Source organism: Dermatophagoides farinae, chromosome 2 (assembly GCF_024713945.1).
Source record: "Dermatophagoides farinae isolate YC_2012a chromosome 2, ASM2471394v1, whole genome shotgun sequence".
Lineage (NCBI taxonomy): Eukaryota > Metazoa > Arthropoda > Arachnida > Sarcoptiformes > Pyroglyphidae > Dermatophagoides > Dermatophagoides farinae.
In genome coordinates this window covers 7,292,954-7,414,849 of record NC_134678.1, presented here as the reverse complement: position 1 = coordinate 7,414,849, position 121,896 = coordinate 7,292,954, and the positions used below count along the sequence as shown (strand labels likewise).

The 121,896-nt window shown below is 29.8% G+C and overlaps 30 protein-coding genes across 48 annotated transcripts; 11 read left to right on the top strand and 19 right to left on the bottom strand.

Annotated features, from left to right (window-relative positions):
* The first annotated feature begins 224 nt into the window (after positions 1–224).
* On the top strand, positions 225–13,068 carry LOC124498968 (uncharacterized). 4 transcript variants are annotated; one of them, XM_075735557.1, is made up of 5 exons: positions 225–346; positions 7,194–8,203; positions 8,482–8,686; positions 8,761–8,952; positions 9,024–13,068. In XM_075735557.1, the coding sequence occupies exons 2-5, from the start codon at positions 7,266–7,268 to the stop codon at positions 12,768–12,770; spliced, it is 5,082 nt and encodes a 1,693-aa protein (XP_075591672.1). In that variant the 5' UTR covers positions 225–346; positions 7,194–7,265; the 3' UTR covers positions 12,771–13,068. The 4 variants fall into 4 exon arrangements, with proteins under 4 accessions (XP_075591672.1, XP_075591671.1, XP_075591669.1 ...); XM_075735556.1 differs by lacking the exon at positions 225–346 and adding an exon at positions 763–1,572; XM_075735554.1 differs by lacking the exon at positions 225–346 and adding an exon at positions 763–1,572 and having other exon boundaries at positions 8,761–8,958.
* Positions 13,069–13,386: 318 nt separating this feature from the next.
* LOC124497499 (sodium/potassium-transporting ATPase subunit alpha-B) lies at positions 13,387–20,301 on the bottom strand. 6 transcript variants are annotated; one of them, XM_075735559.1, is made up of 11 exons: positions 20,281–20,301; positions 19,273–20,213; positions 18,807–18,996; positions 17,352–17,588; positions 16,745–16,948; positions 15,052–16,689; positions 14,280–14,984; positions 14,140–14,196; positions 14,005–14,078; positions 13,842–13,943; positions 13,387–13,770 (listed from the first exon to the last, which is right to left on the bottom strand). In XM_075735559.1, exons 3-11 carry the CDS (start codon positions 18,837–18,839, stop codon positions 13,650–13,652), a joined length of 3,171 nt encoding a protein of 1,056 aa, XP_075591674.1. In that variant the 5' UTR covers positions 18,840–18,996; positions 19,273–20,213; positions 20,281–20,301; the 3' UTR covers positions 13,387–13,649. The 6 variants fall into 6 exon arrangements, with proteins under 6 accessions (XP_075591674.1, XP_075591675.1, XP_075591677.1 ...); XM_075735560.1 differs by lacking the exon at positions 20,281–20,301 and having other exon boundaries at positions 18,807–19,116; positions 19,273–19,368; positions 19,478–19,878; XM_075735562.1 differs by lacking the exon at positions 20,281–20,301 and having other exon boundaries at positions 18,807–19,116; positions 19,265–19,368; positions 19,478–19,811.
* On the bottom strand, positions 20,218–21,830 carry LOC124497170 (transmembrane protein 19). The gene is made up of 3 exons (XM_047060794.2): positions 21,438–21,830; positions 21,267–21,380; positions 20,218–21,208 (listed from the first exon to the last, which is right to left on the bottom strand). Exons 1-3 carry the CDS (start codon positions 21,661–21,663, stop codon positions 20,328–20,330), a joined length of 1,221 nt encoding a protein of 406 aa, XP_046916750.2. The 5' UTR covers positions 21,664–21,830; the 3' UTR covers positions 20,218–20,327.
* A 149-nt stretch (positions 21,831–21,979) lies between these two features.
* Positions 21,980–22,782, top strand: LOC124497212 (mpv17-like protein 2). The gene is made up of 2 exons (XM_047060838.2): positions 21,980–22,238; positions 22,312–22,782. The coding sequence occupies exons 1-2, from the start codon at positions 22,088–22,090 to the stop codon at positions 22,728–22,730; spliced, it is 570 nt and encodes a 189-aa protein (XP_046916794.2). The 5' UTR covers positions 21,980–22,087; the 3' UTR covers positions 22,731–22,782.
* Positions 22,783–24,422: 1,640 nt separating this feature from the next.
* On the top strand, positions 24,423–29,947 carry LOC124498957 (uncharacterized). Its single transcript, XM_075735564.1, has 9 exons — positions 24,423–25,523; positions 25,608–26,044; positions 26,198–26,265; positions 27,554–27,681; positions 27,782–27,877; positions 27,938–28,020; positions 28,097–28,228; positions 28,297–28,835; positions 28,906–29,947. The coding sequence occupies exons 1-9, from the start codon at positions 25,240–25,242 to the stop codon at positions 29,782–29,784; spliced, it is 2,646 nt and encodes an 881-aa protein (XP_075591679.1). The 5' UTR covers positions 24,423–25,239; the 3' UTR covers positions 29,785–29,947.
* Positions 26,073–27,559, bottom strand: LOC142598205 (putative serine/threonine-protein kinase fhkD). The gene is given in 4 exon segments (XM_075735565.1): positions 26,073–26,625; positions 26,752–26,982; positions 27,061–27,279; positions 27,282–27,559. Coding segments are annotated over 4 exon segments (969 nt in total). The 5' UTR covers positions 27,420–27,559; the 3' UTR covers positions 26,073–26,244.
* A 1,187-nt stretch (positions 29,948–31,134) lies between the features above and the next one.
* On the bottom strand, positions 31,135–32,246 carry LOC142597338 (uncharacterized). Of its 3 annotated transcripts, none has more exons than XM_075728648.1 (4): positions 32,169–32,246; positions 31,966–32,088; positions 31,700–31,889; positions 31,135–31,565 (listed from the first exon to the last, which is right to left on the bottom strand). In XM_075728648.1, the coding sequence occupies exons 3-4, from the start codon at positions 31,863–31,865 to the stop codon at positions 31,219–31,221; spliced, it is 513 nt and encodes a 170-aa protein (XP_075584763.1). In that variant the 5' UTR covers positions 31,866–31,889; positions 31,966–32,088; positions 32,169–32,246; the 3' UTR covers positions 31,135–31,218. The 3 variants fall into 3 exon arrangements, with proteins under 3 accessions (XP_075584763.1, XP_075584765.1, XP_075584764.1); XM_075728650.1 differs by having other exon boundaries at positions 31,700–31,884; XM_075728649.1 differs by lacking the exon at positions 32,169–32,246 and having other exon boundaries at positions 31,966–32,143.
* A 316-nt stretch (positions 32,247–32,562) lies between these two features.
* LOC142598204 (chromobox protein homolog 5-like) lies at positions 32,563–33,211 on the bottom strand. The gene is made up of 2 exons (XM_075735553.1): positions 32,849–33,211; positions 32,563–32,779 (listed from the first exon to the last, which is right to left on the bottom strand). Exons 1-2 carry the CDS (start codon positions 32,946–32,948, stop codon positions 32,565–32,567), a joined length of 315 nt encoding a protein of 104 aa, XP_075591668.1. The 5' UTR covers positions 32,949–33,211; the 3' UTR covers positions 32,563–32,564.
* A 185-nt stretch (positions 33,212–33,396) lies between these two features.
* LOC124497117 (uncharacterized) lies at positions 33,397–39,971 on the bottom strand. 2 transcript variants are annotated; one of them, XM_075735549.1, is made up of 6 exons: positions 38,977–39,971; positions 38,735–38,901; positions 37,643–38,687; positions 35,134–37,574; positions 34,359–35,035; positions 33,397–34,267 (listed from the first exon to the last, which is right to left on the bottom strand). In XM_075735549.1, the coding sequence occupies exons 3-6, from the start codon at positions 38,587–38,589 to the stop codon at positions 33,659–33,661; spliced, it is 4,674 nt and encodes a 1,557-aa protein (XP_075591664.1). In that variant the 5' UTR covers positions 38,590–38,687; positions 38,735–38,901; positions 38,977–39,971; the 3' UTR covers positions 33,397–33,658. The 2 variants fall into 2 exon arrangements, with proteins under 2 accessions (XP_075591664.1, XP_075591663.1); XM_075735548.1 differs by having other exon boundaries at positions 37,643–38,674; positions 38,977–39,465.
* Positions 38,976–45,156, bottom strand: LOC124497247 (uncharacterized). 2 transcript variants are annotated; one of them, XR_012832507.1, is made up of 5 exons: positions 44,800–45,156; positions 44,244–44,726; positions 41,652–44,165; positions 39,158–41,592; positions 38,977–39,088 (listed from the first exon to the last, which is right to left on the bottom strand). XR_012832507.1 is itself a non-coding variant. In XM_075735547.1 (4 exons), the coding sequence occupies exons 1-4, from the start codon at positions 45,096–45,098 to the stop codon at positions 39,612–39,614; spliced, it is 5,277 nt and encodes a 1,758-aa protein (XP_075591662.1). In that variant the 5' UTR covers positions 45,099–45,156; the 3' UTR covers positions 38,976–39,611. The 2 variants fall into 2 exon arrangements, 1 of the variants encoding a protein (XP_075591662.1); XM_075735547.1 differs by having other exon boundaries at positions 38,976–41,592.
* Positions 45,157–45,189: 33 nt separating this feature from the next.
* LOC124498946 (uncharacterized) lies at positions 45,190–47,777 on the bottom strand. The gene is made up of 4 exons (XM_075728562.1): positions 47,632–47,777; positions 46,639–47,557; positions 46,308–46,459; positions 45,190–46,242 (listed from the first exon to the last, which is right to left on the bottom strand). Exons 1-4 carry the CDS (start codon positions 47,722–47,724, stop codon positions 45,325–45,327), a joined length of 2,082 nt encoding a protein of 693 aa, XP_075584677.1. The 5' UTR covers positions 47,725–47,777; the 3' UTR covers positions 45,190–45,324.
* A 79-nt stretch (positions 47,778–47,856) lies between these two features.
* On the bottom strand, positions 47,857–49,615 carry pths (probable ATP-dependent RNA helicase DDX47). Its single transcript, XM_047060782.2, has one exon. It carries the CDS (start codon positions 49,502–49,504, stop codon positions 47,999–48,001), a length of 1,506 nt encoding a protein of 501 aa, XP_046916738.1. The 5' UTR covers positions 49,505–49,615; the 3' UTR covers positions 47,857–47,998.
* Positions 49,616–49,644: 29 nt separating this feature from the next.
* On the top strand, positions 49,645–51,529 carry LOC124497141 (pre-mRNA-processing factor 17). Its single transcript, XM_047060759.2, has one exon. The coding sequence runs from the start codon at positions 49,725–49,727 to the stop codon at positions 51,414–51,416; it is 1,692 nt and encodes a 563-aa protein (XP_046916715.2). The 5' UTR covers positions 49,645–49,724; the 3' UTR covers positions 51,417–51,529.
* Positions 51,530–51,586: 57 nt separating this feature from the next.
* Positions 51,587–52,699, top strand: LOC124497179 (uncharacterized). Its single transcript, XM_047060806.2, has 2 exons — positions 51,587–52,086; positions 52,146–52,699. The coding sequence occupies exons 1-2, from the start codon at positions 51,676–51,678 to the stop codon at positions 52,680–52,682; spliced, it is 948 nt and encodes a 315-aa protein (XP_046916762.2). The 5' UTR covers positions 51,587–51,675; the 3' UTR covers positions 52,683–52,699.
* Positions 52,700–53,063: 364 nt separating this feature from the next.
* On the top strand, positions 53,064–55,346 carry LOC124497122 (heat shock-related 70 kDa protein 2). Its single transcript, XM_047060734.2, has 2 exons — positions 53,064–53,931; positions 53,988–55,346. The coding sequence occupies exons 1-2, from the start codon at positions 53,272–53,274 to the stop codon at positions 55,233–55,235; spliced, it is 1,908 nt and encodes a 635-aa protein (XP_046916690.2). The 5' UTR covers positions 53,064–53,271; the 3' UTR covers positions 55,236–55,346.
* Positions 55,347–55,490: 144 nt separating this feature from the next.
* LOC124497256 (uncharacterized) lies at positions 55,491–59,200 on the top strand. 2 transcript variants are annotated; one of them, XM_075735551.1, is made up of 5 exons: positions 55,491–56,137; positions 56,300–56,572; positions 56,646–56,762; positions 56,830–58,750; positions 58,837–59,200. In XM_075735551.1, the coding sequence occupies exons 1-5, from the start codon at positions 56,082–56,084 to the stop codon at positions 58,855–58,857; spliced, it is 2,388 nt and encodes a 795-aa protein (XP_075591666.1). In that variant the 5' UTR covers positions 55,491–56,081; the 3' UTR covers positions 58,858–59,200. The 2 variants fall into 2 exon arrangements, with proteins under 2 accessions (XP_075591666.1, XP_075591665.1); XM_075735550.1 differs by having other exon boundaries at positions 56,830–59,200.
* Positions 59,201–59,234: 34 nt separating this feature from the next.
* Positions 59,235–60,205, top strand: LOC124497230 (macrophage migration inhibitory factor-like). The gene is made up of 2 exons (XM_047060860.2): positions 59,235–59,636; positions 59,718–60,205. The coding sequence occupies exons 1-2, from the start codon at positions 59,520–59,522 to the stop codon at positions 60,102–60,104; spliced, it is 504 nt and encodes a 167-aa protein (XP_046916816.2). The 5' UTR covers positions 59,235–59,519; the 3' UTR covers positions 60,105–60,205.
* Positions 60,206–60,216: 11 nt separating this feature from the next.
* LOC124497150 (major facilitator superfamily domain-containing protein 12) lies at positions 60,217–63,299 on the top strand. Of its 2 annotated transcripts, none has more exons than XM_047060771.2 (6): positions 60,217–60,744; positions 60,805–60,913; positions 60,983–61,195; positions 61,266–61,355; positions 61,440–61,718; positions 61,788–63,299. In XM_047060771.2, exons 1-6 carry the CDS (start codon positions 60,251–60,253, stop codon positions 62,139–62,141), a joined length of 1,539 nt encoding a protein of 512 aa, XP_046916727.2. In that variant the 5' UTR covers positions 60,217–60,250; the 3' UTR covers positions 62,142–63,299. The 2 variants fall into 2 exon arrangements, with proteins under 2 accessions (XP_046916727.2, XP_075591667.1); XM_075735552.1 differs by having other exon boundaries at positions 60,251–60,744; positions 61,793–61,933.
* Positions 63,300–63,886: 587 nt separating this feature from the next.
* LOC124497200 (actin-related protein 2/3 complex subunit 3) lies at positions 63,887–64,750 on the bottom strand. Its single transcript, XM_047060826.2, has 3 exons — positions 64,625–64,750; positions 64,473–64,564; positions 63,887–64,393 (listed from the first exon to the last, which is right to left on the bottom strand). The coding sequence occupies exons 1-3, from the start codon at positions 64,737–64,739 to the stop codon at positions 64,025–64,027; spliced, it is 576 nt and encodes a 191-aa protein (XP_046916782.2). The 5' UTR covers positions 64,740–64,750; the 3' UTR covers positions 63,887–64,024.
* A 944-nt stretch (positions 64,751–65,694) lies between these two features.
* Positions 65,695–67,202, top strand: LOC124497189 (methylglutaconyl-CoA hydratase, mitochondrial). Its single transcript, XM_047060817.2, has 3 exons — positions 65,695–66,100; positions 66,187–66,571; positions 66,661–67,202. The coding sequence occupies exons 1-3, from the start codon at positions 65,918–65,920 to the stop codon at positions 67,023–67,025; spliced, it is 933 nt and encodes a 310-aa protein (XP_046916773.1). The 5' UTR covers positions 65,695–65,917; the 3' UTR covers positions 67,026–67,202.
* Positions 67,203–67,653: 451 nt separating this feature from the next.
* LOC124497238 (uncharacterized) lies at positions 67,654–74,266 on the top strand. The gene is given in 14 exon segments (XM_047060874.2): positions 67,654–67,894; positions 67,993–68,220; positions 68,275–68,595; positions 68,660–68,905; positions 68,969–69,322; positions 69,388–69,975; positions 70,052–71,644; positions 71,646–71,810; positions 71,883–72,120; positions 72,188–72,483; positions 72,540–72,767; positions 72,822–73,160; positions 73,221–73,785; positions 73,857–74,266. Coding segments are annotated over 14 exon segments (5,520 nt in total). The 5' UTR covers positions 67,654–67,762; the 3' UTR covers positions 74,084–74,266.
* Positions 74,191–78,658, bottom strand: LOC124497133 (alpha-N-acetylglucosaminidase-like). Its single transcript, XM_047060745.2, has 6 exons — positions 77,475–78,658; positions 77,196–77,389; positions 76,675–77,121; positions 75,472–76,612; positions 75,206–75,416; positions 74,191–75,136 (listed from the first exon to the last, which is right to left on the bottom strand). The coding sequence occupies exons 1-6, from the start codon at positions 77,880–77,882 to the stop codon at positions 75,024–75,026; spliced, it is 2,514 nt and encodes an 837-aa protein (XP_046916701.2). The 5' UTR covers positions 77,883–78,658; the 3' UTR covers positions 74,191–75,023.
* Positions 78,659–78,667: 9 nt separating this feature from the next.
* On the bottom strand, positions 78,668–81,903 carry LOC124493982 (alpha-N-acetylglucosaminidase-like). Its single transcript, XM_047057119.2, has 7 exons — positions 81,602–81,903; positions 80,711–81,530; positions 80,579–80,642; positions 79,476–80,513; positions 79,333–79,395; positions 79,043–79,250; positions 78,668–78,970 (listed from the first exon to the last, which is right to left on the bottom strand). Exons 1-7 carry the CDS (start codon positions 81,690–81,692, stop codon positions 78,786–78,788), a joined length of 2,469 nt encoding a protein of 822 aa, XP_046913075.2. The 5' UTR covers positions 81,693–81,903; the 3' UTR covers positions 78,668–78,785.
* Positions 81,904–81,931: 28 nt separating this feature from the next.
* LOC124493939 (ATP-binding cassette sub-family C member 4-like) lies at positions 81,932–87,157 on the bottom strand. The gene is made up of 6 exons (XM_075735546.1): positions 86,528–87,157; positions 86,353–86,467; positions 85,773–86,296; positions 85,260–85,719; positions 82,613–85,200; positions 81,932–82,557 (listed from the first exon to the last, which is right to left on the bottom strand). The coding sequence occupies exons 1-6, from the start codon at positions 86,872–86,874 to the stop codon at positions 82,239–82,241; spliced, it is 4,353 nt and encodes a 1,450-aa protein (XP_075591661.1). The 5' UTR covers positions 86,875–87,157; the 3' UTR covers positions 81,932–82,238.
* Positions 87,158–87,517: 360 nt separating this feature from the next.
* On the bottom strand, positions 87,518–88,763 carry LOC124498923 (uncharacterized). Its single transcript, XM_075728561.1, has 3 exons — positions 88,666–88,763; positions 88,211–88,601; positions 87,518–88,051 (listed from the first exon to the last, which is right to left on the bottom strand). The coding sequence occupies exons 1-3, from the start codon at positions 88,722–88,724 to the stop codon at positions 87,518–87,520; spliced, it is 984 nt and encodes a 327-aa protein (XP_075584676.1). The 5' UTR covers positions 88,725–88,763.
* A 1,964-nt stretch (positions 88,764–90,727) lies between these two features.
* LOC142597296 (uncharacterized) lies at positions 90,728–92,070 on the bottom strand. The gene is made up of 2 exons (XM_075735545.1): positions 91,932–92,070; positions 90,728–91,864 (listed from the first exon to the last, which is right to left on the bottom strand). Exons 1-2 carry the CDS (start codon positions 92,027–92,029, stop codon positions 90,817–90,819), a joined length of 1,146 nt encoding a protein of 381 aa, XP_075591660.1. The 5' UTR covers positions 92,030–92,070; the 3' UTR covers positions 90,728–90,816.
* A 97-nt stretch (positions 92,071–92,167) lies between these two features.
* On the bottom strand, positions 92,168–93,652 carry LOC124493993 (uncharacterized). The gene is made up of 3 exons (XM_047057130.2): positions 93,571–93,652; positions 93,309–93,489; positions 92,168–93,251 (listed from the first exon to the last, which is right to left on the bottom strand). Exons 2-3 carry the CDS (start codon positions 93,365–93,367, stop codon positions 92,168–92,170), a joined length of 1,143 nt encoding a protein of 380 aa, XP_046913086.2. The 5' UTR covers positions 93,368–93,489; positions 93,571–93,652.
* On the bottom strand, positions 93,495–94,664 carry LOC124494012 (uncharacterized). Its single transcript, XM_047057149.2, has 2 exons — positions 94,260–94,664; positions 93,495–94,204 (listed from the first exon to the last, which is right to left on the bottom strand). The coding sequence occupies exons 1-2, from the start codon at positions 94,573–94,575 to the stop codon at positions 93,615–93,617; spliced, it is 906 nt and encodes a 301-aa protein (XP_046913105.2). The 5' UTR covers positions 94,576–94,664; the 3' UTR covers positions 93,495–93,614.
* A 122-nt stretch (positions 94,665–94,786) lies between these two features.
* Positions 94,787–117,325, bottom strand: SNF4Agamma (SNF4/AMP-activated protein kinase gamma subunit). Of its 5 annotated transcripts, none has more exons than XM_047057099.2 (11): positions 116,666–117,325; positions 106,668–107,040; positions 105,753–106,599; positions 104,532–105,360; positions 98,112–98,163; positions 97,907–98,038; positions 97,643–97,795; positions 97,374–97,555; positions 96,980–97,189; positions 96,756–96,899; positions 94,787–96,684 (listed from the first exon to the last, which is right to left on the bottom strand). In XM_047057099.2, exons 1-11 carry the CDS (start codon positions 116,666–116,668, stop codon positions 96,097–96,099), a joined length of 3,513 nt encoding a protein of 1,170 aa, XP_046913055.2. In that variant the 5' UTR covers positions 116,669–117,325; the 3' UTR covers positions 94,787–96,096. The 5 variants fall into 5 exon arrangements, with proteins under 5 accessions (XP_046913055.2, XP_046913033.2, XP_046913041.2 ...); XM_047057077.2 differs by lacking the exon at positions 116,666–117,325 and adding an exon at positions 111,537–113,791; XM_047057085.2 differs by lacking the exon at positions 116,666–117,325 and adding an exon at positions 111,537–113,791 and having other exon boundaries at positions 97,374–97,552.
* Positions 117,326–117,514: 189 nt separating this feature from the next.
* LOC124500218 (E3 ubiquitin-protein ligase NRDP1) lies at positions 117,515–118,920 on the bottom strand. Its single transcript, XM_047064264.2, has one exon. It carries the CDS (start codon positions 118,554–118,556, stop codon positions 117,903–117,905), a length of 654 nt encoding a protein of 217 aa, XP_046920220.2. The 5' UTR covers positions 118,557–118,920; the 3' UTR covers positions 117,515–117,902.
* Between the last annotated feature and the right edge of the window lie 2,976 nt (positions 118,921–121,896).

Here is a 121,896-nt window from a genome sequence, read left to right as displayed (position 1 = left end):
TACATCAAACAGACATAAAGAAAAAAAAAATTCAACATCAACATCATCATCATGTGGATCGGGCGGCGGAGGAGGCAAATGAAAAAAAAAAAAATATCGTCATTGGAATGCCAAACACACACACACACACACACATATACACTAACTACTACTACTACTACCTATGGCGTCCTTGTATCACATTCTCTCGCTCCCTCTCATCATCATCATCATTATTGAGAATTGAATTGAGCCTGTTTCTAGCAACAAACAAAAAATTTTTTTTTTTTTTTTTCATTCAATATATACAACACAATTTGAACAACAAGGATTGAAATAGTGTCAATTTTTTTTATGTGTGTGTCCTGTATTTATATTGTTACGCATGTATAATATTTATATATATATATACAATATATACAATTTTGATCACGTGATCATTTTTGATTCAATCAAAATGGACCAATCAGAAACATGTTCAGGCTGTGGCCTGTGTATTTATATTTTCTCATTTTTTTGTTTTTGTTTCTCTTGTTCTTTTTCTCTCTTTCTTTTCACCTCTATTTTAGCCATTGTATATGTGTGTATATGTTATTTTCTCTCTCTATCTCTCTTTTTCTGTGTGTAGCTCTATTTTCACACACACACACACACACCACTTCTTTGAAAAAGACACGCACACACACACAAAGCACACACGGTATCCTATTTGTTTGTGGATCTTTTTTTTCATCCAGCAGCAGCAGCCAGTCAGTCAGTCTGTTTGTAGCAATCGTTCAGTACGGTTATCACGTTCATTTTTATTTTCAAAATTTTTATTACTCGTGAAAAAATTTTTTTTTTTTTGCTTACTCCTCATTCTCTCATACACACTGTGTGTTTACAATTTCGTACATTGCAAGTTATTCAATTTTTTTTTTTTTGCCTGCCTGGTTTGATGTTTGTGTGCTCGCTTGTGTGTATTTTGTGTGTATGTGTTTTGTGTTGTTTTTTTTCTGCTCTTTTCTCGACTGTATTTTTGTCCGCCGTTCTCGCTCTACTTTTTTTTTGTTAACGTCGTCGTAGTCGTTTTGTTGTCATCGTTTTGGGTTTTTCGTCTTCGTCGTCGTCGCCGCCGTCGTCGTCGTCGTCGTTTTGGTGTGATCATCGAGCCCACCGCCACCGAGTGTATTTTGTTGTTGTTGTTGTTGTCGTCGTTTAAACTGTGAATATACTGTGCCAGGCTTGTTTTCAATTTTTTTTTTTCTGGTTAAAATCTGTCTTTATGTAGGTGGCTTATCATCAGATAATCAAAGAATAGAATCATTATAAACGCAATTGACAATCAATCATTTGGAATGTTTTTCCCGGTTTTTTTTGTGTTTTGTGTCCGCGGTAAAAAAGATATAGAGAGAGAGCGAGAAAAACATCTACAGACGCCATCTTACGGCGGTTAAAAGTGGACAAATATCATCACATCACATTACCGTTCTAGTGATTATTACATTGAATTCGTTGATTTTTAATTTGGCCTTTTGGCCATTCGGTTGATGTAGCTTTGTCGATTATAATCAATTGGCAACAGCAAGAAGAACTGAAAACCACACGCACACGGTATGATTCGTATTTCTTTTGCGTAGAATATAGAATTTGAAATTCTTTTTGAATTATTATTCTGCATGATTGCATGTCATTGTTGATTTAATTTACATATAAAGAACCAAAAAAAAAAATGAATAAACGAATAGATCTTGCCGAATGGACCATGGATTCTTTGTTGGTAAAGGTAAGTGTTTTAAACAAACATTCAAGCAAGCTATTCGTTTTTGTTTTTGGTTCCAAAATGACAAACAAAAAACTAATTCAAAATTGATTGATGTCCAGTTTTGAATAGGAAAAAAAATGTTGCATGCAGATGAATTAGTTTTTCTATTTATTCTTTGCAATTTGATCTATGATTTATTTGTAAACAACATTCATAAATGTCGTAATCGACACTATAGTATTTGTCGTTTTTTTTGCTACTGGTGCTAGTGCTAGAATATTAATTTAACCGAAAAAAAAGAACTAATTTGTGGTCGTCGGTGTATCGTGTAGAAGGGAAAAATTAGTGAATAAGCGAAACAACCCTACCAACTTAAAGCCAATAATCATAAATGAATTTAAACGGGCAAACATTGCTTCATTTACGGTTTACAATGAAATGAAACATTTGGCTTAAAGAGAGCGCGCAACTAGAGCTATTTGGAATAGAGCGAGAGAGAAAGAGAGAAAAACTTGCTTCGCTTATTTTTATGTGTATATTGTATGCTCACGAACGAACAAACACTGTGATATCTAATATCTAAATTTTCTGTCCAGCAGAAAAAAAAGCTGAACGTCACGGCCCGTAATCATTTTTTTTTTCAGCCACCATCGCCAACATCATCATCATCATCATCATCGTTGATCATGATCGACGTCGGCTGCTGCTGCTTGTTCTGTGAATGATATAGCAACGATAATAGCAGTATATTTTTTGAAACAGCCGTCGTCATCATTATAATCATAATCATCATCATCATCATCATTCGAATGAATGAAATTTTTCTATCCGACCGGCAATTGTATTTTTTTTCCTCTGGTGGATTGTATGTGGCTGGCTGGCTGGCTTGGCTGGCTATGATTTTATACTTTGCACCCTGACAACACACTGTATATTGGATCATTTTGGTGAATGTGTGTGTGTGTGTGTGTGTGAAAAACGGTTATCAAGCTAAACTAGAGAGAGTTCAAGTGTGTGTCTAATTTTGCATGTTTGTATTCTGGTTGGTTGGTTGATTGGTTTGATTTTCTGGTTTATGTATATAATACCAGTGTGTGTGTATATATATTTTTAATCTATTCTCTGTCTCTGTTCTTGTTTAGTCTGGCTGATTTTCGGTTTTTTTTTGCTGTCTGTGTGTGTAAAGAGATTTGTTGTTTTGTTTTGTGTTGTTGTTTGGTTTGGAAAAAGAAAAAATAAAATCTACTTTTACAGATCGATATGATCTTGATTTGTGATATATTGAATTATGACATGTGATAGTGTCTTTGTGTGTGTGTGTGAAAGAGTCATAGAGATGTTGACATTAGATATTTCATTTTGATAAATTTTTTTTTTTGCTTTCATTTTCAAATGTTGATGATGATGATGATGATTTGATTTTTCTTGTTGAATCATCATTTGATTTGGTTTATAGTTTTTTTTCATTTTTTTGTTTGATTTTTTCAAATGAAAATTACCAATTTGTTGACGATTAATTTGTTTGATTAATGATTAATGATGATGATGATGATGGCTCTATCATTTGGTTTTTTTTTGTTTCTCAAATATGATGATGATGATGATGATTCAATCAGCATCCAATCGATTTGTTGATGATTATCGAATCTTTATAAATGTATTTTATGTGATTGATTTGATTGATGAAATCAAATCGAATTCGAATCGAATTTTTTTTTTGTTCATTGAACCTATACCTTTCTCTAGCTCTCACTGACAAAACAAAATGTCAGATCAATCATCATGTTGAATGTGTAGTGGTGGTGGTGGTGGATTTTTTTCAGAGGAAAAAAATTGCCGGTTTTTTTTATCATTCTTTCGCCCAATTCAATTTGATTTGATGATTGATGATTGGCTGGTTGGTTGAAATTCAAGGTAAAAAAGGAAAAATTTGTTCATTCACACAATCAGTTATGCCACAGAATGTTTATTAGTGTTGGTGAGAATTGAATGAATCGATCAGAATAATGAAAACAAAAAAAAAACAACAACAACAACAACAATATCCATCCGACCAAGATATTAAGATTTTGCTCTCTTTTTTTCGCATAAAAACGATGATGATGATAATGATAAAGCATCGAAGCAGATCATCAATCCTAAGAGCCAAGTTTTTTGAGGGTTGCCATAAGTTGATTGTGTAATAATCATCATCATCATTTTTTTTTGAAATAAACTAAACTAAATGATGAGAACAACAAGTGGTTGTTGTTGTTGTTGTTGCCAGTCCATCAAGTTTTTTTTTGTTCGGTTTTCATTTTTTTTTTCATTCAATTCATTCTGTCGAGAGAATAGATGATGATTGTCTACTTTTGTTGATTGTTTTCTTTCTATTCTTCTATTTTCATGAAATGAAAAGAGATAGAAATATGAATTTTCTCTCAGAGATGGGCACCCTTATCTTCTTTTATTATTATTCTAATGTACCGGTTGTAAAATGATAATCATCCGCATCATCATCATCTGAATTATTTTTGTTGTTTCCATTGTTATTCTTTTTTATTTATTAAATAGCCAGAAAGATATATTGATTTTTGCATCTATTTAGTTTGATTAGTTTGATTTTTTTTTGTCTGTTTGTACATTTGTTTGTTTTGTAGGCATGTCATGAATATTTAAAATATGAAAAACGGTCATTTTTTTTACCAAAAAAGAAAAAAAATCACGTTCAAGGTAAATGTTCGACAATTCTTTTTCTAGCCCTTTGAAAACCTGGTGAAATTAAAATTTTTGTTTTCGTTGTTCACGTTTTGCATATATATCCGATTTATAGATAATTGATTTTCGTATTGAAACTAAACCAGTGAGAAGAGGAGAACAAAAAAAAATTCCAAAAAAATGCCCGATAGATACACACACCACGCTGTCAAAATGGTAATCACACACACTTATCTTTTATTTTTTTTTTTGTTTTTTTTTGGTTGTTAGATTATATAGGCAGGGATCTACTTACTTATATACACACATACAAAAACACGTCAAACATATACAACACAACACACACACACACACATATTGAAATGTGCAACGTATTATAAATTATATTGGCCAACATTTGGTCGGTCGGTTCGTCGTTCATCGTTCATCGTTCATCGGTCACACATACACACACACAAACACCACACATATATGCACAGAAATGATAAGTTTGGCCTCACCCGGGGTTTCCATCATCATCATCATCGAAATGAAGGTTCCATTGATGATGATGATGATGACTATTATTATGATTATGGGATAGAGATTGAATGAAATGGAATGGATGGATGGACAATTCCTATATATCTGCCACCATTTTTTTTTGGCACCGGATACGGATGTGTTGAGTTTTAATCTTTTTAGTGTATGTTAAAAACACATTCTGTGTGTTTACATCATCATCATTTCAATCATTAATAATGGAATTTGATAATTTTCATTTCTCTCTCTCTCTCTCTCTCTTTCTCATTCTCACTTTGGAATGATACGTGTTTGTTTATTGTTTTTTTTGTCTGTTTGTTTGTTTTACACTTATCGTTAGTGTACGTGCACGTGTGTGTATATGAAATATCTTATGATGATTGGTATGGCGTTGTTATATATATACCGTGTGTGCACGTTTCATTTCGATGGACAACAAAATGAAATAGAGAGAGAGAGAGAACTTGTTGTCGATTTTGTTTGTTGGGGAAAATAATAATGGGATCTGGTCACAGCTGGTCTCTCCTTTAGTTTTGGGTATGTATGTGTGTGTATGTGTAGTAGAAATACGAAACTTTTTTTTTTTTTTTTGATTGATATATATCGTTTTTTATATGCCACAAATCTTTTTTCTCTTGAATTTGGCCATATATCTGTCATTTTTGTTCGATTTAAAATTTTAAGATTCAAATCAATCAATCAATCAAGAAAACAATTGGTTAAACCTTAATATGACTGGTTGATCAATGATCAAAGACAAAAAAAAGTCTCTGAATTGAATTATGAATGAATGAATATAAATTCTACGTGATAATGGTGATTTCATGGATTTTGTTAAGTCCGTGTCTTTGTGTTTTTTTTTTGTAAATTTAATTATAGTCTACTATAGTGTTTAGTGTATGATGGGGACAACAGCATAACACAATTATATGAATTGATTCATTCATTTTTTTGGGTTACGGTCATTCTCCAAAAAAAAAAAATTGTACATTTACGGTCAATCTCTCTCTCTTGCCGTTTTTTTACTTATTTTGAAATAACGCCCATTCTTTTTTTCCAGATTATTCATCATCATCATCAACATCGAATCCATTTATTTAATAAAATTTACAATTGAAATTCTGCAAAATGATGATGATGATTCACACACAATAGGAATTGTGATTGAGATGATTCTATAATTCACGAGATATGAAAACCTTTTTTTTGATCTCATCAATTTTTTTTCTATTGGATTTTGATTTAATTTACTCATCATCATCATTTTATTTTGATTGTATGCAAAAAATACACGCAACTATTCGATTAATTTCAAAAAAAAAAAAAAAAAAAAATTCAATTTAAATCAATTACACAATCATCATCAATCCATCAATCCATCCATTATTTAATAATGAATTTTTAAATGTCACATTCTTGTATCATTTTTTTTTGTTTTGTTTCACAATTCATGATTTTGGTTTTTGATAAAAGTTGAATGGACTATGATGATGATAAACCGTGTAGGGTATGTGTGTGTGTGTGTGTGTGTATTTTATAAGCAGGATATTTATATATATACATGTTTTTGTCAGTTTGGCGGTATGTGTCATGAGGATAAATATGTGTGTGTGTGTGTGTGTGTTCGCGGGTCAAAGGCAGCTGCCGATGATGATGATGATGATGATGGTGGCTGTCTGGCTGGCTGTGAGTTAACGTATCCGTTTTTTTTTTTTTTTTTGCTCGTTCAAAAACATAACTTGAATTGTGTGTGTGTGATCATACAAAGTTTTTCTGGTTTCCTTTTTTTTCCAATGATCATCTGATTGTTTTCAATGTGTGTGTGTATGCGTTATTTTCTGGTCATACCAGGCCACTACTATTTTTTTTTTCAGTGTTGTAACCGCGCTTTTTTTTTCTTTCACCATCAATGATGATGATGATGATATATAATTTTTCATGTGTGTTTATGAGCGCCATCCATTCAGTCATTGGTGAATGAATGAATCAATGGCCATTGGAATGGCTTCAAGAAAATTTTTCGTTTTAAATTGTCATATATCACATTTATATGTAGTTGAAAATGATTATATATTGATTTTAAAACGTGTACACGTGTTGCTGAACAAAAAGAAATTCGAATTTTAGAATTTTAGAAACAGAACACGTTTTTCTTTTTCGAATTTAATGTGGTAGTTTTTTATTTGAAGAAAAGTCTTGATTTATTGTGTGTTTAATGGGTTTTTCTCTTTCTCTCTCTCCTGTTCTATAGGGAATTTTTTTTTTAATTTTGAAAAAAAACAACAGCAATCATCAATCAACAAAGAATTAAGAAGAAAAAATAATGTTGCTCAGCTCTTCTACTAATAATAATAATAATAATAATAATAATAGTCATCATCGTTATAATTATCATCATCATAATCAAGAAAAAATGACCACTAGTAGTGGTGTACGAATAACGGCAACAAAAAGTATTGGCAATAATCAACGACAACAGCAACAACAACAGCAGCAGCAACAAATGAATAATAGATTCATATCATCAATGGATCATCAAGGAATGAATAATTCTATGATGATTTATAATGGAATTCATGGATCATCATCATCGTCATCGTTGCCGTTGTCGTCGTCGTCGTCGTCGTCGACAAACAAAATGATGAATCAAAATTATAATGATCGTACAACAACAACAACAACAACAACATATCCACAACAAATGGCACAAAAAACAATGATTTCATCTGGTCAACAAACAACAATTAATATCAATAATAATGATTCAATGACAATAATAGAATCTAATAATAATAATAATCAACTGCCAATCGTTAGTAATGGAATTTCAAGAAAAAGAAAACATCCATTATTAAGCAATATAAATGAAATGATTACCTGTGCTATTTGTAGTGGTTATTTTATTGATGCAACAACCATTGTTGAATGTTTGGATACATTTTGTAAATCTTGTATTGTTAATTATTTGGAAACATCAAAATCATGTCCAATATGTGATGTACCGTTGAGTAAAATAAAACCACATCAATCATTAAGACAGGATAAATTAAAACAAAGGCTTGTATATAAATTAGTACCACAAATATTTATTGATGAAATGTATCGTCGAAGACAATTCTATAATAACAATGATAATAATAATTTACAACAACAAGAAGATCAACAGCCATTTAGTAAAGAAGATGCTGGTCAAATTCCATTACATTCATGTTATTTTCGTCCAAATGATAAGATCTCAATGTCTATTGAATATTTAGATGAGTAAGTATTTTTAATACACACACATTCTATATGAATGTCAGCAATAGTTTTTGATTTGGTCAGCACGTGACCATTTTTTTTTTGTTTTTATGAATAATTTATTTAGATGGTGGTAGTGGTGATGGTGGTCACGTGTTTGACCAAATATAGATTGAAATATAGTATTTTAGTGTGTATGATCAGTTTTTTTTTTAGTTTAGTTTAGTTTAGTTTAGATTTATTTCTAATTGAAAATCATTTAATAAAAATCTAATCAATTTTCAATCATTCTATACTAGACCAGTGAATTCGACGGCAAAAATTTCCATTATAAATCATCATCATCATCATCATTCTAGTGGTACTGTAACGAAAAAGACACGTTCATCAAAATCAAACAATCAACAAAATGATCAAAATTCATTGCAAACAACAGTGGCAGCCAATAAAAAGAATAATGATTGTAATGAAAATATCGACGACATACTGTATATACGTCCAGAGGTTTGTTGTTTTTTGGCTATTAATAAATTTTCTAAAAATTCATTTTTCATTCTTCATACAACAACAAAAAAAAGGATAAACCTGTTCGCCGTTATCTACTTTGTCCAGCTGCATTGACAATATTGCAATTGAAAAAATTGATTGCCAACAAATATTCATCATTTGATTGGTTTCATGAATTTAAAGTGGAAATTTATTATTCCGGTCAATTATTGAAAGATGATTATACATTGATGGAGATTGCCTATATCTATACATGGGGAGCGGTAAATGTTCAGTTCTTGTTTGTTTGTTTGTTTGCTTGTTTCTAAATTTTTTTTTCTCCATTTTTCTGTAGAATGATCCAATGAGATTTTCCTATTGTTTTGTACGTAAACGAATCAATACACAATTGAAAGCAATTGAAAATTCAATTTGTGAAGAACCATCATCATCATCGTCGTCGTCGAAAAATCAAAGGCAAACAGCTTCTTCATCATCATCAGCAACAACAAATCATCAAATGACCACCACCACGTCTTCAACACGATCACAATCAACAAATTCTACTACTAATACATCAATTCGTGGTAATTTAACCACCATAACATCATCAATAGATAATTTATCAACGAATAATAATCGTTGTGATGCAAATGTTGGTACTACTACCACCAGTAGTAGTAGTAGTAGTAGCTGTAATACAAAACGTATTGCTATCACGAATCCAATTCAAAAACAAATATCAACATCAACATCGACATCGGCAACAAATCATCAGATGACAAAATCAAATCATCATAATTCACGTATAATAATACAACGTGAATATGATAATTATCATCCAGGAGAAATGGCTAAAAAACGGCCAAAATTAATGAATGATAATGCAGAATTTACTCATACCGGAACGCAAACATTATCGACAACAAATAATAATAATAATAATCATCAGCATCATATTATGCCAACAACTACAACAACAACGGTTCGAATTACAAATACAACAGCCACTACTAGTACTGGTTATAATGTTCGTTCAACAATGGCAAAAACATCTGTATCGTCATCGATAACTTTTAGTCGAAATAAGAATGGTGATTTGTTTGCAAAATCAACTACAACACCATCATCATCAGCATTATCATCATCGACAACATTGAAACGATCAATTGATGGTGATGAAAAATCAGCAACAGCAACAACAATGAAAACATCGACAACAAAACCAACGATAATAAAATTAATTTCAAAATCAAAATCAATGGATGGTCAAACAGATTCATCATCAATGAAAAATGAAAATGGTCAACGTCATCATCATCATCATCATCACCATCCTCATCATAATAATAATAATAATAATAATGATAAAATGCAAACGAAAATTTCAAATGATAATCAATCAAAACAAAAACAAACAAATTCCATATCTAACGGCAATAATAATAATACACCAAATTCAAATGGTGGCAAAGATAATTCAAACAAACCAATAACACATGCATTATCACCGCCAGCCATACGTATAAAATTGACGACATCACAAAATTCATCACCACAGCTTATTGGTCAGATAATATCACCTATACCTCCGGAGGTTCAATCGGAACTTTCGAAATCAAATTCATCAATTCAAGATTCGAGTAGTAGTGGTGGTAGTGGTAGCAGTAGTACGAAACATATAAAAAGTTCATCACCATTACATCAACAAGAATCAACAACAGGGAAAAAAGAAACAACGACGATGAATATCGGCCATCAATCTATTAATCAATCAAAATCGATGACTGATTCGGTAACAAATACAAATTCAAATTCGAATAAACAACGTGGTAAAGTTATCAATGATATAATCAATAAAATGTCATCGAAATCAAATTTTATGTCTTCATGTTTAAAATCATCATCATTCGGTGGTACATCATCCAATAATGGTGGCGGTGGTGTTGGTAATGGTGGTCAACAATCACAAAATACTATTGTTTCCGGTTCATCATCATCATCTTCACTTGAAGAATTGATTAATGCAAAAAATAGCAGCAATATTCACAATGATCAACAACAACAACAACAACAACAAGAGCATCAGCAGGAAAACGTAATGGAAAATAAACAACAACAACAACAACAACAACAAGAACAGCAAACAAAATCAAGTGGTAATCTTGTATTGAGAATTTCGACAAAATCACTTGAAACAAAAGCAATTATTGTGCCAACAAGTAGTCAAGATAATAATAATGTAAAAAGTCAAGATGAAAATGGTACATCGAAATCACCATCATCATCAACAATAACAAAAGTTCCTGAATTGGCACGTTCATCACCATCGAATAATCGTATTCATAAATCAAACGATTCACCATTATCATCATCATGTTCACCACCACAATTAATGGTTGATGAAGAAGATGATAATTCTATTGAACCGAAATTAATTGTCGATATGGATCGTTCAATGGATGATTCAGATGATGATGATGGTGAAGAAAATTCATTAGTTATGGACATTAATGATGATAAACAAAAAGATGATGAATCTTCCATGATCAAAAAGAAGAATTTGCCATCAGAATCCTCACAATCACCACAAAGATTAATATCTAAATCTGATGATTGTTCATCATTTGGTAATAAACAGCAACAATCGTCGCCTAAATCCATGCCAATGAAATCATCACCATTATCAGTATCGGCCATATTGACACCAACATCATCAACTATTACAACAACAACACGACGACTTTCAATATCCGATAATAATAACAATAATGCTGATAAAAATTCAATGAATAAATTGTCAATTTCAATAACAAATTCTACATTTAATAATCCAAATGATAATAGTCCATCATCATCATCATCGACAATGACAAAAACAAAAGGATTTTTAGCACCATTAGATTTATCATCACCAAAACAGCAGCAGCAGCAACAACAACAACAACAACAACAACAATTTTTCCATCAAAAAACTATTTCATCATCATCATCATCATCATCACCGCCATCACCGAGATTATTATCAGCTAATAATCGCAATTCATTAACTGGTATTAATTCAGGTTCCATTTCATCATCCGTATCGTCAAAAATATCAACAAAATCATCATCAGATACGTCATCGAATAAATCGAACGAATTATTATCAACAATCAATCTATTACCAATGGCAATGAGACCTAAATCATTGGCATCGAAAATTGTACCACCATTGAAACCATATATAACCAGCAGTAGTAGTAGTAAACAGCAGTCAACATCTGGTTCATCTAAGTCTACCCGGTCATCATCATCATCATCGAAAACATCAAGTGGATCTTTGTCATTGTCTTCTGCCGCTGTAAGGGTGAATAACAATAACAACAACAACAACAATAATGGTTCAATATTTGGAACGCAACAATCATCACCATCGACATTGATTCCATCATATCCACCACCACCAACATTTGGAAATCATCATCATGGATGGAATCCAACAACAACGCCAGGAGCATTTAATGCAGCATTTGGTGCATTTTGGAATAGTCGTAATTTTGCTTTGGCTGCTATGATGATGAATCAACAACAACAACAACAACAACAGCAGCCACAAACACAAAAATCTTCACCAACGAAAACATCATCATCAGGTCGAACTACATTAAATAATCGTTTTGGATCATCATCTATGCAGCCATCATCATCATCATCATCATCATCAGTGGGTACAATATTAACTAATGGTAGTGGAACAAATATTCCAAATAATAGTAGTGCAAATAATCTGAAAAAACTAATGGATCGACAACGTGAACGTGAGCAACAAAATTTGAATTTTAATAAATTTAATGCATCAAATTTAATGATGATGAAAATGTCATCATCATCATCATCATCATCAACGAATTCGAATTCGTTGGCCAATCGTAATGGTAGCAGTAGCAATTTATTTGTTGGCCATCCATCGTCATCATCATCATCATCGCCATCAACGTTGAAATCATCATCATCATCATCCGCATCTGCACCACGGCAGACAATTTCTTCTCAATCATCACAATCATCATCATCATCATCATCGACATCATATCAACCAGTTTTTCCTTCACTAAAATAATTCACTGATCTCATCTCGCAACAGCAACAACAACAACAATAAAAACTAAAACAATGGAATAATATAGTCATCATAATTATTATTCATCATCATCATCATCCATAATTGTTTAACACTCGTTATTGTAATATTATTATTAGCCAGATCGTAAAATTGCAATTGAAAAAATTTGTTGATTGATGAAAATTACTATTATCTTTGATTCATAATACCAATTACATTCATCCATGTGTATTTATTATTATTATTATTGTATTATTTTTATTTAAATAAAAAAAAATTGCGAATATTGCAAAAATTCCACGTTTTGTTTACATTTTCACATTCAATTGATGAATTTAAATTATTTTTGGATTTAGTGGCACCATCTGTTGAGGCAATAAAAAAACTACAAACCTGATCATTCAACAGGTGGTCGGTATACAGTGGCGCCTATCAATGAACAAGAACAATATATTGATGATGATTTACTTTGATTCAAAATCAATGAATGATCAGGAAATAATTTTTATTTTTTGAATAATAGAACTAGAATCCCGATGAATCTACAGGTGTGTTGTGTTGTACACACTTTAGTGTGCTCTCTGTTACAAAAGCATTTTTATAAAAAAAAAAATTTTTTAAAAAAGAATATAAAACTTTTATTTTCAAACAAAAATCGGTTTTTCAACATCATAATGTATTTGTTTGTGGTGGTGTTAAGCTGATAATAGGAGAAAACACTATTGCAACAGAATAAAATCGAAAAAGTGATTCATAGGATATTGTTGATTCCATTCTGACGACGATGATTGTTGATATGATGGTAAATTGAATGAATTGACGGTAGATTTTTTTTTTTTTTTTGGGGGGGGTCTTTTCCTAATGAATTCAATAAAATCAATAATATGTTTCTCTTTCGACCCAACCACCTGGATTACGGCGAAGAATATATCGGCGAACTTCATCATAAATGAAGATTAGTATCGAAAACGGTATTGCAATTAGCCACCACGAGAATCTAATAATTTTAAATGAGAATAATGATTAATTATATATTCCATTGATAATGATTATGATTATTACACATACTTTAATGGATACATTCGAAGCGCTTTATCCATACCGGGTCCATACGATAATGAAGCAGCCAAACATGTTTCAAATATGAGGCCAAAATTCAATGCATGATTACTGATTAATTGAATGAAAATTAATTAGTAACAAGTTAAAAGCACAAAAATGATGAACATACTCCATTCCCTGGTGAAGTAATGAATTACGACGTGTTTTACATATAATCAAATCGGCCCATTGTACGATTACAATCTAAAGAGAATGTGATTTTTTTTTAGAAAAATTTCAAAGTGCAAAAAAAAACAAAAATTACCGAAACAAAAAACGCTGTATGACAGGTAAATTCCAGTGTTTTTCGTGATGCATATGTCTGTAGTGTATTTAAAATCAATTTAACAATACGGTTTAACAATAATTAACACGATTGAATCAAATTATAAATCTTTTACATACCCATTCTTGACCATATGAATCGGTCAAATCATTCACTGCTTTTGAATCCCATTGTCGTCGTATGCCGAATAAATCGAATGGAAGGAAACCACATTCGGCCATAATAACAAAATAGGCGAAAAAACCGGCACTAGCTTGCATCATACCAATTTGGCCATATGAAATGGAAATTAAACGTTCATTAACAAGTTTATCTTTTTTTGCATCACGTGGTTTTCGTCGCATAATATCTGATTCAGCTTTTTCATATGCTAATGAAATAGCCGGTACCATATCGGTACCTAGATCAATACACAATATGGTTACCGTTCCCAATGGTAATGGTATATTGGCTAAAATGAACATCAAGAATGGAGAAATTTCCGGTATATTCGATGTCAATGTATAAGCAATGGATTTTTTGAGATTATCAAAAATAAGACGACCTTCTTCAACACCGGTTACAATTGATGCAAAATTATCATCCAATAGAATCATATCGGCAGCTTGTTTCGATACATCCGATCCAGCGATACCCATAGCAATACCGATATCAGCTTTTTTCAATGCTGGTGAATCATTTACACCGTCACCGGTTACGGCTACAATTGCGCCTAAACGTTGACAACCTTCGACAATGATTAATTTTTGTTGTGGTGAAGTACGGGCAAATACAATTTCCGTATGATTGTGCAGTACATCGTCCAATTGTTCTTGATCGAATTCCTGAATAATGTTGATGAAGAAAAAAAAATCCGTTTCATTCATTGAATTGAAATTCTCATTTACATACCTTTAATTGTGAACCATGTACAACAATAGCTTTGGCTTCACGTGGATCAACTTCCGATACGGATACATTACGTTTTTCGGCAATATCTTCAAGTGTTCCATTTCCTTCGGAAATGATGCCAACAGATTTGGCAATAGCTTTGGCTGTGATTGGATGATCACCAGTGACCATAATAACTTTAATACCAGCAGAACGACATTTAGCAACAGCATCCGGTACAGCTGCTCTTGGTGGATCAATCATTGAAATCAATCCCAAAAAGCAAAGATCTTTTAGCGGGAAATTTATATCTTCACTATTGAAATTAAATCCAGGTGGAAATTCTTTTGTTGACAATGGAAGAAAACAGAATCCAATAACACGTTCACCAAGACCACCCAATTGCATATAAGCTTTATTGAATGCTTTCTGATATTCATCACTCAATTGTAAACGTTCACCATTGATCATGATAGCTGAACAACGTTCCAGGATACGTTCCGGTGCACCTTTCATACATAAAACATATTTACAATCACCATAATCATTGATACTTGGCATTATTTGATTGACTGTAACATGATATTTATTCGTTGAATTAAATGGTATTTCACAGGCTTTTGGATTACGTTCACGGAATGCCAACACTTGTCCTTCAATCAATTCCATACATTTCAATATAGCCGATTCGGAAGCATCGCCTGTACATTCACGTTTCATGACCGGTATATGATCTTGTCCGGGTAAAAATTCCGCTCTAGAACATAATGATGCAACCAATGATAATGGTCTAAATGTTCTCGATGTACGATTAAATGATGAACGTGTCTGTTCTTCGGTGGTATCGGCATCAAATATTTGATTATCAAACCATAAATGCGATACTGTCATACGATTCTGTGTTAATGTACCAGTTTTATCCGAACAAATTGTTGTTGTTGAACCTAATGTTTCAACGGCTTCAAGATTTTTTACCAAACAATTTTTCTTAGCCATACGTTTTGCCGTTAATGTTAAACACACGGTTACCGTAGCTAAAAGACCTTCAGGAACATTGGCAACAATAATACCAATTAAAAATATAACAGCATCAAGCCAATGATAACCAAGAATAAATGCAATAATAAAAAATGATACGCCCAAAAATACAGCAACACCGGTAATAATATGAATAAAATGTGCAATTTCTTTGGCAATCGGTGTATCACCCATTTCCAAACCACTAGCCAGATTGGCGATTCTTCCCATAACGGTACGATCACCAGTATTGATAACAATACCTTTGCCAGTGCCTTCAACACAATTGGTTGAAAAGAATGCAATATTCTTCGTTTCCAATGGATTAACATTCGTACATTCGGGTGAACGTGATTGTGGTTCCGATTCTCCTGTTAATGATGAATTATCCACTTTAAAACCAGCAGCATATATAACACGTAAATCGGCCGGTATACGATCACCACCTTTTACTTCGACAAGATCACCAACAACAACATCTTCAACCGGTGCTGTTATTTTAACACCATTACGTATGACAGTTGCATATTGTGGTATCATATTTTTAAATGAATCCATTATACGTGAACTTTTTGCTTCTTGATAATAGGAAAATATTCCCGTTACGATTACAACAGTGGCCAATACGATGCCCAAATATAACTGGAAAATTAACAAATTCAAAATTTAAACGAAAATTGATTCAAACATCACTTACATTATCATCGATAGCATCATCAAATGAAGATGCTTGTATTGAATAGGCTAAAAAACATAATAATGCACCGATCCATAGTAACATGGCGAAACCACCGAATAAATTTTTCGAAAATTTCACCCATTCTGGTGTCTGTTTTGGTGGTGTCAATGCATTCGGGCCATCACGGGCTAAAATTTCGGCTGCTTGTTGTTTGGTTAGGCCCTGTTTTTAAATTAAAAAAAAAAATAATAAAATGTGGCTAAAACAGCATCCGCATCATTCAATGATAAAGATCTTATTTTTTTTTTTTGCTTCTAATTTAGATTAGCATGGCTCCTAGTTAGTTAGTTAGTTATCTACTCTATTAGTTGGGCTGATTCGATTTGATTCGTTTGATTGATTGATTGATTGATTGATGAAGACTAATTTATGAGTTTAACATTTAAACATTGATTACACACAGCCATCTTATCGTTATGTTGGGCAATTTATATCGACCAAAAAAAATGATGATAGAAAAAAAATTAAGGACGAAAATCGACTTTGTGTCTGCTTCAAATTGGCGATTGGCTTGAAAGATTTATTTTTTTTCGTTTTAAAAATCCAAAAACAATCATTCACTTACCAAATCTGGATCGGTACCAAGCCGAGCACATAATGCCGGCAATGGTATACGATGTTCTTCAATTTCCACTTCTTTTTTCAGATTTTCAATATCCATTTTACCTTTTTTCGTTTCATTTTGTGGCCGTTTTTGATAACGTATGAATCGTGGTTTACCATCCAATGTTAGGCCATCATCGGGTAGATCTGGACTGACTGCCATATGATAGCTACCGGAATCGTCACCGGCACGATTATACTATATATTGATTTATGGCACAGCAACAACAACAACAACAAAAAAATTAAAGATTGAAAATTTTGAAAACAAAACAAAAAAAAATTTTAAAATCTATGATTATGATGATTTGTTGTTTTCACAAAAAAAAACAAAACATCAAATGTCGAATAATAACCGAGATCGGCTTTATATGAAAACACGAGAAAACAAATTCAAATGAATCGAATCCGATTTCGTCAATCACGACAAATGAAATGAAACAAATACTACAACAAACTATTGGCATAGCCAAGGCAAAGAAATAAATCTTTACATTTATTCATATCTAAAAATGATTAAAATATCTTTTTTTTTCGCTAAACGGAAGATAATGCCAAGCCAAATGAGTAGGAGTGGGAGAGAAAAAAACCACAACCATCACCGCCACCACCACCACCACCACCACCAAAAATCAAAATTTGATAATCGATTTATTGATATAATGATTCAGAAAGAAAAAAAAAATCGAATGTTTATTCAATCAAATACAAATACAAATGTGTGTGTGTGTGTGTGTGTATGTCCTAGTTATGAATTTCGTTTTGATTGGAAATCAAAAAACACACACACACACACACAAAACACAAAAAAAATCCATCACACACGTCATTCGACAAAAACTTTTGATGATCATCATTATGAAAATAATAATAATGATGATTTGAATTAGATTTGTAGATAAAATAAATAAATATATGATTCGGAAAAACCGAAAAAAAATAACATCATCATCCACATCAAAAAAAAAAAAATGTTAAAGAAAAAAAAAAGAACATTTCACGATCAGGCGACAGTGAATTGAATGAATGGAATAAATCTTTGTGGTAATGTGAATGATTATCAAATTTTTTTTTTCTTCAAAAGAGAAATGATGAAAAGAATGTATACCACACATGCATAAATTAGATTTGATCAAGAAGAAAAATTATAGATTTCACACAGTTTTCAAGGCAATAGGCAAAGGGTTAAACGAACTTGGTGGTGCAAATCCAAAAAAAAAAACAAAAAAAAAATTCATCATGAAAAATGACCAAAGACTGGTTACAATTATTTCATTTGGCGTGGATTTAGTTTTTTTTTTGCTTCTCGTGAACCAAGAAAATAAACCGGTCTTTATCGATGATATGATGATGTAAATTATTTTCAATGACAAACCAAAGAGAATAATGGCAAAAAAAAAATCAATTAAAAACATACCGAATTGATTGAAGCATCATAATAATCGGACATTTTTCAATTTAATATGTTGATGTGTGTCAATGGCCAAAAATTTATTATATAAGAGGTATATATAGGTTTTCAAGGTTTTCATTCGATGATTTAGATGATGATGATGATGATGATGATGATGAGATCAATGAATTTGATGTTCAAAATCTTCAATCAACTAAAAAAAGTACAAGAAAAAACTATAGCAACACGTTTTTTTCGTTCGTTCGTTCATTCGTTTTTTTTTTAATTGCTACTAATTTGAAAGTGAATCAAATGCGTCATTTTTTTTATTCTTCTTCATATATATAGATTATTATTATATCGATGTTTGATTGACGATGAATGATGGATTTTTAATCAAAATTAAAGACAAATTTCAAGGTTTATTATTAATGGGAAATGAAATTGATTTTTTTGTTCTCATCAAAAAAAAAAAAAAAAACAAACTTACATATTTGCATAAATGTGGATGGCTAGTGTGGCCGGATGAAACTTGTTGTCATTGAATCGAATTAAATTGGCCACCACCACCACCACCACCATATGGCTGTTTTATTTAACAATGATAAATTATGATGATGATTAAATTCAATTAGCAATGATCATTCATAAATGTTCAAAATAGTGAATAGCAAAAAAAAAAATCTCTTATTCACATTCACAGTGGACGAAATCAGTATCGATCAAAAAAAAAAATCAAAATCAAAATTGTCGTCGTTGTTGTTGTCGAAATGAATCAAGAAATGGGACACATACACCACGCACACACACACACACACCAACATTCAACAACAAATATTCATCGAAAAAATATGGATTCAATTCAGTTTATTTTTCATCAGCATACACACACACACACATATTTTATTCGGTTGTCTTGGTTACACTTTTTTAATACTATAGTTAGATTGTTTTTTTGGATTCATACGATTTTTTTTACAATAAAAATTATTTAGAAAAAACAAAAATACAATTCTTGATGATATAACCATCATCGATGACGGCCATCATCATCAATGATCATCACTGATGTGTGATGATCGTTGAAGCCAAAAAAAAAATGTTGAATTGATGCCACTACTTGATGTTGCCGTTGGTCGTTTTTCATTATTATTTGTTGTATGATTCGGGATGGTCAATTAAAAAAAAAACACGCATACACACACAAACAAAAAAAAACATTCAACCATGTCGAACTTGTTGCTCGCTGTTGTCGTTCTCTTTTTTTTTTTCTTTCGTTCATTTCTCAACGTTTTCACTGTGGCAATGTTATCCATTGAAATACAGGTTTTATTTTTTTTTCATTTCAATATGAAACAAATCAACATCACAGACGGAATTTCAATTCAATGGATAAGCTTGCAAAAAAAAAAGTACAAAACAATAAATAACCTGTGACATGCCAAATTTTATATTTATTAATCTCATTCATAATAACAGAATAACAACTAGGACATACAATTGTATAAAAATTGATATAAATTAAAAAAAAAGGTCAAATGTTGCTCAATATGAATCACCAAAACCAAATGGCCATAATGGCATTATAATCAATGGAACAATAGTAGCCATTATGATTGTCATTAATAGATTTACTTCATGATTATCCAATATATCTTTACCGGTAATATGTTCCAGATTCGATCCAGATTGATCACAAGATGATGATGATAATGTTGATCCAAATGGATCAATTTGTTGTTCACATTCGACAATACGACGACGACGATGATCATAGCCGGTATATTGTAATGTGGCACCCATTAATGAATCTAATGCTGAACCCAATAATCCACTGTAAAGACAAAAATGTAATAATGGCCATTGTGGTGTTGACCATGTTATTTGATGTGAAGTGGTGTGTGCCCAATGGCCAGTAGTCGGTATGAATAGTATGATTGATAGATAACTACAAAGACCGATAATGAATCCACCGATACATGCGGCTACAAATCCATCGATAGTCACACCACCATTTGTTCCACGTGGTACACGACGTAATGTTGTTATCAATAATGGTTCAGTGTTCGGTCCAGAAAACACTGGACCCAATTCTGAACTAAATGTATCACCCAATGCAGCTGATATTGAAATCAATGATGAAAGTAGCAACCATGAATTCCAATAATTTTCACTATGTAAAAAATCCAAACGAATTTCACCAACACCAAACCAAATTAAACGTAATAATAAGGCAATATTTGCAGCACCTAAATTGCTGATCACTTGTATCCAATTTCTTTGGCCACCATTCTTAAAATTTGGTTCAAATTGTCTTTTGATATCTTCACCAAATCTGGTTGCTTTTGATGCAGCTAAATAACAGGTTATCAATGCAATCATACCGATATAACTTGACAATATCATTGACATGCCAATAATGATGCCTGAAAATTGTAGGAAATTATTATTACAAAAAAAATCTCAAAAATAATGTTAACCAACCGGCTACAGCTCCACTATAATCGATTGTTTTCCGCTTTAGACCACGATATGCCATTAAACCGGGAATCAAAATTGCCAATACACATCGTAACCAATCGGGTTGATGATTAGCATCTATTGTTATATTGAAAATTTATGAATTTCGGAATCAAACCACAAAATGATATTTACCTCGTAAAAATAATGATATAATGGCAATGAAAAATAGAATACAATTTAAGGATGCTACAGCCAATGGAAAATAAATATGACCATTCAAAGTGAATGACATTGCTGATTTTTTTTCGAATTGAAATTGATCGAATAAAAATTTGATTTTATCATCATTATCGCATGGAAGACATGACCAACAGCGAATGTAAACAGAAATAAAACGAATGAATGAAATGAAATTCATGTAATGTAATTTGCTTATTATTTCGATTGGTCTGTCATCTATGATTCGGAATCGTAATCAATAAATGAAATAAATTGTTTTCATCATTGGATTACATGAGACATATTTGTTCAGTGATAATTAAAAGTACACTAATCGATTTGCTAATTATCGACGACGACGACGATGATGATGATGAGAATTTTGAAACCCAATTTGGTTAGTACAAATAGTAACTTTTTTTTCTGTGAATTTAAAAATTCGAAAAAATTAACCATGGTTAAAGCAACTATTTAAACTAATTTTGGTCATTTTTAAAAATTCACCTCGTGTTTGGCCCACACATGTGTTCAAATAGTGAAGAAAAAAATTATTGCAAAAATATTGCATGTGATTTCTATAATTTAAAATGTGAAAAAAAATTCACAAAAAACCTAAAAAAAAAATGTTATTACGAAACATATCCCGTGTTCTTTATTCACCAAAATATCTTTTCTGGACCAATACAGCAACCGGCGTGCTATTTTTCGGTACAGGTGATTTAATGGTACAGAAATTTATTGATAAACGTTCGAAAATTGATACAAATCGAAATGGTTAGTATTCGAGATTGTTGAATTGAAATTTTTTTTATTTAAATTAAAACTGTCCAATTCATTTTTTTTCAAGTGAATTCATGTATTGCCGGCATTTATATGGGATCTATAAGTCATTTTTGGTATGGATTTTTGGATCGTATTTTTCCCGGTACAAATCGGAAAATGATAATAAAAAAATTACTATCTGAAGCTATTATTGGACCACCATTTGCAGCATCATTATTTATTGTTGTTGGAAAACTTGCACATAAATCTATGGAACAAATCATAAATGATGCTAAAGAAAATTTTAAATATCTATTAATGGCCGATTGGTGTTTTTATATACCGTTACAATTTTTTAATTTCTATTATCTACCAACTAAATATCGTGTACTTTATGTATCAATGTTATCATTAGTTTATGATTCAATTCTGGTCTATGTTTTACATCGTAATAATCAACAACCAACAATCCCCAAAAAAAACATAGAGATGAATAATAATTAAAAAAGAAGAAAAAAAATTAATAAATAAAATTAGCAGCCATCCGTTTCCGTTTCGTTTTAGATAAAAACAATCGATCATAATCATACAAATAACAATGTCAAAAGATAAAAAAAAATGTCATTTTATTCTGCAAAAACATTCACTTTAATTCATTCATAAAAAAAATTATCATCCACACTACTACTACTACTACTGGAATATGACATGATCATGTTATTGATTGAATTTTTTCTTTTTTGGCTCTTTAATCAGGGAACTATATTATATATATGAAGAATTCATTTCATTTGTAGGAATGAAATTTTTTTTTTTGTCAGTTGTCTATTACCACCAGTAGTACTCACCATCCATTCTATTAACTTGTCCATCACATAATCAATTTTTTTTTTAATAGTGACAGAATCCGAGAATGAGAGAGAGAAAAATGGATGGCGAAGAGAAAATGATTAGAAAAGAAGAAGAAAAAGAAAAAAACCAGCCAGAACCAAAGAATGATAACGACAGCCGGTATCATTTTTTTCTCGTTTGACAAGAAAAAAAATGATAAAGTGAGCGTGTGAGATATATATAGCTCTTAGAATGAATTGAATGACAATAGAACAACAACAAGAAGAAGAAACTAAACAAAACAAACTGAAATTGGTTTCCAGTTCGACACAAATTAAAATTCGATTGAGAAAGAGAGAAAAAAAAACCGGATACTTTAAATGAATTTAGAAAATTTGAAAATTTTCAAAAAAAAAAAAAAAAAATGGAAATCACCATTATCGTTAGGAAAAACTTGCGAAAAAAATTCTCATTGAAAACGATCGAGTATACATTTGGAATGTGTCAAAATGAATGAAATCATCATCATCATCATCATCATCGAACAAATAAACAACAGTGGCAACAACAAAGTAAATAGATGTCAGGAATATCCACTATACATCAAATACAACTACTACTGAATGATTGGAAAAATTTTTTTTTTGTCTTCGATACATTATTGTGTTGTTGGTAATATAAAATGATCATCATTAATCATCATTCTATAATTATAATGTATATAATGTATATACTTTCTTTGATTGATTTTTTTTTTGTCTACGTAAAAATCAATCAAAAAAAAAAAAAAATTCATCGATCGAATAGAATTCCATGGAAATGGAAACAGAAAAAAAAAATTCAAATGAAAAATTCTTTTTTTTTTCTCTAAATTGCAATATTCTAATGTATAAAAAGTAAAGAATCTAATGATGATGATGATGATGATGATGATGATATTATTCTGTTTAAATATGTATGTAATGGAATTGGGGACAAAAAATGAAAATGAAAGGAGGGAATGAAAAAAATAATTTGGAACAAAACCAAAACTAAAGAGAGATGGAGAGAAAAAAAAGAAAAGAAAAAAAAAACGAATCTAGAGCATCATTGTATATGTATGTGTGTGTGTGTGTGTGTGTCTCAGTAGCCAAAAAAAAGGAAAAGAAATATGGAACCCAGAGAATCGTGAGAGTATGGCATAGAATTTTTTTTTCTTGTTTCATGACGATGATTCTAGCAGTATATCATCATATTATCGTTGTGTAGAATATATAATGCACACACACACACACACACACACACGGATGGATGTGAATGGAACATGAACACATTCACATTCACATTCAAACACACACACATATTATCATTTTGAGTCAAGATTCATTTCATTTTGAAGTGGAATATTCGCGAAAAAAGAAGAAGAAGAAGAAGAAGAACAGTAGATATAACGAAGATTGAACATCGTCATCATCATCATCATCTTTAACGGTCGTCATCATCATCATCATCATCATCATTGCAGCAAATGGCATCTATTCAAGCGAAATAATTTTTTTTCTGCTTTTTCGTTTTCACATTTCACATTGAATATTATATCTGATGATGATGATGATGATAGAGTTATAGTATGGTGAAAACATATACACATGATCAAACTGCATCATCGCCACCACCACACGACCATAAAAAACGGTTATATTTTTTTTCTGGGGCCATCATCATCATCATCATATCGTTTGAAACGACAGAAATAGAGAAACAAAATCCATGATGACTAATACAGATGTGAATGGAAAAAGAAAAAAAGTTTAGACAAACACACACACACACACACACAGACAGACATTCAAGTGATTGATGTGATGGTGGTGAACTTTTTTTTCTCTGGATCTTTATTTTCAAAAAAAGAAATTCTTCTTCTACTTTTCCCATTATATGAATCGAGAATTTGTCTAAACCACAACTGTATTCTAAAGAAACATCAATTCGATTAATAAAAAAAAAATTTTTTTTTTTTTGATCAAGTGATTTCTAAAGACTTACTTGTTTGTTGTTGTTTTTTCGATGATCGATCGATCGATCGGTTTTTTTTACAATTAAATTCAATGTGATTTTGAATTGAATTTCTTCGTTTCAAATTTTTTTTTCTTTCATCATGGTGTTGTTGTTATTATATTATGATTATTAAAACAACACAAAAATGGTGGATTCGATTTCGAATGTTTCAAATAATCATTCGAATAATCATAATGGTGATGCTAATGATGGTGATGATGATAATGATGTTCGAATAAAATGTAGACAATGGCCAAAACGAAATTTTGGTCAAACATTACCAAAGTCATCGTTACCACCATTGTTTGATAATATCATAGCCATGATAAAATGGCTTTTAAATGTGATAGTTTTTACTACTATTATTTCGTTTATAATCATTTCATCATTATCATATCCATTGTTTTTATTTATACCAAATCATGTTTGGTAAGTGATTATTTCCTATGACAAAAATAGAAATGAGAAAATGAAAAATTTTTAATTTTTTGAAAATTTACAATTTCTTACCAGTGCACAGCAAATAAAATTCTTGAATGAATCAACAGCAACGATATCCGAATTATCTTCTTTGACCATTGGTCAAACGATAATGAATTCGACAATAATTGGCGATAATAATAATAATAATGATGATGATGATGATATTCATGCAGAAGCATTTCATCATTATCAACCAAATCGTAACAAACAACAATTAGCCATATTTAATCATAGTGGTGATATGAACATGAATAATATTGAAACATCGGCATTAAAATCAACAATTACAATGACAACAAAAAAAATGAATCAACGTAAATATGATCATCATAAATATAAAAATGGCCATTATCAATCACCACCACCAATGATGACATTGCTTGATGGAAAATATACTGATAATGTTACAGAAATTTTACAAGAAATACTTAAAGGTTATGATATACGTTTAAGACCGAATTTTGGTGGTAAGTCGGATCGTATACGATTGAATAGATGAAAATTTTAATTAAAATAGAATTAGTACTACTACTATATATATTTACATTAATTCGAAAACAAAAATCATTCATTAATTAATTTTCTTTCTTACATTCAAACATTTTTTCTTCTATCTTCAGGCGATCCATTATATATTGGAATGGATCTAACAATAGCATCGTTTGATTCAATTTCCGAAGTAAACATGGTAAGTGGAAATAATCTCTCCAATTGATGGCCGTTGTTTTGGATCTATATTCAACATTTGTTTGAGTAAATCTTGTAAATCTTGATCATTATTTTCTAATGATGATAATTGAATAGGTTGTTGTTTCATTTGACGAAAATAATGAAGATTTTGTTCAAAAGATTGTGTCGATTTTAAATTATCATCAAGTTCAAATGGACAATGACCATAGATAAGTAGATAGAATATAACACCCAATGAATAGATATCGGTTTTATATGCATCATAATATAGACAATTAGCTAGTAATTCAGGTGCCATATATTCCAATACACCTTTATGACTTGAACACAGGGCTTGTTCATTATTATTATTATTAATGTTCCATAAATCAATGACCGGTTGTTGGATTAATTTGGCAAAACCAAAATCAATTAATCGGCAATAAATTTCATCCGAATGTCGATGATGATGACGACGTTCGATTAGTATATTTTCTGGCTTTATATCACGATGTACAATATGATTTGTGTGTAAATAACCAAGTGCAGCCGTTAATTGTTTAAAAAATACGGATTTAGCCACCGATAATGAAATTCGACAATCATCAGTACTATTACTACGGCATTTAAGAAATTCCAATAAATTTTGTTGACCACCATATGGCATTAATATAGCTGTGAATCGTTCAAATTGTAAAACATTGACTATTTCGATTATATTTGGATGTGGATTATCCTTGGAAGAAAAAAAAAACAAATTTTTTTTTTTGTTTATAAACGATGAAATTATTTAGGAAAAAAAAATGATAAAAACCTTGATAAAATTACAAATTTGTATTTCATTCTCATAATTTGAATATTTTGGACACCAATCAACATTGACAATTTTGGCAACAAAATTTTTTCGTAATAATTTTCTATTGAATTGAATTTTACTTTGAATCAGATATACATCCGAATAATGGCCATGATAAAGGCTACGTTTGAATTCAACACGTTTATCGATAATGATATTGTAGCTGGATTCATTGGAATTTCAATTTCTGAATCAAATAAAACTTGTTCCATTCGTCCAGAATGAATAAGACATTTAAGATTTTTTCGTTTCATTTGTAACAATTTTCGTGGACATATTGATTCACAACCACTAAGAATCGAACATTTTTGTTCCATAATGAATTGAATGATTTGTCGCTGAATATGATTAATTGATTCAATGAATTTATAAAGCCACTAAATTGAATTATTTTTCTTCAGAATTCTAATTTCTTTTTTCTCTCAAAAAAAAAAATCATTGAAACACGCAGGATTATACGTTAACATTATATTTACATCAATATTGGCGCGACGAACGTCTTGTATTTGGACCTAATGATAATGTTGAGCTAACATTGTCCGGTGATTTTAGTGAACGTATTTGGGTGCCCGATACATTGTAAGTTAAAATAGTTGAATTTTTTATATTTTTGTTTTTGACAACAAAAAAAAATTCTTGTTTTTTTTATTTCAACAACAACAATAAAAAAAAACAAAAGTTTTGCAAATGATAAAAATTCATTTTTACATGAAGTTACGGAAAAAAATAAAATGGTACGATTAAAATCCGATGGTTCAGTTTCTTATGGAATGAGGTTAGTTTTTTTTTAAAAATGATGATAATTCTCGACATAACATTAATGTTTTAATTATAGATTTACAACCACATTAGCCTGTATGATGGATCTACATTATTATCCATTGGATTCACAAAATTGTACAGTTGAAATTGAAAGCTGTATGTATTTTAATTAATACAAAGAGTGAGAGAGAGAGAGAGAGCGATAATTAATGTATTTTATTTTATATGATAGATGGATATACCGTGTCCGATGTAGTCATGTATTGGACAGATACACCGGTAAATGGTGTTGAAGATGCTAAACTTCATCAATTTACAATTGTTGGTTATGAAACAACGGATCGTAAAGAATCGTTAGCCACTGGTATTTGTGTGGTTGATAAATGTTTTCCCTTTGGTTTTAATATTTTTTTTTTTTGTTTGTCCACTTAGGAACTTATCAACGTTTATCATTATTATTTTCATTGAAACGTAATATTGGTTATTTTATTTTTCAAACATATTTACCATCAATATTGATTGTAATGCTTTCATGGGTTTCATTCTGGATCAATCATGAGGCAACATCAGCACGTGTTGCATTGGGTATTACTACCGTATTAACAATGACAACTATTAGTACTGGTGTTCGTAGTTCATTACCAAGAATTTCTTATGTAAAAGCTATAGATATTTATCTGGTAATGTGTTTTGTATTTGTATTTGCTGCCTTGTTGGAATATGCTGCCGTTAATTATACGTATTGGGGTGCACGTGCCAAGAAAAAAATGAAACCAAATCCACAACATCAACATCATCATATTGGATCATCATCATGTTCAATAACACCGTCATCATTGGATCGTCGTTCAGCATTGAGAAAAAATTCACGAATTTTTATCAAACAAGATACAACAACACTAGTGCCACGTCAAATGGCTACTGAAACAACTACTAATCATAAAATTCTTGTACAACCTTATTCTATACAGGTAAGTGTGATTTAGTTGATAGTGTTTCATGAAAATCATTCATATTCCATATTTTTTCCAATCCGAATAGTCTCAAATAATGCCTATACAACAACAACAACAACAAACAAAAGAAAAACCTGTATATAAAGATGTTGCCATATCACCAATAGCTTCATTACGGAATATTCAATCATCATCATTATTAGTGAACAGAAGACAACGAATACAACAAAATGCTCAACAACAACAACAACAACAACATTCATCATCAATCATTTTTGATCCATTGAATTTACAATCATCGAATCAAGAATGGCAAAATATTAATAATTCGATATTAGGATTTTCAAAATCAAAAATTTTTTCAGATAATTTACCATTATTTTATCAGCAACATAATATTGAACAACAACCACCACAACAACAACAATCATCGTATCAAATATCACCATTAGGTGATTATGGATTCATATCATCATCACCACCACCACCACCACCATTATCATATTCTTATAATGTTGATGTTGATGATCAACAACCGCAACAACAACAACAACAACAGTCACAAATAATAAATCCAAATGATGGTGATGATTATGGAATGATAAATACGGATTCAATGAATAAATCGTCATCGATACCAGAACAACAACAGCAGGATTATAATAATTATGGTCATTATATACGAAATAACAATGGCTGTACATCATTACGTTATCGATATTCAAAACAACAACAACAATCACATCGATTTGGAATGGCCAATAAACAATCATCAATGCAACAACAACAACAACATCAACAAATACAACAACAACAACAACAACATTGCTCATCATCAACATCAATGATGAATGGCCCGAAAAAAGTACGAGATGTAAATAAAATTGATCGCTATTCACGTATTATATTTCCTGTTTCCTATATGATTTTCAATGCCTTTTATTGGAGCTTTTATAATATTTGAATGACGAAGAAATGAAATGAAAAATTTGTAAAAATCTAGCCTAATTATCACAATTAGATTGTTGAAATTATGGAATCTAATGTGTATGCATGTGTGTTTGTGTGTTTAGATGATGAAAATGAATAATAAAAATAAACAAAACATTTTGAAATTCAAATGAAAATATTATGTTGTTGTTGTTGTTGTTGAATGTGAATCATCAGGCAATGTCGGCCAAATGGATTCCATGGAAATTGTGTTCGAAAACGACAATTGTCTTGAATTTTGTTATTATATTATTCATCATATAATAATGTTCATGATAATAATCACACAGAGGTCGTGAAATAATTATATTCGTTGTCGTCGTTTAAGGTCATCATCATATGTAATGAATGAAAAAATCAGAAACAGTCCAGAGAAGAAATTTCACTTACCCAAAAAAAAAACATTATTATGCAATGAAATGATGGACATCCAACCATTCATTTCATCATAAATCATCAAGGTATTATGAAAATGAATTTATTTGAACGGCGCATGAATTTCAGGTCAACCAAGCCATTTTTTTTCATCCATTGATTTTCGTCATCATTTTTAAACGACAGTGAAAAAAAAACAAACCAAAAAACTGGAAAAATAAAACCCTCGATTCAAGTTTTTTTTTCTGTTTTCGTGTTTCGAGATAAACCAAATGGGTTTTTGGTAAAAATGATCATCATGCCCATATGGATGTCCATAATCGTTATTTGTTTGTTTTTTTCCTCAATTTCGTTAATGGCTGTCATTTGTGATTGATATCATCATCATCATCATCATAATTAACGTTTTGGTTATTAATAAAACATAATATAACATTTGTAATTTGGCGTGAAGTTTTTTAAAAGACAAAAAAAAAAAAAGAAAAAAGAAAAAAAAAAAAATCAATTTATAGCCATAAAAAAACCATGATTATTATTATTATGGTTAATGGTGGTGGTCTAAAACTGAATATCCAAGTTTTTTTCTGGTCATAACAAAACCAATTAAATAAAAATGACATTGAAAATGATGATGATGATGATGGATTTTTTTGTTTTCAATTTCTTTCGATTGTAATGATCCATACAGTAGATGATTACATCATTTTTTTTATTTCTGGAATCTAGGAACATTTTCAAACAAAACAGAATCAAAAATCGAACCTGTTGAACTATTAAATGGATTCGAATGTTGTGCAAACAAGTTTAATAATCGGGTGGTGGTGTTGCAACCAGGTCCTATAAAAAAACCAACAATCATGGAATATGCGCATTACGTGAATGTGTAAGATGAGCTTCATTCAAATGAAAACAACAAGTGTTTGAATGCAAAATGAAATTTGAATTTAGGTCATGTAATCAATTTTTTTATTTTATTTTGAAATTTAAAATCTCAAATTTTGAAACATTGAATGTGAAAAGGGTTCATTTTTCATTAAAATTTTTGAAAATTTGATTTTTTAAAATCATCAACCAAATAATGTTTTTTTGTTGGTGTTGGTGTTTGTATTTTTGATCTTGTTGTTGTTGAGAAATGGAGAAAAAAATTTAAATATTTTGTCTGTCTGCCCAAAATACGATATACAAATTGTGAAAAACTTTCATCATCTAATTGGTTATTCAATCGAAAATAATCCAGATATTCTCTCAACAATTGTTTACATCGATCAAGATTTTCAAATGGTTCCCATGTTTTAGTATGATAACCAGTCCATTCGATTAAAAATTCAATCTTTCCGGTAAAATTTTGTCGATGTTTAATGATTCTGGAAACTTCATATCCTATTCATTTGTGAATGGTATTTTTCGCCAGTGTTGTGAATAACAATAACAAGGACATGTATGAATATAAAAAATTAAGAAAAAAAAAAGAAAAAGATGATTAATTTTTTCCGATTTATTAATTTTATACTTACGATTTTCATCATAGAATTTTGATGATTTTCTCATTGTAAAATGATGACGACGTCCACGTCCACGTCGTCGTCGTTGTTGTTGTTGTTGTTGTGGTTGTCGACAATTTTGCGATACAGAAATTGTTGATTTTTTCAATGTTTTCATTGATTCCATTGTTCGTTCCATTGATCAAAATCAAAGAGTACTGCTCTACAAACAATCAAATAAAATGATTGAATCCGATCAGTTTTACATGTTAATTTATATTTAATATATATACACAAACCATGATGGATACAAAATTCGAAAAAAAAATTCGATTATGCCACAAGATAATGTTGTTGTTGTAGTAGTATTGAAAATTGTGTAAATAACATCGTTCAACAATTGCATCATGCCACCAGAACCACTAAAAAAAGTCAAGAAAAACGAATTGAGGCGGGTTTTTTTTGTATGGATGCAAAAAAAAGTGTTAGGTTTTTTTCTTACCGAAGAAGAAAAAAAATTTCATTTCCTTTTTACGGAAAATTTTTTTTCGTTTTTTTTTTTTTTTTGGTTAAATCAAGTGCACAATTATTATTCGAAATTTCAGGGTTCAAAACTATCGACTCTATTCACCAGCACTATTTTCACACAGCCAAAATGATAAGTAGTGTGAACACAACAAAGACGACGAAATATGAGAGACAGACACGCACGCACACACACACACACACACACCTCCGTGTGTATGTTTTCGATATGAAGGTAGCATATATTCATCCACGAAAAGAGGGCTGGTTTCGCGTTTTTTTCTGGTTTGCGAACCCAAAACCCTTAATGGTCATCAAAGTGTTAAAACACCCACACTCACACACACACACACACCCATAATCAATAAAAATTTCATTTTTTAAAATTTATTAATTTCATCAAACAATAATAATCGATTTTTGATTTTTGATATAAAGAAAAAAAGAAATCGGCTAAAATTGGCCAACAATTATCCAGATTATGGAATGGCTCCCAGGTCATGCCTGGGTAGCCAACCCATTTCACCTGGAATACAACCTGTTGGCCATTAATAATACGATAATCAGCAATTTTTTCAATTTCATAATCTAAAATCATAAGGGATATTAATATAAAAAATTAGTTTAATAAATCATTCAAATTAGAGAATCAATTACGATCATCATCATTCGTCGATTGTTTATTATCCATCAATACAATGGAACCACGGCCACGAGAACAACGGCCACGACTTCGACCACGATGATGATTTGCCATATTTTTTTTTGTTCCAAAATTAATTTAATGAAAAAAAAAAATTTCCAATGATTGAAAATTAAAGAATGATCATTTTTTTTCTTTACAACAAATAATAACTGCAGAAACCACTATGATGATTTGTTTGTGTGTTGGGAGGAGCCAAACGTATAACGAATCTTTTATTCCACATTCAATTGAAGGGAGAGAGAGAGAGAAAAAAAAACGAAAGATACAACCCTCTAGCATTGGAAATCGAATTTTTAATCGAATTTGTACGAAATTCGAACTAAACCTTTTTTTTACCCAGGAACCAAAAAAAAAAAAAAAACGATATCCCATAGACAATTTTCGCACGTTTTTTTTACTTTCAAACAAAAAAAAAATTTTGATTCAAATCAAAAAAAAAAATTTTTTTTTTCGAACTATGAGAAACTTTCCCCTTTTTTTATTCATGCAAATTTTTCAATTTCGCTATAGCTTCTGACAATAAGCTCTGTATGTGTGTGTGTGTTTGTGTTTTTATTATCGAAATTTATAAATGACAAAAGAAATTTGTATGATGAAAAATTATTAAGAAACGAAACGAAAAAAAATGATTAAACAATTGGTAATTACTAAAATGGTTGATACACTTGTTGTTGTTGTATATAAAATCTGTTATATATTGAAAAAAAGTTATGTCTGTTTCCTATATAGGCACATTTGATTTTTTTTTATAATCATCATCATCATTGTTGTTGTTGTGGTTTTGATTGATCATCAGATGATAATTTAGTCTTTTTCTTTTCATCATCATGCATCTTGATATAGGTGATAAGATAATTGGAAAATTTTCTTGCCAATTTCAATGGTATTTTTATGTTGACCATTTCATCATCCTCATCGTCATCGTCATTCTCTTGATTATTGATTTTTGATTCATTTTTATCAATCATCACATTTACATCATCTTGACAACAGTTATCCGCAATCATTATTACATCGTTATTTGATGATTCATTGCTGGTATTTTTAATTGGTGATATATTCGATAAATTATCAATATATTTTCTCATATCTTCAAGATCATCTTGCGAACTTGTTGTTTGTTGATGTATTGGTTGAAATTCATTCTGTGTACATGCTTCAAGTAAAACCAATTCATTTGAATCAATTATTTCATTACTATTAGCATCTGAATTTGATTCATTCGGCGATATTGATGTCGTTGCTGTTGCTGTTGTGGGAGTCAATTTTTCCGAATCATCATTATCCCCGGATAATGTTATCGTTGTTTTTGTTGTTGAAGAAATCTTCTCATTACTATCATTACTATTGGAAGAATTGGAATCTTTATCCTTTAGAACAAAAAAAACAGTAAAGGTTAAAAAACAATATATTAAGGCTAAATCATAATTCCCATTGATTAAATGTCAAAATAATAACTACCTCAAAACTTTGTCGTTGATCTTGGTATTCTGTTATACATTTAGATGCTGAAAAATAGAAATCATCATAATCATTGTCATCATCATCATCATAATCATCATAACCATGTGTGATCCAATCAGGTTTTGAATCGAAATTCGATTCACTTGTTGAACATGGATGGCTACCATTTTTAAGTGCTGAATTTGATGAAGAATTGAACATTGTTTGAAAATAATCATCATGTGATTGTTGTCGCAATGAATATTCACTACCATCATCATTATCTTCTAATGTTGCTTTTTGATGTTGTAGTTTTCGTCGTTTCGAATTTCCACTGTTACTCTTGCTGCTGTTACTACCATTATCTTCATTGATATTTTGTTCATTGGATGCCGTATCAACGTTTTCAATATCATTGTTCAAATCATTGTTAGATGTTTTATCCATATCTACTTCCTGATATGCCGTCGTTATAATCGATGGTGATGGTTGATTATCATCAATAATGGATCCAATTGAAAATGATGTCAGATTAGATCTAGATCGTTTAACACCACTAATCGTTGGTGGTTGTTTTCCAGCATTTGAAACCAATGATAAAAGAAAAGGTGATGAACAATCAAATACTAATTCATCGCTTACAACTGGTTCGGAAAATATTACACGTTTCTTTTTGGTTGACAAAGTTGAATTGTCTATTTGATCAATAGAAAAAAAAGAAAAATTTCCCAGACAACCATCAATAATCAAAATCAAACATTTTTCTAATGATATTGAACAATGATAAACTTACCATTACTTGGTGTACGTAATATAGATTTTTTCGGCTGAACAACCAAATTATCAACATTATTATCATCATTTGATGAATCATTATTATTATCGGCTTTAGTTGGTGATATTTCCATTACATTTTTAGATCCTAATGATTTCGTAAAATTCTCTTTAGCTGCACTTAACATTACTGATGCACGTTGTGTACCACCGCCACCACCACTAGAAGCAGTTTTTGGTGACTCTCTTTTATCCATTGATGAAGGAGATGTTCCTATTGTTTGGAAGGAATTTGAAACAGCACGTAACATTGCCATCGATCTTGATAGAAAAGTTATCGATGATTTTTTCGATGGTGATGATGAAATGGAATAATCAATTGGTTCATATTGTTTTGAAGTTGTCGAAGATTCTTGTGAAGATTCATCCACTATCATATTCGATAATGATTCATCTGATGGTTGTTGTTGTTGTTTATCGGGTGATGCTGTTTTCTCGGCAACTGAAACATTGTCGGATTTTTCCAATGGCGAATCTGAAATGATAACAATTTCTTCATCCATTTTCTCTTCTAACTGTCCAGAATTAGATTCTACCGGTTTGGATTGTTGTTGTTGTTGAATGAAAGACTTTTCATCGGTATCCAACACTGTTGTCGTTGTTGAGTTTGAAGATTCTTGTTTTGAATTGTCCATATTATCATCATCTAATGATATTGTTTCAATTATTTGATCATATTTTTGTTGTTGATTATTATCATCGTCAATTGGAATCGATTCAACATTGGATTTTAATTGTTCAGGTTTGACCAATGTTGAAATTGAAACTTTACCATCATCTTGATCATCATTATCATCATCGATAGAAATCTCTGCCAATTCAATCAATTCGGTTTGAATCTGTGTTAATGATGATGATGATTTTTCGTTATTAGAAATTTCTGGTGCAATAATTAATGGTACAACTTCTACATCTGAACTATTATTCGATGGTTCATTGGATACATCTTCAATTAAAACATTTGATTTTAATGATGAAATTTTACCATCATCATCCATGATTGAATTTGTCGTTGGTGAATTAACATATTGTATCCAGCCATCATTCTTATTCGATTCATCAATATTTGTTGCTGAATGTTCACCATGATCATCATTGATTAATATTTCATTGTTGGATTCTTTTGCCATCGAATTAGTATCTTTCATGTATGAGTATACTAATTCAATCGATTCATTCGATGTTGATGAATTGGATGAATCTTCTTCAATTACGGTGCTAGAGGTTTCATCATCATCAATAATAACAACATCCGAATCTTTGGTTTGTTGTTGTGGACTGGATTGATTTTGTTTCGTAGGATTGTTAATTTTACGTGATCTTATATGGAAATGATCATCCACTTTATTTTCATCACAATCGGTTCGAAGTTTTTTACAAATTGATTCTTCTGATTTTTCCATTTTAGATATTGTTTTGTTATCACCATCTTTATCGTTATTATCATTCACCACTAATGGTAATAGATCCAATTTTTTACGTTTTGATGAAACATTCGATTTATTGATTGTGTTTATCATATTATTATTTGATGAAGATGATAATGTTGATGATGAAATATCAAAATAACATTTATTTGAGACAACTGGTTCAGTGAATAGAACCATTTTTTTCTTTTTAGTTGCAGATGAACCATTCGGTGATTTAAGTATTGATTTTGATGATACTGATTTTGTTGGAGTTATTTGTTCCATTATTGAATTATTATTACTATTACTACAAGATGGAAAAACAGTATCCACAGATTTTAATGTAGGACTTGTTGTATTCAATGTAGTTTTTAATTGATTTTGTAACGCTTTCAATAATGCTGATCCACGACTATAAGATGGTGATGATTGTAATGAATGTGAACGTTCCAATAATGGTTGTGGTGGCATTTTTTTCGTCATACGTATACCAAATGAACCAAGATTTTGATTTGAATTATCCGACGATGATGATGATGATTCTTCAGATAAACTTAATGTTGTCGTTGTTGTTGTTGAATCTTTTTGTGAGGCAGCTTTCAACATAGCTAATGCACGTGGCGATCCACCAAGCCAATAAGACGATGATGATGATGTTGAATTTGATTGTAATTGATCATTATTATTATTATTGTTTATTTTCGGTGATGATAATTCGGAAGTTATCACAGAATATTTTTGTGTACAACCATTTTTATTATTATTATCATCATCATCAACAACTTCAACATTAGCTGTAGGATCCATTGAAGAATTTTTAGATTCATTTTCATTTGAAATGGATTCAGATTTCTTATCATCATCAGTATCGACACAATTATAATCATCATTTTCATCATCTTCGAAATTTAAACCAGCCAAATTCGATGAAGATGATTGTACAGATTTTGACTTTAACATTTCATCATTATTCAAACGTGATGATGATAATCTAGATTATTAGAAAATTCATTCAGACAATGAAACACACATAAGATTACCAATATATAAAATACTTACTTATTCAATATTGGACTGGTGATTAAATCATCAATATTTTTCAATGTTTTATTCTCTTCATTCATATTCTGATGATTGCCAGTAGTTTTATTCAGAATATTATTTAAATCACTATCAACCATATGATCATCATCACCATTTATTTTCATAATTTGAGTTGAATGATTTTCATCATTATCATTGTTGTTGTTTAAAATTTTACTGGTCATTGACATTTGGTCATTATTGTCACAGCTATTGTTATCATTGTTGGTCAACAATTCGGTAGACAAAGAATGAGAGAATGATGATGATGAAGCCGAAGTTGTTACTGTTACTGTTGCTGTTGAAGTTGTTGTTATTGTTGTATGCGAAGATGGTGACGACAACGCCACCACTGAAAAAGAGTTAAGAGATCGCCGACGACGACAATTTATTTGTTGTTGTTGTTGTTGTTCAACATTATCTTCATCATCATTATTATTATTAACAAAGCCGGTTTCTTTATTTGATTCATCATCATCATTACATAAAGGAGTTACCGAAAATCTCATCGATGATGATGATGATGATGATGTTGATGGTTGCAAGATCAGCTGTGTAGTTCGAAAAAAATTTTCTTGTTGTCGAATGTTGTTATTGTTGCTGTTGATTACATTCAATGTATTCGTTATTATCGTCGTCTGTTTTGAAGAATTTTTTTCATTATTCGATACTCCTGTATTCAATTCATCATCTGCATCATTATTTTGGCTGTTGTCATCTTGTTGTGTGGAATTTTTCTTAAAAATCATTTCATTGTTTTCACATACAAATGAATCACTATTATTTGAATTTAACGATGAAAAAATTTTCAATGATTGTTTCAATTTTGATGCCTGTTTTCGGGTCATGATATTTGTTGTTGTTGTCGTTGATTGTGATGATGATAATGATGACGACGATGATGTATTCATCATTTCCATCATTTTATCATGATCAATGTTTCATTTTCAATTATATTCGATGATGGTAGCAATTTTTTACAAAAACAAAAAATAAAACTGGAAAAATCTGAAAAAAAATTCTATAAGAATAAAATTCAATCAAAAAAAAAAACAAACAAAAATTTACATTCTTTTCAAAGGATTCTCTTTCACTTGTCACTTCGGGAATATTCTTCGTTTTTATTCAATTTTTGTTGCCATCGATGACTTGAACAAAGACCGACGACAATGATGAACAATGAACATAGTAAAAAAAAAAATACTACGACGACTCTTGACATTTATTTTTTTTTCCTACAACAATAAACAGACAGAAAAAGTTAGAGAATGAGAGCAAAAAAAGAAAAAAAAAGTTCGGTTTATAAATACCAAAATTTAGAATGGAATTGGAGAAGTGGTGGTGACAGCGGCTTCTATATTGTTGTATACACCCAAATATGAATCCAATACATGTGTATATTTGAGAGATCCAAAAAATTTTCTGAATACCAAAAAAAAGGAAAACAAGATTCAGAAATGCGCATCGGTATTCTAATTGGTTTCAACACACACACACAGAATTTTAGATTTTTTTTCTAGGTGAAAAAAATCAACACCAAATGATATAATGATGATGATGCAATTTTTTACAAAATATTCACGTTTCGAACGTTATTTTTACACATTCGAAATTCTCATAAACAACACACACCGACCGAGATACATGATTTTTTTTCTTGTCGATCAATTACTTTGTGACTATCAAGATTTTAGTTATTGTCTATTATTTTTGGCTCATTGAATACTCTTTTTTCTCTCACTTTTGGTTTCAATACCGCCAAAATATTGTGATGATAAAAAAAAACGCGGACTCTGTCTGATTTGTTAACACAAACTACGGTTGCGCTCAATTATTGATAAATTTTTTTTTTTTTGATGATGATGATAAAGCGCCATCTTTCGATATCAACAAGTGTCAGCAAAAAAAATTTTTGAAAAAAAATTTTCAATTTCTTCATCAACAACTATGGCTGTTGTTGTTGTTGTTTATTGCGATTATTACGAAAAATTTTCGGACGAATAAATTTTGATTGCTGCTGCTGCTGTTTTGTTGCTGTTTGTTGTTGTTGTTGTTGTTGTTGTTGTTGCGGTTGTGGTTGTTGACAATCATCAATAATCAAATCAAATTGATTGTAAATATTTGGAAAAAATTTCGGATGACCAAGTAATAATCGTAGAAATGTAATGATAATTTGTGCAGTTTGAAATTCATCCAATTTTGTTGATGATTGTGTAACAATTTCAATGGTTAAATATGAAATATTGAATCGTTTTAAATTATAACCAAAAAATGTTTTTGTATTCGTCATCGTCAGATGATTATTATCGATATTTCGATTGACATTTGAACGATGATTATTGTTCATTGTTGGCATTTTGGCTGTTCGTTTTTTCATCATACCCAACGAATCGGTTGCATACAAACAATGATCATTTTGGTCATAAATTTTCATATTTTTCAACATACCACCGGTTAAAAATTTAAGTTTAAGAAAAAATTTTTCATCCATTTCTTGAAGAATACCATTTTTCGTCGTCTTATTATTATTATTCGAATTTTCCAATATACAAAATTGATGACAATTGTTTGTATCATCACCATCATCGTCGTCGTCGTCGTCGTCGTCGTCAGCGTCAGCAGTAGCACCAGTATGAGTTTGATTTTCTAATCCCCTAAATAATCGATTCAAATATTCATCAAAAATTTCATTCATTTTCCACGAATCATCCAGATCATCATCACCGTCACCACTATTTGGAATTGAATCATCATTTGCAGTTGAATTCTTGGGAATTATTAAATTACCATCACCATCATCAATTATCATCATATCACCAGAATCCATAAAGAAATTCAATGAAAATAATCCATAACGTATTAATAATAATTCTTTAAATTGTTTACGATGTACAATCCATTCAATTTGATTACATTGTTCATAAAGATGAAGCATAAATTCTTGAAACAATGTAAACATTGTCCATTGATGATGATGATGATGATGATGATGTCGTGATTTTTGATCTGTGTACAATTTATTACTATCATGTTGAATGATTATTTTTTCAAGTTTTTCACGTATCAAATTCGATATGATCATATCTTCGGATATTTTTTCTTCCCAACAATTTAATTCATTATTATATAATCGTAACATTTGTGATGACAATGACGGTCTTTCCATAGAAGATGTTTGATTAAATATTATTCGATTCATTCGTTCAATCCATTTGATGATTAATATTTGAACATTCTTCATCATTATGATTGATGATGAATGTTCAAGATGATTTCTCAACATTGGTGGTGGTGGTGGTGGTTTTGATGATTTCGGTATCAACATTAAATGTTCAACATTATTGGCCAAACGTATCATTTCATTTGGAACCATAAATGGTAATCCCAATAATGATTTTCCACGATATTGATATTGAATTTTATGACAATTTTCATAACAAATAGTATACCATGCTGAAATTAATAATAATCTTATTTGGTCAGCTTGATCTTCATCATTCACCCGGTGACGATTAATCAACATTTGATATTGTGATTCAAATTTGTTTTGAAAATAACGAAATAATTGATCAAAAATATATGGTGATACATCATTTTTATCATCATAAACATTACTCATTAATGCTGATTCTGATTCAATCAACATCATTTCCATTGTTTCAATTAATTTATGATGATATTCAAGATATGCTTCATTTGCTTCCGATTCATATTGTTTCCATCCTGTTAATATTAATCTTTTATCTGGTGATTCATTATGATTTTTATATTGTTGTTGATTATCATCCCATACACGTATCATTGTTTCAATCAATGAACAATGGCGATAAAATTGTCCCAATATTTTTTCTGAAAGATAACTTTTACAATGTATACGTTTTTCCATAAAATCTGGACGTATCCATCGGGAATCTGGTTGATATTTTCTATAGAGAAAATTTTGGTTTTCATTTTATTAAGGTGAGTGTGTTTGTTTTTTACATACCTTTGCAGCTGAGAATTGATACCATTTTTTTGAAAATCCAATGAAATACTATATTTACGTGCCAATTCATCACATTCGTTTGAACGTAAACCTTTTGGATGGAAATCTGAATACATTAAATGACAATTTGCTACCTGGCCAATATTGTTCTCGAGTAAATAATCACAATAAAATGTTACAATATCATCAAGATTAATATCATGATTCAATTCATCTGGTGTATGATTCACAAAATCCATTGGGCGATAATTTCCTCCTGGAAATATAAGTTCTGTTTGCCAGAATATTGCATATTCATCACCATCCAAATCAGAACCGCCCATTTCATCGGTATGTGGCCTTGGGCCTTTGGCTGGAAACACTAGACAATCTTTGATATGTGTCAATGATGGTACATTAACGGCACGAAATTTTCTCACATCACCCAATGATAAACAAGGAAATTTTGTTACCATAACTTCTTGATTTTCCAGAATAATTGTACGGCCTGGAATTGGATTACCATTGAAATCCAATACGGAATATTGGAAAAATATTTCACCACAATTCAATCGATGTGTTTCATCGATCACACCGAATGCCATTCGACCATTTGATTCAGGTACGGCAATACGTGCTTTACATTTTAATTCATTTAATCGATAAAATAAAAGATATTTAAGTATTCGCCTTAAAAATGGTTCACGAAGAAATGAAAATCCAGCCTGAAATAATCGTTGATATGGTAGATTTGAATTACGATAAACACTGACTAGACGGAATGCATCCCGATCAAACAATAATGCTTTCATTATAAATCCAGTGCTGGCAGTGAATATTTCATAGAAAACCGGTGCCGGTACCCATTGTTGATCCAATATATTAATCAATGGGCGATTTAACCATACAGAACGTGGTGCCGAAAATTTCAATATACCCAAACAATCATCATCGGATTCATATTTGATCATTGAATCACGAAATAAAATAACATCTTTACCTTCACGATTAGCCGTTGGATAGCATACTAACATTCCTTTACAACCACCATGACGTATCTGATATGCTGATGGCAAATAACCGCGTGGTAATCGTAATAATGGATTTATTTTCGCCGCAATATTATTCGACATGATACCGATACCATCGGAGAAACAAAATTCATTGTTTGCCGTTTTTAGATCATCCATTTTACACACTTTAGCCGTTTCACCATAATGATAATAAGCGATTGCCTGTGAAAATACCAGACCAAAACGGGCAATATATTTGGCCACTTTACGTTTAAAATTCGATAGATTTCCAACCAATGCACGAATCGATTGAGCTGTACGTTGTTGATCATCACAGGCATAGAAAACGATACCATTTTCACGCATCTGTGATGATGATGATCCAAGGAATTGATAGAAACGATCACCAACACGAATACCAGCCAATAATCGTGGTTTAATCGATGCTTTAATGAAATTTGTATCACTAAATGTTCCATTCAATTTACGATTATTATCTTCAGCCAATGTTAATCGTAATGCATAATCAAGATTAGCAATATTACTAAAACGTGATCGCAACAATGGCATTGGTCTACTAAATTCTAATCGTGTTGGTGTCATTGTGGCCGATCTCATCATAACATGATCATCATTAGATGGCATTGATGGTGATTTACATCCACCACGATCAATTTTTCTAATCATCGTATATCTTTGTTGACATAATTGAACAATTTTTTCAAATTCCCATTTCAAATCAATGATCATATTCATCTTATATTTAGCATCCAATGAATATAAACATTCTTCAATTATTGTTGGATCAACATCTTCGGTAAGTAATCTTTCTATCGTATCGAATATAATCATTGTTTCATTTTTCGATAATAATGAATCAATAATTTTATAGGATTTTGAAAATAGTACACGACATGCATAAAGTATTGCATAATTCTTATTGGCAAAACGTTCATCAATCATTTTGGTCAATGTATTCATTGAATATCGAGAATTAATTGAATCAATATGAATGGATTTGATGATTTGTTGTTGTTGTTGTTTTTGCTGCTGCTGCTGCTGCTGTACAATACCATTACTAGCACCACTACAACCACCACCAGCGATTATTAAAAATGTAAAATTTCGATTCAAATCTTTACAAATATAACCCAGACGAATTAATTCATTTATAATATTGGTCGTCATTAATGATTCTTTCAACAACTGGATACGATATGAAATAGCATAACCGATTAGATCTGGATCATAATTGTCAATTTTACGAGCATCTTTATAATTAATGAAACTAGCTTGAAGATTCCTGATTCGTTCCCAATTGTATCGAATTTTCGTCATCGTCATTGTCGATGTTGTTGGTGTTTGTGATTGATTTCTCATCAAATTATTATTATTATTGATCATGGTGGATGATCTAGTTAAAAACAAAAATGGTGATGCATTCAATTCCAAATAGAATCGATCCATTATCGATTCAATCATGATCAATTTTATTGATGAAAAACTAATTTCTAAACGATATCTATTATTGAAAGGAACAAAAAAAAGGTAAGGTAAAAATTGAATATTAAATACAAAAAAAAAAAAATATAATAATTACAGGATATTCTTTTTGTTTACATGAAAATATAGAATTAGAATTTTTTTATAAAAATCCATTTCCATTTGTGGACAATTAATGGTTTGATGATTCATTTTTTGGCCATCCAATAATTTGTTCGTGGTTGACGTTACAATATTATTATTAGTGTTGTTGGTCACCATTGACATTTGTAAACGATTAACAAATGCATTAACATTTATTAATGATCCAATTGAAATGGATTTTAATCGACATTCAAAATGTTTATCCGCCATCATTCGACCAACTTCCATTTGTTGTTGTTGTTGTTGTTGCAATTGTACAACATCTTGCCAAAGACGATTCAATGAATTCAATGAAAATTCAAAGAAAATTTTTGAATTATCATCTTGATTTTCACCACCACCACCACCACCACCATCGTATTGTTGTCGATTAAAATCCATGAAAATTGATAAAAAATTTTCCATCGGATCACAAAGATAAAAATCAATATCGAATCTATTCACATTATTTGAATTGTTCGAATTTTTAATGATTTTCTTCATTTTAGTGAAAAAAAATTTATACTTACTTGATGACAAAATCATTGTAAAAATGATGTTTATTAATATCATAAATATATCTTTTATTATTATGATTGTCATCACTGGTTAATTTTTTATGAATCAATTTTATCGCTTGCTTCAATTCATCATCAACATTATTTTCTTCATTATTATTATTATGATGACAACAACGATCACTATCAACAGATGTAATGATATTTCGTAATTTTGTTATAGTCACTGTAAATGGTTTTGATAATAACGATGATGATGATGATGATGAATCATGATCATTACATGCTTTTTCTGAAACTTCGTCATTCATTTTTGCTATTTTAAATTTACAAACATACGACGTAAGTAAAAAAAAAAAACGAAACAAAATTAAACTAAAATTCGAACGATTCGAATAGCAGTAAATTTTAATCTGAATTTATTGGTGAAATTTTTTTTTTTTTTTTTTGAAAATTCGAAAATTCATTAAACAAAAAAGAACATTTTTTTTAATTGAATTTTTTCTCGCCTTTTGGAATAGGTCGTCTATGCTACGTTTAAACCACTGGATAACTTGGTCTGGTAGCAATACCACATTGATTATTTTTATCACGTGACATCAATACATAACCATCAATTCCCCAATTAGTTCCCCAAGAATTTTTCACTTTCCAATATTTTATTCCGTTCAATTCACCATAACCAACGACCGCTACACCATGATCAAGATGTTTAAAATCGGATGAACAATTTTCATTATTATAAATGCCTGATGTATAGAACATAAAAAACAAGGAATCGGCATCGATTGCAACGGATATTGGTCCAATTTTAGCTACAGCTGATTGTAATGCATGTTCATCACCATATTTAACATCAACATAGCTATGAATTGTTGCACCGATCGTTTTATTCTTTTCTTGTTGTCGACATTTTTCATCCATTCCTTTATATGGGTATGATTTTTCCGTATCGATACCATGATTTTTAATAACCATTTTAAATCCATTATCCATGTAGCCACCTTCACAACCATGATTACCTTCGGGACGGGAACAATCGACTAAATTTTGTTCCGACAATTCAATCAATTTGCCAGTTTTTAATGCATGTTGACTTTCGATCGATGCTACTGCACTGAATGCCCAACATGAACCACATCTACCTTGATCTTTGACTGGTGTTACAACACCACGTTTAGTCCAATCAATTTCATCTGGTAATGATGAAATGTCATTATCATTATAATTTTCGTTATTAGATGATTTCTGATGATCATCACGATAACCATTATGTTTTGAACGAAATTCATCCAAAGTCATATCGGCAAATTTGTTCAATCCTAATTCAAATGTTGAAAGACCTTTCGAATATTTATCACGATTATGTTGTTCAATTAATTCTGCATTTTTCATGAAAATATTTCGACGATATTGTTCTTCCTGTTCATTTGCATATTGTCGATTGTATGTTTCCTATTGTTTTGATAGATGAAAAAACAAATAATGATTAAATCAGACAAACAATCAATCAATCATACCTTGAAATGAATCCATCGATCATCCAATAATGGAGATGTAATGGAAAAATTTACCAAACTCGATAATATCAATAATATCGACAAACAGTAAGATTTCATTTTTGGTTTTGGTTTGTTTGTTTTGAAAATCATCGACAAGCACCAATCAATAACTACCATTTTGATGATCGTTCAATTTAAATACCAAAAAAAGATTACCTTGAAATTTTTTTTTTCAAAAATTTTAATTAATCATCAATAGAAAACTATGACAACATCGATAAAATATGCAAAAGAAGAAAAAACATTTATTGATGATAAATTTGGATCCGTTTCATTGACGTTGTTTTTTAAACAACCGGATAACTTGGCGTACTGGCAACACCACAAAGATTATCTTTATTACGCGCAATCAATAGGTAACCATCCACACCCCAGGTAGTACCCATTGAATTCTTAACTTTCCAATATTGTTGACCATTCAATGTACCATATCCAACAACGGTCATACCATGATCAAGAAAGAGCATATTACAATCCTCATAATCATAAACGCCAGATTTATAGAGCATAAAATGTTTCGAATCAGCATCAATTTGTATAGCGACTGGACCAACTTTTGCAACAGCATTCTGCATTGTCAATTCATCGAAACGTCTCAGATCAACATAGTTTTTCATTGTTGAACCAATCGTTTTATTTTTAGCACGACAACCAGGACTTTTTGGACCAACATATGGATAGGATTTTTCTGTATCAATTTCGTGATGATTTTTAAGTATATACTCAAAACTATTATCAATTAAACCTCCTTCACATCCATTATTCCATACATCTATTGAACAATCGACCACTTGTTGTACAGATAATTCAACTAGATTACCGGTTTTCAATGCATGCTGACTTTCTAATGCTTGAACTGGACCGAATGCATAGCCAGAACCACAATCGCCCATACTTCGTACCGGTGTTACAACACCTTTTTTTGTCCAATCAATTTCATCTGGTAGATCATCAACATTATTATCTGTATAGATTTGTGATGATGATTTATGAAAATTTCGAATACTTTTCCAATGTTTTTTTGGCCCAATTAATCGAAGATATTCATCATGTGTCCAATCGGCAAATTGATTGATACCCAATTGATATGATGATAATCCTTGATCATAAAGAGCATTATGTTTTCGAATAGTTTCTAAATTTCGTTGAAAATTTTCCATTCGAATTTGTTCTTCTTTCAATGAACCATATGATCGATTGAAAGTTTTCTAATTGATTTTTGTTTTCATAGGAAAAAAAATGATTAAATAATATTGGATTGAAACAAACAAAAAATAATTACCTTAAATTCGATCCAATCATTTTCAATTGATAATGATAATGATGTTTGGCACAATAAAAATTGTACTGAAATCAACAATAATAATGGTCGCATTTTTTTTTTGAATTCAATTAAAGATGAAAATTAAAACAAAACAATGAATGATTTTTTTTTGCAAACATAATCATCAAATTTATATGCACGAAAAAAAAAATTTTTTAAATTTTAAAGAGATCCGTGAGAAAATAAAACAAAATCATCATCATTTTATTAAGATAAAAAAAAATTGTACAAAGAAAATATTTCAAGTGGATGGATCATGTAATTAATTGATTGATTGATTAATTACAAACACTTGGATAATATTATTCAATTTATTTATTTATCATCATCTTTTTTTCATAAATTTTTTTCCATTCAAATTATTATTATTTTGACGACGATTTTTATTAATAAACATTTTCCGTTTCCCTCTTGCTGTATTTTTCAATGAATCGCCATCGTTATCATCATCATCATCATCATTTCCAGCATCATTATTATCATTATTTTTACGTTTTCGATTTTTACCAACACCAGCATCGTTCATTTCATTTTTAGCAAATCTTTGTGCTTGTAATACACGTTCCTGGAATAACATTACTTCATCATCATCGATTGGTGAATATTTTGGCATTTGTTTGCCCAATAAATGTTCAATACGTTGATATAATTCAACATCATATTGTGATACAATAGTAATGGCTTTACCATATCTACCAGCACGTGCTGTACGACCAACACGATGTATATAATCTTTGCTATGTGTTGGTATATCATAATTGATGACAAAATCAACATGAGGTATATCAAGACCACGGCTAGCAACATCTGTTGCCAATAATATACTTCGTGCTTTCGAACGAAATTTATTCAATGATCCTAAACGTTTTGCCTGTGACATTTGTCCATGTAATGGTATAGCGTTGAAACCAAGATTACGTAACATTAATGCTATACGTTGTGTTTGATTGCATGTATTACAGAATATAATGAATGAATTACCTTGCAAACTATTCAATATATAGACTAAATAACAATCTTTATATTTAACGGGAACAAATAGATAATATTGTTGAAGATTATCGACGGTTTTATATTTACTTGATACTTCCACACGAACAGGATCTTTTAGTGATGCACGTTGTAATTTTTGCACTTTAGATGTCATTGTAGCCGAAAACATAAATGTACGTCGTTCACGTGGTATCACTTTCAATATGGTATCAACTTCTTTTTCAAAATCCATATTCAATATACGATCAGCTTCATCAAGTACCAAGAATTTCAATGTACGAAGATGAAATCCTTTAGTATTTTCTAGATGATCAACTAAACGACCAGGTGTAGCAACGATAATATGTGGACGTTTAGCCAATGCTAATGATTGTGTCATCATATCCATTCCACCGACAATTGTGGCTGTTGTAACACCGAAACTAGTTCCCAATGCTTTGATTTGATCATTGATTTGAAATGCAAGTTCACGTGTAGGTGTAAGAATCAATGCAAATAATCGTAATGGATTATCCAATAATGCTTGTAGTATGGGCAAAACAAATGCTCCAGTTTTACCGGATCCAGTTTCAGCTAAGCCAATAACATCACGTCCTTCTAGTGCTAATGGTATGGCTTCAATCTGTATTTTTGATGGTTTGGTCCATTTCAATGATTCACAAGCTTCACATAATACATCACAAACACCTAATGATTGAAATGTTGCCGTTTCTTCACGTAATGAATCTTTTGTTTCAGGATTAAGAAGAAAATTTTCGGAATTTTCATTATGTTCTTGTTCTATTTCTTTTTCATCATTATTATCAATAATATCTTCATCGGCTGAAGAATCAGACATTTTTTTTTATTGGAGAAAAAAATTTTATTTCAAAATCACAAATGTAAATATTCTAAACAATTCTCACACTGGTAGATGTAGCTACACGTGTGCTCAATAAACAATCGATTGTAAACAATCGATTTTTTTTTTTGTTTCATGTCAATATTTATTTCTATTGTTTTCATCATTCGATTTGTGATGATTTCGGTTTTTTTTTAATTCTCGTTAATCTCTAACCATGTCTTCAGCATTAGTATCATATGATGATAGTGGAAGTGATTCCGATGATCATGACCCCGAAGTTGAAATGAAGTTACCAGAATCAATGTTACAAATCGTATCGGCTCCTCAGGTTGATGCCACAATGGTACGTGGTTCGTCAACATTCAAAAATTCAGAGCGATTTATTGATGTTAAAAATTGTAAAGAACTTCAATATAATCCAAAATTCAATGAACTTTATCGTCCAGAATTCGGTCCATCTAATCCTCATGGCCAAACAATTGGTAAGAATTTTCTTACCGGATCACTAGAACCTGCATACATGTCAGAAGCATTGTTTGAATATCAACGAAAAAATTTTCATGCTTATGGTATTGCAAGTGATCCTAGTACAGGTGCTAAAACCGATCAAACAGTTTCAAAGCCTGGTTCATCAAAAACAATTGATGATGTAAAATTATCGGGCGAAAAGAAAAAACGAAAACGATTAGTTAATGATGATCCAGCCGATATTGAAGGCTATAAAGGTCCTTGGGCTGAATATGAAGATGAACAAAAGATTGCTCGACCAACTGAAGAAGAACAACAAGAATTGATTGAAATTCTAGCTAAACGTAAAAATGTTCATGCTGGTGGAACAGTTAATAAAATTGAAGAAGAATTTAAAGATCGTGCTACCTTGCATATAAAAGATCCATATGATTATCAAGGACGATCATTTTTACATCCACCACATGATATTGATGGTGTACCATTACATAAACCAGATCATATTCCAAATCGATGTTTTCTACCGAAAAAACTACTCCATACATATGTTGGTCATTCAAAACCAATCAATGCCATACGATTATTTCCACAAACTGGTCATCTATTACTTTCATGTTCGGCTGATTCAAAGATTAAACTTTGGGAATTATATAATGAACGTCGTTCAATAATGACTTATCATGGTCATCGTCAAGCAGTACGTGACATTTGTTTCAATCGTCATGGTGATCGTTTCATTTCATCAGGTTATGATCGTGCCATTAAATTATGGGATACAGAAACTGGACAATGTATACGAAAATTTTCTAATCGTAAATTTGCCTATTGTATACGATTCAATACATCGGATGATTCACATTCACATTATTTCCTTTCGGGAATGTCGGATAAGAAAATTCTTTGTTGGGATTGTCGATCTGGTTCTATTGTACAGGAATATGATCGTCATCTAGGTGCAGTCAATACGGTAACATTAGTCGATGGTGGCCGTAGATTTGTTTCAACATCTGATGATAAATCATTACGTGTATGGGAATGGGATATACCTGTCGATGTTAAATATATTGCTGATCCATCAATGCATGCTATACCGGCTGTAACAGCAGCACCGAATAATAAATGGTTAGCATGTCAATTTATGGACAATAAAATTCAAGCATTTGCATGTATGAATCGTTTCAAATTGAATCAAAAGAAAATATTCACCGGTCATATGGTTGCCGGTTATGCTTGTTCACCAGATTTTTCTCCTGATATGAGCTATCTAGTATCTGGTGATGCTGATGGTAAATTATTTTTCTGGGATTGGAAAACAACAAAATTATTAACATCATTTCAAGCACATGAAAATGTTTGTATCTCTACATTATGGCAACCACATGAAACATCCAAAGTAATTACAGCTGGTTGGGATAATCTAATTAAACTTTGGGATTGATTCATTATTGTATTTTCATTTTTTTTTTTTTTTTTTTTTTTTTTTTTTTTTTGATTTTATGTCATTTCATTTCATTTTCTTTTTTTGTGTAAAATAAAATTGAAAAAATCGAATTTCATTAAAACAATCGATATCTGAGTTGTTCATCACTTAGCAATCGAACCGTTTGATTTACCGCGTTTTTTATTTCATTGTTTTTATTCGGCAAGAAAGAGCGAAAAAAGTTTATTTATTTTTTCCTTTTTTAATTTCAATCAAAATGTCAAATATTGATTCTATCAATGATAAAACCTTTAGAAATCTAATCTCAATATTGATATCGATTGTAAGGACGAATTTGAATGAGAAAAATTCAAATATAAATCATCATTTATTATCACACATGTCATTATGGTTATTATCCAATGATTATTGTTCGATTATTGGAAAATATCGAAATGATGAAATAGAAACATGTTTTCTACATATACGATCAATATTTTTAAACAATAAAAATGATCTATTATTGTTGTATAGATTTCGTCAAAATCTTTATCCAAGTTTAATTGGCACAAATGAATGTTTTAATGGAACAAAATTCGATAACATTGTATCATGGTTACATAGAAAATATAGTGATCATCTAATGTTGGAAAAAAAGATGATTTCATTACGAATGAAAAATATCCAGGTAAGTTCAATCATTGAATGTTTTAATTGATTTTTGATTTTTTTTTTGTTTCGATATAGAAAATAAATAAAATTGAACAAATCTATCTCGATTGTTTTGGTAATAATCATGTACGGAATAATGTATGGATAATACTACAAGAAAAAGTTAAACAATTAGAAATGTTGAAAAAGAAATCTGAAAAACATAAAGAAATCGAAAGATTAAAACGATTATTAACAATCGGCATTAGTAATAATCGTGATGATGATATTGTTGGTTCATCAACAGCAATCAATCTACATGAACAATATCGTAAAATAACGATTGAAAATCAATTATGTCAAAAACAGATCAACATACTACGGCAAAAGAAATCTCATATCGAATCAATGGATTCAGCTAAAATCGAACGTATCAAACAATTGATTAAAGATATTCGATTTGTTAAAGAATTGAATGCAACACCACCTACAGTAAAAATATCGCCAATTATTCCTATACCATCATCAAATAACAACAGTGAAGATTCACCATTGAATTTTTCCATTCAATCATCATCAACAACAACAATGGATAATATAAGCCTAAGTTTTGATGCAGAATTGAAATTTTGAAACCAAAAATAGAAAAAACCTTGAACATCTATTGCGTGGTCATTATCGAATATCATTTTTTTTTTTGCAAAAAAAAATCACATGAAAAATAAATTCATGTTGATGATTAAAAGTGGTGTTTGTTAATTTTATCCAAAAATGGTAAAAATATTTCAATAATTTTGAGATTAAAAATGATGATGATGATCATAATTTTTTTTTCTTGTTTATGCAATACAAATAAACAAATACAAACAAGGGTTGAATATTTTCATCGTCTTTTCAAGGTCAATTTACAATTTGATGTGTACATATGATGATGTAAGGGGGTAAATAATATCGCCTACGATATTTATCAAATCAAATCATTTATAAACGCCAACACCTGCAAACGTGTCTGCAATCAAGCTTTTTTTTTGCAAGTTACTCAATGATTCATTCGATTCTTACAAAACGTTTGAAAAATTTTTCAAATCGAATCATTTGATTAAAGTGATTCGAAAAAGACACCTGTTGAATGTTTTGATTCATTTTTTGTTTGTTTGTTATTGAATTTCTTTCGTTTGATTTGATTTTAGTAGTTTTTTTTCCCGGTTAAAAAACAAACACGATGGCACCGAAAAAAGCAATCGGTATTGATCTTGGTACTACATATTCATGTGTTGGTGTATTTCAACATGGAAAAGTAGAAATCATTGCCAATGAACAAGGAAATCGTACAACACCAAGTTATGTGGCATTTACCGATACTGAAAGATTGATTGGTGATGCGGCAAAAAATCAGGTTGCAATGAATCCAACCAATACTGTTTTCGATGCAAAACGTTTGATTGGTAGACGTTTTGATGATCAATCCGTACAATCGGATATGAAACATTGGCCATTTAAAGTGGTGAATGAAAAAGGAAAACCAAAAATTCAAGTTGAATATAAAGATGAAATGAAAAGATTTTTTCCGGAAGAAATATCTTCAATGGTATTGATAAAAATGAAAGAAGTGGCTGAAGCTTATCTTGGTACAACTGTAAATGATGCAGTCATAACGGTGCCAGCATATTTCAATGATTCACAACGTCAAGCAACTAAAGATGCTGGTACTATTGCCGGATTGAATGTATTAAGAATAATAAATGAACCAACAGCAGCTGCTATAGCATATGGATTGGATAAAAAGAAAACTGATAAACATGAAAGAAATGTGCTCATATTTGATCTTGGTGGTGGAACATTCGATGTATCCATTCTTGTCATTGATGGTGGTATATTTGAGGTATTTTTAATAAATAATTTTTTTTTTTGAATAATTAATTGATTTGAATTTTTCAGGTAAAATCAACTGCTGGTGATACACATTTAGGTGGTGAAGATTTCGATAGTCGTTTGGTTAATCATTTTGTGGAAGAATTTCGTAGAAAAAATCATAAAGATTTAACAACAAATAAACGTGCACTTCGACGTTTACGTACCGCTTGTGAACGTGCAAAACGTACATTATCATCATCAACACAAACAACGATTGAAATTGATTCATTATTTGATGGACAAGATTTCTATTCCAATATAACTCGTGCACGTTTTGAAGAACTTTGTCATGATTTATTTCGATCAACACTTGGACCAGTAGAAAAAGCATTGACTGATGCTAAATTGGATAAATATCAGATTGAAGAAATTGTTCTGGTTGGTGGTTCGACAAGAATACCAAAAATACAGAAATTATTATCAGAATTTTTCGGTGGTAAAGAATTGAATAAATCGATTAATCCAGATGAAGCGGTAGCATATGGAGCAGCAGTACAGGCAGCCATTCTGATTGGTGATAAATCGGATACAGTTAAAGATTTACTTTTGTTGGATGTAACACCATTATCTTTGGGCATTGAAACGGCCGGTGGTGTAATGTCCATATTGATCAAACGTAATACAACAATACCGGCTAAACAACAACAAACATTCACAACATATTCGGATAATCAATCCGGTGTTACCGTACAGGTATATGAAGGTGAACGTGCAATGACCAAAGATAATAATCTATTGGGACGATTCGATTTGAATGGTATACCACCGGCACCACGTGGTGTGCCACAGATTGAAGTTCAATTCGATATTGATGCCAATGGTATTCTACATGTATCGGCACAGGATAAAAGTACTGGTAAACGTAATAATATCACCATTACAAATGATAAAGGACGATTATCAAAACAAGAGATTGATAAAATGATTAAAGATGCTGAACGTTTCAAAGATGAAGATGAACAACAACGTGAACGTGTTATATCCAAAAATAAATTAGAATCATATGCTTATCATTTACGAAATATTATTGAAGATGATGAACAAATTCGTTCGAAAATTTCTCAATCAGATAGGGATAAAATTGTGGATAAAGTAAAAAATACAATCTCATGGATGGATGCAAATCAATTGGCAAGTAAAGAAGAATTTGAATATCGTTATAAAGAATTGGAAAATGTTTGTCGTCCGATCATGTCGAAATTGTATCGAACAAATGGTGGTAGTAGTAGTGGTGGTGGTGATGATGGACCAAAAATTGAAGAAGTTGATTGAGAGAGAAAAAATTTTGAACAAACAATAAAAATTAAAATAATGATAAAAGTGTTCTAATTCAATAAAATGATGACAATAATAAAATAATAATAATAAGTATATATAGTCGAATATATTAAACTGATGAATTGATTCTTGTATTGATTCGAGTTATAACATCATCCTCATCTTCATCGTTATCATCATCATCATTGCCCATCTCATAATCATGATCATCATAATAATAATTTCTACTATGACGTTTTGAATGCTTTCTATGCCTTTTTGATGAATGATGATGATGATGATGATGATGATTATGTAGCTTTTTGTTTTTTTTGCTTGACATTTTTTTCTTTGTTGAACGACTTTTTTTCATTTGTTTTTCATTCTTTTTTCTTGAATGATGATGAATATTTTCATTTTTATCACTATCACTACTATCATCATTTGAATTAACAACTTTAGCATTGATTGATAATAATTCTTCATCATCAGTAGTGTCCAAAAAACTGAAAATATTTTGAAATAAATTTAAATGTTTTTCAATATAAACGATTGATATAGAAAGACCCATTATACCGAATAATATCAATAATGATGGTAATGAAATTGGTGTCAATTTAAATGCTTGCTGTTCATTTTCGTTGTTGTTGTTGTTGTTGTTGTTGTTGGAATGAGATGATCTTTTTTTTCGATTTCGTTCATGTATTGCACCATCATCATCATCATCATAATTTCGTTTATTTTTAATCATCGATCCATGATGATCACCGCCAACATTTTCTTCGTCTTCTTCTGATTCTTCATTCGATCTATAATCATCACGAAAACGGCCATTATTTGTTTTTCGTTTACTATTCAACGATGATGATGATGATGATAATTGTTGATTTGATAAAAAATCTAGACAAAAATAACAGGTAAATGAATAGAATAAAAGCCAAAAATAAATGATAAACGAAAAATTCATTTTTTTTCGCTTATGTTATTGAAAATTGAAAACATGCAAAAAAATTCTTACCAATTTGACTACAAATAAACTTGATTGTTGATCGAATAAAATAAAATCACATCATAATTAGCCTGTTTTTTTGGTCACAATTTGAACGACCATTTCGACATACTGGCCAGCAAATTTTCGTAACGACCATTTCGACTCAAACAAATGTTTTCCTATTTCCTATTTTGCATTTGTTTTCGTTTTTTTCGTTTCAAATAAATGTGAAAAAAAATCTAAATTCCAAAATGAATAAAAATCAACCTTTAACATCAGTTAATCTGTCCGAAAAAGAATGGACTGTAAAAGAAAAGTTGGCCTTATTATCCGGTGTTAAAAAATATGGTCCAAAAATTCTGTATGTAGAAACAAAAAAAAAATTGTTTCGAATTTAATTATAATTTTTTGTTTTGTTTTTTTTTTCATTATAGCAAAAATCCAGAACTAGCAGTGAGGTTGCGTGATTTTGGAAAGGATCGTCCATATGATTGGTTCAATACAGAAAATTGTATTGAAATGTATGAAAAAACATTTAAAGAATTGCGAAGGTAAATTTTTTTTTCCTCTATTTCGATTTAATTTAATTATTTTTTTTTGTCACATTCCATCAATTAGTGATGATATCGACAAATGTATCGAAGAACTCGAACAAAAACGTTTGAAAGAATTGAGAATATCAATGGTAAATCTTTCTAAAAGGTTTCAGATAATTAGAAAACACAAAGAAATAATCAAGCAAAGAGAAATAGCCAAAACAAAAAATAATGAATCTTGTACGAATAAAACTGACGCTACAAATATTGATCCGATTGCTCCCGAATTCGAAAACAATAAGCTCACTACGACAATTGTTCCAGTTGTGTCTGAAATTCAAAATCGAAATGAAAAACCAATTGAAGTTGAATCGAAATTACAAATTGATAATGTTCTGGATATGGAACAAAATGAAAATCAATCATCATTATCTAACGTTGATGTTAATGTGGATGAAAAAATTGATTCCAATGATGATAAAAAGAATGATTCCGATCAAGAAAGAATCATAATGGAATCTGATGAGAAAGAAATAATCCAATCTGTTGATGTTGAAAATCTTGAATCTACTGATGATCAAAAAATGCTGTCCAATGAAGATGAAAAAATTGATTCGAATGAAGATGAAATGATAGAATCTGTTGAAGATGAAAATATAGAATCGATTAAAAGTCAACAAATTCAATCCGGTGATAAAGAAATCTTGCCAAATGAAGATGAAAAGATTCAATTTGTTGAAATTGAAAATCTTGAACCAGTTGACGAAATGGATGAACAGCAAATATCAAGCACAAATATTGAATCAAATGATGTCGAATTGGAAGCCATAAATACTGAAGCTAATGACGATGCTGATATCCAACATACAACAGATTCGCCAGTTGAAAAAGCCATGTTGGAAGATGATGATGATGATAACATTAAGTCAACGGAAACAATCATTGCTGAAAAAATCGAAAAAGTTTCTGATGTAGCAAAATTAAACGATGATATTACATCGCTAGTGGTGAGAAAAGAATCGATAACTTATTCAAATAGACATAAAAATGTAAAACTTGAACGAAATGTTCAACAATCATCGGAATCAACAAGAAGAATTACACGATCTATAAGTCGTTGTCGTCGATCGATTCAAATGGAAGACTTGGATTTAAAAACGGAAATTTCTCAAAATGTCTCAAAAACTGTAAACATTATAGATCAAAATAATTCATCCACTAGCAACGATAAATCAACAACGGTGATTGAAAAACAAATTAATCAACAGCCGGTAAAGTCACATGGTGATGATGATGATAATGATAACAAACAGCAGCAACCAAAAGAAATCTTAAAAGATTGGAAACTTGAAATTTCAAATGTCTCAGAATCTGTAAGCTTTGAGGATCAAAATATTTCATCCACTAGCTATGATAAACCAACAACGGTGATTGAAAAACAAACTAAACAACAGCCGTCAAAGTCACATGATGATAATGATAATAATAACAAACAGCAGCAACCAAAAGGAATTTCAAAAGAATCAAAGAAAGAAAAATCTCAATCCAAAGATGTCGAAGAATTTAATATTATCACTCGATCAGCTAGTAAAAAAATTGCTGAAAAAGCCAAATCACCATCAGTTGGGAGTATCATACAAACTAGATCAAATGATCAATCAAAATGTTTGACAATTGAACAAAAAACGAAAGAAAAATCACCGACAACAACAACAACAACCACAACAACATCGGTTTTGGTAACGAAAAAACTTGACATTATAATGGCCAAAAAATTGACAAGTATTGTAAAATCTATTGAAAAACATGATTATTTTGATTATATTCAACGATCACATTCATTATTGTCATCATTGGTTAAGGATGCAATTAAAAAACCAATCAATATGGAAAATATAATGAACCGTATCAATGATGGACAAATTGATTCGGAAATTCAATTGAAAAATGAAATACTGTCATTGGTTCTTAATTATCAAATCTTGCAAAATCCAAATGATTCGGTAAATATGAAAAAATTCAATGGATTTTTATCCTATTTGGAAAATAAATTTACTAATAATAATAATAATACTACTACGATCACCAGTACCAGCAACAGCAACGGTAAAAAGAACAACAACAAAAACAGAACTAATAATGATGTCAAACATCAAACTTTTCGTACTAATCGTCGTAAATCAATTCAATAATGATTACATATTTTTTTCAATATATGATCTTTATCATCGACCACAACAGAACAAGAATCGATAGTTTCGATTCGAAATTTGTTTTTTTTTCACATTTCATTTCAAATTTCATACAAAAAAAGACCATTGCCATTTTGTTAATTATACACACATACACACATCGATATTTTCCATCAGACATTTTTTCTTTTTTTTTCGTCTTTATCTTCAAAAAGTTTGATTGAGAAAATGAATAAAAACTTAATATTTTGACGTTCAAATGCAATAGTCAATGTGTACAAGGATGATATGACGTCATGTTTTTTTTTTTTGGTTGATTGATGATGATGATGATGATGATGATGATTAAATGAATGGTGAAAAAAATGAATCTCTAATGGCAACACTTTTTATGCAATTTAATTGCAATTTCGAGAAAATGTTTCTGGTTTTCCTGCCGCAATTAAAGCATAATAATTTTTCTTTTGTTCTGTGATTTGAATTGTGTGCTCGAAATTATTGCTGCTGTGTCAGTTTTTTTTCTACTTCCAACCAAGAATAATTTGAGGGGTAAGAATACCAAAAAAAAAAAAAAAAAAATATGCCACAACTTGAAATACGAACCAATCTTCATTTATCACAAATTCCTGTGGATTTTAATGAAAAAACAACAAATTTATTGGCCGAAATTCAGAATAAACCATCATCGATGACATTGGTTTGTTTTTGCATTGTTTTTTTTTTTTTTTTTTTTTTTGAAACAAAATTTTTTTTCATTGTTTTTTGTTTTCATTCAAAGATATCTGTACTACCAAATCAATTGATAACATTTGGTGGAACCAATGAACCTTGTGCATTAGTATCACTGCAATCGATTGGTAATATATCAGCTGATGAAAATCGTGAATCATGTCGTAGAATTTTTGATCATTTACAAAATGAATTAAACATTTCCAGTAAACGTGTATTTATCAATTATATTGATCTAGCAGCTTGTAATGTTGCTTGGAATGGTCGAATTTATGAGGATATTTTTGCTGATAATAATCCATCAATGGATGAAAATGATGATAAACAAGTTGAACAACCTAATGATGATGATGGTGGTGATCAATCGGAATTGAAAACCGATGAACCAATGGTGGAAACTACGGCGGAATCCGAAGAAATGCCTAATGAAGAATAAACATTGTTGATTATTTAAATTAAATTAAATTGTGTTAATCTAATTATAATAGATTGTATTGTATTGGTTAATAAATTGAACAAATTTAGTTACATACAAAAGATTTGGACATTTCGACAAATTCTAATCGATCGATCATCAAAATAATGAATGAACAATGTACATTAAATTGTCGAACACGTTTCGGTTTTGCATTTGGTCATATATTCAATGATCTTTGTGCATCAATCTGGTTTTCATATGGTCTATTATTCTATAAACTCTGTTTCGGTCGTATTGGTTATTTATTCGTTGTATTTGGACAGGTAGTCGATGCATTCGCTACAGTTATACTTGGATTTGTATTAGATTTACGCTGTAAATATGTTAACATTCTATTCGATCGTGTTGGTGGCCCATATACTGGTTATTATATTATCGGTACAATATTATCATTCATTTCATTTCCATATGAAATATCTGAAATGAAATTCATTTTATATAATAATGATAATGAAAATCATCCTCTATTGTTTATATTAACATTTATTGCCATATTTGTGGCCCAAGTTGGTTGGACTATTGGACAATTAACACATCTTTCAATGATTAATGAATTATCGGCCAATTCATCGGATCGTATTTGGCTCACTTCATTACGGTAATATTTAGTTTATTATTTATCAATTATTCTTCATAATGAATTTCATAAATTAAATAGACAAGCAGCAAGTATATATAGTTCATTGGTAGTTTATATTCTATTCTGGTTTACATTGGCTAAAACGGATGAATCTCATCTTTCGATCAATGATATCAATGTTTTTGCTGTAAGTTTTTTTTATATTGAATATAATCATAATGAATGGATTTGTTTACATTTCTTTATTTCGAAATAGAATAATGCATTTCTGATCACAATATTTGGCCTAATACATTGTTGTGTATTCTTATTTACAATTCATGAGAATACATTAGCATCAAATTCATCAAAAATTAAAATGGATAAGAATTTAAATTCTGATGAACAAAATGATCGATCCAAATCGAATCGTCCAATGGATCATTATGGCAAATTGGATTGGTTTAAAGATTCAGTTTATTTTAAAATTGTAAAATTTTTTCTGTCTTTCGTATAGTCGTTTGCCAGATTTTAATTTTTTTTCCCCCACAACGGTATAGGGCTTCATTTATATGTGTTCAAGACTTTATATGAATCTTTCGATGGCCTATACACCACTCTATTTACAGCAGACACTATTCCTGGAAAAAGTGAGTGAAAAAATTGTGCTCAAACAAAAAAAAAATCGAAATAATTTTTTTCCCCCGTTTTTTCACCCACCCATCCACATGAAGACATCTATAGCATTTGTTCCATTATTGATCTATATCAGTGGTATGATCATGTCATTTTTTTCGAATTATATTGAAAATCGTTTCGGAAACAAGATTCATATGTGTCTAGGCATTTTATTGGCATTGTTTTCATCCATTTGGATCATATTTGGTTCATGTCAAGATAAATCATTCATTAATTGGCAAATCTATTTAATTGCCATACAGATAGGTGTTTCGATTACAATCATAAAAATTTCATCTATCAGTCTTGTAGCCGAAATGATTGGCTTCAATCAGGTGAATTAATTTTTTAATTTGAAAAATTTTTCATACACAAAAATTCTTTTTTTTTGTATATTAATTTAGAAAAGTACTTCATTTGTATATGGATCGGTTAGTTTTTTCGAAAAAGTTGCCGCAAGTTTTGTTATTGCCATTATTGAACAATTCAATCCGGATACAATAATTCAAAGTGATTCTATAAATAATAATAATGATGATGATGATCGAATGCAATCATCAATTCGATTTGATCATCGAAATAATATTTCCCATAACAATAACAATAATAATGGCATTATTTGTTATGATCAACAAAATGGTCGACCAGTAATCATTAATTTTTATTATCAATACATTATGTCCTATGTCAATATGGCTGTTGTAACGTTTATTCTAATCGGGCTAATAACCATTTCACGTATTGATCTTCGTAAATAAACAACAACAACAACAAAAATGAGGCTGTATCGACAATCAATCAAATCAATTCGGAAACAAAAATAAAAATGCGAATCAATTTCAGATCAAATGACATATATTCCATCTTGTGATTAATGTTGATGTCCTGAAATAATTTGAATTTCTATTCAACGATATATGAATATCATCATTATTGCAAAAAAAAAAAAAAAATATAAATAAATCAACTTGATGGCGACCAATAATTCAGATAAAACAACAGCTTGATGTGTGATGGTGATACATTACACACACATTCATTTTTAATCAATCAATGACAATCTCAATGTGAAACTAGAAAACCATCATATCAATGTTTCTTGTTGTTGCCATGTTGTTGTTGTTGTTGTCAATATTTCATTCGATTTCATCCGACACAAACGACACTATCATAATCGTTATCGAAATATGATGATATACGAATGTAATAATAATACCATACACAACAAATATCAACAAGTTTCAGGAAAATGAAAACTTTTACAGCAACGTAATGTGAAATTTTTTACATTCCACATATATACACAAACACAAATATATTATATATAGAATATATGAGTCTTGTGACATAAAAAAAAATTATCTTGTCACAAGAGAAGACCATTCTCTTCGACTCGTCCATTTTTTTTTCCTGTGTGTATACCAACGACAAATTTTTTTTATGTAACGCCGCCCAGCTTTTCATAGACAAAATTTTTTTATGATGATGATTGAAATCAAAAATCATATAAAAAGTTCGAGAAGCAATACGTAATATCATCAAATTCACCATCGAACCATTTTTGTACGACCAATCATTATCGACTAAATAATTTGGCTGAATTTGGATTTCCATCCTGACAATCTCGACAATCAACAACAACAACAATATGAAACAATTGAACGAACAAATTCGATTACAATGCAAAGATTGTAATTGTGGCTGTAATTGTAGTGCTGAAAAATGTAAATGCAGTGGATGTAAAGGATGTAAATAAAACATCCTGTTTTTTTTTTTTTGATTTTTGTATTTGATGATCAAAAAAATAAAAAAATAATTCCCTTTATTCCCTGATTAATAGAAAAAAATTTTAATCAATAAAAAAAAATGAATTGATAAAGTAAAAATAAAAAACTTTTTTGTTTTGTCCAATCAAACTTATCAAACTTTATCGTCGAAAATATCACATGAGAAATTGAATTTTTTTTTCTCTCGAATGTTCCCGATTGTTGATGTTGTTGTTGACCAATCAAAAGTTTTCATATTTTGATAATAAACAAAAAAAATGGGGGCAAAAAGCATTTTTTATCAAATTTGTTTATTTATATTGATTGATTTTCATTCGAATTTTCATATATAAAATGAGTGGTTAAAATTCGATGAAATCATTCTCATTCATCATAATAATCGAATCAACCGATACTACAAAAAAAATCGATCCACTACATCCATTTCGTTTCTTTTGAATATCAAACTAAGAAAAAATTTTTCAAAAATGCAAACATTGGCCGCTGCAAAGATGCGAATACAATGCAAAGATGGCAACAATTGTGGCTGCGATTGCTGCGCGAATGAATGTCATTGCGATTGCTGTAAAAATTGTAGCTGTCGATGCTGCAAAGATTGTAATTGTGGCTGTAATTGTCGATCCGAACAATGTAAGTGTCAATGCTGCAAAAAATGATAATCAAAATCATCATTGCTGTTGCGTAAAATTCGTACGATTCTTTGTAGTCGAATCCAATTTATTCATTCGATTCGTTTAATGTAGTAAAAAAAATGGAATAGTAATAATAAATGAATAAAATTCTTTTCAAAAAAAAAACAAAAAAACAAACAAACACACCCACACACATTTGTTTTGTTTCAAAATAAAAAAAAATTAATAAATATCAACTTCATTTAGTTGAATATTGAGAAATTTACGTCGAGCAAAACATGTCCACCATTTTGATGGTTGTACATTGCCACCATCATTGGATAATGGCCATACTAAATCGATTAATCTTGTTGAACATTCTTGTCTCATTTGCATCATATAACTGCGCATTTCATCAGCTTCAGCATTGTTCCGTGGTCGTGTATAGATATTGTTCAATGGAAATTTTGGATCACCTGGTATGGCAAATTTTTGTTGCGATAAATTCATTAAATCTTGCTGTGCTTGACGACGATTCGTTGATTTTGAAATCAATTTCAAACATTCAATTATAAAAAGAGTCAAATAGACTAGATTTCGATCTGATTCACACTATAGTTATTGGGGGAAAAAAACGAAAAAATTCAATCTATTTCAATAACGTATGCATATATGAAATGATGATAAATACCGTTATTTCAAAATTGGCAAAAAATACATTCGATTTGAAGAAATAAAAACTTTCATCAATAATATCCAAATCGGTGGGATCTTCACGACGAACTACAAAAAAAAGAATCGATAATCAATTAATCAATTTCCAAAATCAAAAAATTCACTTACGATGTTCACGATCCAATGATTTAATTGGACCATTATGTCTAGTACGAAATGTTAATTTTGACATATTGCCAATCATTTGTTTTGATTGACAACCAGAATGATAGATTGCAGGCATTCTTTGTTGTGTTTTTTTTTTTTTGTTTTTTACCGTTAACAAATTCTTCAAAACAAAATGACAATTGTTAACTATAATAAAAACTGTGTGGACAACGTTACCACATCACCACTATTATTTCAAACACATTTGATTGCATCAAAAAAAAAAATCAAACGAATGTCAATCAATCATCAAAATCAAAAATCTGTATACTCAAACAATTCTATCGTCAATGGTGATAATAATATCATTATCATCAACAAAATCACAATAAAACAGGAAAAGCATGTATATATAGTGAGTATATATCAACAATTGAGACACACACACACACACCCATAAAAAATTGTCAACGACGACAACGATGATGATGATTATTATCCATTATTTTTGTTGTTTCTGTTTTGATGAACTTTTAAATGTCGTTTAATTTATTCGTTCCATTCCATTGGAATCGAATCAAACAGTTAAAATGTATGGACAAAACAGCTTGTGTTTGTTGTTGTCTGTTTTTTCTGTTGTTGTTGTTGTCGAGTTAAATAATCAAGGTTTTTCTGTTTTTTTTTCTTCTCTTTTTTTTACAAATGAATGAATGAATGAATGATGATTGAGAAAACAAAATGTGTATATGAAAGAGTGAATATATGGAAAAAAAAGCCAGGTTTTTTTTTAATTTTGAGCAATCACAACACGACATGATGACTCATTTGAGAATATCTGCGGTAGTATTGACCGATTGTGGTCATCATGTTGATCTTTTTTGTTTCATTAAATATGGTTGTAATGATGGCAACATTGATTCGATATTGTAAATGATTGATTTTTTTTTCGGTTTTACATTGAAAAATCGTGAATTTATTCGAAAATTTTTTTTTTCATACGATGATGATGATGTGATACTTGCATTGTAAAAACTTGGCATGTTTATAGAATCATTTTTTTTCAAACATCGTCTGTATTTTTTTTTTTTTTTAATACAGCGTTGAATGATTGAAAAAGTTTGATAATTGAGTTTCTGACTGTATATACTGAATGAACATTATATTTTGGTGTCTTAGAAACGTAAGAAAATTTTGATTTTCTTGTACATGATCATTGTTGAATTATTCGGACAATTCAGATTCTGATCGATGTGATAATCAAACATTATTGGCTCTCTCTCTCTCTCTTTCTCTTTAATCGAATATAAAACAATCATGACACAAATAATGAAACATTTCTTGCTCAATAATCAATCATCGATACGAAAATTGATTTCATTATCGAATAAACCAACATCATTGTCATCGATTCGTACCGTGATTGCTACATCATTTACATCACAACGTGATGATGAAGTTTTCATGAGTCGTCTTTCGGGTGAACATAATGGAATTGTTGTATGTTGACAATTTCATCAATTAATTAATTATTACTTTTTTTTAGTTAAATTCATTAATAATTACAAATTTATTGTCATTTTCAGGTTCTATCGTTGAATCGACCAAAAGCGGCAAATTCATTGAGTAAATCATTGGTTCGAGCATTGAACAATAGTATCTATCAATTGGCAAAAGATGACGAGATTCGTGTATTGATCATTCGTTCAGTAGTACCTGGTGTATTTTGTGCCGGTGCCGATCTTAGAGAACGTGCTTCAATGCATATAAAAGAGGTTCCATTATTTGTTTCGAAATTACGTTCGATTTCAAGCGCTATAGCAGATTTTCCACATCCAACCATAGCCGCAATCGATGGTGCAGCATTAGGTGGTGGTCTCGAATATGCACTTGCAGCCGATCTTCGTGTTGCATCAATGAATGCCAAATTGGGTCTTGTTGAAACAAAATTGGCCATCATTCCTGGTGCTGGTAATATAAATTCTTTATGATTTTTAATTCAATTTCTTTCAATTAATGAATTTTATCGTTTATTATCACAATAATAATATAATATATAGGTGGTACACAACGATTACCACGTATGATTCCTGCACATATAGCCAAAGAATTAATATTTACTGGACGTATCATTGATGGTCAGCAAGCATTTCAATATGGAATGGTTAATTATGTTGTACCACAGAATCAAACACATGATGCTGCCTATCAACGTTCGGTATCATTGGCTGAAGAAATGTTACAAACAGGACCTATTGCATTGAAAGCAGCTAAAATGGCTATTAATCGTGGATCAGAAGTGGATATTAATACCGGACTAGCTATTGAAGGCGCTTGCTATCAACAATGTGTACAAACAAAAGATCGAATCGAAGGTTTACAAGCGTTCCAAGAGAAAAGGCCACCCAATTATCAAGGAGAATGAATCAATGAATTCCATTTATCCTGAATGAATGATGATTTTTCATTCATTTTTTTTCAATTTGAAAATTTTCTTTCTTTGTCTGTGTGTGTGTGTGTGTGTGATTTTAATTTTATCAAATCAAATGAGATGAAAACAATAAAAAAAAATAAAAACTGGAACACAATTCCAATACACTGATCTTTGCAATTTTCAAATTGACCTAATAAAAAATAATAATTTTTATCTGCAGATACTGTGTAAAAGTGTAGCCAAAGTTTATTACTTACAAAATTCCGCACACTATTATTGTGCCCAAAAAAAATTTTTTTTAAAGAAAAAATTCAATTCTGTCATATTTTTTTTTTAGAGACATCAGTCATCATTTATTGTTAGAACAGAGATTTGACATTGATATACGAACAGGAAAGATTACAATCCAAAAAAAAAAAATACGGATCTTTGATAATTGAATAATTATTGCGGTGGATATAATAAATCAATCAGCCATATTCTTTCAATTGAAATCAGATAAATTGGCGTGTACGATAAATTTTTTTTTTTCAATTTTCATTGTTATTTTTTTTATTGACTTTAATAAAATGTTGATGATGATGATGATAAAACAAAAACGACCATATATTTAAGTCATTGTTTGACATTGTTTTTTGACCATTTTTTTCTAGTTTCTAATTTTTTTTTGTCTCGATTTTTGTTTTTTGTTTATTGTGTTTTTTTAATTCGACAAAAAAAAATAGAAAATGAAAAAAATAAAAAAATTCTTATCAACAAATACGACTATCGATGGTCCAAGATTCGAATCGATTGTCCGATCCATACGTCATGTATTATTATTCATTGTATTTTTATCATCATTATCATTATCAATATTGGTGAGTGCTGATTTTTTTTTTAGAAACGGAAATGATTTTATATATCCTAATTTAATTTGTTGTTTAAATGTAAAATAAAATTTAAAAAAAAAATACAGAATACAGTTGATTGTCAACAAGATGCAAAGATAAAAGTAGAAATATTCTACGAAACGGCCAATCATAATGTACAGAAATTTATGGCACAACAATTTCGTCCAATGATTGAATATATAAATCTAACAAATATCCATCTGGAACTTTATCCATATGGACAAACTGTTGAACAAAACGGTACATATGAATGTCCATATGGTGATATTCAATGTTTAGCCAATAAATATCAGGTAATTTTATGATTCATTTATTCACTATAATCAAAAATTGAAATTTTTCAAAAGGCCTGTGTAATCGAAAGAGACACCAATGGAACTTTTATCATCACGGATATTCAAACGGCAAGATTTGTTTCTTGTTTTTTTAAAAATAGAAAATCTTTATCCAAACCTGCAGAATTGGCGGAAAATTGTATTAAAAACAGTGATGATGATTGGATGACGATTAAAGAATGTGTCGGTAAAAATAAAATCAATGAAATAATGGCCAATAAAACAGAAAAAGCAAAAGAAGATTTTGAGAAAGGTTTGGCGATTTTCATTAATGATAAACATGATCCAGAAGCAAGAAAAGATTTCATCAAACAAATCTGCTCATTACTACCGGTAAGTGTATGAAGAGTTTTGAAAAATGGTTGCATAAATTTTTTTTTGTTTCCTTAAAAACAAGAATGTTGATGAATGTAAAAATCCACCCACAACGATACCAGTGGCTGTAACTGTATATTATGAAGCATTGAATCCAATTTCATACAATTATTTCCATCAACAGTTATGTCCATACTATCATGTTCTGGATGATATTATTGAATTAGAATTGATACCATTTGGTAATACCATCATAATCGATGACACAAATATGATTACCAATAGTTCCAGTGGAAAAAAACGACAAGATTTTAGTAATCGATTTCAGGTAATCAAATTTTTTCAAAATTCAATATCGATTCATTGGATTTAAATTTCATCAAACAAATAGGCATTGGTCGTTGATAGATATATTAACAATGAACATAATGGTGATTTGATTAGCGGTCCAAATCGTGTATTGAATTTTCTTGATTGTTTAATTGGTAAAAAAATTGGCAATGAATATGATCATCTTGAAGAATGTACAAATGTAAAACTTAATAATGAATATATTGAATTTCTTGAAGAAATCAAAATGAACGGTGAAAAAATGCAGAAAATCTTTCGAGATTTTTCAACACGTACAAAAAAAATAATGAATACTGCGAATTCGGAAAATCTTCCATTAATCACAGTGAATGATAATGATAAAATTAATGTCAATGCATTCAATGATCTTGTTCAGGAAGTTTGTGATAAATTTGTAAGTGAAATAATCATCACATATCTCATGCTATTGAAACACTAAATAAATTTATTAAATTTTAGAATTCTCCCAAAAAACCGGCAATCTGTACCAAAGTTCCGATGACCATATTCTATGAAGCATCACATCAGCCATCACGTCGATTTTTTCTCGATCATTTAAGGCCAATATTTCAGAATCTATATAATTTGATTGATTTCAGTTTCAAACCAACTGGACGAGCTAAATCAAATAATAATTCAATAACATGTCCAGGTGGCCCGGATCAATGTGAAATGATGAAAATTCATGCATGTGCCATTGATCATTATTGGAATGATGGTGCCAATTTTACCGATCATAATCGCCAACATGTGTTTGATTTTATCTGGTGTACGATGAAAAATATACGTTCAATAGAAAAACCGTACGATCTTGGAGAAATATGTGCTAATAAATACCTTGATGGATTTGAACAATGGTTAAATATTGATCTCTGTGCCAAATCTGAAGAATCAATAGTTTTGTTAACGCAATGGATTGCCGAAACACATTCAAGTGGAATTGAAAATATTTCTCTGGTCCCGATTGTAATTTTTAATCATGCCACAAATAATCAACAAATTCTAGTCGATAATGAACAGGTTAAAAAAGAAATCTGTAACCATTTTGTAAGTTTAAAAATTATCAAATTTAATTCAAATAACAAAAATGATAATTTTTTTTTGATTATAATTTACAATGTAGGATGATTATCATCAACCAGATTATTGTACAATGGATGAATCAAATCCAGTGAATGTTGATGTTTATTATGATTCAAATAATGAATTGGCTAAACATTTTTTCATTACACAATTGAATCATACTCATGTTTTCATTGAAGAAATTGCCAATGTTTTTCTTCATCCAATTGGTAATACAGAAAATTTAGTGGATGCAACCAATGGAAATTGTCATGATTCAAATAGTTCAATTTGTTTGGCAAACGCAATACATGCATCCGTAATTGATAAATATGAATCACCAAATCAATTAGATATAATTGATGAACGTTTACGTATAACGAATTTTATCGCCTGTTTTGTTTCACATCCACAATGGCCAAATAATGTTCAATTAATTGGTGATGAATGTGCTAAAAGTCAATTAAATGGTGACAAATTGCCCGAAATCAATGGTGAATCATTGAAAAAAGCGTTGGAAAAAACAACTGAATTGAAGAAAAAATTATCAAAAACTGAAATAACAATACCTTGGATTACATTGAATAATAATGTAGAAAATAATCATGAAGCTATTGAAGATCTATTGCAGGCAGTTTGTACAAAATATAATGGCCATAAACCAGATGAATGTAGTACAGCTACAGTCGATATTTATTATTCATCATATGCATCGGATTCAAGAAAATTTTTCATTGAACAATTAATACCTACGTTTCGTCATATTCGTGAAAGAATTCGATTGAATCTTTATCCATATGGTCCGGCAGATAAAAACAAAACCGTTGAAGATGAATGCGAAAATGATGCTGAACGTTGTGAGGCAAATAAAATTCATGCATGTGTTTTGAATCGATATTGGAACCAAGAAGAATTGGTCGACAGTCAAACTGCTCTTTGGGATAGTAAAAATCAAACATTATCGTTTATTCATTGTTTTTTTAAAAAAATTGGCAATGATATCACTTTGACGGAATTGATGCAACAATGTGAAAATGAATTTCTTCCTATCGCTGATCAAATAAATAGCTGTGTAATGAATGAAACCGAAAGTCTTGGCTATTTGAGAAATATACGTCAAAAAACAATTGATGTTGTCGGAACAATGACAGATAATATTGCTGTTATTGTTAATGGTGAACAAATGTCGTTAGCAGAATCAAATTTACAGACTTCAATCTGTAATGAATTATTGGGAGAAAAACCATTGGCATGTCATCGTGATTTACCATCAAAAGTTCAAATACAATTTCATTATTCAGCATTTGATTTTGAAGTGGCAAATTTCATAAAAATTAATAAATTTTATGAAAATTATCTTCATTTAGAAGAAATTGCTGATATTCAAATAATTCCATATGGCAAATCATCCATTGATGATCATAAATTAAATTGTCCCGGTGAAGTTGAATGTCTAGCTACTAGGATTCATGCCTGTGTTGTGGATACATTTAGCAACAATAGTACACATGCTGCAATCGATGGACAACTTCAAGTTATCAAATTTATTGATTGTTATTTTTCGAAATTTGTTCCAAATTTAGATTTTGCATCAATAGCTGAAGGATGTGTTGAATCAATATTTCATACAGATGGTTGGCGGTCGATCCTTGAATTGTGCAAAATCAAATCAATCGATTGATTCATTGAAAGAATATAACGATAAATTTGTTTCCAAATTATTACCAAAAATTGCTTATGTTCCATGGATAACAATACAGGATCATCATTCATATGATGCTGAAAATCATTTTATTCGTACTATTTGTGATTCATATGATGTAAGTTGACATTTTTTTTTTATAAAATTGAATTTTTTCCACACGACAGTATCTCTAATTTGTTTTTCATAGGGACTAGAGAAGCCCAGTGAATGTTATCAAAAGTTCACGGATAAACCTTCGATTGTAGTATTTTATGAAGTGAAAAATCCACAATCAAGAAATGTTTTCATAACACAATTTGATCGTAACCGAACAAAAATCGATACTTTGATCTCTACACTTCAACTAATTGTTGGCATTCGATTGAATAATAACAAAACTGAATGCATTAATGATGTTGAATGCCTACAATCATTTCAACATGTAAGTAAAATAATTATCCATGGATGCGCGCTAAATTTTTCGTTTTTCTTTCAATAAAAGGGGTGCATCAGTTTTTTATCATCAAAATCAAATGGAAAAATTAATCGATTTTCTTAACTGTCATTTTGGACAAAAATTCACTGAAATAAATTCAACTGAAACTTGTTTCAATGAAATATTTGATGAATCATCATGGAATATAATCGAAGAATGTGTTAATAATATGAAAGAAATTTTAAAGAAAAATATGAAAATACTCATAAATATTTATAAACCAGTTGCCAGTCTACCGTTTATTCAGATTGATGGCGTAATCAAAGAAGATGAACTAAATCTAATGACGCATATTTGTTCCATGTACTATTCGGTTTGTATATAATGATAGTTTGTATATCAAAATTGTAATTTTACAAACTTTTTCAGGATGATAAACCGAAACAATGCCAATTAGACCGAAAATCGATTGGAATTTTCTATCAAACTCTCGAAAAATCTGTAGAAAAATTTGCCACAAAACAACTTTCTTATCAATCAGAATATTTGGATGAATTTGGTGAATTTAATTTCTATCCATACGGCAAAACCGTAAGAAAAAATGATGGATACGAATGTCCATCTGGCAATCAACAATGTTCCGAAAATAAGATTCATGTAAGTTTGATAAACGTCTTCCTTAATCTTAATAAATTGATTATTTGATTTCAGGCTTGTATTTTGGATAAATATTACAATAATAGTAAATTTTTCGATACGATGCGTATTAAATCAGCCAATTTTTTGGTCTGTTCACTTGATGAATCTGTTGAGACCGATAATTCAACATTGATTCAATCATGTTTTAATCAATATTTTTCGGGTGAATCATGGAACCATATTGTTGAATGTTCAAATGGATCTAGGGGCGAAGAACTATATGATGAATTGGCCATTAAAACTGAGTCTGGAAATTTTGGCGATAAATTATTACCATGGATCACTTTGAATAAACAATATTCCGAAAAAGCAGTGAAAAATTTATTTGCTACAATTTGCGATGATTATGGGGTAAGTGTCAACAAACTTAAAGTTTTTTTTTGTCAATCACCAATTATATATTGTTCATAGTTGATCAAAAATCCTCGATGTTCATCAATATCAAATGCAATGGCTACCGATTTGCGAATATATTTTTCCTGTGATCAATCTGGAAGGGATTTTATTATTAATAATTTGAAGCCATTTTATTCGTATTTATCTATGAACAAACATCAAAAAGAAGAAACATCATTATTTGATGAAGTTGAAAATCAGTTGAAATTAAAATCACTATTGAAGATTACTTTGGTGCCATATGGCAATACCATTGACAATAATGATTCGTTTAGTTGTCCATCTGATGAAGAATGTTTCGCTAATCGTTATATAGCCTGTGCAAATCACTATCATAGTTCAGAATTTGATGGCTATTCACATTTGGTTGAATTTACATTATGTTTTTTCAATCATGGAAATTATTCAAACAATATCGTCTTTGCTGCCCAACAATGTTCTTATCAAACTTGGTATTATTATTCGTATGATTTATATAAAGCATTGAATATCTGCGCTGATAGTAATGAAACATCATACTTGGATATATTTCGCGAAATGAAACATCAAACTGAATCGATCCAGCCAAAATTAGATCATTGTAAGATGAGCAAATATGAATTGATTGAAAAAAACATTGATTAATCCCTTTTTCCAAAAAAAATCTCCTAGTTCCATCGATAACGATTGGCACGAAAGTTGAAACGGAAACCAATATAATGAAAATTGCTTGTACATCATATAATGGAATCGATTATCCGCGTGAATGTGATCAATACCTAGATGATAAATCTGATTCTGATTCTAAACCATTTCCAATATGGGCTATTATTTTGATTGTGATTGCCGTGCTAATTGTTATTGGTTTACTATTCGTTTGTATACGACGAAATCGTTGAGGATTTAAATGAACTACAAAAAAAATAGAACATTAATTACGGTCATTCATTGAAATCATCATCATTCTATATATCCGCGCCAACACACTATATTCAAAATGGTTCGATTTGTATTAATGAAAAAATTTTATTTATATTTTTTTGCAAAATAAAAATTACTCCAGATCATTATTGATAAAAAAAGGTGAAATTGTCGAAAAATGATTGATAAAATTTTGATTAGATTCATAAAATCAATTTGAATAAATGGATAGACTTGTGTTTATATAAACTGTGAAAAAATTGAATTTTTTTTATGTTCAATTGAAAATCATCGATTTTATCATTTATTTATAATTTAAACAACAAAAACAACACGATTATTGCCAATCCAATTGATTTAGACAAATTTTCTGATCGGGCAGCATTTGGTCGATGAGTTGATGCTGATGTTGTTGACGTCGGATTTGGTGTTGACATTTTCTTAGTAGTCGGTTTCAACGTAGTTGTTGTTGAATGAAGCATGGTGGGCGCCGTACGATTTTGACTGGAGAATTTCTTTGTTGATAATGATGACGGACTTGTCTTTGTATTGTTAGCTATAGTAGTTTTGAATGTTGTTTCATTTGATGGTTTAGTGCTGTTATTATTCTTATTCACATCGTTTGGTTTCGAATCAATTGTTCGAATCGTGGTTATGGTCATTAACAGCAGCAATGTTATGGTCGTGATCGAAATAAATTTGGCCATTATCGTTTAGTAAGATGAATTTTATGAAAAATCTCAAAATGGAAATAAATATGATGACTGGAATGAGAAAATGATCGATTGCAAATCGTTTTTAAAGCATCCGAATGATTGAAAACGCCCTTTCATTGTGAATCGCAAATGACTGATTAATAAATGGAAAACTCCCAAATTATTAGCCGAAAACAAAATGATTATTATCAATGATCAATCATCATTCTAACCATCTTTCAGTATCATTGTAATAATATTTAAAATTTGATTGTAAATCGATCGATTTGGCAGCCATAGTGATCACTGAATCAACGTTAGAGATAAGATTATAAACTTAATAAGAAAAAAAGTGAAATTCATTTTGATTAAAATCAATTCGTTAAAAATATGACGCAAACTTACCGTTTGCTTTTTTCACCAATTCTTGTTGTTCAGCTTTTTGATACGTAAATGGTAAATCAATCGTTTCGAATAATTTCCTACGAAATTCTTTACCCTTATAAGTTCGATTATGAGTTAAACAATCGATGATTTCGGTAAAGAATAACTCCCATCGTGGTTTGAATAGGTAATGAAACATACCAGACCATTGTTTGGCAGCATAATTTGCAATCTACAAGAGATGTAATTAAAAGAAAAAAAAACATTAAAAAACAAAATTTACTTACATTAGATTGTGGTCCCCATATGGAAATCTGTGTTCGTGCTTGCCATTCATTAAAATCTTTTTCATCCGTATCATTGCCTAATAATCGTGCATCATGAATCCAATTATATAGTAGACAATGTTGACATGATTGAAGAATGGATTCGGTCAAATCGAGAACATTTTTAAGTTGATTTATCGATTCATATAAAATTGCAATTTGTTGCCGCTGTTCGAATGCATTATCTATTATTTTATAGTGATAATCAAAAATTAGCTGCAATGTTTGTCGAGATATATCAACCAAATCATGTACAAATGTATCGGATCGATATATGATTTTAGGATTTTTCTCCAGATATTTGCTGAATAAACGTAAAGCATTAGAAACATTGCGTGGATCATACCAAAGCATTGAATGTGAATGTGGACGAGGTCTAGATATGAAACTATATCGACCATGATTTTTAATGCCAATTGGATCATAATAGACCGATTTCCGTAATAATTGCCATGCATGATCTAAATGTTGATCTTCGATACCATATCGACGTTGGGAATATCGTGAAAACCATTCAGATTGATTTGGTGGTTGATCATACCATGGTACTTCTAACATATAATCATATACGATATCATTTTGTTCAATACCTTCCGGTGCGACACCTATACCCAACATATTTGGATATTGATTACGTGCATCGAAAACTCCATGCTGATTAATTCGATTCAATGATCCAAACATTCCATTAACACCGCCATAATTATGTAGTATACACCAGATAAATGGTTGCCCGAAATAACCATCGGTTTGTGGATAGATCGGTATAACTTCGGCAATATTGTCCAAAATTATCATCTTATTCGATGGTACAGCTGTAACTAATGCTTTTACTTGTTTTGGACCCCAAAATTTATCATACAATGAATTGAATGGATATCCTTGCAGTAACCAAATTCCTTCTGGATCAGCTCGACGGATACTTTCATAAACACCTTTACCACATTTTCGAAGATACAATAGATTCCTAGATGATGGTGTTTCTTCCACAAACATATCGATATTATAAAAATGATCAGTTCCATACATTTCAATATATTCTTCAATAAATGTTTTTCCAATTTCGATGAAATAAGGATCTTCAGGTTCAAGAAAATAAGTCCTAAACAAACAAGCAAAAAAATTAGGGTAATAATAGCAAAAATCGAATCGAAATTCTCGTACTGGCTATAATTCGCTCCAAAATGATTCCAATTGGCTAAACGATTCATTTTTGTCAAAGGAAATTTTCGTCGAAATGCACGTGGTACATGTCCGGAAAAACCTGGTACAACTGGATACATTCCTAATTCTCGCATTCGTTTGAGAATTTTTCGCTGCAATTTTGTTTGATGTTGATGCCAATGTTCAGATAATGGTCCAGACCATGTTTGAATATTTCCCATACGATTCCATGCTAAATATGCTGGTCCAGTAAAATATTCATCAATCTCTTCAATAGTTAAATTAAATCGTTGAAATGTACGACGATAAACAATTTCTTGGCCATTGAATGCTAAAGCCAAATTGATACCATGTAATGCCATCCAATCCAATTCACGTTGCCATCGATTCCATTGCCACCAAACCATTGAATATGATGTTGTACAAGCATTTTGATAATAACGGAATCTATTATGTAATTAGACAAGCAATTAAAAAAAAAACATTTAAAATAATATTAATAAAAAAAATCCGTCAATTACTTTTCACGTATTGTCATTTCAATTGTATGATCAATCATTGGTGGTATATCATCAATGTTGATGTTAATCTGATCACCAGACCATGATATCGAACTATTTGTCACATATTTCAGATAATAATAAAGACCATTGGCAGCAGCTACACCAGTTGTAGCTGTAATTTTTATTTTTTGTTTTTCATGAATACTTTCAATCTGTTTTTTTTTTTTTTTTTTGGTTAGAGAAAAAAAAATTAATTACTATATTAAAAAATGGGGAAAAAAAATTCTTCATACAAACCTTGAATCGATCGAGATAGCCACCACCACCATTATCATCGATAAAATGATGATCAACAATGATGATAAAATATTTATAATGTTGAGGTAATAAACGTTTGACTAAATTTTCAATATTATCACTTTGTATTCGATCACTTATTCGTGGTCGAATATTCAATAATTTTTTATAACGTAATCTATCATAAAAAAATTGTGACGAACGATTATGACGAATAATAATATTACTATGATGATGAAAACCATGATCATCATCATCATTATTATTATTTTGTAATAATAAACGTTGTGGTTGTATATTAACATTAAGCTCGGTATAAAAAAGATTTGTAAATGGAAATAATAGATTTAATAAAACAATAGAAAACAGGATTAAAATGATTGTTCCGTTATTCATCATTGTTGCCATAACGAAACTTTTTTTTTGTTTGTTTGAATTTAAGATTTTTTTTTTTTTTTGATGTTGTTGTTGTGTTCTTTTTTTTCTTCCCGCTCTCAGAATCTCACAGTTGACAAATGTTCGTCTGACTGGCGACAACAATATATTATTTATCCATAATTTTTTTTTCTCAAGTTTTTTGACATGAAATCAAAAAGAAAAAAAAAATTCAATTTCTCTTCTTTCCAATAAATTTTTTTTGTTATCGGGAATTTTGTGTTCTCATAATATATATAAATATATTAATCATCGTTTTGCTTATCGTACATTGTCCATTACAATGTTGATTATTTATTTATTATGATGATGATGATGATGATGATTTGTTGTTATTGACATTCAATAATAAATATCTTGATGATTCGATTACCGGCAGTTCTCATAATCATTATCGTTTTGGGTTTTTTTCTCGTTATTAATAAAAATTGAAAACGATTCAAAGTTGGTAAATAATTTTTTCGATCGATTGATCAGCAAAAAAAAAAAACCAACAACAGCTAGTTCAAACTAGCCAGACCACATACATATCCCTCTTTTGCCCATCTTTCTTTCTCTCTCTCTCTCATGATGGAAAAAAACATATCTTGGATATGCAATCAAAAAAAAAATCGAAATTTTGAAGAAAAATAAACAAGTCACATACCCCCCCTTTGAACGTCGTTATACAGCGAGCAAACCTCAATCTAAAAATAAAAGAGAACACACGATTGACCACCAAATGATGACCGTGGTCACCATCTAGCGTGTAAAGAAATCATTTAATAAAAACGATCCTATTACCTTCAATTTTATTAGATATATGACCTTTTTAAAATTATCAAAAAAAAATTTTTTTTTTTTTTTGGTTATCCTAGTTCAAAAGATTTAAAATTATCATTCATCATCAATGAAAACCTGATCAACATCGGCACGATAATAACGAACAAATGGATATTTGGATAAAATATCATAATATTCATATGGAATCGGTACATTAATTTCAATCATATCATCGTCATGATCGATTGATTGTTCAATCTCTTTAACCACAAGATTAACGTTGGCAATCAAATTCGAAACTATAATATATGACCGATTATTATTATAAATATAAGATATTATTCATATCAATATAATCAAAAATAACTTACCATTAGCTTTTTGTATTAAATTTTGTCCTGTAGCTTTAGTGAATGGTAATTCAATTTGTCGTAATAATTCATATTGAAATTGTTTAGGATCAAAATTTGTTTGATTTTTGGCCATCATTGTTCGTAGATAATTAAAATAGAATAACCAACGTGGCGTGTAATAATATTGAAACATTCCTGACCATTGTTTTGCTGCATAATCAACAATCTAATATAATTGACATGATTGAAAAATATATATTTTCAAATTAGTTGTGTTGTGTAAATAATTTTGATATATATATACAAACATTATCATTTGGTCCCCAAGATGTAATCTGATTTCGAGCTTGCCATTCATTGTAATCACGTTCCTTTTTATTTAAATAAAATTTTGTATTATAATAATGGAAACAGAACAAAAAAAAATTTTTTTTGTGACAAAAATACAGACCTTACTATTATTAGCAATTGAACGGGCATTATTAATCCAATTATAGAGCAACCAATGTTGACTAGATTGTAATATTTGTTCCATTAATTCAAGTATATTTTTCATTTTTTCCATGGCCATCATTAATTTTGATTCATTTTGTTCAATCCAAGCAACATCTAATTGTTTGTAATGGTAATCGAATATAAGCTGTAATGCCTGTCTATTCATATCGACTAGATCATAAACAAATGTTTCCGATGATAGTAATTGTTCACGAATGGTTTCAGATTTACTATTCAGATTAACGAATTTCACCATCAATTTTACTGCTTCAGTTAGATTAAGTGGATTATATGATAGTTGTGAATGTAATCCAGGTTTTGGTACCATTGTTATGACATAACGTCCATGATTTCGAATACCAATAGGATCAGTATAAACAGATATTCTTAATAATTGCCATGCTTGATCTAAAAGTTCTGTTTCAAGGAATTTATCCATAAAACCATAACGTCTTCGTACATAATGGCTAAACCATTCAATCATATCTGGTGCACGATCATACCAACTAGTTTCAGTCATATAATCATAGACAATATCATTTTGTTCGATTCCTTCCATAGTCAAACCGATGCCAAGAAAATTTTTGTATGAATTTCGAACACGATACAATTCATCATTGATACGATTCAATGCACCATACATGCCATGCGTTCCACCAAAATTATGTAACATACACCATATGAATGGTTGATCATAATAACCATTGAATGTTTGATAAACGGGAATAATCTCAGAGAATAGATCCAAAATGATCATCCGTCCACTGGGAACCGATGTAACGAATGCTTCAACTTGTTTTTGTTTCCAAAAACTTGATTCAAATAAAAATAGCCATCCTTGCATTATCCAGATTGCTTGTGGATCTGCGGCCGAAATACTTTCGTAAACATTTTTACTACATTTACGAAGATAAGCTGGATCATTAGAACCTGGTGTCTCTTCATTGAATAGATCAATGTTATAAAAATGATCCGTACCATACAGTTTGATGTACTACGCTAGGAAAAATTCATTTTTAATTTAAAAAGAAAACAAATCAAAATTTCATAAACACATACCTCTTCAACGAAAACTTTTCCAACTTTAATAAAATTTGGATCTTCTGGTTCAAGAAAATAGGTACTAAAACAGGATGAAAATCGATTAATTGATAATCAAAAACAACTATCGATAGTAACAATAAAACATACTAACTAAATTGATGGCCAAACTGATTCCAATCAGTTAGACGACTTATATTGGCAAAAGTTTTTAAATGAGATTTTAAATGTCGAGAAACATGTCCAGCAAATCCAGGCACCACTGGATACATACCGAAATTTCTCATTCGTTTAAGTATTTGTAATTGTAACTGATGTTGATATTGATGCCAATGTTCGGATAATGGTCCAGACCATGTTTGAATATTACCCATACGATTCCAGGCAAGAAATGCAGGTCCAGTAAAATAATCATCAATTTCTTTGGTACTCATATTAAAACGTTGAAATGTACGACGATAAACAATTTCTTGGCCATTGAATGCCAAAGGAAGATTAATACCATGTAATGCCATCCAATCGATTTCTCTTTGCCATCTTGACCATTGCCACCAAACATTTGAATATGATGCCGTACATGTATTTTGATAATAACGGAATTTATCTCTTATAATTATTGTTATTGATTCTGATGGAATTGGAACATTATCATTGACAAGAAAATAATTCATTTGATCACCAGACCATGAAAATGAACAATTGGCAATATTTTTTAAATAATAATAAATGCCATTAGCAATGGCAACACCTGTTGTTCCTTTAATTCGAATCATTCGATTTAAAGTGGTTTCAATTATAAATCGATCTAAATGATTATCATCATCATCATCATCATCGATCATATGACGATCAACAATCAAATCAAACCATTTAAAATGATTCGGTAATAATCTTCTAATTAAATCATTTACTGTTTTTTGCTGCAATGTATCATTCACCATTGGTTCAATCTTATGAAGATGTTCATATTCTGAATTGAAATTGAATGAGAAAAAAAATTTAATCTAAATCATCGATAAATAGATTCATTCGATTACATACTTTTTGATAACGATGACGATGATTCTACATTTTCATGCAAGAATCCCAATATTAATATGGCCAATACTAATAATAATAATTTCCAATACATAATTGTAAACGATTCAAATGAAAGAATGACACAATTTGGTCAATTGTGGACAGAGAAAAAAATACTAAGAACATATGTCGAGCATAATAATATATGCCCCCGATAAAAATCACGGATGTTTTATTGGGAAAAAAAATAAAGATTTGTCATATCAATCAAATAGTAATAATAATAAGTAATACGACGACGACGACGACGACAACTTGTGATCAATTTAGTGAATTGAGACCCTTGATAAACAGCCAAAAACCACTCATCATCATCATCATCATATTGACAGTAGATAATTTTTTTCCCAGTAGCATTATATGTGTAGCATCATAATCGAATCCAGATTAGTAGAACGGAAATTTTGACATTATTTTTTTTTGCATTGAATGTCGCAATAATTGATAAGTTCAATGGATGATAATTGAATTGGATTGCTAACAATTTCAAGATTGAAAAGATATTTTTTTTGTGATTATTTATATAATAATTTTTTTTTTCGTTTATTGTGCAATGATTCAAGTGTTTTTTTTAAATATTAATTATCGTACAAATCTTTCAATCAATTAATTCATAATTATTACCAATGATCAATGATTGTTCGGTACGATCATTTTTTATATGACGATAATGTGCCATTTTGGCCATTTGTTTTAATTCGTTTTTGATTTCGGTAGTTAGATTTTGAAACAATTCATAGAAGATACCATTGCCTTGTTGTATCAGTTGATATGGTGTATTAAATTGCATTAGACGACCTTTGTCCAGTACAATAACACGATCATAATCGATGATTGTATTCAAACGATGTGCAATAGTAAGTACTGTACAATCATTGAATTCGGTACGTATTGTTTCCTGAATGAATGAATCAGTTCTAAATTGGAAACAAAAGGTTTAGAAAATGTATAGATAAGAACAAAAAAATTTACCTTGGATCAACATTGGCTGTAGCTTCGTCAAGAATTAGTATACGATTTTTACGTAATATGGCTCTAGCCATACAGATCAGTTGTTTTTGACCAACAGAAAAATCATTACCACATTCTGAAACTAATGAATCAAGGGAACTAATTTTCGATTTAAGTTCCACTTTTTCAATAGCATTCCAAATTTCTTCATCAGATTTTTCATTGAATGGATCAAGATTTCGACGAATATTGCCAGAAAATAGAACAGGTTCTTGTGGTATGATTGATAATTGTTTTCGCAGGCAAGCTAAACTTATTTCCTCGGTATCGATGCCATCGATTTCAATTGTACCGGTTGGTTGCATCAAACGAAATAATGTTGTTATGATCGATGATTTACCGGCACCAGTTCGACCAACAATACCGATTTTTTCGCCACCATTTATTTTAAACATAAGATTTTTCAATACTGGTTCATCCGAAATATTATAATAGAGACATACATCTTTGAAGTTGATATCACCACGGCTAGGCCAACTTTCCTCTGGTTCAAATTTTCCTTGATCAAGATTTTCCTGATCTAATTTGCCAAATTCAATAATACGTTCAACCGAAGTCATATAGGTTTCTACTTCGGTCATTTGTCTAACACCCCAATTAAATGTCGATGTCAATGATAATGATTGCGAAATAATCAATCCGATCAATGATCCAGTATAAACATCCAAGTTTAAGATGAGAAAAATAATTAAACAATAAATGTAGACAAGGCACATGATTTCCATGGCTATACCAAATAAACGAGATGAACTTAGAAATGTAAACAAAACTGATGAATGAACATTTTGTTTATCGATAAACCTTTCAGTAAACATAGCCTGTGCACCATAACTACGAATGGTTGGCAGGCCGGCTAATGTTGCTGCCAATTGTTGAAATAATGGACTACGTGCCGTTGCTTCTAAACGTTTAATTTTACGAGCGGTATCTACATAGAACCGGATGACAAAATATAATAAAACGGCCAATATGATGAACGGTATAAGAATATAATAATTCAATGTTGCACATAGTATAAATATGGCCAATGAATTTCCAAGAATTTCTATTGCTTCAAATGCAACCGGTGGTAAAAGATCATCAATGATGCCTAGATCACGCGATACACGATTCATGATGATTCCAACGGGTGTTTTATCGAAAAACATTATCGGTACTTTGACAAGAGAAGTAAAAATTATATTATGTAAATTGACTGATGCACGCATACAGGTGGTAAAAAATGATGTCGTTCGAATGATTGAAAAAATGAACAAAAGTCCGACTAAAAAGGCATAGATGATGATATTTTTATCATAATCTTTATGTATAATAGGACTTTTATCGAATTGATGGTTTGGATCCATATTTTGTAAATGTAAATTTTCTTGATAATCAGTCCAAGCAGATAGCCAATAATCTGTGCCGGTAAAAAATACTTGTGTCAAAACATTCGAAAAAATAAACGTTGAAAGTAGCAAGAATCCGGCACCGGTACGAAAATAAACACAATAAATTTTAAATGAATTCATTTTATTTTGGGAATCCGTACCAGTCGTTTCAATTCGATATTGTTCATTTATTTGTTCATCTTTACGATTCACGTATTCCATAATACTTGTTTCATCTTGTAGACTAGATGCTGTGCTCATTAGCGATGATGTTCGTGATCGTACAAATAGTTCTGAATTGAATGAATTTAAACGTACAACATATTGGGGAGAATCAGCGTGTATCATCGAAGATGTTGATGATTTACGTTGATTTAATGGCAAATGTTCAGGACCATGATCCACATTCGATGATGATGATGTGGGTAGTGATTGATCTGTAGTCATTTCTGTAGCCGCATATTTGTAGATATCAATACCTTTGTTAAGCAATGTTTGATATGATCCTTGAGCTAAACAGGCACCATTTTTTAACACAACAATCTGATCAGCTTGTTTGATGAATTGTAATTGATGTGTGACCAATATGACCACTTTATTTTTAAGATATTTTTTTATACATTTTTCAAATATATGCTTAGCAACAGCCGTATCGACAGCCGATAATGGATCATCCAATAGAATACAATCCGAATCGGTATATAATGCTCGTGCTAATGAAATGCGGGCTCGTTGACCACCGCTTAATGATGTTCCACGATCTTCAACAATTGTTTGATCACGAGCGGGCATCTGATCTAGGTCAGATTCTAATGCAGCAACTTTGATCACTTTACAATAACGTTTTGAATCAAAATCACGGCCAAACAGAATGTTTTCACGTATTGTACCGGAAAATATCCAGGATTCTTGTGATGCATATATCAATGATCCACTTGTATCGATAGTACCGGATTTTAATCGATATTCGCCAAGTATCGAAAGTAAAATGGTTGATTTTCCCGAACCAACTTGTCCAACAATGACGGTTAATTGTCCAGGTGTAACATCAAGTGAAATATCATTTAGAATAATGGCACCATCACTTTCTGATTCAACCGTAACTGATTTCAATGATATTGATGGTATCATATCAATTGATTTTGGTATTATGGATTTTTCTTCTTCAAAAAGAAATTTCTAAAGTTTAAAGAAATTCAAAATTCGATTATTGATCAAGTAGTGACGGAAATTCTTACCTCAATACGACACAATGAAATGTATGATTCAACAGTAAATGATACGGCCATCGGAAAAAAGAATGTCATCGATTCACGAATCTGAAAAATTAGCGATAAAGAAACAAAGACTATTTCGGCTGTAAGTTGTTGTTGGCTTGACTCTAGAAACCATACAAAACAAACGAATGCAATAAGTTTGTTACTGACGAAAAATATGGCCAAATTAATTGAACGTAAGATCATTGAATGGCGGATTTTGATAATCTCTAAACGACGAGCCAAATTTACTAGCATGGCGAATGGTTTTTCCCAACAATACATTTTAATTACACGCATTGCTGGTAAAATTTCGGCCATCAAACGAAGACGATTATCGGTAAGAAGAATTGATTTCGAACGAAAACGACTTAAAATGTTGGCCATTACAACTTGAAATGGTAAATACAATAGGATTATGATGAGAGCACCAAGACAAGCCCTGTCAAAAATGGATTATTAATAATAATTCTTTCAATGACATATAAAACATACTTTCCAATATATAAATAAAGAAATAGCATAGCCACAATACAATGCAGTGGACCTCCAATAATGAAATAATTGGCCGTAAAACTAGCATCAAGACGGCTAGCATCGGTTGAAATAAGATTGACAATTTTACCAATTGTAATACGTTGAATAGCCGATTGACTTAAACGCAGTGATTTATCGTATATCAATTTAGTCAATGCAACACGTACATTCATACCCAAACGAAAATTCGACATAAAATATGGATGGCTTACAATAAAATTGATCATGATTACTATGGATAACATTCCGGCATAGAAAAGGGCATTCAAATGATGATCAGTTGATGAGATGGCCAATTTATCAAGCCATTCTAATCCATTTTGATTTGCTGTAATGTTTGGTTGAGACATTTTTATCGAAGAATTGCCATTAATCGAATCCATATTCTGATCATTTGAAAAGAAAAGCTGTTCCCGATAAAGATTTGCATAGTATATAAATCGTCCCAATAGGATTGGATTAATCATTCGCAAAAAACCATACTTTTGAAAAAAAATGAACAATAAATTAGCGAAATAGAGAAAATTCACAATCTTACAATGAAACAATTGAAAAATAAATCCCGTATATGTCGCCATCCAAACGTCTTCAATAAAGCACGTAATAGACTAATTTTAGTCTTATCTTTTCGTTCAAGTTCTCGATTCCAACGTCTAAAAACGTTTTAAAAGTTGAAATTATTTTCGACACTTAAAATACATACAAAAACATACTTTTGAAGACGATCACTAAGTCGACAACATTCATCATAACGTGCACAATGATCGAATGAATCGAGATCAAAATCTTTGTTATAATTTTTCCACAGAAAACTAAATGCATAAAAACAATATAATTTGCTAATAATATTGGCACGATCAAATGCATGTGGCTGTTTCTTGTTACAATCATTATCCGGTTTGATTTTTCGTTGATCATCATCATCATTATCATCACCATTGGATGTATCGAACGAATCGTTTGATCGGAATTTCAATGTTCCTTGCAATTTATGATTGTTTACAGAAATATTCCGATTTAGATCATATTGATTTTTCGAAAAATTTTTTTCTTTAGCCATGACGAATAATGATCGATAAATGTCAAAAAAAAAAAAAAATTTAAAATGTTGAATTCAACGTCACGTCAAATGTGAGTAATAAAAAAATTGTATTTAAATTTAAATCGAACGAAATCAAAGATTGTATAATTTGTCTGGATCACTTATTGTTGTCGGATGGATGGATGAATGGATAGTTGGATGATATTTGAATGTAAAAAAAAAAAATTTTTATAAGATGAAAATAAACTTTGTCATCGTCTTTACTCGTATCATTAATTTTTTTATTGCTTTGTATACAGACACACACACACACAAAATTATGCGGTAATTCATTTTGTCATCTCTGTTATCTTCTTGTTACTAAATTTTTTTTTTTATATTTAATGATTGTAAAAAGATTTTAGGTCGATCAAAATTCAAAGAGATATTCGCATTTGATCTGGTTGGATCCAAATGAGAAAAAAAACAACTTTTGAATCATCATCATTACCGGATCATTGTTGTTGTCGGGTCATTTGAACCAAATAAAAAAAATGTGATTTATTATTAAATAGGTAAATAGTAACCACTGATAAATGGTGGTAATAAACACAGGTAATAATTGTAATGTAATTTTTTTGTGTGTCTGTTTTTTTCTGAATGTTTTTTTTTTCGTTTTTCATTATAAACTAGTTTGCACAATAAATACACCATATTCGGTAATAAAAAATACAAGTGTCATTAAAAATGTAAAATTAATTGTTTTCAATTGATAAATTTTCATTAAAAAATCCTGTTCATACATATCGAACAATTCATATAAACGTAATGGATCAAATGATTGAATCAATTTTCGTTCTTCCATCATCGTGTTACTGTAAATGCCAAATACGTTCAAATGTAAATTGGCCATATTCCAATATGGTGATAATAATTGTTGGTGAATCATTTTCAATTGTTTTGAAATTTCCAGATTATAATGTGATATAATGGCAATGTATAAACAAAATACAATTATTCGTAATAATAATATTGAACTGGCTGTATCTGTACTAAGCCTTTGTATACAAAATATCAATGTCAGATTAAATGATTGTGTTATTAGCCAAATCATTAGATGAAATGATAAACATTGGTTAACATTTTTACTTATACTGGCCATACGGCTTAAACGTTGAATCAATAAACGTTGATTTTCAAATGTTAAATATCGATTGAATTGAATTTGTTGATTATTATCATTATTTTTTCTTTTATCCATCATATCATGTTCAATAGTGATCAATAGATGTAGTATCGATTTTTGAAATATGAACGATAAAAAACATGATAAATGAAATTGTACATCAGATTGAAACCAACCAAACATATTCACATATGTTTCCAAATCCGTTGTGCGTTCAATGAAAATGAAATGAAATAAAAATGATCCATTAAAAAGACATTCATTTACTACAATGAATATCGAGAATAAAATGTAAAATCTATTAAAATTCACAACAATTAATGTACGAATATTGTGTAGAATTTGTCGACCATAAATTAGATAATTAATGGTAATCAATAAATAACTAAATGGAACTAGAATATGATAGGTAAATATTAATAGTGTAATGAAAAATTTGTTCGATGAAAAATTTTCACCAATAAAATCATATGGATCATAAACACTTAAACCATAAGTAGCAATAACATTAATTAAAATATTCTTTACTATATTGAATGATGATCGTAAACGTATTGATTGAAATTGATAGCCTAAATTTCTGAATTAAACAAAAAAAATGAAATAAAATTTCAAAAAATTCAAAAATATTGACACACACATACCCAAATGTAAACAACATTAAACGATGATATTGACGTGAATTTTTTCGACGTCGATCCATTTCGATATCGTTTATTGTAATGTTGTGTAAAACAAGAAAAACATTTGGATGGATGAAAGGAATTTTCTCTTGCAGATCGATAAATGGTGTTTGATCGATAGTATAGCAATTAAATGACAAAACAACATGTCAATATTTAATTGATTCACTGGAAACGAAAAATAATTTGCTGGAATGTATTTTTATTCAATTTTCCAAAATTTTAATTTGTAGATATAATTTGTGTGTGTTGATAATTTTGAATTAATTGTGGAATATTCTTTAATATTCAATTATTCATGACATTTTATAGATCGAACTGAATTTTTTGTCATTTTTGTATCAATTTTTCAATGACAATCATCATCATTATGGGATAATTGTTGCCGGGTCATTTGAACCAAATAAAAAAAATGTGATTTATTATTGTGAGGTAAATAGTAACCACTGATAAATGGTGGTAATAAACACAGGTAATTGTAATGTAATTTTTTTGTGTGTCTGTTTTTTTCTGAATGTTTTTTTTTTCGTTTTTCATTATAAACTAGTTTGCACAATAAATACACCATATTCGGTAATAAAAAATACAAGTGTCATTAAAAATGTAAAATTAATTGTTTTCAATTGATAAATTTTCATTAAAAAATCCTGTTCATACATATCGAACAATTCATACAAACGTATTGGATCAAATGATCGGATCAATTTTTGTTCTTCCATCATCGTGCTACTGCAAATACCGAATACATTCAAATGTAAATTGGCCATATTCCAATATGGTGATAATAATTGTTGATGAATCATTTTCAATTGTTTTGAAATTTCCAGATTATAATGTGATATAATGGCAATGTATGAACAATATATAAATATTCGCAATAATAATATCGTATTGCCTGTATTTGTACTAAGCCTTTGTATACAAAATATCAATGTCAAATTAAATGATTGTGTTATTAGCCAAATCATCAGATGAAATGATAAACATCGATTAACACTTTTACTGATACTGGCCATACGGCTTAAACGTTGAATCAATAAACGTTGATTTTCAAATGTTAAATATCGATTGAATTGAATTTGTTGTTGATTATTATTATTATTTTTTCTTTTATCCATTATATCATGTTCAATATTGATCAATAGTTGTAGTATGGATTTTTGAAATATGAATGATAAAAAACAGGATAAATAAAATTGTATATCAGATTGAAACCAGCCGAAAATATTTACATATGTTCGCAAATCTGTTGTGCGTTCATGGAAAATAAAATGAAATAAAAATGATCCACTAAAAAGACATTCATTTACTACAATAAATATCGTGAATAAAATGTAAAATCTATTAAAATTCACAACAATTAATGTACAAATATTGTGTAGAATTTGTCGACCATAAATCAGATAATTAATGGTAATCAATAAATAACCAAATGGAAATAGAATATGATAAGTAAATATTAATAGTGTAATGAAAAATTTTTTCGATGCAAAATTTTCACCAATAAAAGCACGTGGATCATAAACACTTAAACTATAAGTAGCAATCACGTTGATCAAGATATTCATCACTACATTGAATGATGATCGTAAACCTATTGATTGAAATTGATAGCCTAAATTTCTGAATTAAACAAAAAAAAATGAAATGAAAATTCAAAAAATTCAAAAATATTGACACACACATACCCAAATGTAAACAACATTAAACGATGATATTGACGGGAATTTTTTCCACGTCGATCCATTTCGATATCGTTTATTGTAATGTTATGTAACACAAGAAAAACATTTGGATGGATGAACGGAATTTTCTCTTGCAGATCAATAAATGATCAATAGTATAGCAATTAAACGACAAAACAACATGTCAATATTTAATTGATTCACTGGAAACGAAAAATAATTTGCTGGAATGTATTTTTTTCAATTTTCCAAAGTTTTAATTTGTAGATATAATTTGTGTGTGTTGATAATTTTGAATTAATTGCAGAATATTCTGTAATATTCAATTATTCATGACATTTTATAGATCGAATTGAATTTATTGTCATTTTGGTATCGATTTTTTATGTCAATTTTTCAATGACAATCATCATACAATTAAATTAAATTAATTGGTTGATACTATAAATACAACATAATTGATAACGAATACAGTGATCGAAAGAATAAAATGAAAATCCATATTGAATATAAGAAAAATTCTTACAATAAAATCATTTTTATAAATAGTGGCCATTTCAAATAAACGTATTGGATCAAATCGTTGTACCAACTGTTTTGGATTTTCATCAATATTTGTATTACAATGTTTCCAATACGACATTAACATTAGACGACGAATCATTTGTATTCGTTTCGTTATGCATAGATTGTATGAACTAATTTTTGATAAATAAATATAACATAAAAAAATGTAAGGCGTTTCAAATATTGTTGTTTGCCATTGTTCATGAAATAGAACAAATGTGCAGAATTTTATGCTCAAAATTGAAGCCATTATGGATATTTGAATTAACAAGCCGTGTGATAAAAAATGACTGATTTTCTTACATAAACATGCAACACGTTTGATAGTTTTCAATATTCTTGTATTAATTAAACGTGGTGTATGACAAAAATTTTGATGATGGTTGATGTGTAGTAATTTCATTTCAATTGTTTGTAAAAATGAATCAACCATACATTGATGAAAGATGATCATATTGTAAATCAGATGAATTTGATTACTAGCTGTATACCAACCAATTTGTGAACAAATAGCTTTGATTGTTGGTTGATGCAGTAATCTTTTTATATTATAAAAATTCAGAATTACATAACACAAATGTGAAGTAATAATGGTCAATATGAATTTCCAGATTTGTTGACGATAATTGATTCTTGCATATGGTATGAGCATACCAAATAAATTAATCATTCGATAGCCCAAACAATAAAAATGAATGGAAACTATTGCATAAAGCAATGGAAATATACGTTCATAAGTGATATGCATAACACGTGTAAAAAATGGACTTGATGTTACAAGCCAATCCGTTGTATCATATACATGAATACCATAAACTGAAATTGAATTCAATAGAATACTGAATGATAAATTCAATAATGATCGCCAACTACATGGTTTGATTGAATCAAAATGACAACCAAGATGCCTTTAAGAGAAAAAATGTATGAAAAAAAAATAATTTCAAAATTTAAAAAATCAAAAATAATTCATACCCAAAAATATTGGCAACAAGTTTGCCAAATAAAAATGTTTTTGCTTTCTTCATTGTCGTTTGTTCGTTCGTCCGTGTGATGTGGTGTGTGTTGGCCATTTGAATTAATGAATGTGAAATAATGTTTCATTTGTCAAAACAATTTCATCAATAGATTAATTAAATAATGGAAAATAAATTGATCAATTCATTTTCCATTGATCAATCAATCGATTGTAACAATGTGGAAATTATTTATCACATAATCGATTCTGTTTGTATTATGAATACGGTATTATTGATAATGAATAAAATTATTGCCATAATAAGATCCAGATCAACAATACAAAAATGATAGATTCTAATGTGAAAATCATTTTCAAGTAAATTTTTCAATTCATAATGACGACTTGGATCATATCGTTGAATAATGATCATTTCAATGTAGTTCTTGTTGTTGTCGCTATTTTTGGGACATAAATTTTCATAATCATTCCAATAATGAATCATTAACCGATCACGAAAGATTGATAATTGTTTTGCAATTAATTGATTATAAACGGCCATTATTGAAATGTAGATGGCAAAAATAATTATTTGTAATAGTAGAATATGATAATTGATTATGGTAAAATATTGCATGATACAAAGACGAATAATAATATTGATTGTCATTATCGGTATCATTAACAGTAGATTGATTGAAATAAATTTTTGTATTTGATCACAATATTTTGATGCATCAATCATTTCATCGATAATTATGGAGAATTTCGGTTGATTTTCATGTCGATCAGTTACATTGCATTGTTCAATCATTATGTCAAGAAAACGTATTATGGATGATTGAAAATAAATGACTAGATTACAAAATAAGTGGAAACGTGCATTAATAAAATAGACACCTAATTGTCGCCAAACGGGATTCAAATTGATCAATGAGAAATCAGTGAAAATTAATTTCAGTAACGTTCGATAATTCATAACAAAATATGTTGAATTTGTAATGAATATTGTCCATATGAAACGTTTCAAATACCATCGGTCATAATCATCATCATTATCATATGTTTTGCTTGTAAACATATCTAAATTGTGTAGAAATTTTCGTCCTTTCAATAGATATTGTATGGTGACAATTATATATGAGATTGGATATAGCAGTTCATAACAAATACGTAGAATTTGTGATAATAATGGTTTATCGAATGCCATTGATTTATATGAACTTTGTGTCCAAAGACCATTTATGACCAATAAATTTAATGTTATGTTCATCACAACATTTAGAATGGATTTCCAATCATTCAAATCGATTGGATGTAGTTGAATACCAAAAAATCTTTGATTAGAACAAAATGAAAATGAAAAAAGTTTTTAAAAAACAAAAGTTTCTCACCCATATGTAAAGGCAATAAGACGTAAAAATCTTGCCTTAATCTTGAAGTCAGTCATCATCGATCAAATTCTGTTTCACGAAACGTCTTTATTGTGGACGATATTTTCATATAATGACCAATTTGTTTCATTTTTTCCATCAATTGATCATCATCCAAATATATTGTTTAAATAAATCGAATCTAAATTAGATTCCAAAGAAAAAGTGATTAAATTTTTATTGATTTTTTCACAAAATAAGGAAATGTTACATTCATCATTACATTTATAAAATCTATATAGGTGTACATAATTGTTCCAGAGAATTTCAAATATTATTATTATTATTATCAAGGGCAATTGTCGATAATGACGGCGAAAAAGATCGAAAATAAAATAAAACAAATGTAATTAAAGCCAACAGAATTATCAATGCTGTGATGCAGAATAAAACGGCAATAATTACTGTAGGAATTATTGTTTGCGATAATGAATCGAGCTGCCACCACGAATTTTCTTTTCGAATAAATTTTCTGGAAAAATTTTCTTTTCCATTTAAATTTTGTTCGGAACTATTCTCGTCGTCAATTAATTTGATCCGTACAAATTGTTCGAATTTTTGTTGTGTCTCATTAAGATTTTTCATTTTGATCAATAAATCATCAACAATTTCGGTGATCAAACCGTCCAAATCATTTTCAACATGTTCACGAAGTTTTCTGTTATTACGTTCAACATATGATTGTAATTTTTGCAATTGAATTCGTAAGAATTGTTCAATATTTGGATAAATAAAATTCATTGCCATATTTTGATTGTTCCAATTTCGATATGAATGTTGATTATAGAATCGATCCATTTTTGCTCCAGCACAATGGTCCATACGTTCCAGATATTTTCGAAGATTCAATGGTAATGCTAAATACGTACGATAATATAATGTAGTGAATCATTAAACAATCATAATACATACATGAAAGATAAATCTGATAATGATGTTTTAATTCATATAGATAGAATGGACGATCTTTGATTGAAAATGGTATGTTCAATGCAGCTGGAATAATAATTTCAACATTGGATGAATCAAACATTCTATGATCAAGCCACCATGCATAACAATTGTACAGCGATAATCGTGGTAACCAAAGAATAAAATTTGGCACCTTTATCAGATCAATTCGAGCAATAATTTCATCATTTCTTGGCGCACCACCAATGGCAAATGAATATTCGATCATGATCAATATTGGCAAAACCAATACAAATATCAAAATTCTCTGTTTCATCGTCAAAATTTACTTACCCCAAATTATATGAAAATGAAATTTCTATCATCATCATCAATCGATTTATTCATTGCAAAGAAAAAAAATTTCTGCTTACCAAAGCACATTGTGTTTGATTGATTGATTGATTAATTTCAATCAATTTTTCATTTTTGTCGATGCTCACGCTTATACGCCAAAAAAAAATGCACAAACATCATCATCATCATCATTTACGTTATAACCAAAAAGATTGGTTTTTTTTATTTCAATTCGATTTATTATTATTATTATTATTGTGTAATCACTAGAAATTGCCGAATTTTTTTTCACATCATCATCATCATATAAATATATATTATATATTTCTTTTATATGTGAATATATTTCAACATTTGATAAAACAGAGCATAAAGAAGAAGAAAAATCAAGTAAAATCATCAGTAATAATAATGAAGAATATCTTGGATTATCGATGATGATGATGATGATGTTTTATAATTGAAAATAATTCATCAATTTTGACAATGTTTATTCGTGTGTGTGTGTGTGTAAGTGTGTGTAACAATGAATCATCTTATTTCATGTGTTTGTTTGTTTTATAAATGTATATATATCAAACAAACAGATAAACAGTGAGAAATAAAGAAAGAAAGAAAAAAACGATCAACATTAAGAAAAGAAAAATATAAACAAAAAAAAATTCATTTTGATATATAATGAACATCTTTGACACTATCAAGAGAAAGAGCAAGAGCAAGATCAGAGATATAAAGAGAAATTGATACTGAAATAAACACACACTCTCTTGGAATAAACGAATAACAATGAATCAATGAATGAATCAATCAAAAATTATTATTATATAACGGATGGCATTTCATGTTTTATGATTGCAGATGATGTGTGTGTGTGTGTATGTATGTGTATGTAAAAAAAATAAACAAAAACAACAGAAAATATTCTGTAGTTTTACAATTCATTTGTTTGTTGGTTAATGATAAAAAAAAATTCTGGCACCGATTATTATTATTATGAATGAATGAGAAATTGTAGCTGAATTGTGGAGAATTAGAGAATCTGTGTATGACAACAACAAAAAAAAACAATGTAAAGAAAAACACTACAAATGTTGTACATATATCAAAATGATTCTGGATACGAATTATCGATCGATAATTTGTTTGTTTTGTTTTGTTTTGAATTGAAATATTTGAATAAAGATCATCATCATATGATTTTCTTGAGATATATTTATATAATGTGTTTGTAATATCACATTTAAATTGAATGTGTGTCTGTTTTATTGTGTGTGTGTGTGTGAAGATCCAAGAATGTTGAGTGGTAAGATGAATTGTTTTTTTTTCGCAAAAACTTCATCATCACCACACACCAAGGTTAACAAATATGTTTGAAAACAGTATTTACAAAAAAAAAAAATTTTTTTGAGGTAAAAATCAAAGATTTTTTCTTTTTTTTTAAAAAAGTCCGTCGTCTTGATAGATTGAATGGTTTGTGACTCAATTAAAATTATAAATCATTTCAAGCCGTCAATGTAGCATTAGCATTACGTGTTGGTGTTGTGGCCACCGTTTTTGATGATATTGGTGGATAGATTTTTGATGTAGGATCCACTTTACCATTACTTTTGTTATTATTATTATCATCATTCGGACATATCGATGATGAGGAAGATGATGAAGAAGACGACGATGAAGATGATGATGATGAACATTCATTTGATGATCGATCAGATGATGATGATCCAATAACCGAACCAACAGATGAAACTGTCAATTGACAATTGACATTATTTGATGATTGTTTTGAATCAACATTTTGTTGACATTGTTCACATTCATCATCATCATCATTATCATCAATATCATAATGGCTACAAACAGATGATGTACCACATTCTTCACCACTTTCTTCAACTAATGGTGATTTAGCAATTGTTGTTGTCATTTCTGATTGAGCAATTATAGATGGCTGTATATTTGTAGCACTGGTTGTTTGCTGCTTGTTATTATTATTCACCGGTCGTAATACAAGAAAATTAAGCAAATCCGATAATGATATAATACCAATAACATGATCATCTGAATCCACAACAATAATACGATGAACCTAATTGTTGATGATTTTAAAAAGACAAATTGATTAACAGAAATTGTATGGAAAAAAAACAAATTATTTACCTCAGCCTGTACTATACGTTCTAAAATCGTATGCAATGTTTCATTCATTGTACATTTCACAACCCTTTCCGATTGATGACGAAATTCCAATGCTTTCTTTATAGTAATATCTAAATCTTGATACATTTTATCCGCAGCCAAATGCTAGAATGAATTTTGGAAAGAAAAAAAAAGATTGCATTATTTTTATGAATGATAGACAATTTATTAGTGAATACACTTACGATAACATCAAATTTAGCATAAACATCGATAACTTTATTCTTTTTATCAACAATCGGTAAGGCGGAAATACGTGCTTCAATCAATAGATTCAATGCTTCAGTCAATGATGTTTGTAATGTTGCCGTTACAATATTTTCAAATGTACCGATTCGAGGTAGTTCACGTAACGTTTTCTGTAAATACGATGGCATTGGCAATCGATTATAATACTAATGATGATGATGATGTGGGATTTTTTCGGAAAGAAAAGAAATGAAATGAAATGAAAAAAGAAATGATTAATAGTTAAGTTAATTGATGATAGAAACCATGATTTAGAATGAAAAAAATGATGATAATAAAAATCAAGGTTGAATAATAGACAAACAAAAAAAAACGAAAAAAAATACTCACGAAAAGAAATAAAAATTTCAGAATCCTTTTATGTGTTAAAATGTAAAGAACATTTCCTGTATCAGGATCAATGACTGGAAGACGATGAACTTTATTACTTAACAATGTTCGTATGGCATTGAAAAGACTTTCATCAGGTTCAACAAAGACCAATGGTCGAGCTTTTTCTTTGAGCAAACCTGCTTATAACAAAATATAAACATACCAGAGATAAGACATTTTATTTCAATTGAAAAAAAATTTCAAAACAATAAACAAATAATACATACTTCGCCAATTATCCAATGTATGTTCCTGTAATTCTTCCATTTTCAATTGTGGTGAATGATAATATGTTAGTAGAATGTGTATAAAATCCGTTATTGTTAACATTCCAATGAAACAATGTTTACTTGCATCCCATAATGGTGCAGCACGAATTCCTATATATATATATTTTTTTTTTGTTTTATTTTCATACATATGGTATGGGATAATAAATTGATTATTAATTAATAATCGAAAACAAAATTTTCATTTCTATCATTACTCACCATTGCTAAGCAATGCAAAAAAGGCTTTTTTCACAGCAAGCTGTGTATCGAATACAACCAATTTGGCACTGACCGGTATAATGTCATAGCAACGATAAAATTTAAAAAAACGAACATAGACCAGATTTTCATCTATAAAATGGAATAAACAAATAATTTCAAAAAAATGACGAAAAATAAATTCGATATAATAATAACAACTTACCAATATCTTCAAATTCAAAACGATCACAGAGAGATTCTTGATGATTAAAGTTCTGCATTTTGACATTCAAACATTCAACAAAAAAAAAGAAAAGAAAAGAAAATAGAAATTTATTACAGAATCAAAATGTGATTCAATTTGTAAAAGAAAAAAAAAATGATGAAATCAAACTGAATCTCTGTATGTGTGTGTATGGGTGCATGTTATAAAAACTCACGTACACAAACACAGAAACACAGACTCGTATATTAAAAGCACGCGTCATATCAAAAATAAAAAAAATAAAAATCCACAAAAATCATCGTGGTTTTCATTATCTTGACAGACACACATCAACATCATCATCATCAGTTTTTCACAATAAAAATTTTATATATCGATACTGATGTTGACGTAATTTGTGTTTGTGTGTGTGTGTGTGTTTGTATTGGATTGGATTGGATTACAAGAAAAAAAACGAAGGAATTTGATTTCTCATTTTTCATTTCAAACTACAACTACATGTTTGTTTTTGTGTGTGTGTGGTAAAATTCTGTTTATTTTTTTTTTTTTAAAGACATTTGAGAAATATAAAAAGAAAATTTTTTGTTGTTGTTGTTGTTGTTGCTGGAACAACCCTCAAGAAAGAGAGATATCCACATCCATAGCTTGCTTATCGTTATCATAATTATCAGCTGGTGATTTTTTTTGGTGGAAATTCTAATACTTGGGTGACAAGATAAATAAAAAATGGATATTTTTTTAATTTTGTTACCAAATTACATCGTGGATATGAGATTCATCGAGAGAGAGAGAGAGAAAGAGAGAGAAACTGATAATTTTCGATAGAAATTTTTTTTTCACTTGATAAGATGAAATATATTCTAAATAACACAGTGTTTGTGTGTGTGTCTGAAATCCAATTCCCCATACACACACACACACACACATACAGACATATTGATTATCATGATGAATTGATGAATTGCCTTATATGAAAAAAAAGAGCCAGCTGCTGTCATCCAAGAAAGAAAAAAAAAATCATCCAAAACACAATATTGATGAAGATAAAACACACACATAAAGAAATTCCAAACATCAATCTTGTTCCTTACAAACTAGGGAATTCATCTTTATCATTCGGGATATGGTCATTTTTCAATTCAGTATTCATTAGTGTCCGGTTGTCATTATATATAGATATTTTATAGTTCACCTTGTAATGACATTGACATTTATTCATCTTTTTTTACAGTGTTTTATTCAAAAAGAAAGAAAACAATAAATGAAAATTGCACACAATTCAAAAGACTAGACAAAAGGCCTCATTTTGATAAAAATGACAATGAAGGAATGAGTGAATGAATGAATGAATGAAAAAAAATGACACACAAGAGATGACAAAAAATGATTGTCAGGTTTTTTTTCAATATTTAAGCGACTATATATAACCATTTGATTCCATTGGATCAATATGAATTGCAGAACAACAACAACATCATATTGGATCACATTTTTCTCTTCTAATTCACCAATAATAATCATCGGATGATCAGGAAAAAAAGAAAAAAAAATCGATTTTATAAAACATGAGATCCATTATCATTTCTTGGTTTTCCTGCTTGTGAACAATGAAAACAACAACAACATACAAAAAAAAACAAATAAACAGGAATAAATAAACATATAAAAAACCACTAAAACTATCCATCACAATACTAATGGTAATAATAAGGAAAAAAATGAAAGAAAAAAAAATTTTTTGCTGCTGCTGCTGCTACGGCTGCTGCTAATCATCATCATCATCAAAAAGAAAGAATCATCATGATGATTATAATAAAACAACAGGCAAACAGAGAGAGAGAAAAAAAAACGTTGAACAAGATCCAAATACTTTGACAACAGCAACAACAAAAACCCCCTTTTTCGATGTGATAATTAGAAGAGAGAAAAAAAATTATATAAATTGTACCCAAATACAATTAATACAGACAAAATTTTTGAAAATAACTACAACAACAACCATATGATTGGATGCTAAATATAGAAAATTCAAAAAAAAATCTTGGCATCAAAATACCACTGGGTGATACCATAACCATCGACACCAACACCACCATAGACAAACACACACTCACACACAACTAGGAATGTAAAATTCATATGTGTGGAGAAATTCCATTTCCCTATATCCATATTTTTATCAAAAAAAAAAAAAATTTTTTTTTTTCGTCAACAAACAATCATCATCATCATCATTATATTCAATATCACACAATTGGCAACGACAGCCAACAATCATCAAATCAGCAACAAACAAACAAACAACAAAACACACAACTAACACATAGACATAACTTTACAATACCAACAAAAAAAATCCTCATCATCATCGTGATGATGTTTACCATTCATTATCATGATGATGATGATGATGAACGTCTTTCCTTTCTGCACACACACACAAATCCCTGTATAATCAATTCAACCCTCCACCACATTACAACCATAACCACCAGGCCCAAACCTTTTTTTTCGAATAAATTTTCATCATTTGAAAAATATCACGAACACACACACATACACACACATATATACACAGTTGGAGATTATGCAAGCAATCTTTTTTTTTTTTGTTTCTCCCTCCTTTTTCTTTTTGGTTTCAACAACATCGACCAAAACAAAACATTCATCCATCATCATATGGATATATTCACAACAATTATGAATGACTTGACTTGAATGATTGAATATTTTTATAGCCAGAAAAAAAGCCAGTTGCTCTATTGAAGGTCATATTCAAGAAGATATTCTCTATGATGATTGAATGAATTTAAAGAAAAAAAAACATTGCTGGAGAAAGTGACGTTATTTCTCTTTCTTTCTCTGAATCTGACAACTGTCCTTATTGAAAACAAACACACACACACACACACACTCACACACTACTCATCAATTGTTTTTTGTCATTTTCAAAAAAGGAAATTAAACAAAATATATACAAGCAAATGATTGATTGATTGACTGATGGATAGATTAGATTTTGTTCATTCAAAACACAAATTATAATCAGACAGATTCTATGATAAATTCTCATTTTGAATATAGAATTGAGAATTTTTCATTTTTTTTCTGCGAATGAATGAAAATTTTTTTTGTTTGTTGTAGTTGTCAATCATTCTCTTAATTCTCTTATCTCAAAAAAGTATACTCATTTATAATCATCATCATCATTATTAATATATCCACCTACAACCAAAAAACGACAAACAACCATATGATAAAGATGTTTGCTTTTTGAACGACAATATCTCATTGAACGACGATTCCAGGATTGTTTTGTCGTTGATGTTGATGAAGGACAATCGGTAGACATTGAACGATTAAATAATTTACGATGTGGACTTCTTGATGATGGCGGCGATGATGATGATGATGTTGGCTGTAGATAATCATCATTAATATTAGTTTGTTGTTGTTGAAATATTGTAGGCGTTGGTGGTGATGATCCAGCACCACAATAATGGCAATAAAAATCTAATGACGAATTAAATGAAAATTTTGATGGTGATGGTGATCGTGATACGTTTGGTGATGATGATAATTGTTGTGTATTTAATGATAAGGTCAATGGTGATGGTGGCCTAAGAAATGCCGTCGCTGATGTCGTTGATAATGTTGGCTGTTTTTGTGATTTTGATTGTTGTTGTTTCATATTGGATGATAATGTGGATTGCTGTTTATGTTTAACCGGTGTTGAATTTGATCTTGATAATAATGGATGTGATGGTGGCCGAAATAACATTAATGTTTTATTCAATGTACTAGAACGTTTCTTTTTATTTTGTTGCTGCTGTTTTTTATCTTGATTATTTTTATGATGATGATGATGATGATTATGATGATGACAATCATTGGAAAATTTGGAAGACATCGATGACGTACCTGGTGAAGTACCCATATTTGTACGCCATAATGGCGATGAACGATTCGTAATTGCTAATGTAGAAGATTTTTGTGGATAATATAATGATCCAGGAAAACGTATGGATGGATTTCGATTGTTGTTATTATTATTATTTGTTATACCCGTTATTGTATGATAATTTCTTTCATATGGATCAATTGAATGTTCATGAAATTCATCACATTCTTCTTCTTCTTGTTCTTCTTCTTCTTCTTCTTCTTCTTGTTGCGGTTGTTGTTGTTCATCACATTCTTCTTGAACTTTACATTTTTCAACATTAAATTCTAGATCTAGGTTTTTACCACTTGAATCATCGATAGCAGGCGATAATTTATCCGGTGGTGGTGGTGGTGGTGATGAAGAAGATGATGCCATTTTTTAAAATTTAATTTAACAAATATAAAACCAGAAACAAGAGAGAGATTGAAAATAAAATTTTCAAGCTACCAAAAACTTGAACAAAACTATAAAAAATGAATTGAACACACACACACACACAGAGAGAGACAACAAACAAATGAATATAAATATTAAATCAACAAAAATGATGATCAAAAAAAAAAAAAAATTAAGGGCAATGATGATGTTTTTTTTATTTGATGATTGTTGATGATAATTTTTTTTTTGGTGTTGTTGTTGTTGAAAAATTCATGAAGCAAGAATTGAAAAAAATAAACATCAACAACATTTAACCAATGAATAAAAAACAACAACGACAACAACAACAACAGGAAAAGACTATCATCATTCCATCATTTATTCATTCATTGATTTAATTCAATACATGTTTCAATGAATGAATGAATAAAATAACAAGAAGGAAGATCAAAATCAAATTCTTCTGAAATGAATAGAATGGAAAAAAAATAATAAATTTCATTTATTTTTGTTGTTGTTGTTGTTGCAGATTTTTTTTCAATGTTCATCACATATATTATTCGTTATATGTTGGTGTTTTTTTCTCTCTTTTCATCAACATCAACATCATCAATATCCACTGCTCTTGCATGTATGTGTTTGTGTGTTTGGGAGCAATTCATCGCCACCACCACCACCACCAGCAACCACCACCACCACCAACGACAACAACAACAACAACAACAACAACAACAACAACACAACAACATTCATTATCAACCACCAGCAGTAACGAATAAAATATATTTCAACAAACGGACATATATACAAACGATCTAGGTGCATGTGTATTTTGTGTATATTCAAACACACAGACACACAAATAACATTTTCTTCATTTTTGAGAGAGAAATGGAGAGAGAGAGATGGATGGATGCAGAGGATACCATCTGAATAACATATCCACACAAAAACACCAACATTACCACCACCACCACCACCACTATCAACAATGATAGCATCAGAAAATCTTTTTAAAACATCACGTAAAAATATCTTTACAAAAACACATATTATATATATAAGTAATAAGTAATGTTGCAAATTGTGTTGTGAATACTCTGAATGAATATTAGACAGACACAGAGAGAGAGAGAGAGAAACGAACTAAAAACTTTCAATTCTAAAACCAAAATCTAAACAGAAAACACTATCAAAGTGATGATGATTTTCTGGTTTCGTTGGCGATATTGTTGTTTTCTTTCTATCTATCTATCTATTTCTAGTTGGTTGATTAAGTGTGTCTGTTGGGTTAGCACACATTAAACGATGGAATTTTTAAAAGTAGAAAAAAAATATCACAACCAACAATATAGCAAAAAAAAAAAATTTGTCTGTATATATTCAAACGGATTCAAAAATGGCGCATGTAAATAAAAAGAAATTTTTTATTTCATGTCCCAGAAATTTTTTCTTTTCATTCATTCAATGGACTTTTATATTGTATATATGGTGGCCGATGTTATTATCATCATCATATCATATATCATTATTATGATTATCACATGGATGGATATAGAAATACAACATGGAATATATTTTTACCACTACTACTACTATACTTTCAACAACAACAAAAAAGAAAATAAATATCATTTATAATAACTTTGATTTGTTATCATTCTCTTATTCAATTGTTGTTGTTTACTTCTTATTTTATATATATGTAAAATTGTGTTTTGATATATGTGATCATCATCAATGGTTACCTTGTATACATACAATACAATCAAAAAAAGAAATAAGACACTTGAGATGATAAAAAAGAAAGAAAAGATCATCACACAACTAAATGAAATAAAGGAATCAAAACACACAGAACTCATGCGATGGAAAAAATAAAAGTTGCTAGGATACTATGTCCTAACATTTTTTTTTTAATTTTTTTTCCATAAATAAATTTTGGGCTTCCCTGAAATTCAGTATGATGAGAAAAATGTAACTAACTAAAAAAAAAATCCTACAAAAGTTCCATGACCCGGAATTGTCAACAAACACCCACACACACACAAACACACTTTTTTTAGAATTCAAAAAAAAAAATTCTTTGCACTTACCGATTTATTATTTCGTCGATTACGATAACTAATATTATTATTATTACTATGACAATTAATTTGTGGCTGTTCAGTTGCAATTGAATTGGAACGTCCACGAAACATATCAAAAACACGTGCCATTGTTGATGCTGAACTTGAACGTGAACGTGGCCTATTAATTAATAAAGAACCTGATGATATTGTTGCTGATGTTATTGTTGTTGTAGCTGCCGATGGTGATGATAATGATGAATGTTTTACACTATTATTATTATTATTAACATCTGAATGATGGCAATGGCAATGATTATTATTAATCAATGATTGTTCACCAGATGCACGAACACAAGCATTATATAATGTATAATCAACAGAAAATGGATCAATAACAGAATTTGGTGATATTGGTGCCGATATGATGCCTGAATCACGACTATATGCTGATGATCGTCGCCGTACAGATGATGATGCCGATAATGATGTTAATGGTTGATGATCAATTATTCTTGATGTTGTTTGACAATTATTTCTTGTTGGTTGGCTATTGACCACAATTGTTTGCTGTGGCAATTGACATTGAGGAACATTTGTTGATAAATCTATTGGCGTTGATGCTATTATCGATGTATTATCAAAATTGGCATTAACATTTGTACCGGAACTTGTTATTGTTGTTGTTGTTGTTGACGTTGTTGCTGCTGCAGTTGTTGATGGTGATGGTGAATGTCGATTGAGGAAATTGTTCTTGAATACGGCAATCACTGACGTTTTCTTGACGTTTGAATTTGTATTATTTGTACTTTGATTGTCACGGCTATTTCGACTACCTTCCGTATTCGAACGTGGCCTAGTTTTGTTTGTTTGTGGAAAAAAAATTTTTTAAAAATTATTAAACATCAATAAACGAATGACATTTTTCATTTGAACAAAAAAAAAACAAACAAACACAGAGATTTGAAAGTATTTTCAATTGAACATATTGAAAAATGGAATGTTTTTCATCAATCACATGCATAATACACATCACAGATGGATGTAATGAAATGAAAAGAGAAAAAATTCAGTGAACCAAAAATCGACAAAAAAAACACCGTGTGTGCATTTGTGAATCGTTGATGGTGAAATCTAATCGACATTGAATGTGACTTTAGAGAATTTGATCGATGTGATTTTCTAGGATTTTTTTTTCTTTCTCTTTTGTCTTGATCATTTGAATAGAAAAGAGAAAAACCAACTTACCTAAACGAATCGAAAAATGAATTATTATTATTATTTTGGTTGCTGCTGTTGTTGTTTGGTGATGAACGATGTGATTTCGATGAGGAAAAAATCCCAGCTACCATTGTTGCTGTATTTGTTGTTGTTGTTGTTGACGATGATGTGGAAGAAAAAGAATTTTCATCATCATTAATCGATGAATTATGAGCATTAGTATGATGATGATGATGATGATTCAATGACAATGTTGCATCATGTGATTGACGTCGAATCGGTCCACAATGATTATTACTACATTTGTTCGTGGTCGATGTAGTGATGGTTTGTCCACCACCTACACCCATACCGGCGGATATTAATGCTGAATGTCGAATCTGTTGTGTAAAGCCATTTGAATGTGATCGAGTTCGACAATTTGTTGTTGTTGTTGTTGATTGTGATTGTGGTTGTGGTTGTTGAAATAATCCATCATAATAATTGGCCGGTAAACGAATGCCAACATTTGATGAATTTTCAGATGATCCAGAATTATCATGTGGATGGCCATGTACAGTATGATAAACATTATAATGATCACCATCATGATTATTTGAGCTAATAGTAGTTGATGGTGGTGATGTACAACGAATTTGATTCGTATTATTATTATTATTATTGAGCATTTGACGATGATGATGATTATTGTCTTTGAAACCAGATTTTGGTGCACTAGATGATGTTACTTTTGTCATCATTTTGCCAATAAATTCTTGTGCTTTAGATTTTGTCGTTGTAGCAGTTGCAGTTGTTGCCGATTCCTTTGCACTGGATGAAGAACCGGATTTCCAAGATGATGATGTCGATGAAGATGTATCAATCGATGTTGTTGCTATAAAATTGATAATTATTATTATTAACAATTTTAATCATAATATATATCAATCAAAATATTCATACCATCAGGCCGTTGTGAAGAATCATCTAGTGATCCATCTTCATCATCTGAATGATGATCACTATTAGATCGTTTACTTAAAAATGGTACCACAGATATTTTTGGTATTATACCGATTGGTTTGGATTTTGTTTTTGTCGCCACCGTAGAATTATTATTACTATTTCCAGAGCTATTTGCTGTTGCTGTCGTCGATCCAGATGTCGATGTAGATGCAATGGATGGATCATCAATGGCCGAATCAGTTGAATCAAGATGTTTTCGTTGATATTTTTGTGTTTTATTATCAATTTGTTGTTGCTGCTGCTGTTGTTGTTGTTGTTGTTCTTCTTCTTCTTTATTCGTCGTTGTATTTGTATCACTTTGATAATGTTCCTGTGTAGTAGAAAAAAAAAAACAAGATAAGAAAAAAAATTAGAATTTAAAAAATAAACATCTTGAATTTCACAAATAAATCACTAGATGGCTGATGATGTATTTTTTTCATTCTTTTTTGAATAAAGAATGAAAAAAAACAAAGAAATTTAAAACACGCCAACCTGTGAACCAAAATGAAAACAAAAACCTGCGTGCATAAAAAAAAAACTTTTATATCATCATCATCGCCATCATGAACAAACATAAATATGAACACAAAAAAGAGGAAGGAAGGAGTCCATTGCCATCATCTATTTATAGTAGGATACTAGTTTCACGAACAAACAAACACAAACACAAACGAAAACAAACAAAAACAAAAACAATGATGAAATTTTATAGATATTCTTTTTTTCTTTTTTGCAATTCCAATTCCAATTTCAATTCCAAAATAGATAGAAATGCAAATAGAAAAAAAACATTCAAAAGAATCTATATCTATATATATATATATAGAGAGAGACCGAGAATGGAATCGAATCGATATATTCGAATCTTTTCACACACACACACACACACATATATATACCGCGTACACTTAAAGTGTGTATATAGCCATCTTTATCTCTCTTTTATCATCATCATCATTATCATTATCATCAAATCAATATACAAATGATGATTATTTTTACATTGAACAAAAAAAAAAGAAAAGAAAAGAAAATATATAGAAACGGGAAAACATTTTATTTTTTATTTTTTTTTGTTTTGTTTTCATTCCGTTACATCTAACACACACACACACATACATAGATATAGCGGTAAATATATATATTTTTCTATGTACTGAAAAATTACGAATAAAAAGTCACGTATACACTGACAAACACACACACACACACAAAGTGCATTTGTGTTTCTTGAGTGTATATGTTGTTGTTATTGTTGTTGTTGTCATCATCGTCGTTTGAAAACACAATGGTTAAAATGTGAAAGAAAAAAAATCGTTGATGAAAACGTCTTTTTCATGCACTAACAGAATTCTCACAAACTTATAGACACAACACAATGAATATATATATATTCACACAGAATTTGATTCCTGAAAAATATTGTTTTTTTGCCGCACCTGCCCCCGCCCCCCACCGTACATCAATCAGTAAATTTTTCTCACAAACAAAAACTTGAAAAAAAGACAAACAAAAAAAAAAAAACACAGAGATATACAGAGAGAATGAAAACAAAAACATAGCCATCAAAAAAAAAAGAAAAAAAATCACATGACATACAAATACAAATGATGATGAATATGAGAATTTGAATTGAAATTCAGTGGAAAAAAAACAAAATTCAACAATCTTAGATAAGGCGAGATACGTTGGAAAAGAAAAACTCAATTTCAATTTTGAAATTGAAATTTAATCAATTTTTTTTCACGGCTGCTGCTGTTGTTGTCTAAGTGGTCGCTTAATATCACTGGATGATGATTGTGTGGCGTTGCAATCACACACACTATTAAAAAACAAGACAAGATAAAAGTGAATCAATCATTTTTTTTTTGGTGGAAAATGAGAAAAAAAACTGATTGTTTGAAAAAAAAATCTCCACACTCAAACACCACCACTACTATCAACATCCATTATCTAATCATCAATCATCAATAAAACAAAAAACAAAACAAAACGTTAACATTGGATTTTTTTTTCTCTCTTCATCATCGTTCAGTCTAACCAAATAATAATCATCATCATCACAATATATAATTGGCAAAATTGGACGAACCAAAAAAAAAAGTGACAAACAGACCAAGAAGAAAAAAAAACTTTTTTTTATTTCGTAAACAAACAAACAAACAAGCAAGCAAACAAACAACAAACCATTTTATTCATTCATTTCAAATGGTTGGTAATTTATGGCATACACACACATACACAGACCATCATGATGATGATGATGATGAGAATCCCCAAAAGTCCAATATAATAGTGGTGTCTGTGTGTGTGTGTGTATGATAAGACAACATGAATTGAAAATGAAAAATTTTCATTTTCAATTCACCAAAAAAAAACCGACAAAAACAAATCGTTTGTGATATATCAGTGAAAATTTTGTACCGAGAGGATTTTTTTTTGTATTATAATAATAAAAATAAGAATCAACCACCAGAATAGAATTTTCAAAATGCGATTGCGCCAAATTAAATCAACCAACCAGAATAAAAAAAACATACACACACACACACAATTCTTAAAAGAATTTCATGTTGATTTCTTTCATCGCTGTCTTTAACACCGCCATCATTCTTGGTTATATAGTGTTACCTTTTATTCAGATTCTTGATTAAAATCTTATATTTGTTTTTTTTATTCTTATATTTTGCAACATTTTTTCTTATTACAATTCAAGAATGAAAAACAAAACAAAACAAAATCGTAGTGGCTGTGGTATGAACATCACACATCCATATCCATATACATTATTTTATATATCGATTACAGAATAGAATTTTGAATGAAAAGTGGCCTTCATTCATTTATATTCATGGGCCATTGGAAAAAAAACAATCAATATACGATTCTGATTCATTAGAATTTGGAATCAAGAATAATGAATGTTTGTAGAAAGGAATTTAATTTCATAGAATAATTTTGTAATTAAGAATCGCGAGAGAGAGAGAGAAAAAAAAAGAATAATCAGACACCAAACAAACCAGACAAATATTCAAAATTGAAATCAAAATCCAAAAAAAAAAAAAAAAAATGAAAACAAAAATGCAAATCAATGCATTTGGGAGCATCATATTATTACCATTTGAATAAACAAAAAAACAGCAAACAACAACAACAATCTATAATATATAGATGCACAATCCTGATTTTTATTTTTGTATATTAAAAAAAAAAAAAAAATCTCGTGACACACCATCATCAACAACATTTTCCAACAACAGCGAAAAAAAACATGATCATTATCATATAATAAATAAAAAAAATGTTGTCTGTATGTGTATAAATTATCATCATTATCATAAACATAAAACACATTCACACACACACGCCCAAATTGAAATGAAAACCAATGGTAACGCGTGTGTGTGTTAATATGGAACGATGTAATTAATAATTACAGCAATCAACCATTATTACTGGATTCATTCGAATCAATCAATCAATCAAAAGAATTATATTTTAAGAAAATGCAAAAAAAAAACAGAAAAAACGAGTTTCTGACGCTATTTGATGATAAGAATATTTTGTTGTTGTCGGTGGCGGTGGCGTTGGTGATGGTGGTGGTAGTGATGTTTGTGCGCCAATAAAATAAAATATGCACCGAAAAATAGAAAAGTGTTGCTGTTGTTGTTGTCTACAATGATCATATCAAAAAAATGGAAAAAAAACTCTAATCATAATCGATATATCAACCGATTATCTAGTATTTTATTTCATTCATTGATCGATCGATTGATTGATTAAAAAAGGCAATAATGAATGAATCGAAAAACAAAATCAATAATTTCCATATTTGTGGAAAACAACATTCATTCATCATCATCATCATCATTTGTATCATCATCATCGATGGCAAAATGAAAAAAAAACGGAAAACAGTCATTTCCGTTGTGTTTGGATGAATAATAAAAAAAATAAATAAAATTGATGATGATGAAAACAAATTGAAAAATGAATTTTTTTCATGTAATGTTGATTCTCATTCGATGACTAATTTGAACTGTGCGTGTATGTATTTGATTGGTGACAAATCGAAAATTACATCACTATATATGTATATATATCACAGAAGTAGGAAAAAATTCCTAGGTTCATTGAACAAATTGGAGATAATTGAATTATTTTGTCTGTTTTTTTTGTGCCATCATAACCAAAAAAAAAAAAAAAAAATTGGATGTTTTGGATTCAATCAAATTATGAATCATCATCATCATCAATCGAATTGATGATAGAATAAAATTAAAACAGAAAATTAATGAAGGAATAAATGACGTTTCTTTCCTTGTGTATGTTTGTACAAAAATAGAAAACGATAGCCTTGGCTATATATTTATCACACACGAATGAATTAATTAATCAATCGATAGGTTGATTGATTGGACGTTTTTGTTTTCATTTACCTGTAAGAATAAAATAAAACAAAACAAACAAAAATTTATTCAATTTGATGACAAAGAAAGATGGTGGCCAAAAACAAACAGAAGAAAAATCAGAATAATTTTTTTTGTTGTTGTTGTTGTTGTTGTCAATGAATGCACCAATTATTTGAGTAATAAAATTCAAAAAAAAAAATTAATCTCCACATGGAACAAAAATCAAAATGGCCATAAAGACATTGAAAATAATCATCAACACCAACCACTTTATATCTCAATGGCAACTGTTGACTGCAAAACAGCATCCATATATCGTAAAACAAAACAAAAAAAAAGCAAAAATTGATCACGACAGGCCTAATCTAATCACTATGTGATTAATAATCAAAGAAAATTAAACCATTCATACCTCATCTTCTTCAGTTATATCCGACATTGGAAATATCATCTCATCTTCAGTTATTTGATGATCATTGGCTGCTGCTTGATCTTGTGTCGATATGGATGTGGATGTAGATATGGTTGAACCAACACCATTATTGATAAAACGATGTAATGTCGTTGTACGTGGTGATAATATCAACAATGGTGATGATGTAGCCGATGATTGTGATGGTGAATTCATTGCTAATTTAAGATTCTGTACAGGTAAATATGGTATTGTTTTCGGTATTGATGAATGCGGTGGTGGTGGTGATAATGGTAATTGTAATGTAGATAATGGTGGTGGTGAATTTGGCATAAAAATTTTTTGTAAACGATTACGTAATGTTTGATGCTGCTGTTGATGACATGTCATACATGTTGTTGTTGTGGTTGTTGTTGTTGATTTAGTTGATTGTCGTTGTTGATTATCCATAATTTTGATTGAATAAATTTTTTCTTATTGTATCGTTTCAATAAATAAAAAAAATTTCTTTAAAACATTGGTTTTGTGATTCAAATAACCAAAAAAAAAAAAAAAAAAAAAATGAAACAAGAAAGTATCACCACCATGGAAAAAAACAACGTGTTTGAAAAAAATCTCTTTTCTCGTCAGATCGTTCTATTTGTTTGAATATGATGATGGTGATCAATATGGCTCAAAATAGAGAAAGAGAAAGAGAGATATACAAGCCAAAATTAGCACTTTCGAGCACACACACATTTTTTTTTTTTTTTAATTCGAAAGAGACACAACATACACCATACAAAACATGTATCTTTGTGGTATGATGATGGTATGTATGTGTGTGTGTGTGTGTGTGTGTTGTAGTTGATATATTTATTAAATCAGGCAATTTTCCACATCATTCACAATATACACACACATACACACACACATACAAAAGTCTATGCTTCTGCTGATTTTGCTTTTTTGGTTTGGCTTTAATATTTATCATCATCATCATCATCATTCATAACAACAACAACAACAACAACAACAAAAACATTGATCGACCGACGACGACGACGACAACGACAATGATGATGATGATGATTATTATGATGATGATGGTATATTCTCTGACATATACACAAAAACAGCATTAAAATTTCAAAAACCAGAAAATGAAAATCAAAATCAAAATGATAATCATACACAAACAACACACACAAACATAAAAAAAAGTAAAAGTTTAAATTATACAAATATAACACACACACACACACGTTTCAAACAAACAACAGAAGAGTGAGCAAAAATGAAGAAAGAAAAAAAAACTGAAGGTCATCACAATAATAATAATAATTTTTCGGTAATTTTCTTCAATTACAAATATAGAAAGCATTGATGATTGAGAATAATGGAATGAATATCAGCAACGATGTTTTGTTAATCATTTTGAAATTCTTCAACAACAACAACAATGATAACCGACAAGTTTGAATGTGAAAGAAATTTTGTAGCCATAACAAACACTTGTCATGTTTTTTTGTTTCTATAAAGGAAAAAATTGTCTAATCTTTTGATCTGTCTGTTTTTTTTTCAACTTGATGATGATTTGATTGAAATAAAAACGCGTTTATCCTGTTTTGTCGTAAAAATCACTGAACTTCAGGAACTTGTTTGTTTGTGTGTGTGAATTTAAATTTGTTGTTGTTCTATTTCCATATGATCAGATCAAGATCAAGATCAATTTTGTTTTTGTTTAATTCGAAACAATAAAAAATTTTGCAAACACACACACACACACACACATGCACGTCATGTACATTTGTGTCTTATGATTTGAATTGAAAACGAACAACAGTGAAAAAAAAATTTAAAATTTCACCACCACCACCACCCTTTATTTCTCATTGATGAACACATAAGAAAACGTGATGTGAAACACGTTGAAATCAATGAATTAAATGTGATGATGATGATGGTATGATGGTATTGGCAAAATAAAAGTTCAATTTAACCAGGTAGAATGCAAAATGTAGTTGTTATTGTTGTCAAAAATTTTTTTTCCTTATTTTTCATCCATAAAATAATGATGATGATGATGATTTGATGAAAAAAAAAAATTTTTTTTTATTATATGAATCAACCAAATCGTGATACACCCACGCACGACAAATACTCGAAAACAAATAAATGACAAAATAATAACAACAACAACAACAAAATCTAGTTTATACGACGATTCAAGGATGTTTACAATGAGCGTGCCTGTGTGTGTAAGTGTGATCCATAAAAAGAATCCAAAGAGGAAAGAGACCCGAGAGAATTGTTTTTTTCACAAAAAAAAAAAAATTTTTTTCATTATAGATGTGGATTATGCGCAATTTAGCACACACACACACACACAACAGCTATTGTTTGACCGTTTTAAGTGATGATATTCTTCTCGATTCCTGGTCTCATAATTCAGAATCCAGTCTATGGAATCCAAAAAAAAAAAAAAAAGATCTGGGCAATCTATTATGGTTGTTGTCTGCTGCTACAGTCGTTATTATAATAATGTAACACATTCATATTCAGAATGTATGAAACTACAAATGAACAAACGAATGAGAAGAAAAAAAAATAATCAAAAATAAGAAATGATGATGTTTTCGCCGTAGTCGTTTTTTATCTCACTTTGTGAATGGAAAAAAAAACTTTTGATATGATTATGTAGAGATAATGAAAAAGCATTTAGAATCGTTCCAGACAATAAAAAAAACAGAATGGAACGTGGTACAATGAAAATGATAAATGGCCAATAAAATCAATCAATCATTTTTTTTTTAAATTCTGTTTTGCATTTTTTAAAATCAATAATCCACATTCACGATGAATTCATTTTGTCGATGAATTATTTAGTTTCCATATTTAGTTGTGGTTGTTGTTGTTATCATTTTTTTTTCATTCGATCAAACATCATCATCATCATCAATATTCGGGTAATGATCATCGTCGTGTTTTGAAAATGAAACCATATTTGGAACCAGAAAAAAAATTCTCTCTGGTTACATCCATAGCTTGTTGATGTTATATGTCGATTGACGTCGACATTGATTTCGATTGACAATTTTATAATCACACGTCATATATTTGTTGGAAAACAAATTTCGTTTGGTGATGATTTTTGAATATATACACCGACAAAGCGAATACACACACACACACTTCCTTTATATTTACACAAATTAAACAAAAGAAAAAAACAACAACAAAAATCAAGGTTACGATAAATTCAAAATATCTAGGTTCGTAGTTCCAAAACAAAAACAACAACAACGACAAAAAAAATTCCAGTTGAACAACAATTGAACAAATAATAATCACAATCGATGAAATGAAAAAACAGATTATTTTACTGTTTTTTTTTTGCAATGAAAAACAAAAACAAAAAAAAATTTTCCATGAAAAATACAAAAAAAAAAGAGAAAACTCGAACAAAACGATAATAACACACACACAGAGAGAGAATCGGGAAAAGAAAAAACTTTTCAATCATTAATCAATTCAATCCTTTAAGATGATTATTATTAGCGATAGATTTTGAATATTAATGATAATTCAGGAATTTGCAAAGTTCCAAAGAAATGTAAAAGAATTCATTATTCATGTCACCCAAAACACAAAAAGATTCAAATACATATGATCTGGTGATGATGATGATGATGGTGGCAAATGGCATGATTTTATTGATCTATTTTTATTATATCATCATCGTACTTTGGTGTTATGTTTCTAACATATTGGTGGTGGTAGTGGTATTGGTGTAACAAAAAAAAAATGAACAAAAACCGATGATATGACCAAAGAGCGAGAGATAGAGGCTATCATCAAGGCCAACACATATGGAAAACACATATCGAAAGGAAAAAAAAGAAAAACAACCTTTCAACCATTCTCATTGAGAATAAAAAAAAAATCCATGCACAGAATAATATTGACATGCGCGATATTCATTAGAATAAATGAATCATTTTGGATCTATAGGAATTGGGTGTACGTGAGTCTAGTAGTGTAAGTATTTTGAAACAAATATTGAATAATTAATTGGCCAAAGAAAAAAAAATAACCGAGAATTTTATTAAAATTTCAAATTCGTGATCAATGAACACATGCATGATAGAACGAAATACAAGAACCGGAAAATGGATACTTTTTTGAATTGAAATTCAATCAAAATTGGCCAAAAAATTGATGAAAAAAAAATGCCGTTAATTGAAATTTTCCACACTTTAATCGATTCAACGGCAACAATAATCTTGATGTTTAGGATTTCCCTTTCTCCATTCATTTTGTTTTTTTTTTTGTTCAATTCAAATCATCGACCAGGTGACAATGAGAGAGAAAGAAAAAAAATTCAACTTTTTCAACGAAAAAAAAATTTCTTTGATTGATTTACGTCAAAACTAAAGACATTCAAACCACACAAAATGTGTGTGTGTGTGTGTGAATGCTGCTTATGATGATGATGATGATGTATCATGTGAATTTGATTATGCGATTTTTTTTTTGGTTGTTTTTCAATTGAAATTCCATCAATATCATCAACAACATCAAGATCATTCATGAATTTTTGTTAATTTGGGGAAAAAACGCAATTGGTACTTATCGATCATACACAACACACAACTACACACACACAGAGAGAAAGACACTGCATGGTGTTTGTTATTCACTTTCAAAAAATTGATTGATTAATCTATAGGATTAAATCATATGATGATGATGATGATTTTATTATTATTATTATTCGATTCTCGTAAATCATCGACAATAGTGAATTGTTCAATTGCAATTCAAATGAGAATTATATATTGGTTTATTTTGTTTTTGTTTTCGTTTTTTTTTTTGTACACACACACACACACAAAATACAATATATGTGTGATTGGAAAACATTTTGTCGATAATCAATACAATGAATTGCTGCTACTGCTGCTGCTGTTTCATTTCTGAATAAAGGAAATGAATTCCAATTCTATGTCGAGATATCGATAATGAATGATTTGGCAGAAAAAAAAATTCATTTCCTGATGATTTTCACATATCATCAGGTGTCATTAAACCCATTAATGTGAAAAAAAAATTTGAAAAATTCTTTATGAAAAAAAAATCACACCTACCATTTTGGTTGGTTAATGATCGTTTGTTGTTGTTTTTGTTGCTGGATGATTTCGATTTCAATTTGATGGATAGATGATAAATGAGCTAGATGAATATATGGCTTTTTTCATTTCGATCAAATTCAATAGATCAGTGTAGTCTATATGAGATCGATCGCATGCTCAAATCAATTTTTCTATTTTGTCATTAAGATATATATATATGTAGTGAACAGTGAAACAGGAAAATTGGAATGATACTAAAACGAACGAAACAAAAACAAAATAACCACCATCATCATTTCATTGATCATTGTATCAAATTTCATTTCATTCATTCATTCATTTTGGCAATAAAAAAACAAACTGGTATATTTTCAATGTTGAAAAGTGGTGCAATCGAAAACTAAATCAATCGTCGATGATGATGTTGATTATGATGATGATTAGAACTGCGTGTGTGTCTGTTGCTGTCGAATGTGGACAATCTGATTCTCTGATCTCATGGACCGGATTGATGATTCACATATAAATCAAATTTCATATTTCGGTAATTATAGCATATATATATAATATTGTTTGTTTACTGAAAGATTGAAATTCACAAACACGAAAAAAAAATGAAAAATCATTGAATTTGATTTATGATCAAGGAAACTATTTGCATAGAGACACACACACACACACACACACATTTGTTGTTCTCTTCCTTGTGTCGAATAATTAAAAAAAAAAAAATCACGAATCGTACGACATCTGGTGGCTAGAGTTGAAATCAATTTTGTTTTCAACATCCAATAGATGGCGTAATGTTTTGATTTTTTTTTTAAATTTTAAAGAAAAAAAATTTGAAAAAAGAATTTGAAAGAATTTTTTTTTCTTTTAATCAAGAATAATAATTTATTTAATTATTATTATTACAAATTGAATAAACAAAACAATGATTCAATGATGATAATACTCAAAATGGTAATACAAAATTTTTAGTTTTCAGTGTTTTTTTGTTGTTGTTGTTGTTTTTGGATCCAAAATAAAATTGAAAATTGAAAAGTATTTTTAAAACCGAAAATACTCTTTGTCCAAATTTGGGTGTGTGTGTGTGTTTGTAAAAAAATTGTTCAAAAAAAATCAAGCAAATAATACTAATAAGTGATTAAAAAAAAAAATGTTTACGGAAATTTTGCTACAATTTTTGTTTGTAAAAAAAAAATTAAAATTAAAATTAAAATTAAAATTAAAGTTTTCCCTAGGAATTTTCCTAAGAAACGGCATGTCGTTGTTGTTGTTGTTGTTGTTGTTTTTCTACGCCAACACCACAATCATTATGTACACGTGGATCAGCTAGCCAATTAGTGAAAAATGTTAATAATTTTTTATATGAATTACCAATCAATGAATGTTTTGGTTGATAACGTTGCCAATTACGTTGTTTCATTTCTTGACGAACATAATCAAAAATATCATTCCATTCAATAGCATCTTGACACATATCTAGATCACAATGATGTTGTAACATTTCGGCTGGTGGCAGATGAACACCACAGCCACGATGACATTTAATCGGTTTACGTGGATTCAATGGACATTGTGTATAATGGCGGCCATAATCTTCTAATCGTACATCGGCAATACAACCTAAATGATCAAAATCACAACGTATACGTAAACGATTTATATATTGCCGTACAGAATCAATGGCTGGACGAATATCATCTACACAAATATCACGGCGACAAATTGGACATGTTACTGTATTATAATATGGATCATCAAGCCAACGATATATACAATTATGGCAAAACATGTGGCCACATTCAATTATTTCTTGTGGATCATCCAACACACCAAAACAGATGCCACAAATGATTTCATTTGGCAGACGACTTTTGAAACGATTTATATCATAACCCATGATTGGTTGAAACACACACGCACAGACAGAGAAAGAGAGAGAGAGAGAGAGAGAAAGACAGAAATATCAAACAGAAAAAAAAACAAGAATAATTTTCACCGAGATTATTGACGATTGGATTGTTGGTGGACAATCGATTAATAGTATGTTGATATATTTTGAAAAATTTAAATTTCAAGAAAAAAAAATTTATAAAAAAAAGCACAAGAAATTTGTTCAAGTGTGCAGTATTTGTCGTTTTTTTCTCAAGTGACGAAATGTGTCTTGATTTATATAAGAAAATAAATCGAATGCAATGTTGTCATCAGTTTTAGACAGAAAAAAAAACATTGTACCATGAGTTTGTTTACGTGTCTGTGTGTGTGTGTGTATGCAGATCAAAGCCAAATCAAACCAGATTAGTCCGAAAAAAAAAAATTTTTTTTATCAATTATGATGATCATCGATCAAATTGAAATCATCATCATCGAAGTAGTATTGGTAGTAGTAGTAGTGGCAAACGGAAAATGACGTAAACAAAATAAATGTGTGCCATGTGTGTTTATGTGTATTGATTATGGTTATAACAACGTGTCTTATCATCATCTTATGATATATTTATATCGAGAAAAGTCCAACTTTTCAAGTTTTTGATGAAATAATGGTGATGAAATGATGAGAAATAAAAGTGAGAAAAAAAACAAACTTTGAAATGGAAAAAAATACACAAAAAAAGAACTTACAAAGGGTTGAAATCAATTCAGAATATATTCAATCAAAGCAATTCAATTACAAATTTTGGTTTGCACTTTTCTCTAATAAGAGTGCAAATCAGAAAGAAAAAAAATCCTTATAATCAATTGATCAATTGATTGATTGATTGATATTATCGCCATTTTTGTTGATTAATAATAATAATAATAATCAGTGATCTAGTTTGATTGATTTTTTTGATCTAGAAATGCCGGAAAAAAATTGACAAATTCTAATGAAAAAAAATTTTTTTCTCACTTTTTTCCAACCAAATATGCAAATCAAATGGAATGAACAAATTGCAAATGTGAAAATAAACAAATTTGTTTTTGGTTCAAAGATCAACATTTGTAATGAACAAATCAAATCAAATCAAATCAATCTATTCAAATCAATAAAATTCCAGAAATTAATGTAAATATTTCGAAACAAACAACAACAACAACAACCCGAACAGCAATTGGCCTTTGTACAATTTTTTTTCATCATCATCATCATCATCGTTCGATTGATCGATGGATCTTGAAATGATGAGTGAAATATATGTCTGTTTATATGTTGAAAACATTGCAATTGAGCCCCAAAAAAAAAATGAAAAGATGAAAAACACGCCACAACAGAAAAAAAAATTTTCTCTTATCATCTAGGCATCATGAAAATGATAACAAACAAACGAATAGAAAATTTCATCTCAAAAGATTTGCACCAAACAAAAAAGAAAAAAAGAAGCAGACAAATGAAAAATGATGACGATGATAACACAAATTATCAACAAGTTTTTTTTGTTGTTGTTTTGTTGCCATTTTCAAACATTATTTTACAGGTTTAAACTGGTCTACGGTCAATGACAAGATTTTTTTTTGTACAATAACAACAACAGAACTGGCCAGATTGTACTGGATTTTTTTTTTGTCTCCAAATGAATCATAGTGGCCGGTCGAACAAACATTTTCAATGTTTTTTTTGAGCGATCAAGACAACCAAAAAAAAAAAAAAAATAGATTTCATGTTTCACATGAACAACTTGTAGAGCTAGAACATAAACAAACGAATTGCCATCCAGTTTTTTTTTTCATCGTTTAAATTCCTAAATCGATCAATTTTTATTGAAAAATCAATTGATGTGATCAATTAATCATCAATTGGTGAGGAAAAAAATGGCATTCACATTAATTTTGGATGGAACAAAAAAATATAACGAACATGAATGAATTATTAATGAGCCAAAAATGGTTGGATCATCCTCATTATTTGAACATTATCGTGTATTTTTTTTTGTTTTCTATAGAGGAAATGAATAATGAAAAAAAGTTTTCCATTATATGAAATAGATGAACGATATCATCGATGTATTTGGTGATAATTATCGATTTTTTTTTTCTTCCCCACACATTTCTTCTCACCAAAATACGGAACAATTTCATGTGTGTTGCATACAACAACAAAAAAAAATAATAATATCAAATTTCAATTTTCATCCGTGTTTTTGAATTGATTTGATTCGATTTATTATTGCACATGTAGACAGAAGATAGAAATGAATGAATGAATGAATGATGATGATGATGATGATAATTGTCATTTATCATTTCAAAATTGAATCGTCATTGATAAATCAATTTTTCTCACACACCCACACCCGCACACATACAAATGAATTTCGTGGGTCGTTCACATTCTTCATCATCAGAATTATTTTTTCGTTTGTTCGTTCGTTCACTTTTAAAAACACTTGGATAGACACATCATACAAGATGAATTTTTTTTTCTTCAAAAAAAAATTTTTTATTTTTTGACATTTGATATGTGTTCAAAAAAAAAAAAAAATAAAAATAAAGATAAAATTCAGCCAAAAATATTACCATGATGTTTATCTTTAAACATTTCATGATGGTGATGTTTTTTTTCTGAATTTTTGTTCTCAAAAATGTTTTTTTTTTTTTTTGCTTGCTTCTTCATCATCGTCATCATTGTTTGTTTGTTTGTTTGTTCATTTTGCTGTTGTCGATGTGTCAATCAGTCGTTATAAAAAAAAGAAAACGAAAAAAACGAAACTTCACTTTATTCCTTCTTTATCAAGAAGATATCTCAAGATTGTCATGTCAAGCTCCCTCTCTCATTCTCAAAACAAACAACAACCAGCCACCAGTAATACAATTGAGCAAAAAAAAAATTGTCATATCCTATCGGATGAATGAATGAAAGCCGGAAATTTAAAATTTTTTTTCTCAAACACACACACACACACACACAAACAAAAAAACTGACCGGAAATGATAATGGAAATATAAAATTCCATACGATTCTTTCAATTCATCATCATTATGATGATGATGATGATAATTAACAAAAAACAAAACAAAACAAAAACGAATGATTCGAATAATAATAATATTCGATATGTGAAGAAACACTGTGAAAAAAGAAACAAATTCATGACGAAAATCTATGAACACTGGTTATTAAAAGTGGCCGTTTTTTTTTGCTTTTGGTCGAAATCATCATCTTCAGAATATATAAATCTATCAGAAATCTATTTCATATATCCAATATGGCTCCCTGATGGCCAATTATCGATTAATATTTTCGTTTGTTTTGTTTTGTTTTG

Excerpts from the sequence above, each read along its gene's own strand:
- pths (XM_047060782.2), bottom strand. The coding sequence starts at position 49,504 with ATGTCTGATTCTTCAGCCGATGAAGATATTATTGATAATAATGATGAA.
- LOC124497170 (XM_047060794.2), bottom strand. The coding sequence starts at position 21,663 with ATGAATTTCATTTCATTCATTCGTTTTATTTCTGTTTACATTCGCTGT. Across the intron at positions 21,381-21,437 it reads TATATCATTATTTTTACGAG|ATGCTAATCATCAACCCGAT; the intron begins GTAAATATCATT and ends ATATAACAATAG. Across the intron at positions 21,209-21,266 it reads TTATAGTGGAGCTGTAGCCG|GCATCATTATTGGCATGTCA; the intron begins GTTGGTTAACAT and ends TACAATTTTCAG.
- LOC124497122 (XM_047060734.2), top strand. The coding sequence starts at position 53,272 with ATGGCACCGAAAAAAGCAATCGGTATTGATCTTGGTACTACATATTCA. Across the intron at positions 53,932-53,987 it reads TTGATGGTGGTATATTTGAG|GTAAAATCAACTGCTGGTGA; the intron begins GTATTTTTAATA and ends TGAATTTTTCAG.
- LOC124493982 (XM_047057119.2), bottom strand. The coding sequence starts at position 81,692 with ATGTATTGGAAATTATTATTATTAGTATTGGCCATATTAATATTGGGA. Across the intron at positions 80,643-80,710 it reads TTTGGCCATCAATTTAGTTA|TACCTATTTTCTTGAACCAG; the intron begins GTATGTTTTATT and ends ATCCTGTTTTAG. Across the intron at positions 79,396-79,475 it reads CAATTGCTAATAATAGTAAG|GAACGTGATTACAATGAATG; the intron begins GTCTGTATTTTT and ends TTAAATAAAAAG.
- LOC124498946 (XM_075728562.1), bottom strand. The coding sequence starts at position 47,724 with ATGCGACCATTATTATTGTTGATTTCAGTACAATTTTTATTGTGCCAA. Across the intron at positions 47,558-47,631 it reads ATGATTGGATCGAATTTAAG|AAAACTTTCAATCGATCATA; the intron begins GTAATTATTTTT and ends AAAATCAATTAG. Across the intron at positions 46,460-46,638 it reads GCCAAGTTATCCGGTTGTTT|TTATTGATTGGTGCTTGTCG; the intron begins AAAAAACAACGT and ends TCAAAATGGTAG.
- LOC124493993 (XM_047057130.2), bottom strand. The coding sequence starts at position 93,367 with ATGATGACTGACTTCAAGATTAAGGCAAGATTTTTACGTCTTATTGCC. Across the intron at positions 93,252-93,308 it reads CTTATTGCCTTTACATATGG|ATTTTTTGGTATTCAACTAC; the intron begins GTGAGAAACTTT and ends TTCTAATCAAAG.
- LOC124493939 (XM_075735546.1), bottom strand. The coding sequence starts at position 86,874 with ATGGCTAAAGAAAAAAATTTTTCGAAAAATCAATATGATCTAAATCGG. Across the intron at positions 86,468-86,527 it reads CTTAGTGATCGTCTTCAAAA|ACGTTGGAATCGAGAACTTG; the intron begins GTATGTTTTTGT and ends AAACGTTTTTAG. Across the intron at positions 86,297-86,352 it reads TATTTTTCAATTGTTTCATT|TATGGTTTTTTGCGAATGAT; the intron begins GTAAGATTGTGA and ends TTTTTTCAAAAG.
- LOC142597296 (XM_075735545.1), bottom strand. The coding sequence starts at position 92,029 with ATGGCCAACACACACCACATCACACGGACGAACGAACAAACGACAATG. Across the intron at positions 91,865-91,931 it reads CTTGTTGCCAATATTTTTGG|GCATCTTGGTTGTCATTTTG; the intron begins GTATGAATTATT and ends TTTCTCTTAAAG.
- LOC124498957 (XM_075735564.1), top strand. The coding sequence starts at position 25,240 with ATGGTGGATTCGATTTCGAATGTTTCAAATAATCATTCGAATAATCAT. Across the intron at positions 26,266-27,553 it reads CAATTTCCGAAGTAAACATG|GATTATACGTTAACATTATA; the intron begins GTAAGTGGAAAT and ends TGAAACACGCAG. Across the intron at positions 27,878-27,937 it reads TCAGTTTCTTATGGAATGAG|ATTTACAACCACATTAGCCT; the intron begins GTTAGTTTTTTT and ends TTTTAATTATAG.
- LOC124498968 (XM_075735554.1), top strand. The coding sequence starts at position 7,266 with ATGTTGCTCAGCTCTTCTACTAATAATAATAATAATAATAATAATAAT. Across the intron at positions 8,204-8,481 it reads TCTATTGAATATTTAGATGA|ACCAGTGAATTCGACGGCAA; the intron begins GTAAGTATTTTT and ends ATTCTATACTAG. Across the intron at positions 8,959-9,023 it reads ATACATGGGGAGCGGTAAAT|AATGATCCAATGAGATTTTC; the intron begins GTTCAGTTCTTG and ends ATTTTTCTGTAG.
- LOC142598204 (XM_075735553.1), bottom strand. The coding sequence starts at position 32,948 with ATGGCAAATCATCATCGTGGTCGAAGTCGTGGCCGTTGTTCTCGTGGC. Across the intron at positions 32,780-32,848 it reads ATCGACGAATGATGATGATC|ATTATGAAATTGAAAAAATT; the intron begins GTAATTGATTCT and ends TTATGATTTTAG.
- LOC124494012 (XM_047057149.2), bottom strand. The coding sequence starts at position 94,575 with ATGAAACAGAGAATTTTGATATTTGTATTGGTTTTGCCAATATTGATC. Across the intron at positions 94,205-94,259 it reads TTATCAGATTTATCTTTCAT|CATTACCATTGAATCTTCGA; the intron begins GTATGTATTATG and ends GTACGTATTTAG.
- LOC124497212 (XM_047060838.2), top strand. The coding sequence starts at position 22,088 with ATGTTATTACGAAACATATCCCGTGTTCTTTATTCACCAAAATATCTT. Across the intron at positions 22,239-22,311 it reads AATTGATACAAATCGAAATG|TGAATTCATGTATTGCCGGC; the intron begins GTTAGTATTCGA and ends TTTTTTTTCAAG.
- LOC124497179 (XM_047060806.2), top strand. The coding sequence starts at position 51,676 with ATGTCAAATATTGATTCTATCAATGATAAAACCTTTAGAAATCTAATC. Across the intron at positions 52,087-52,145 it reads TACGAATGAAAAATATCCAG|AAAATAAATAAAATTGAACA; the intron begins GTAAGTTCAATC and ends GTTTCGATATAG.
- LOC124497141 (XM_047060759.2), top strand. The coding sequence starts at position 49,725 with ATGTCTTCAGCATTAGTATCATATGATGATAGTGGAAGTGATTCCGAT.
- LOC124497230 (XM_047060860.2), top strand. The coding sequence starts at position 59,520 with ATGCCACAACTTGAAATACGAACCAATCTTCATTTATCACAAATTCCT. Across the intron at positions 59,637-59,717 it reads AACCATCATCGATGACATTG|ATATCTGTACTACCAAATCA; the intron begins GTTTGTTTTTGC and ends TTTCATTCAAAG.
- LOC124497247 (XM_075735547.1), bottom strand. The coding sequence starts at position 45,098 with ATGAATGACGAAGTTTCAGAAAAAGCATGTAATGATCATGATTCATCA. Across the intron at positions 44,727-44,799 it reads TACAATGATTTTGTCATCAA|ATTCGATATTGATTTTTATC; the intron begins GTAAGTATAAAT and ends TAATGTGAATAG. Across the intron at positions 41,593-41,651 it reads ATCAATTCTCAGCTGCAAAG|AAAATATCAACCAGATTCCC; the intron begins GTATGTAAAAAA and ends TTTTCTCTATAG.
- LOC124497499 (XM_075735559.1), bottom strand. The coding sequence starts at position 18,839 with ATGTCCGATTATTATGATGCTTCAATCAATTCG. Across the intron at positions 16,949-17,351 it reads TTGGTACCGATCCAGATTTG|GGCCTAACCAAACAACAAGC; the intron begins GTAAGTGAATGA and ends ATTTAAAAACAG. Across the intron at positions 14,197-14,279 it reads ATTCATATGGTCAAGAATGG|ACATATGCATCACGAAAAAC; the intron begins GTATGTAAAAGA and ends AATACACTACAG.
- LOC142597338 (XM_075728648.1), bottom strand. The coding sequence starts at position 31,865 with ATGGAACGAACAATGGAATCAATGAAAACATTGAAAAAATCAACAATT. Across the intron at positions 31,566-31,699 it reads AAAATTCTATGATGAAAATC|GATATGAAGTTTCCAGAATC; the intron begins GTAAGTATAAAA and ends ACAAATGAATAG.
- LOC124497200 (XM_047060826.2), bottom strand. The coding sequence starts at position 64,739 with ATGCCTGCAATCTATCATTCTGGTTGTCAATCAAAACAAATGATTGGC. Across the intron at positions 64,565-64,624 it reads ATCATTGGATCGTGAACATC|TTCGTCGTGAAGATCCCACC; the intron begins GTAAGTGAATTT and ends TTTTTTTTGTAG. Across the intron at positions 64,394-64,472 it reads TTGCCAATTTTGAAATAACG|TGTGAATCAGATCGAAATCT; the intron begins GTATTTATCATC and ends CAATAACTATAG.
- LOC124497256 (XM_075735550.1), top strand. The coding sequence starts at position 56,082 with ATGATGATGATGATGATAATTGTTGATTTGATAAAAAATCTAGACAAA. Across the intron at positions 56,573-56,645 it reads AAATATGGTCCAAAAATTCT|CAAAAATCCAGAACTAGCAG; the intron begins GTATGTAGAAAC and ends TTTTCATTATAG. Across the intron at positions 56,763-56,829 it reads ACATTTAAAGAATTGCGAAG|TGATGATATCGACAAATGTA; the intron begins GTAAATTTTTTT and ends TCCATCAATTAG.
- LOC124500218 (XM_047064264.2), bottom strand. The coding sequence starts at position 118,556 with ATGGGTTATGATATAAATCGTTTCAAAAGTCGTCTGCCAAATGAAATC.
- SNF4Agamma (XM_047057077.2), bottom strand. The coding sequence starts at position 111,986 with ATGGATAATCAACAACGACAATCAACTAAATCAACAACAACAACCACA. Across the intron at positions 106,600-106,667 it reads TTCTTCACAACGGCCTGATG|CAACAACATCGATTGATACA; the intron begins GTATGAATATTT and ends TCAATTTTATAG. Across the intron at positions 105,361-105,752 it reads TCATTTTTCGATTCGTTTAG|GCCACGTTCGAATACGGAAG; the intron begins GTAAGTTGGTTT and ends AAACAAAACTAG.
- LOC124497189 (XM_047060817.2), top strand. The coding sequence starts at position 65,918 with ATGACACAAATAATGAAACATTTCTTGCTCAATAATCAATCATCGATA. Across the intron at positions 66,101-66,186 it reads GTGAACATAATGGAATTGTT|GTTCTATCGTTGAATCGACC; the intron begins GTATGTTGACAA and ends TGTCATTTTCAG. Across the intron at positions 66,572-66,660 it reads GGCCATCATTCCTGGTGCTG|GTGGTACACAACGATTACCA; the intron begins GTAATATAAATT and ends TATAATATATAG.
- LOC124497133 (XM_047060745.2), bottom strand. The coding sequence starts at position 77,882 with ATGGCAACAATGATGAATAACGGAACAATCATTTTAATCCTGTTTTCT. Across the intron at positions 76,613-76,674 it reads TTTGGAGCGAATTATAGCCA|GACTTATTTTCTTGAACCTG; the intron begins GTACGAGAATTT and ends TTGTTTGTTTAG. Across the intron at positions 75,137-75,205 it reads ATTGGTGAAAAAAGCAAACG|TTTATAATCTTATCTCTAAC; the intron begins GTAAGTTTGCGT and ends TTTCTTATTAAG.
- LOC124498923 (XM_075728561.1), bottom strand. The coding sequence starts at position 88,724 with ATGGATCGACGTCGAAAAAATTCACGTCAATATCATCGTTTAATGTTG. Across the intron at positions 88,602-88,665 it reads TTAATGTTGTTTACATTTGG|AAATTTAGGCTATCAATTTC; the intron begins GTATGTGTGTGT and ends TGTTTAATTCAG. Across the intron at positions 88,052-88,210 it reads CAACGGATTTGGAAACATAT|AATCGATATTTAACATTTGA; the intron begins GTGAATATGTTT and ends CAAATTCAATTC.
- LOC124497150 (XM_047060771.2), top strand. The coding sequence starts at position 60,251 with ATGAATGAACAATGTACATTAAATTGTCGAACACGTTTCGGTTTTGCA. Across the intron at positions 60,745-60,804 it reads ATTTGGCTCACTTCATTACG|ACAAGCAGCAAGTATATATA; the intron begins GTAATATTTAGT and ends TAAATTAAATAG. Across the intron at positions 61,196-61,265 it reads ATTCAGTTTATTTTAAAATT|GGCTTCATTTATATGTGTTC; the intron begins GTAAAATTTTTT and ends ACAACGGTATAG.
- LOC124497117 (XM_075735549.1), bottom strand. The coding sequence starts at position 38,589 with ATGATGGAAATGATGAATACATCATCGTCGTCATCATTATCATCATCA. Across the intron at positions 37,575-37,642 it reads ACCAGTCCAATATTGAATAA|ATTATCATCATCACGTTTGA; the intron begins GTAAGTATTTTA and ends CTAATAATCTAG. Across the intron at positions 35,036-35,133 it reads ATTACGTACACCAAGTAATG|ACAATTCAACTTTGTCAACC; the intron begins GTAAGTTTATCA and ends TTGATCAAATAG.